This window comes from Elephas maximus, chromosome 15 (assembly GCF_024166365.1).
Source record: "Elephas maximus indicus isolate mEleMax1 chromosome 15, mEleMax1 primary haplotype, whole genome shotgun sequence".
Lineage (NCBI taxonomy): Eukaryota > Metazoa > Chordata > Mammalia > Proboscidea > Elephantidae > Elephas > Elephas maximus.
Window position 1 is genome coordinate 38,813,475 of NC_064833.1, and position 128,452 is coordinate 38,941,926.

The 128,452-nt window shown below is 43.0% G+C and overlaps 1 protein-coding gene and 1 pseudogene across 2 annotated transcripts; both read right to left on the reverse strand.

The window, feature by feature from the left end:
* Nucleotides 1–3,052: 3,052 nt before the first annotated feature.
* BAALC (BAALC binder of MAP3K1 and KLF4) lies at nt 3,053–92,948 on the reverse strand. Of its 2 annotated transcripts, XM_049854433.1 has the most exons (3): nt 92,680–92,948; nt 23,904–24,073; nt 3,053–4,912 (listed from the first exon to the last, which is right to left on the reverse strand). In XM_049854433.1, the coding sequence occupies exons 1-3, from the start codon at nt 92,837–92,839 to the stop codon at nt 4,802–4,804; spliced, it is 441 nt and encodes a 146-aa protein (XP_049710390.1). In that variant the 5' UTR covers nt 92,840–92,948; the 3' UTR covers nt 3,053–4,801. The 2 variants fall into 2 exon arrangements, with proteins under 2 accessions (XP_049710390.1, XP_049710391.1); XM_049854434.1 differs by lacking the exon at nt 23,904–24,073 and having other exon boundaries at nt 4,885–4,912.
* A 32,142-nt stretch (nt 92,949–125,090) lies between these two features.
* Nucleotides 125,091–125,529, reverse strand: LOC126058806 (40S ribosomal protein S15a-like; annotated as a pseudogene).
* Between the last annotated feature and the right edge of the window lie 2,923 nt (nt 125,530–128,452).

Consider the following 128,452-nt stretch of genomic DNA (forward strand, 5'->3'; position numbering starts at 1 on the left):
AACTCCCTTGCTCTCTCTGGCCTTTGACTCCATTCTCCGGGGGATTCTTTCCTGTCCGTTATTGTCTATAACCATATATGAAGGAGGTGTTTGAGATCACGCGTTTCTTGTCCATTATTCTCTGTCACCATATATGAAGCAGATGTTTGAGATCATGCATTCCAAACAGTTTTTGCAGTCTGCTGCTTGTGTATTTGGACAGATAAAGTTGTTTTAAGGTTTAATCAAAGTCTTTCTAGGCTCATGTGTTTTTAGCCATGCATTTTTCTCGAAAATTTTGGATATTTCTGACCTATTTGCTTAATGAATTACTTACATTAGTCCCACAAGCAAAATTCTCAAGCCTAATTTATTTATTTCGTCCCTTACTCCCATGTCTTTCTTTTTCTTTTAACTTAATGGGGACGATCTTGAAGCCATCGTGCTTGGTTGGCAAGGCCACATTCTTACTCTGATCTTTCCTGCAGGGTTCAGTCTTCATCAGGGACAAATTATGACTTTAATAAGTCCTGGGCACTTTTTTCTTTCATAGGCCCTCTCCATATTTTATGACTGAGTTGGTAAAAAATACAAATGTAAGTTTTGACTCTGTAAGTTCCTTTTCTTCTGATTTAAACATAAATTTTTTAAATTTTAATAAAAATATTTAAAAGTCTACAAAGTAGTAAATATTAAAAGAATTATGGGCCCTAGGCACTGTGCCTACTGTACCAAATGAATAGGTTGAGCCTGGTCTTACTGGCCCTTTATGACTTAAAGTCTTTTTCAATGTTATCAAGCTATTTTTTTCAGTCTAGAGGCACTTGGCTTTTATAAATTTTTGATGCCCCAAATTTCTGGACTCTCTCATTCTATTTGATTTCTGCTTGCAAACCAGTCAATTCTTGCTGAGCTCAATTCCTTGTGTTATAACTTACTAAACCAAGCCAGTAAAGCTCCCCTAGAGCTTATAGGCTTGGTAAACACTTGTTCTGCTTTTCAAGTGACTGAAATAAACAGTTTCACCAAATATTTTGCCTCTTCACAGTTTGGGTCTCTGCAGATAGTCCTAGCCTCTGATGTCAGTCTCTCTACCATCCATTTGCCCACCTGCTAAGCCAATGCTTTATATTTAGGCTTTTGTTACAGCCACATGCCACTACCAGTACCAAGTTCTGTATTAGTTAAGGTAGTCTAGACATTAAAATAAATAAATAAACTCCCAAATATTAGTAGCTTAACACAACAGAAACTTGTTTCCTGCCACAAAATTATTGGTTGGTAGATCAGTGACAGTGAATGTGTTGTGAAGAGGTTTTTGCTCCTCGCTGTCATTAAGGGAACCAAGATGATGGCGACTTAGCAATCGTCAATGCAGGATTTCCAAGGTCTTGCTTGGAAGATATTGGCACCTAGCCAGCAGAAAAGGGAGCAGAGGATTGCAAAAACTTTGTGTATTAATTAGGATTAGGCTTGACAATAATGACCAAAAACATCAGTGTAAATGAGGCAGAGGTACATTTTTCTCTCACATAAAGAGGTCTAGGGGTGTGCAGTCTAGGACTCATGAAGGCTAAGTGGAATCAGGGACACAGACTTCTTCTAATTTGTTACTTGGCTTGACATGGCTTGCATTCCCCCAAGGCCACCTCATGACCCAATGGATTGTTGTAGCTCCAGCTATTACCTCCTCATTCCAGGCAGCAGCAAGGAGAAAAAGGAGGGAAGAAAGGGCTTGATTATTGTTATGGATTGAATTGTGTCCCCCAAAAATGTATGTCAACTTGGCTAGGCCATGATTCCCAATATTGTGTGGTTGCCTACCATTTTGTGATCTGATGTGATTATCCTACATGTTATAAATCCTGCCTCTATGATGTTAATGAGGCAGGATTAGAGGTGTTATATTAATAAGGCAGAACTCAATCTACAGGATTAGATTGTATCTTGAGTCAATGTCATTTGAGATAAAAAAAAGAATAGAGCAGAGAGGAGGGACCTCATTACAACTAAGCAAGAAGAACCAGGAGCGGAGCATGTCCTTTGGACTCGGGGTCCCTCTGCTGAGAAGCTCCTAGATCTAGGGGAAGATTGATGACAAGAACCTTCCCCCAGAGCTGACAGAGACAGAAAGACTTCCCCTGGAGCTGGCACCCTGAATTTGGACTTTTAGCCTCCTAAACCATGAGAGAATAAACTTCTGTTTATTAAAGTCATCCACTGTGATATTTCTGTTATAGCAGTGCTAGATAACAAAGGTAATCATTCTTTTATAAAGAGACTCCCTAGAAGCTTCCACGCCTCACTTCTATTTCATTTCATCAGCCAGAACTTAATGATGTCACCATGCCTAGATGCAAGGGAGGCTGGAAGGTATATGAGTGGATATTGGAGCTCTGAACTAGGATTTTTTTTTGCCACAGCTGGATTTTTTAGTGAAATTCCCAATTTTAACAGCATGACAGCCAAAACATGCCAGCCATCTGGTTTCAGCATAGGAGCTGCCAGTTTTGTGAACCCTGCTTATAGCAAGGATAAGGAAGCTTGGGACAAACTTAACTCCCCAAGAGCTCACTGGCCTTCTCTAATCCCTGTCATCACTTTCTTAGACCTGGGCTGGGGCTTAGTCTCAGGTTCCATGACAATTCCCCTGTAAATGTCTGAGTCTCCTAACCACGGTTAGACTTTGCCAGAAGAGACACCATGTTATGGTGGAAAAAGCACTGGATTTGCTGGCAGACTTCCTTCACTGGAATTCATGCCCCATCACTTACTAGTTGAGACTATCAAGACTTTTTAACAGTAAATTGAGGCTAATACCGTTCTCCTAACCTACTCCTCAAGGCTTTTTGGAGGATTCACAGGGATCACTTCTTAAAAGCCTTTTGTTAAAAAAAAAAAGGAGGGAGGGAGGGAAGGAGAGAGAGAAAAAGAAAAGAAAGTCTAAACTGCTTTATGTACAAATTTAAGGTACCCATAAAGATTCTCCGTAACAGTCTATATATGCTGTTTATTAATGATTTTATTGATACAAACTTTGCAATGGAAAGTGTTATCCTAATAGGATAGTAAGAATCAGCTCCTGTATCATACACACATGAGAAAACATTATCAGATGAATTTTCAGTAAAATGGCTTAACTTTTGGTCACGGTCTTAGTGAAATCCAGATGGTTCCAGGGAGAAGCAGATCATATGCCCTTCGCTCCCTTCTCCCCAGAAGTGAGAGACTGTTTGTGTATAACACAGAGATGCTTTCTCAAGTTGATAAATTCCAAACAACGTGCAGCAGCTAGATGATGCAAAAACAAAGTTGTAATTAGAAACCAGGCGCATCTCATGACTGATAGCACACAGAGACTGATGAAGGAAAGCCTTCCATACACACGTGCCCTGGAAGAATGAGCCCTTGAACTTGGAGGATCATTGCAAGCACCCCTTTGGCAGATGGGGGCTCCTGCTGAGTGATGCCAGTGGGGACATATGAATCACAGATTCTCTAAATTCTTCTTTTTTTTTTTAATTTTCAGAACATGAAATTCCCTAAAAGCCCTTTCTCAAAGAATCACAAAATAAAGAGGTTTGGGAAACCTGTAGTTTTGTGTATGGTAAAGGCTTGTATAGTGATTAGGAGAACACCCAGATCTGGACACAAGCCTACCCTGAACATAAAAGTGAGATTTCATCGCAGAGCAACTCACAACACACACTATCCCTTAGGGTAGAAGTCAGTATCATAGTAAGTCCAGTGTTAAGATTCAGGATATAGTTATGACTGGCCAGATCCCCAGTCCCTCAACTCTGCCCAGTACCTGAAACAGGGTTGGCATTTATGTTTAATGCATAAATATACAAGCTACCGATGAAAAAATTAATGAATAAAGGACACCACCCACTTGTGTCTGAGGAACAACAGAGTTGGGCAGTAACGAGGATGAGTATCTGAATTTTAACCTGCTTATACCAATTCTCTGGACTATGTTACATAAACAGACACCTTCAGACTTCCTATTTAAGCTAAGCATGGAGTTTATTCGTACAGTTTGGTACAACTTTAGTCCTATCTTTCCCAACCCCAGACACGTTAACAGTCCTTTAAAAATCTTTCTACATTACTTTGGAGGAAAACACTTCCAGCTGAACATGTTTAAAGAAATGCTAGAAAATTATCCCTATTAAAACATTATTATTATTTTACTGCATCAGCTACCTGATTTCTAACCCAGTGCACATCAACCTAATGCCAATATGAATTCACATCAACCAGGTATTGGCATTCTAAAGTGATTACTTTTTAGATACCAGAATGACATAATCCTGGGGGCTGTGTACAGAGAAGCCAAAGGGAAAGCCAACACTTAAGTAAACACAGTAAGTTTTGTGATGGTGCTATTTAAAAAGGAAGAACAAAGAAAAAGCTTGCCTGAAACAGTATACATGACTGTACCCAGGAGAGCTTACAACTGACTTGTGAATCTTTCAGCCAGGGAAGCCCCTCCTTCTAATTTTCTCTGTTTCAGAAACTGGTCTGTGGCTTTAGCTTACTGCTTTTACTCCAGATGACATTAGAGAAGTTGCAAAGAAGCAAACTGAACTGCACATTTGCAGTTATTCACATGTGCAGGTACTGTGCCAATACGTTTATGTAAGAACATCCCAACAGCGCAGGTAGCTGTTTCAGGCAGATGGGACGGAATCTCTCGAGGCACTCAGCTTCTTTCATGCTCAGTAAAGGGCATCCACGTCTTCAAGTTTCCTTGACGGGATCCAGTGCTGTGAGGGGTACCAAAGAAGTCCCCTCTCCCTTCTATTGGCACACTCTGCTAGTTGACACAGTTCTTTGTGATTCTTTGACTTCTGTCCATTTGTCGGATGCTGTCTGTAACATTGATGGTGACTTCTTTTGCAGACATCCGTTTAGCATCTCTTTTAGCCTGTTAAAAAGTTTAAAAGAGTGAATTGAGATACTAGGAAATATCCGAAGGTCCCCACATTTGCATTAATCTCTTAAAGTTGTTATAAAACACACACACAGAAGCAGAAAGAATGGCACACAAGAACACATGTACCTATGTTCCTTTTCACAGGTTTCTTAGTTGAACCTGTAACACCAACCTAGCACAGAGCTTGGCACAAAACATGCTCAGTAGAACACTGTCGAATGAATGAGTTAATTAGGTGACATGAGAGGCTGCACGGTTATTTTTAGTACAGTGGTTAAGGGTTCAACTTTTGAGCTAGATAGACTTTGGCTCACATACTAGCTATATAATTTCACTATGGGCAAGTTTTTTCTAACCTTTGCTTCCTTCATCTGTAAAATGAGGAATAATAATAGCACCTACCTCACAGGGTTATTGTAAGGATTAAATAATATATGCATGTAAGGTACTTAGTACAATGTTGTTGTTGTTATTAGTTGCCATCGAGTTGATTGTGACTCACGGCAACCCCATGTGTGCAGAGTAGAACTTCTCCATAGGGTTTTCAAGGCTATGTGATTTCGGAAGCAGATTGCCAGACCTGTCTTCTGAGGCACCACTGGGTGAGTTCGAACCACCCACCTTTCAGCTAGTAGTCCAGCACTTAACCATTTGTGCCACCCAGATGCCCTACTTAGTACAATGCCTGTCACTAAATAAAAATTAGAGGAAAAAAAATCTTAGTAAGCATAATAAGTAATAATGTAGGGTAGACTGTGAATACAAAACAATGATGAAAGTCAAGAATTAATACTAAATACTGAAGCATTAACTATACCATAGATTCTTCGACTCTATGTGCCCAGTTCCCCATTCCCACCAAGAAAGAAAAACCCTTAAACGGTGGGGGCAGTTTTGGGCTCAGGCCACTCAGTGATCACATGTTCTGGAGGGAGCATGAGGTGGGCTCTGAGTCAGCTTCACCAGCAGGATTCAGAAATGTTCTGCCCAATCTCCATTCCAGGAAGGACTGCTGCCCAGTTACTGGGAGAAGAGTCAATCAACAGCCTGCAGTTGTCATTCCCTTCAGGGGTGGCCTCAGCTGCAGAGAGCCCCCTCCCACAAGGTCCCACCTTTCCCAGGGGTGCCCAATTTAGGGGTATAGAGGCCTGGCCATTTTAGCTCTAGGGCTCCCCATGGGGTGAGGTGGGCTGTTGTCAGACCTGCACTGTGGCTCAGTTTCTCCCTCAGCCTACTTTTGCTTCCATCTCTCCCCTTCCACAGGTGTTGACGCCAAGGCCACTTCCTAATGATCAGCCTGTCCAATGATGTCTCAGACAGCTTTCTGGAAAACACAGCCTCAGGTCCTATAGTAGCATTCCTCATAGCATGAGCATCCCACCATGGTGGGTGTGAGCCTAGCGTTGACACACGCACATTTTTCTTACATCATGGCCCCTGAACACAAGCCAAACACTTCATCTATAGTGCATCCAAACAAACAGTGGCCTGTTGCACCACTGGAGAATAATTAATTCCTTCGTTGTACGTATTAATAAATGATATGTAGGTTCCTGTAGTAGCTGTTGGCGATGCCTCTACTCCCCAGCTGCTGAAAGTGTTGGCTGATAACCACCCACAGCAGCATCTTTCTTCTGAGATTTGCTTTCATCTGACTGAAACCACCTACCCCAGAAATGCCAAGGAGGTTACATCCTACCTCTGGAGGAGATCCACAATCAATGACTGACTGTTGGGATACAAAACGCTGACGTTTTTGCTACAAGGGGTCACAAATCTATGATGCTATCCATGCTCCAGAGCTCCTTGTGGAATCAGGCTGAGGCTAGACGATGGCTGTTCAGCTGAGCTGACGTATTTGTTGAACTTGGTCCCCTGCCCTACCCTGCTTCCCTCATCACCTTACGGGTTTCACCTCAGAGCCCTCCTTCAATCAATCGCTTGCGCAAAAATCCTCGTCTCAGGCTCTGCTGAGGGAACCTGACCTAAGATGATACTTTACGGATGATTTGGGGGATGTTGAAGGATAATCTGACTATATGTAATTTTGGCCTTACCCACTGGTTTCATGAGATACGACTTCAGTGTTTCCCTCTTTATGTTCCCAGTGCCTACTACAGTGCTGAGACACAGTAGGCCCTCAATTTAACCTTGGTTCAATAAAAAATAGACGAATGAATAACCGTATTTGTCAAAGAAATGCACCCTTGCTCTAACAATAGTTGTGTTGCTGGGTGCCGCTGAGTCATTTTTTACTCATAGCGACCCCATGTGACAACGCCTCATAGGGTTTTCTAGGCTGTAATTTTTATGGAAGCAGATCACCAGGTCTTTCTCCCACGGAGCTGCTGGGTGCGCTTGAACGCCAACCTTTTGATTAGCAGTCAAGTGCTTTAGCATTTGTGCCACCATGGATCCTTTTCTAACAACCAGTAGTTCATACTATTTAGGGTTCAGTCTTACTCTCTGCTCTTCGAAACCTGAACTTGAATTAGAGCTAGCAGTGGTTTTTATGGGTTTATTTTCCCTAAGAGCAGAGAACTCATAAAGTCTCATAACCTTCAGAGTAGACATTTCTGGGCATCTATCCTGTGGCTCCGCTTATAAAACCCTTTCAAGCGTTCCTCCTAAGAGTAGTTACTTCATCCTCCCTCTTCACTTTGGGCTGCCGCACATCTGCTAATCACAAAAAAAGCTTTGTGGAAAAAGAAGTAGGCACCAACTCTGTTTCCTAAAGAAAAGTGTGGCAATTATGAGGCCAATTCCATCTGACTTCCATTTCAGATGCTATTACATAAAAGGTTTGAGGAGTGGGGGATGGATCGACACAGAGGCCTGATTTGAAGTGAGCCAAGGTGGTTGTAGCTCTGCCCTCAAATTGGTGGGGAGTAAGAGAGCTTTGGAAAATGGAAATGTAAACATCCCGGCTGCATACTTGCTTTTCTTTAGAGTTATTGGCAAGATTTCACAGAAGGCCGTTAATGATTCTGCACAGAAAATGCTCTGTTCCATACTTCAATCTGCATTTCTAGCTTAAAAATCCAAGCAAAAATTCAGGCGCTTGGATGATTCTTAATTTCCAAGCCTGCGTTAAGTGTCAACGGCTACAAAATAGTCATTTTTAGAACAGCCACAGAATATATAGGGTTTTATTCTCAGTTACAGTGGGTGATTTCTTAAGTCTGTGTATGGCAAGTCTGCACAATGGGGATGTTCGGAGCACAGGTTTAGGGACCGGACAGAACCTGGATTTAGCAAAAGATAGTGCCACTTGTTAGCTATAACACGACATGCTGCTTCAGCCTCTCTGAGTCTCAGTTTCCTTACTTGAAAAATGGGGAAATAACAGCTACTTCTTAGGTTTTTTTTTTTTTAGAGGATTAAGTATGTCAATTAGCATTAGTAGGATGACCAATTCTTCTTCATTTGCCTACGATGGCCCCATTTTAATACTGAAAATCCCACCTCTCAGGAACTTCTCCAGGCCCCTATCAAACCAGGATAGTTTTTGTTGTTAGGTGCCATCGAAATGGTTCCAACTCATAGCGACCCTATGTGTAAACAGAAAGAAACATTGCCCAGTCCTGCACCATCCTCACAATCATTGCTATGTTTGAACCCATTGTTGCAGCCACTGTGATTCACCGTAATTATACCCTAAGACAGTGATTCACCCTAATTATAGCCATTATCATCCTTTTTATGTGCAAAATGATGGTGTCGGTCAAACATACCAAATGCAAATTGAAAACCTTCTTATTCTACTGGAACTATGACAACTGCAACTACTACTTCTAAACAACAACAACAATAATAACTCTTTAAGATAGTTGTTGTTGTTGTTAGGTGCTGTCAAGTTGGTTCCAACTCATAGTGACCCTATGCACAACAGAATGAAATATTGCCTGGTCCTGCACCGTCCTTACAATCCTTATAATGCTTAGGCCCGTTGTTGCAGCCACCTTGTCAGTCCACCTTGTTGAGGGTCTTCCTCTTTTCTGCTGACCCTGTACTTTGGCAAGCATGATGTCCTTCTCCAGTGACTAATCCCGCCTGACAACATGTCCAAAGTATGTAAGACGAAGTCTCACCATCCTTGCTTCTAAGGAGCATTCTGGTTGTACTTCTTCCAAGACAGATTTGCTCATTCTTTTGGCAGTCCATGGTATATTCAGTATTCTTCACCAACATCACAATTCAAAGCTGTCAGTTCTTCAGCCTTCCTTATTCATTGTTCGGCTTTCACACACATATGATGCAACTGAAATTACCACGGCTTGGGTCAGGCGCACCTTAGTCTTCAAGGTGACATCTTTGCTCTTCAACACTTTAAAGAGGTCCTTTGGAGCAGATTTGCCCAATGCAATGCATTGTTTGATTTCTTGACTGCTCCTTCCATGGCTGTTGATTGTGGATCCAAGTAAAATGAAATCCTTGACAACTTCAATCTTTTCTCCGTGTATAATGATGTGGCTTATTGATCCAGCTGTCAAGATTTTTGTTTTCTTTATGTTGAGGTGTAATCCATACTGAAGGCTGTGGTCTTTGATCTTCATCAGTAAGTGCTTCAAGTCCTCTTCACTTTCAACAAGCAAGGTTGTGTCATCTGCATAATGCAGGTTGTTAATGAGTCTTCCTCCAATCCTGATGCCCAGTTCTTTGTCATATAGTCCAGCTTCTCAGATTATTTGCTCAGCATACAGATTGAATAGGTATGGTAAAAGGATACAACTCTGACACTCACCTTTCCTGACTTTAAACTACTCAGTATCCCCTTGTTCTGTCTGAGCAACTGCCTCTTGATCTATGTAAAGGCTCCTCATGAGCACAATTAGGTGTTCTGGAGTTCCCGTTCTTCGCAATGTTATCTATAATTTGTTACAATCCACACAGTCGAAGGCCTTTGCATAGTCAATAAAACTCAGGTAAACATCCTTCTGGTATTCTCTGCTTTCACCCAGGACCCATCTGACATCAGCAATGATATCCCTGGTTCCATGTCCTCTTCTGAATATAGCTTGAATTTCTGGTAGTTTCCTGTCAATATACTGCTGCAGCTGCTTTTGAATGATCTTCAGCAAAATTTTGTTTGCGTGTGATATTAATGATATTGTTCGATAATTTCCGCATTCGGTTGGATCACGTTTCTTGGGAATAGGCATAAATATGGATCTCTTCCAGCTGGTTGGGCAGGTAGCTGTCCTCCACATTTCTCGGCATAGATGAGTGAGCACTTCCAGCGCTGCATCCGTTTGTTGAAACATCTCAATTCCTGGAGCCTTGTTATTCGCCAACGCCTTCAGAGCAGCTTGGACTTCTTCCTTCAGTACCATCAGTTCCTGATCATATGCTACCTCTTGCAATTGTTGAACAGCGGCTATTCTTCTTTGTATAATGACTCTGTGTATTCCTTCCATCTTCTTTTAATGCTTCCTGCGTCATTTAGTAGTATTTTCCCCATAGAATCCTCCACTATTGCAACTAGAGGCTTGAATTTTTTCTTCAGTTCTTTCAGCTTGAGAAACACCGAGCATGTTCTTCCCTTTTGGTTTTTTATCTCCAGCTCTTTGCACATGTCATTATAATACTTTACTTTGTTGAGAAGCTAAAGCAAAAGGAAGAAATGATGAAGTAAAAGAACTGAACAGAAGATTTCAAAGGGCTGCTCAAGAAGATAAAGTAATTATAAGATAAGCATTTAGATAAAGGACAAACTGGAATTCTATATTCAAATGAAAGGTGCCTAAGGTTCAAAGCAATAAAAAAATCCCTTTTCAAATAATTACACTTTATTAACTTTAGTGGAGTCCTTGGGTGGTGCAAACAGTTAACGTATTTGGCAGTTAACCAAAAGGTTGAAGGCTCGAATCTACCTAGAGCTTCTCAGAAGAAAGGCCTAGCAATTTATTTCTGAAAAAAAAAAAAAAATCAGCCATCAAAAACCCAGTGGAGAATAGTTCTACCCTGACACACACAGAGTCTCTATGAGTCAGAGAGGACTGAACGGCAACTGATTTATTAACTTGGCAAGTTAAACAACTGGAACAAGGACTATTTTATTTGAAACATGATAATTCCTGTTTTATGAAAGAGAAGCTTTCAAGTCTGAGACATCAGTCAAAAGGTGCCCACTCTTTCTATAGGAGCTCAGATGTTCAGGAGGTCAGTAGTTGCTACAATCTAGTTACAATTTAGAAACTGTAAATTCCAAGCTCAAATGAGAGAGGGAGAGACAGGTGAGGAAGAGAACTACTGAACTACACACACAGGTTATACCTCTAAATCTCAAGCAGTCATGAGACTGCTAAAATGAGGACTCTACCAGCACAACTAGATGGTGCCCTGCTACCACCACCAACTGCTTTGACAGGGATCACAATAGAGGGTCCTGGGTAGAGGTGGAGAAAAACGTAGAACAAAATTCTAACTCAAAAAAAAAAAAAAAGACCAGACTTAATAGGCTGACAGAGATTGGAGAAACCCTGAGAGTATGGCCCCTGGATACCCTTTTAGCTCAGTAATGAAGTCACTCCTGAGGTTCACCCTTCAGCCAAAGATTACACAGGCCCATAAAACAAAACAAGAATAAATGGGCACACCAGCCCAGGGGCAAGGAGGAGAAGGCAGGAGGGGTCAGGAAAGCTGATAACAGGGAGCCTAAGGTTGAGAAAGTGAGAGTGTTGCTATGTCATGGGGTTGGCAACCAATGTTATAGAACAATATAAGGAGAAGCTAGTTTGCTCTGTAAACCTTCATCTAAAGTACAATGAAAATAGAAAACAAAAAATATATATATAAAATGAGGACTCTACTATCCAATCTGATTGGGTTGCACACAGAGACAAGTGTTAGCAATTGAAAGCTGTTACTGTTATTTATAGAAGATAAACAGTGAATAACAGGAACAGATTACTTATGAAAACAAATGGCTGGAGACAGGAACAGATTTGAGATGAATTGGTCCCCTCTACCCTGATGAGTATCCCACTTAGCATATTAGGAGAGGAGCCCACTTATATCTAAAAGGACCTGCTCACCCTTCCAAATTACCCATGTCCGTGTCTGTGTCAGTAGGTGGGCATGCAATGGAAGAGATGTCAGCTCAGCAATGTGTTCTCTGTCTCTCTCTGCAGCTTTTCTTGGCTGGATCTGGCCTCCTGTGCTTACTGGTCTAGCTCCTGACCAACTTTGGGAAAACCCTGGCCAGTGCCAGGGTTAGGCTGGCATTACCACAGCTTTCAAGGCAAAATTTTTACAGATAACCCTTGTATAGTATATGCCCAAACCTCTGTGGGCAACCTCTCAGCCCTTTGGACAGGTTTCCTCTCGGCCCCTTCAGGACAGACCTCCTCTCAGCCCCCTCTGGAAAAGCCTCCTCTTGACCCCTCCTGAACAGGCCTCCTCTCAGTCCCCTCTGGGCAGGCCTCCTCTTGGTCACCACTAGACAGGTCTCCTGTTGGCCTCTCTGGACAAGCCTCCTCTTGCTACCCTCTGGACAGGCCTCTTCTCAGCCTCAGGCTTACAGCTCTCAGCACAGCTGAGGTGTCTGTCACTGCCAAACACAGGCCAGCTCAGCCCCCACAGTTCCGCGTGCTCTGCTCAGGCGTCTGCCTGCAGAGGCCTGGGCTTCGACTGCTTCCCCTTTACAGGGCACTCAGCTCTATTGGCAATCTCCTGCCCAGAGGTGCCTGGTGCTGCCGTTTTCTCCATGGACTGACTTGCCTACCACTGCTGTCCTGAATTCTCTCTCTGCTGGTGGGCCCCTTCTGGGCCTCTCACCACTGGCTGTGCCACTGTTTCTCTTGGTCTTCAGTATTATCAACTCAGTGAGTATCACCAGTTTAGTGTTACAGTCCTTGGCCCATGTTACAGCTCTTTTATTAGGGTCAGGAGGTCCTCCATGCAGGGACCCTGGGTCCAAAGAACATGCTCCTCTCCTGCCTCTTGTTGATTTAGGAGGTCTCAAAAAAGCTCTGTGAGATTGGCCGCTTATATAGAAAAATTCCTTGTCAATTTCAAGGCGTGGTTTCTCTAAGCCAACCAATCCTACTGGGTGGATTACAAGCAAACCGAACAATCTTTGAAAGCTGCTTATGCAGATAGCAAATAGACCAATTCTTGCAAGCTGCTTATGGGGCAGATTGTGGCCTGACCAATCATTTTGGGAGAATTGCAAACCCAGAGCCAAAAAGGCCACAAAATAAACCCATTGCATCACAACTACAATTCCAAATATTTTCTCTAGAAGTTCCAAGAAGTAAGCTGCTTTGCCCTCCTATGAGAAAAAAGCTATGAGGAATGGCTACACCACTTTGTCTCTCAGGCCTATGACACTTTGGACAAGGTAGATACTTTCCCTCTGACATGGCTTTCAGCCAGCCAAACCTTTTTATTTAACACCGCCTCCCCACCCCCGTTTTTAATGACAGGAAAAGAAGTGTCTCTAATACAATTACTGGCTTTAAAAAAAAAAAAAGCCTTATGGTTCCCAGTTCAACGATGAGAAGCCTACTTGGCACCTTTCTCTTCTGTGGCTGTCTGCTAATTTAATTCTTCCTCCACCTCTAATATTCTTGTTTTGTAAATTTTATCACCATTGACTCTTGTTAATGGGCCACATCTTGTTTCTCACCCACTTTTACAGCTGTTTTATTCTTCCCTTGACTTTTTTTGATTTCTGTAGACTTTAGTCCCCCATGAATTGCAGATTTCAGCCTTCTTGATACCGCTTCTTTAATTGAAAGCCATTCATTGGTTGCTGTTTCCCAAGGGTAACCAGATTGGCTGTAATAACTCCTTGGCAGGCTTAACCCCAGATGGGCTTGTTTCTTTTTGGGGTTCAGAAGTCAATAATCCAGCTCATTACCTGTGGAAGTCGGGCAGCCTTGCTGTTCCATGGAGGCCTGGACTCAAGAATAAAGCTAAATGTATTCAGAATCTTCCCACTTTCTCCAAAATGGAAATAAAGATGTCCTTGGCTTTACTGTGACTTCACAAATTCTTAATGGGATTGTATGAACTTCTTCACAGTTCTTTACAGACAATGAAGAAAAGCAAGGCTTACTGAGATTATGATTTATCAGGCACCAATCTTCCTGTAAAACTAGCACCTTTTAATTATAAAACTAATACATGATCTTGGTGAAAAGAAATTCAAAGAGATGGGTACAGCAAAAAGTAACATTCGCCCTTATGCTCTGACCCCTAGTCCTCTCCCCAGTGTTAATCACAGGTAATAACTTCTTGTGGAGAACTGCAGGGCTTTTTTAAGCATAAACCAAACCAATCCATTTGCCATCAAGTCGATTCTGACTCACAGAGACCCTATAGGACTGGGCAGAACTGCCCATAGTATTTCCCAGGCTGTGAATCTTTTGTTTTTCTTGGTTTCTTTTTTTTTTTTTAATCTGTACTTTAGATGGTTTACAGAACAAACTCACTTCTCATTAAACAATTAGTACACATATTGTTTTATGACATTGGTTGCCAACCCCACAACATGTCAGCATTCTCCCTTCTTGACCTTGGGTTCCCCATTACCAGCTTTCCTGTCCCCTCTTGCCTTCTCATCCTTGCCCCTGGACTGGTGTGTCCCTTTAGTCTCGTTTTGTTTTACAGACCTGTCTAATTTTTGGCTGAAGGGTGAGCCTCAGGAGTGACCTCAGTACTGAGCTAAAAGAGTGTCTGGAGGCCATACTCTCGAGGTGTCTCCAGGCCATACTCTCGAGGTGTCTCCAGCCTCTGTCAGACCAGTAAGTCTGGTGTTTTTTTTTGTGAGTTAGAATTTTGTTCTACACTTTTCTCCAGCTCTGTCCAAGACCCTCTATTGTGATCCCTGTCAAAACATTCGGTGGTGGTAGCCGGGCACCACCTAGTTGTGTTGGACAAAGTCTGGTGGAAGATGTAGTACTTGTGTTCCATTAGTTCTTTGGACTAATCTCTCCCTTTGTCTTTGGTTTTCTTCTTTCTTCCTTGCTCCAGATGGGGTAGGACCGGTGGAGTATCTTAGATGGTCACTCGCAAACTTTTAAGACCCCAGACGCTACTCACTAAAGTAGAATGTAGAACATTTTTTTTATAAGCTATATTATGCCAACTGAACTAGACGTTCCCTGAGACCATGGGCCCCACACAAAGCTGTAAATCTTTATGGAAGCAGACTGCCACATCTTCCTCCCAACTGGTGGGTTGGAACTGCCAACCTTTCAGTAAGCACCCAAATGCTTAGCCACTGTGCCATCAGGGCTCCCTATTCAAGCACAAGACCATGTTATTCTCTCTCCCTGTGTTCTTTCTTTACTTTTATTTTACTGTGGTGAGATATATTTAAAATTTGCCATTGTAACCATTTTTTAGTGTGCAATTCAGTGACATTTCCATATTTTTACACAAATAACACATGACTTCTATGTTTGCCAACTGCATCCTCACTCTGTGAGGTATTTTCATAAGCACCACTATGTCAATTTTTTTTTTACATGTTGTTGTAAAAAAATTAGCATAGCATGCCTACAAAAATACCTCACTGGGGGAAGGTGCTGTTGGCAAACAAACGTAGAAGGCACACATTATTTGCATATAAATATGGTAATTACATTCACCATGTTGTGCTACCATCACTACTATTTATTTCCAAAAGTTTTACATCACCGCAAACAGAAACGCAATACCCCTTCAGCAATAATTCCCGTTCCCTCCTTTCCCCAGCCCCTAGTAACCACTAATAAATTTTGTCTCTACACATTTGCCTAGTCTAGATATTTTATATAAGTGGGATCATGCAGTATTTGTCCTTTTGTATCTGGCTTATTTCACTGAGAATGCCATTTTCAAGGTTCATCCATGTTGTAGCTCTCTCCCTATACTATTTCACTTCCTTCCTGGCCTTTAACCACGGTTTGAGTTATATATTTGTTTGGTTACTTGCTGATTTTCTGCTTTCTCCTCAGATTATAAGCTTTGAGAAGGTAGGGACTCCATAATATAATTTAGTGCCTGTCACATAATAACCAAACCAAACCTGGTGCTGTTAAGTCAGTTCCAACTCCTGGTGACCCTATGTGTTACAGAGTAGAACTGCTCCATAGAATTTTCTTTGCACTTTTTTTCTGCAGTGCCCCTGGATGGGCTTGAACTACCAACTTTTCAGTTAGTAGCTGAGCACAAACCATCTGTGCCACCCAGGGACCTACTGGTATAATATTTATTGGGTATAATAGATACCCAGTAAAAACTCTGATTAAAACATATGTGTAAAGGTAAATCTTCAGAAAGGAAGAAGGAAGAAAGAAGGGAGGGAGGAAGGAAGGAAGGAAAAATCCCTGGGAACAGACCTGTTTGTATTGCCCTGCTTAAATGTCCTAGAACTTCCCTGACAAGATTTCAGTTATGCTCATAATTGATCATTCCCTGCACCACCCCTGAGAGATTGGCAGAAGTGTTACTATGTTCACTTTTCTGATGAGGCAACTGAAGTCACTCAGGCTAAAGGAATTTTCCTAAGGCCTAAGTCAAATACAGGTGGTGAGTCAAACGGAAGATGGTGGCCCCAGGTCCCCCATTCAGCCTCCCACAACTCTGCCAAAGCTTACTCTAAATTCTCCATTGTTGTTTCAGTTAATAGGAAGAGCATGGAGTTAAAGGCAGAAGACCTGTGTCATGGATTGAATTGTGTTACCCCAAAATGTGTGTCAACTTTGTTAGGCCATGATTCCCAGTATTGTGTGGTTGTCCTCCATTTTGTGATTCTCCTATGTGTTATAATCTGCCTGTGGATAAAAAGGATTAGGGTGGGATATAACACCCTTGCTCAGGTCACATCCTTGACCCAATGTAAAGGGAGTTTCCCTGGGGTGTGGCCTGCACCACCTTTTATCTAAAAGGAAAAGAAGCAGGCAGAGAGTTGGGGACCTCATACTGCCGAGAAATCAGTGCCGGGTGCAGAGCATGTCCTTTAGATCCAGGGTTCCTGTGCACAGATGTTCCTAGTCTAGAGAAAGATTTATGACAAGGACCTTCCTCCAGAGCTGACATCTCCTGGAGCTGACACCCTGAATTTGGACTTCTAGCCTACTAGACTGAGAAAATAAATTTCTCTTTGTTAAAGCCATCCGCCATCCACTTTTGGTATTTCTGTTATAGCAGCACTAGATCACTAAGAGAATCTGGGTTTTAATTCCAATACAGCCAAACTACTACTCTCTGTGCCAAGCTGGCCAAATATCTAACCTTTTTGAGCCTCTGTTTTCCCATGTGGGAAATGATGCTGTTGACCACTTAGAGTTGTGAGGATTGAAATGATGTCATATCCAATGTGTCTGGCACCTAGTAGGCACTCCCAAAATGTTGGCGTCCTCATCTGCCCACTTCCCAAAATATTAAAGATCGGATCCCTGTTAGCTAAAATTCAAGATATCTTTCTTCTTTTCAGTTAAGTCCCATTAAAAGGAGAGAAACAATAGCAAACCTCTTACTGTCCCCAAATTCCATGGATTTATTTGTTTCTGCTTCATGTATTTTTCTGGCCTTAATACAAAGTCAGTCAGGGAAGATTTGATCATAGCAACTCTACCAAAGGTCAGGCTGCAACCTGAGGAAGGCAGGGATCAAATCACGCTTCAGGTAAAATTCTCAAAGACTCCCCAAGGCTAGAGCGAATCCTGCACAGACCACGGCCCCACGCGGGACACTCCCTAAGGCCTAGGGACTTTTATCTATAATGTACCCCATGCCATCAGGAGTTATTGCTTCTCAACTTGAACCTCAGATAGAGAGAAGATCAAACATCAGGAAAGCAGCAGAACTTGCTTTAGAAAAGTAATTGAGTTCCCACAGAACAGACCTTATATGATGGCGATGCTGGAGGGTGCATGGTAAGAATGAAGCCGTGAGAAACTTGCCTAATCTTAGAATTACTAGGCTGGTCTCAGTTAATCAACAGTTAATCAGGTAGTTATTGAGTACCTCCAGTTTCTAAGTCAACTCCAACTCATGAAAACTCCATGTATGTCAGAGTAGAACTGTGCTCCATTGGGTTTTCAGAGGCTGATTTTTTGGAAATTTTTTTTTCAAGGGGCCTCTGGGTGGGCTCAAAACTCCAACCTTTAGGTTAGCAGCTGAGCCCATGTTAACTGTTTGCACCACACAGGGACTCAACTGAGTAGCTACTAGGTGCATAACTCTGAAGTAGGCCCACGGGACAAGGGAAGAATATAAAGAATAAGGAGGTCTCTGTCCTGAAAGACACACACACACACACACACACACACACACACACCCCTCTACTGCTAAATCCCTTCCTTTTTCCCAGACTTGACCTAGTGAGTGCACCAAAGTGTCTTCCTAACAGGTCTGTCTTTGGTTTTCCCCAATGGTTTCTTTTGTTCTCTCCCTGTTTTTCTAGGAGAGGTCTATATTTATTTTCCAAACTCCTCCCTCATACATCTCATATTACTGTTGTCCAAGAGAAATTCTGGGCTGGGCCTATCCTCTCTCTTGATTGGGCCGCCCTCTCTGGCCACAATCATCTCTGTGAGGCCTCACCTGGGGTGAGGTGGGGACCACTCCTTAGCAGAGGATCAGTCCAAAACAAAAACCAAACCAAACCCAGTGCCATCGAGTCTATTCCAACTCATAGTGACCCTATAGGACAGGGTAGAACTGCCCCGTAGAGTTTCCAAGGAGTGCCTGGCGGATCTGAACTGCCAACCTTTTGGTTAGCAGCCGTAGCACTTAACCACTATGCCACCAGGGTTTCCATTGGTAATTCCTTTAGCACAGTCTAATCACTTTGCCAAAAATAATAAAGCAACTTGAAAATATGCAGCTTCTGAAGACACAAAGGCTCATTGGGAGTCCAGCCACATACTCAGAGCTTTGTCTGCCCGCCGCTGTATCCACATATACACTTCTGCCTGAGCTGAATACTTGAGGAGGTAGTTCTGGGGAAGAAAAACAAGAGGTCTAAGCCCAGGGAAATGGCGCATTCAGGTGAGAATAAACATCTGGTGGCAGCACGGAGTTCCCAAACAATTAGTTAGCAGGAGAGGACAAGCAACTACACAGCTTCCTCTTGGGTTGTTTACTGAGCTCAGGGAGAGAGGTGAATGAAGGAGAACTAGCCTGATGCTGAGGAGTTGATAAGGTCCCAAATTACAAGGGGAAATCAAGGTGCAATCAAGAAAGAGCAAGAGCAACCCACCAAGACAGTCAGTTCCAATTTGCAAAAGATCAGTTTTGCCATATTCTTTTTGCCAGTTAATACCTATTAACAGCAGGCATGAGGTAAGGGCCAAGGAAAACTGGAATAAGGAAAATACAGTTTGTTTGATGAGATACAAGGCGGGGAAGGGCTCAGAAAATGAAGCGCTGTTGCTCACTGTCATTAGCAACATTAGATGCCCCTCATGGCCCTTCAGAAAGTGATTTGAACTGCGGGATGGCATCTCTGTGAAATAGAGTAGTTGCTATACCCTACTAGTGATTTTAAGTAGTTCCACAACTATACATGTGCGTCGAAGCTCATCAAATTATACTCTCAAAACAGTGAATGCTGTTGAATGTAAATTATACCTGAATAAAGCTGGTTAAAAAAAAAAGCCAAATTCCTTCTAATCCCTGTGTGTTTCTATATGGCCTGTACTCCACTCCTTGCCCATGACCATCTCTCCTACTTCTCTTCTGCTGGCCTGCTCCTCTTCAGCCACACTGGCCTCCTTACGTTGCCTCAAACCTTTCTATTTGCTCCTTTTGGAAGGCTCTTCCCCAGGCACCCACAGGGCTCACATCCTCCCTGTCTTTAGGTCCCTGCTCAGAGGTCACTCCATAGACATGTCTTCCCTTACCCCTGCACGTGGCTGTCCCTGCTGTTGTTAGGTGTCATCAAGTCAATTTTGACTCAAAGCAACTCCACATGACAGAGTTGAACTGTCCCATAGGGTTTTTATAGGCTGTAATCTTTACAGGAGCAGATTGCCAGGTCTTTCTCCTGCGGAGTCGCTGGTGGATATGAATAGTCAACCTTTCGGTTAGCAGTTGCGCACTTAACCGTTACACCATTATATATATATGCACACATTATATCATTATATTTTTATTTACTTGTTTATTGGCTCTCTTCCATCTATAACAGAAGCTCCATGAGGGCAGGGACACTGTCCGTTTCGCTCATTGTTGTATCCCCAGCACTTATAATACCTGATAAATATAAATATTTGTGAAATGACAAAATAAAGTGGCTCTGAATTCAGAAGGGGAAAATAAAAGTGCTATTTTTCTGCCAACTCACCCCACTCAAAATCTTATCAGTAGATACTCAATGAATGATTTTGGAATACATACAAAGGAATTAATCATTTTATGAGAATATATAAAGCAGCAAGTAATTCACGGCATTAAAATGTCTTATGAGGCAGTAGATCTAAAATTTATCCCACCCTGGATTGAAGCCAGGTCCCAGACCCCACTGTTTCCCAGAAGGGCCTATTATTGGTGGTTACACGTGTGCAGGTTCACCAAGAGCTGTTGCTGGGAGTCGACTCTGACTTCTGCAGAGTAGAAAAGCTCCACAGGGTTTTCAAGGCTGTGACCTTTCAGGAGCAGATCACCAGTCCTCCGTAAGTTTCAACCACCGACCTTTAGGCTAGTAGTCCAGTGCTTAACCTTAGAGCTTCAGGAATACACAGGAAAGCTACCTGGAGTGTATGTAAGTTATTGTCTCCATGTCAGAGAGAGAAGCTTCAGCTGAGAAGCTTCAGGTTATCTAAGAGCAGCTGGGTGCCGGAGTAGAGAAAGGACATAAACAGCCCTCTTTCCTTTCCCTTAAGAGCTCAGCTGCTAACCAAAAGGTTGGCAGTTGGAATCCACCAGCCATGCCTTGGAAACCCTATACGGTAGTGCCGCTCTGTCCTACAGGGTCACTATGAGCCAGAATCAACTCGACCGCAACGAGTTTGGTTTGGGTTTGGTTTTCTTTGCCTATTTCTGGCCATTCAGCGAAGGGAGTGGTAGAAGCCAAAAATGCCTCTGGGTGAGTTCAAACCACCAACCTTTCAGCTAGTAGTCCAGTGCTTAACTGTTTGTGCCACCCAGGGACCCCCAGAAGGGCCTAGGGTTTGTTGATAGTTTTTCTTCTAACCACGCAGCCCAGACTCTTGCCCACCACAGAGAGACACACAACTTGGTAGAACGCTTATCCCTGAATCAGGGAAATGAGGTTTGTATCACCCAGCAGAGGGTGCAGGTCCTCGAGACCTGACCTCTCTGCCCCTGAGTTTCCCTGGAAGGAGCCCTTGTAAATGGACACCTCAGACAGAAAAATCTTTGCCATGGCCTTTGAAGGATTCTGGTTATCTGGTGGTTGGTGAGGTCCCAGGATCCAAAGACCACTGATGCACTCCAGCAACTGTTTGAGTGCTTTAAACTGAAGTTCTTTGCTCCCTGGCTTTGTCTGGGAAATAGTTACAACATAGCCATTGTGTATTGAATTGTGAAAACAAAAGCTGCACAGATTGCTTATCAACATGCGCCATCTGCCCTGTAGGGCTGTTTGTCAGGTGTGTGTGTGGTCGCCACTCCCCTGCCACACAGCTTCCACCACTGCGGAGCCCGTCTCTAGCACGCATATGGCCTTGTTCATGCCACACAACCAAGTGAACCTCAGTTTCCTTGTCTATCAGATGGGGTGATGCTCACTCCACAGTGTTCTTGGGAGGATTCTGTGAGCCAGTAGCCCTAGAAGCACTTTGTAAACTGCTGGACACAGTTTTGAAGTGATGCGTGATGGGGGCAGGAAGTGAGACAGGGGAGCAAGGGCGTGGACCCTGCCATTCTCCAGGCAAAACTATCTCCTCACTACCACTGCCCTTCCTGGCTCAAACGCTAGGGGCACAAGTGTGGGGAGGAAGCTGGGGGGCATATGCTGGCCTCACATCAGAACACTCGCCCAGTTTTTGAGCAGTTCTATGGTGCCCAGACTGCCTTGAGAGATGCAGTGAAGACTGGGCCTCTAGGACGCCAGTTTATGCACAGGCACAGGGGGCAGCGGTGGTTTAGCGGTAGAATTTTCACCCTCCATGCAGAAAACCCAAGCACAGCCACCACCTGTCTGTCGGTGGAGGCTTGTGTGTTGCTCTGATACTGAACAGGTTTCAGCAGAGCTTCCAGACTGAGACGGGATAGGAAGAAAGGCCTGATGACCTGCTTCCAGAAATCAACCAATGAAAACCCTATGGATAATAACGGTCTGATCCGGTTGTGCATGGGGTCGCCGTGAGTCAGAGGCCAACTCGACAGCAGCAACAACAGTAACATGCACAGGAGAAGTTGACAGCAGCCTGCAGAGGGTGATGGGCAAGATCCGAGGAAGGCTACTGCTACCCTCTAACAGTCCCTCCCATTATCTTCTATAGAGCCTGAACCCAGACAAACAAACCCATTGCTGTAGAGTTGATTCTGATTCATAGTGGCCCCACATGCTACAGAGTAGAACTGCTCCATAGGGTTTTCTTGCCTGTAATCTTAACAGAAGCAGATCACTAGGCCTTTCTTCCATAGTGCGGTTAGGTGGACTTGAAATGCCAACCTTCAGGTTAGTAGTCGGGTTATGACACTGTGTGGCTGACCATCCCTGCTAATCCTTACTGCCCTTCTAACAGCACATCTCAGTTTACAAAGAGTATGCCCATCTGTTCTCTCATTTTGATATTATTTCCATTCTGTGGATAAGGAACCTGAGACTCTGAGCGACTGAGTGATTCCTGAAAGACCACTTAGTTAATAAGCATTAGAGCTGAACGTGCAACATGTTTTCTGGGCAAAGCTTAGAGAGGTAACTCACTGACGTAAGCAAGAATTCTATCATAAGATAACCAGATGCACCCTCAGAAAACAGGTGACATTGGTCCGAAAGTACAGGACCAGTCAGTTTTGACAGGTAAGAGGGGAGAAGAATGGGTCTGGAGCATAGGATGAGCTGTGGACTTTGAAGGGAGGTGGGATGAGGGGAAGATGAGAAAGTGGGGGAAGGAGCTGAGTGGGAACTTAGGTTACTAGGAGCATCTTTCTGGGCTGGACCCTCTCCTACTCATGGGGTTCTCACTCCATCCATGGGATTCTCATTGGGGAGGAACCAAGGGCAGCAGGAGGAGCACTTCCTAAGACTATCCAGTTGCCTTCGTGTTGACTCCAACTCATGGCAGCCCCATGTGTGTCAAAGTAGAAATGCGCTCCATAAGGTTTTCAGTGGCTGATTTTTCAGAAGTAGATTGCCATGCCTTTCTTTTGAGGTGATGCTGGGTAGACTAGAACCTCCAACCTTTTGGCTAGTAGCCAAGTGTGTTAACCTTTGCACTACCCAGAGACTCCTCCCATATATACCTCTGGGAGAAAAAAAAGGATCAGAAAGGATGCAGGCCAGATCCAGATGCCCTAGTCCTGCCTCCTCTCCAACGGCACCAGTCTGGGAATGCTGCTGCCACCATGTTCTGCTAAGAGGCCCCCTCCCCTGTCTGGTTGGAGTCTCTAAAGTAAAATACCAGGACTCGTGTCCTACCACGTCGGTGCTCTCTCTCCTTCCCCTGCCTACTCCCCATCCTACCATCCCCTGAGACAGGCTGACTGCCTGGCCTAAGATTGACTGCTGTAATCAGCACTCCCGTAACTGAGTCCTGTTCTCATTGTCAAGATGGTGAAAGCTGCAACAGAAAAGGAGATCCTCCAACAAAGCTGTATTTAAGCAACAAGCACGTCCTTTAATATAGAAATATCAAGAACACATTTCTGTTCATTCAATAACGACAACAACAAAACAACCTCCAGGCAAGAGCAGGGTCTTGGTATTTTGTTTGCAACAAATTTGACATGGATGGGATGGCGAATTTCAGTTGCCAAAGTGGCCCAGGGCACAGCCTCAGCCTGGCTTTGCCCTGACCAAGCTCTACCCCCTTTCTCCAGTACCAAGTTGGTTTTGTGGCTGTGATCCTACCTCAGTGGTCCGAAGGCCATTATTCTGTTTCTGGGTCAGGGGGCCTGAGCTGAGACTCTGGGGGTTGGGGCACTGGGTCCCACAGCTCATCGTCTTCTCTGGGTTGGATATTCCACTTGGGACCGAAGATCGGGGAACACCATTGGAGGACGGTCCATCTTCCAGCACACCTGGGAAGGTAAGAAGAGAATGGCACCACAGGCTTGCACATGACAGTTGCTGCAAACAATTCCCCATAATCTTCATTCCATGTTGAAGGTTAAGTTGTCAGCAAGAGCCAAAATGTAGTTCAGGCCTGTCTTTAGTTCAACCATTTAACTCTGGTCAAGCCTCATAAGTTTTAGCTCTTATACAAATACATTGAAGATAGATATTTTTTTGTACCATTAAATAGTCTACCATATTATTTTTCTTAGTTTGATGTTTATTTTTTCCAAAAATTTATTATAAAATTTTTCACACATTCAGTAAGTTTCAAAGAATGTTACTTATTTTTTAATAAATTTTTTTTAGTCCACATTATTTTTTTAAACATAGTCACCCATTGTATTTAACTAAGTCCCTATAATTGCATCTTTTTTCTACTTTTCCATTATAATAAATGTCACTGTGATGAAACTCCTTGTAGTTAAGACTTTATTCTTAATTACTTCATTGGGATAAATTCCTAGAAGTGGGATGAGTGGCTTAATGTTATGCAGAGATTCTCGTGTAATTCCAGCTCAATGTGTTGACTTGTGCAGGTGCCTTTCCTGTAATGAACACCAAGAAATGAAAGAAAGGAGCTTAAATTAAAAAAAAATAGCCTCGCTGATAAACAATAGGAATAATATCTTGAGGATGGAGAGTATCTGATTTTAGAATGGCCCAGGAAGCATGAGGACAGCTTCCACGGAGGATTCTAGAGGCAGAGAGAAGCCCTGCCACAGCCTACAGGGAGGCCAGGAGTATCCAGGTAGGTCAGCCATTCTATTCCTCCCCCAGCTGAGGCCAGGCAGCAATGATGGAGGAGTCTGTGAGGGGCTCAGCTCTGAGATGTGCAGTGCTCTCTGGGGCTGGTCATACCCAGTAGAAAGAGAAGATTCATGCCAAGAAGACTGACTTTCTAAAAACAGTTGCAGGAGTTTGGGCCGTTCCCATCCCTGTCCTCCAAGTGAGCTTCTCATACAAATGTAGATTCTAATGGGAAATTTCAGTTACAAAAATGAGTTTAAAAAAAAAAAAAGGAAGAATAAACATTTGAGGAAGGTCAGCACTTAAAGATAACTAATTCTATAAATGAAGACAGTTCACCAAAGGAAATGGAGTTAATATGGTATGCAGGAACCATGCAGGAGAGAATTTTAAATAAGTATAATCAGTCCACTCAGAAAAATGAGAGAAGATAACATAACCCCCAAATAAGAACAAGAGTAACCAAAAAGAGATCAACTAGAGACATTTGAAAAAGTAATCTTAACTGTTGAAAGGAGAGGAAAAAAAAAAAAAAAAACCTCAATGAAGAAGCTGATATAAAGTCCAATTTAGTGAGCTGGAAGATGGAGTCAAGAAATTCCTTTAGATGGTAGTAACAAAGGGATAAAATGAATTCATGAAAAACTGGTTAGGAAACACCTCATGGGATTTGGTTTCTCGGTTTGGAGTTTTAGGGTTGTGGTTTCAAGGCACATTCCAGTTAATTGGCTAAATATAGTGTTTGGTGCTTCTGTCTCCTAGTTCAATTCACAGTGCCTGGGGTCTTAAAAGCTTGCAAACGGCCATACAAGGTACAGTTGGTCTCTATTGGCATAGAACAACAGAGGAAGGAGAATCAGGAAGAGAAGGAGGTTATGGAATGTGTGGCTAATTGACTCCATGAACAACAGCCTCCTTTGTCATGAGACCAGGAGAACAGGATGGTGCCTATCATTACTATATGTTTTGATCAAAGAGTCTATAGAGGAATCGTGTTCAAAAGGGTGAAATGCAGAACAAAAGTTCAGATTTCATGGAATCCAGACTTTCTGAAGCCATGGAGGCTGGAAGAACCACTGAAACTGACTGCCCTGAGATAATCTTTCAACCTTAAACAAAAATATGCCCTGAAGTCTTTTTAAAACCAAGCAATAGTTTAGTCTAACTAGTAGAGAATGCCTGACTTGAGCATTACGTTGTTTTAAGACAATCTCTATGGGATTAAATTGACAACAGCAACTCAAAAGTTTAGACAGGAAACTTAGGGGGCAGTCAGTTTATGTTAATGGGGGAGAAACAATTTGTAAAAGGAGGGTGAGAATGTTTCCACGACTTGAATGTAATCAATGTCATTGAGTTGTACATGTAGAAATTGTTGAATTGGTGTATGCTCGGCTGTGTATACTCTGAACAATAAATATAAAATAAATAATTAAAAAAAACAAAAACAGGTTAGGAGACATGGGGGCTCCAGGCCCAGAAGTTACAACCTCAATCTAATAGGAATTTCGGAAGGAGAGAGTAGAGAAAATTGAGAGGAAGCAAGAGTCACATAAATAGATAAGAATTTCTTAGAAGGGAAGAAGACATGAGACTCAGATTGAAATAGCCCATCAAATAGCCACCAGATTAAAAAAAAAAAAAAAGAAACTCGACCTAGCCAGATCTTGGTGAAATTTAAGAATGCCCATAATAACAAGAAAACCTTCAAAAGAGAAAAAAAAAAAAAAAAATCAAGAATGAGTTTGACATCTGGCTTTTCATGAGCAACCACTGAAAATAAGACGGCTATGGAAAAACATCTTCAAAATTTCAAATGATACACACATTTGTAAGTCTTTTGCCACAAATTGCCAAATTTCCCTCTGTAAGTATTCCTCCAGCTACCCAATTACCCTGCTGCCAAGAGTATATGAAACTGCTCATATCTCCCAAACTCTCACAAATACTGATATGCTTTCTTTCTTTCTATTTTTGTCACTTTAAGAGGCAAAATAAAGTATGCCATTGCTTGGATTTACACTTTCTTTGTTTACTAGAGATGTTATATCATTATTTATACATCTATTGACTATGTATTTGTATGCTTAACTGTCATCTATCTATCTGTCCTTTGGGGTGTTTGCCTGTGTTTGCTTTTAATCAAACTTAAGGAAAACAAATAAAATCCTTCCCAGAGTGCTGAGAAATTATTTGCCATCAGGTAGGCATCAGAAGCATAAGCCCAAGGCAGGGAGGGACTCAGCTTGTCCAAGTCTAGGGTGGATATGCCTTCAGCCTTTGGGGCTGCTGGGTGAACCTCAAGGCGGCTCCCGGCCAGTGCTACCTTGGCTGTTTATTGCAGTATGCTGTCCAAATGTTATCATTTTCAGTGCATATGCTGTGTGTCTGGGTTGAGGATGGGTGAGAGGCCATTACTAAGCTGTTTATCAATCGCACCATGCTGCTACCAGCCTGGGATGAGGATGGCCACCAACTTCTCCTGCCCTTAGATGTGACGAGATGTGTACCTGACCTCAGCCCTCCCCACACTTGTGCTCAGGCCCCCGTGAGGGATGGAGAGGAGGATGGAACATCTCCCTCCCTTGCCTGAACCAGTGCAACCCAGTTGCTGTCTCTGGTAGAGGGCGGCAGCAGTGGTGGGGTGATAGTAGGAAGGCGAGGAACAGGCAGTGGAGAGCACATTCCAGGGAAGAAGGAAGTGAGACTGTGCATGAGCCAAAGCTCCATGCCCCCAGCACATGCTCCACTATCCCATGGGCCTTTACTTACAAAACCCAATTCCAAGATAAAATTATTAAGAATTTCAAGATAGGGTCTATAGAACATTAAACCCTAAGCATACGGCCTCTTCTGAGGTGGGGCTCTGGGCAGCAGCCCTGGTTGCGTGTCCAGGAAGCCAGCCCTGCCCACTTTTAAAACAGATCAGGGCAGATGCGGTGAAATAAGTTCCTTTACATGGCCTTTTGCCTTGGTTCTTTGGAGAAACAGTTTTAGAGGTTTTTCGCCTACCCTGAGGAGTTACCTTTGCCCTAGTTTTGTACCTACAGAGTTTGTTACTTTTGTCTAGGTTGATTGACATTTCCTGGGTAAGCTGTAAACAACTTGGTTTGATACTTTTTATCTGGTTCTGGGCTGCAGCTCATCCTGTGATTGGTATGCACCTTGCAGGGATTGGTCAATATACTATGCAAATAAAGTGACTATGGACTATGCAAATGAGGTGACTATAGCCTACTATGCAAAAGAAGTATCTGTGGCCTACCGAGAGGGGATTGGTCAGTTCATGGCCCTGGCGAGAGGGCCATGCCTTGAAACAGACGAGGGGTTTGTGTACATATGCAGCCAACCCCACAGAGTTTTTTCACACAGAAAGAAGCAGGAAGAAGGAGAAAGGAGAACAGGCTAGACAGAAGAAGCAGAGAGAGAGACAAGGCAAGGAACCTCTTAAAACAGCTATAACACGGATCAAGGGCTGTAACACTGAAGACAGCAAGAGGCCCAGAAGACGCCCTGTGGCAGAGTCCATGGTGACAGACGACAGGGCTGAGAGGAGCTTGTCCTCAGGGGCCCAGAGGAGGCTTGCACAGCCAAAAGGAACTGAGAGAGCTGTCCTGCACTGAAGAAGGGAGACTTTGCCTACCTGCTTCCTGATCTTGACCCTGAGTTGTAGCCTGTTATTTCTTTAATAAACCACTTAACTATGGTGTCAGAATTGGTAAAAAGGTTAGAGGGCAGAGGTATGTCTGACCTTCACCTCATAGGAGTCAGCTTTGGGCTGACCCTGGTCATTATCCCCCCTGAAGTTATACAGGATCTGATACTACTACTGCTACTACCATTCTATAGCAGAACTGCTGTGATTGAGGTACAAATGGCCAGTCCTTCCCTCTCTGCATCCCCTCCACTCCCTGGGCATCTTTGCTGGATCTCAGGCTCCTAGAAGCAGTTTGAAAAGCACTCATCTGGTCCAGAGTTTTTAGTTTTCATTGGTGGCTAAACAAAAATTAGAGCTCTGATTTCTTAATCCCCAATCTGGGGACTTCTTCATCTATAAATAGGAATAAAAATTCCTACTTCGTGTAGCTATCGGAAGGATTAAATGAGAACATATAAACTTTCTAAAGAGCCCTGGTGGTGCAACAGTTAAGTGCTCAGCTGCTAATCAAAATGTTGGCAGTTCCAACCCACCCAGCAGCTCCTCAGGAGAAAAACCTGGTGATTCACTTCCATAAAGATTACAGCCAGGAAAAACCCTATGGGGCAGTTCTGCTCTGTCACACAGGGGCGCTCTGAGTTACAACTGACTCAACAGCGTCTACCAACAACAAAAAGGTTCTGTCAGTGTCTGGCACATACGCTGTGGTTACTATGATTATGGCCCAACACCAGCTGCCTTGTCTCCTCTTCGTGGCCCTCTTCATTAGCTATATTAGTTACAAATATTCTTGATTTTTTTTTATAAGACACAATCAGTGCCATTAAGTGCTAAATGACTGACCCACTGGGCCTGATAAATATAAGCAGAAAAGCTCTGATGACAAGAAGAAAAAGAGGGTTTGGGGACTTTCATGGCCAAATAGTGAGCCAGTGCCATCTGACCAGTGTTGTTAAGTCCCAGAGGTCACCAGAGGGGGTCAGGCTTATGGTGTCATTTATTGCTACTTCTGCTGCCACAAGCCAGTTGTGTGAGCTATGTGGATTTTAGTTTTTATCTGTTATTTACAAACATAATAGGCTTAATGTTAGAGAACTTGTAAAACAAAGAAAATCATAAAGAAAAAAATAATTTTTACTTCATCACCCAGAGATATCCTCTGTTAACAAGGAGGTGATGCTGCTGGTGCCCCACCCAGATCCACTTACCAGACCCCTGCCTCAGGTGCAGTGGATGTTGGCTGCTAATGGCTCACACCTTCTGAGACTTGCCCTTGGCTAAAGGAATCCCCCTAGTCCCCTAGGCTGGTTATATCAGGGACAGCCCTGACTGACTAAAAGCATGTGGGGGTGGGTACAATGGCCCAGTCCTCTTGTCTCTGGGCAGGACAATTTCTGTCCCTCTGCTCCAAAGTTACCCATGAGATCAGTCTAAGGCTGAGTAATCCTGAAACCACATCTCACCCAACTTCTTCCCCTGCCCCACCCTGCTTCTCACTCCCTCACATAGTTCTTCTGAAAGCACTCCCTTCATAAGTCACTTGCACAAAAATCCCCATCCAGGTTCTGCTTCCAGAGAACTGGACCTGAGACGGTATAGATATTCAGCATGCTGGATATATTCCATTTGGTTCTCCAAACTCACTCTCCCCCCTTTCCGCCCTGCTTTGCATCCTGAGAGACTGACCTGAATGAACCATGTCAACAGGCTCCCTTGCTTGCTGGCTTCTTGTCAGCTTCGGCCGAGAGGGGGCACTAGTTGTGAAGGGAGAGGCAATACCACTCTTCTGCCACCCTCTCCCGTCTCCACCTAACCACCACCAGCCGCCACCAAGTCGACTCTGACTCACGGCAATCCCGTGTGTGTCAGAGTAGAACTGTGCTCCATAGGGTTTTGAATGACTGATTTTTGGAAGCAGATTGCCACACTTTTCTTCCAAGGGACCTCTGGGTAGATGCGAACCTTCAACCTTTTGGTTAGTAGCTGAGTGTGTTAAACTGTTTGCACCACCCAGGGCATTGGCTAGTTACCCATATTTTACAGGAGAAGAAATTGAGGTTTTACCCAGGTTCTATATACTTCCAAAGCTTATGGTCTTAGCAAGTGTTTACATTTTCTTCCAGGAAAAACTTTTCCCAAGTAAGCAGTTCTCAAAATTTAGTGTGCATGAGGCCTGCTGGGGTGTCTGTTAAAATGCAGATCACTACATCCAACCCTGTGGTGCACTGAATTCCTTTATGTGGCCTTTTGCCTTTGTTCTTTGGAATAAACAGCTTGGATGATTTTTTTCCTAAACCCTGAAGAGTTGTTACCTTTGCCCTAGTTCTCTGGAGAAATTACTTGGGGGACCTCCCAGAATGTTTTCTGCCCCAGAAGGTTGTTAGTTTTGCCCAGGGAACAAGCTGGTCTCTGAAAGCAGAGAGTGTTACTTTTGTACAATACCTGAGTTGACTGACATCTCATGGTGTCATGGATTGAATTATGTCCCCCCAAAAATGTGTGTATCAATTTGGCTGGGCCATATTTCCAGCATTATGTGGTTGTCCTCCATTTTGTGACTGCAATTTTATGGTAAAAGGATTAGGGTGGGATTTTAACAGCACACTTAGCCAGGTCACATCCCTGATCCAATGTAAAGGAAGTTTCCCTGGGGTGTGGTCTGTACCACCTTTTATCTCTCAAGAGATAAAAATGAAGGGAAGCAAGCAGAGAGTTGGAGACCTCATACCACCAAGAAAGCAGCAACAGGAGCAGAACGCTTCCTTTGGACATGGCGTCCCTGTGCCTGAGGAGCTCTTCGACCAGGGGAAGATTGAGAGAGCTGACAGAGAGAGAAAGCCGTCCCCTGGAGCCGATGCCCTGAATTTGGACTTGTAACCTACTAGACTGGGAGAAAATAAATTTCTCCTTGTTAAAGCTATCCACTGTGGTATTTCTGTTATGGCAGCACTAGATGACTAAGACACATGGCTAACTGAGGACTGGTTGAACTCTGGTGAGGGAGGTCCTGCCTTGTAAATGATGAAGACTGGGATATATAAACAGTTGAAATGAAGAGGTTTTCAGAGGCCTCCTGGTTGACACAAGCAGGAAGGGGGGTGTACCCTTTGGGACAAGGAGGCCCCTCCCAGGCCTGGTGAAAAAAAGCTGCAGCAGAGAAAGCTGCTGGCTAAGAGCTGGGCTATTAGCTGAAAAAGCTGCAGCTGAGAGATCTTGGCTGCGAGCTGGGCTGGCAGAGAAACAGAGCCACGTGGAAGTCAAGCAGTTCTAAAGTGACTACACTGACTATGAGCTGGGGCATTTAGCAGCAGAAAGGCAGATGGTAGGAAGGCCTCATAGCAGAGAGGCCTAAAGGCAGAGAGCAACTGAGAGAGCTGAGTAGACTGCTACGCTGGCCATGAGTTGGGCCAGCTAGCAGCAGATAGGCCTGACAGCAGCGAGCAAGGGCAGATTATTGAATAAGCAAGGTAACCACGGGCTTACTTGTGCTTCCTTAGTAATCTATAGTGAACAATTTCACATTTTTTTCACCACATCAAAGATTACGCTTCTAGGTACGACTGGGATCTGTCTCTCTCCCAACCCCACAGCACCCTCCTACAGAATCAAAGCATCTTTTCAAATTTATAATCCCTTACAGGGGCGGGTGGGAGAACGAGTGGCAGTCTGCTTCTGTAAAGATTTATAGCCTTGGGCACCCTATGGGGCAGTTCTACTCTGTCCTATGGGGTTGCTATGAGTTGGAATCAGCTCAATGGCAGTGGGTTTGGTTTGGACAGAGGAGTATGACTGAGTAAGCATGGTAAGCATGGGCTTACTTGTGCTTACTTAACTAATCTGGAGTGAACAATTTCACATAGGTTTCACTTTGATGGTGAAACCCATGTGAAACTGTTCACTCCAGATTAGTAAGTAAGCACAAGTAAACCTGTGCTTACCTTGCTTATTGGATAATCTGCCTCTGGCAGAGAGGTCTGACAGTGGAGAAGCCAACCGCAGAGAACAGCTGGGAGAGCTGGCCTGGTTAGAAGCTGTCCTACACTAAAGAAGGGACGGATGTATTCTTCACTTCAGGAGAGCCTTCCAGATCTTGCCTGTGTGCTTCCTAATCCTGGTCCCAAGTAGTTCCTGTTACTTCCAAGTTGATCCTGATCCCATGTTGTAGCCTGTTACTTCTCTAATAAACCACATAACTGTGAGTATGGTCTGTGAGTTCTGTGTGGCCACTGCAATGAATTATCGAACCCAGCAGAGAAGTAGAGAGTGCTGTGGGCAAGGGTGGGGGGTGGAGGGGGTGGCTGGTGTCAGAAATGGTGAAGAAATTGGAGAGTGGAGGTATGTCTGACTTCTACCTAATAGGAACCAGCTTTGTGCTGATCCTGATTCTTATCCCTCATGAATTTAAACAAGTCTTTATGCTGTGCTCCAAACCCCCAGAATTTCTGATTCAGTAGCAGCCCAGGAATATATATTTTAACAAGTCCCCTCTGCCGCCCTACACCCTAGGTGGTTCTGAGACAGGGGATTCTAAAGATTGGACTTGGAGGCTCTGACATGGAGATCTACACTCCTGCTAGTTTTGAAGGCTTCCTGCAAAATGCCCATCTATATTTTTTCCACAGTGAATTCTACAGCAGTAAATAGAGAGACATCTGTGTGCCCCTGGGGTATATCTTTTTTGACACCCTTCACAAAATTTCCATTCTATCCAGGGGACAAGCCAAATCACTGAATTTGCCAAAAGATGGGAAACAGCTGTGTTCAATGCTTGTTAATGAATTGCAACCAATGACTTCTTGCTGAAACTTGCTATTTTGGAAATGGGACTTAGAGGGTGGGTAAGACCAAAAAAAAAATAAAAAAATAGCAGCTACAAGGCATGTGGAGAGCAGGCCAGGGGACAATCCCTTCTTAACCCAAGCACCTGGGCTTCCTTGGTGAAGGTGATCACTGAGCCTGTCTAAAGTCACCAGAAACCACATAAAAACCATTCCCTTTGATGACAGAAAAGCAGAGTGTAAGACATTAGCAGTCTAATTAGGAAGAAAACCCTAAAGTCTCATCAAACACTGTCTGGACACAGGCCCTAAACACATGGCTGGTGATAATTTTGTCTGAAGTGAGATATAAATTAAATAAATTGCAACTATCCAGCCACTTTCTGAGAATTTGTCTCCTCCTCTTTCAAAATGATTTAGAATGGGAAGATGTCAGTCATTTCTTCAATCTGATGAGTACCTGTTGAGCACCTTCTAGGTGCAAGAAACTGATATGTGACTTTTGGCATGACTAATATAAAAAATAGTAAGCTACCCTCACATTTACAGTCAATTGATTTATTTTCAACAAGGGTGCCAAGATAATTCAATGGGGGAAAATAGTTTTTCAACAAATGGTGCTGGGACAACTGGATATCTACATGCAAACGAGTGAAGTTGGGCCCATACCTTACATATATAACACATACAAAAACTTACTCAAAATGGATCAAAGACCTAAATGTAAGAGCTAAAACTATAAAACTCTTAGAAAAACCACGCATGCAAATTCTCGGGCAACAGTTTGTTAGAAATGACCCCAAAAGCACAAGCAACAACAGCAAAATTGAAAACTTTTGTATTTCAAAGGATATATCAAAAAAGTGAAAAGACAACCCTAAAAACAGGGAACAGCTGCCTCCTCAAAGTAGAGTCAACCTTAATGATGTGGGTGGACTCAAACTTTCTGGACCTTCATTTGCTGAGGTGGCATGACTCAAAATGAGAAAAAATAGCTGCAAACATCCATTAATGACAAGAACTTGGATTGTACGAAGTATGAACATAGGAAAATCGAAAGTTGTCAAAAATGAAATGTAACGCATAATCATCAACATCCTAGGCATTAATGAGCTGAAATGGACTGGTATTGGCCATTTTGAATCAGACAATCATATGGTATACTATGCTGGGAGTGACAAATTGAAGAGGAATGGTGTCGCATTCATCATCAAAAAGAACATTTCAAGATCTATCCTGAAGTACAACGCTGTCAGTGATAGGATAATATCCATACACCTACAAAGAAGACCAGTTAATACAACTATTATTCAAATTTATGCACCAACCACTAATGCCAAAGTTGAGAATATTGAAGGTTTTTACCAATGCACTGGGTTTTGTAGTCTGATACTGATCAAATATGTAATCAGGATGCATTGATAATACTGGTGACAAGTTGTGGAATGACATCAAGGACATCAAACATGAAAAAGAAAAAGGTTCATTAAAAAGACAGGAAAGAAAGAAAAGACCAAAATGCATGTCAGAAGAGACTGTGAAACTTGCTCTTGAACTACAGTAGCTAAAGTGAAAGGAAGAAATGATGAAGTAAAAGAGCTGAAAAGATTTCAAAGGGTGGCTCAAGATGAAAAGTAAAGTATTAATGAAATGTGCAAAGACCTAGAGTTAGAAAACCAAAAGGGAAGAACACACTCGGCATTTCTCAAGCTGAAAGAAGTGAAAAGAAAATTCAAACCTTGAGTTGCAATACTGAAGAATTCTATGGGGAAAATATTAAATGACGCAGGAAGCATCAAAAGAAGATGGAAGGAATACACAGAGTCACTGTACCAAAAACAACTGGTTGATGTTCAACCATTTCAGGAGGTAGCATATGATCAAGAACCAATAGTACTGAAGGAAGAAGTCCAGGCGTCACTGAAGTCACTGGAGAAAAACAAGGCTCCAGGAATTGACAGAATACCAATTAAGATGTTTCAACAAATAGATGCAGCACCGGAAGTGCTCACTCTTCTATGCCAAGAAATTTGGAAGACAGCTACCTGGCCAACTTACTGGAAGAAATCCATATGTGTGTCCATTCCAAAAAAAAAGGTGAGCCAACAGAATGTGGAAATTATCAAACAATGTCATTAATATCACACACAAGTAAAATTTTGCTGAAGATCACTCAAAAGCGGTTACAGAAGTATATTGACAGGAAACTGCCAGAAATTCAAGCTGGATTCAGAAGAGGACGTGGAACAAGTGATAATCATTGCTGATGTCAGACGGATCTTGGCTGAAAGCAGAGAATACCAGAAAGATGTTTATCTGTGTTTCATTGACTATGCAAAGGCAGGACTGTGTGGATCATAACAAATTATGGATAACATTGTGAAGAATAGGAATTCCAGAACACTTAATTGTGCTCATGAGGAGCCTGTACATAGACCAAGAGGCAGTCATTCGAATAGAACAAGGGGATACTGCATGGTTTAAAATCAGGAAAGTTGTATGTCAGGGTTGTATCCTTTCACCATACTTATTCAATCTGTATGCTGAGCAAATAATCTGAGAAGCTGGACTATACGATGAAGAATGCGGCATCAGGATTGAAGGAAGACTCATTAACAGCTTGTGATATGCAGATGACACAATTTTGCTGGCTGAAAGTGAAGAGGACTTGAAGCACTTCTTGATGAAGATCAAAGACTACAACCCTCAGTACAGATTACACCTTAACATAAAGAAAACAAAAATCCTCACAACTGGACCAACAACAAGATAAACAGAGAAAAGATTGAGGTTGTCAAGGATTTCATTTTACTTGGATCCACAGTCAATGCCCATAGAAGCAGCAGTCAAGAAATCAAACAATGCATTGCATTGGGCAAATCTGCTGCAAAAGATCTCTTTGAAGTTTTAAAAGGCAAAGATATCACTTTACGGACCAAGGTGTGCCTGACCCAAGCCATGGTGTTTTCAGTTGCCTTGTATGCATGAGACAGCTGGACAATGAATACGGAAGATCAAAGAAGAACCGATCCCTTTGAATTATGGTGTTGGAGAAGAATTTTGAATATACCATGGATTGCCAGGAGAATGAACAAATCTGTCTTGGAAGAAGTACAGCCAGAGTGCTCCTTAGGAGCAAGGATGGTGAGACTTCTTCTCACATACTTTGGACATGTTATCAGAAAGGACCAATCCCTGGAGAAGGTCGTCATGCTTGGTAAAATAGAGGGTCAGCAATAAAGAGGAAGGCCTGCAAGGAAATGGACTGACACAGTGGCTGCAAGAATGGGCTCAAGGGTAACAGCAATTGTGAGGATGGCTCTGGACTGGGCAGGGTTTTGTTCTGTTGTAGACAGGATTGCTATGAGTTGGAAGTGACTCGACAGCACCCGAAAACAACAACGTGTCCATACACAAATATGTACATGAATACTCCAAGCAGCATTATTCCTAATAGCAAAAAATAACAACACAGATGTCCATCAACTGATATTCGTACAATCAAATATTATCTCACGTTAAAAAGAAATCAAGTACTGATACATGTTACAACATGGATCAACCTTGAAAACATGCTAAGTAAAAGAAGCCCGTCACAAAGGCCACATATTGTAGGATTCCATTTATAGGAAATGTCCAGAAGTAGGTAGATATATAGGGAAAGCAAGTAGATTTGCAGTTGCCTTAGAGGTGCGGGACTGGGGGCTAGAGGGAAGGAAATGAGGAGCGACTGAATGCGCTTCTTTTGAGGGTAATGAAAATGTATTAAAATTGTGATAATGGCTCACAACGCTGTGAATCTACTGAAAACCATTCAATTGCACACTTTACATGTGTGAATCTCATGGTATGTAAATTATATCCCAATAAAGCTGTTATTAAAAAATGGTAAGCAACACGCTGGAATGTTACATTGACTAAAGGAAAAAAGAAGCACATTTAGACTTGAATAGCAAACGTCAGGGACAGAAACTGACTAATGGACTTATACAGTCCTTCAGAACAACTTTATTACCAGCTGAAAAGTCCCCAAAGGCCATGTGTCCTGACCAGGTGGGCGTTGGAGGGCAGTTGTTCCCTGAGATGAATTGCTGGCCTGACACATTGAATTGGTGATGAAAATGGCTTCCCGGTGGAAGCCAACCTCACGTGAGGAAGACGCCTGCTGAGAGCAACAGCTGTAGCTAAGAGGACAGCAAGCAGAAGCTGTCTGTCCTTGGTGAAATCAGTCTGATATTTTTTCTCTCCTTCAAAGGTAGATCCAGGAGACAACAAACAAGCCAGTGACCTGGGAGGCAGCAAAGAGGAAAAGTCAAAAACTCACTTTCTTCTCCCTACTGACATCTGGTGGTATAGTGGTTAAACGTTACAGCTGCTAACCAAAAGATCAGCAGTTTGAATCCACCAGGCGCTCATTGGAAACTCTATGGGGCAGTTCTACTTTGTCTTGTAGGGTTGCTGTGAGTTGGAATTGACTTGACGGCAACAGGTTTTTGTTTTTTTTTTTACTGACATCCTTGGAATCTGACAGTCTTCTCTGAGGGCTTACTTACCCTCCCCTCTCTCCCTTTGGTCCCCTCAGTGGTACCTCCCTTTCATGAAGCTTCCAGTTCTGCTCTGAGATCACCACGGAACAGATTCTTCAGGGGGGTACTTCTTGCCTTATCTCTGTGTTAATTACTGTGGGCTGTCCCCACTCTGTAATAAAAATCCAGCTATCTCTCTCATTAAAAACACTTCATATCTTACTGTTTCCTAAGGTGTGTAACAGTGCTGTGACCGTAACAACACCTTGTACTTTTCTAGAGCCTTCCTCCCAAATTGTTCAAAACATTCCTCTGATGCTCTTCCCTCTTCTCTTTGTCTTTGACAATACCCAGTCTCTCCTTGAACAAGTCTCTTGAACTGTTAAAATGTTTACCTGGTGTTTCATGTTTTAAAATAATGTTATCACACAAGAAATAAATGTTCAGTGTAGGGATTCAGCTAGAGTGGTAAGAGAAAAAAAGAAAAGAAAAATTACCCATAATCCTACCAACCAGGGATAACTGTTCTAATGTTTTTACTACCGGTCCCCAAACCTTTTTCAATGCATAGACCCATAACCATAGCTTTTAAGAAATGAGATTATACCATAATAATGTTTCATTAGTTTCCTCTTATCTACCAACATTTGTACGCAGCTTCATCCTCCTTCATCTACTTCTTCCACACCACAGATTACTTATTTGTTGTTTTATCATTAGTGTTCTAATCCGTCAATCATTTGAAAAAAATTTAGTGCCTACTATGTGCCAGGAGTTCCTGGGTGGTGCAGACTGTTAATTTGCTGTGCTGCTAACATAAAGGTTGGCAGTTCAAGTCTACCCAGAGGCACCTTGGAAGAAAGGCCTGGCAATCTACTTCTGAAAAATCAGCCACTGAAAACCCCAGGGAGCACAATTCTACTCTGACACACATGGGGTCGCCATGAGTTGGAACTGACTCAACGGCAACTGTAAAGGTATATTTGGGTCCATGAGAATTAGAATTCAATCAGAATTAGGAGAATTAGGTCAATAGAATGGTTTTTGAAATTTGAAATCACCAAAGCCTCTATGCTCTATTCAGATGGAAACTCTGCTGGTGTGATTAAGAGCTATGGCTGCTAACCAAAAGGTCAGCAGTTTGAATCCACTGGGCGCTCCTTGGAAACCATATGGGTCAGTTCTACTCTGTTCTATGGGGTCACTATGAGTTGGAATCCACTCAACTGGCAACAGATTTTGGATCCTCTACTGAGAGCTAGCACTGTGCTGTTATTAGGGATATAAAACACTGCCCTATTCATATCCTTCCTGCTTCTTTAATTTCATCAGGAACCTGTGGCTTATTTAAGAATTACAGAAAAATGGTTGGCTGTTGGTGGTTGCCATCAAGTCATTAGCTATGCAAAATTTAAATAGTAACATATCCTTCCTTACCATCAGAGTGGTAAGAAGTAAGTATTCCAATGATAATAAATGTGGAAGGCGTGTGGTTGAACGGGTCTCTCACGTATTTCTCGCAGGAGTGCAGACAGAACTATCTATTTTGAAAGACAACTGGTAGAATCTTTTCAAGTTTAAGATGTACGTACCATTATGACGCAGCAATTCCAGCCCTCAGCGTCAATTGTAGAAAATCTCTCACACATGCACAAAGAGCCTGCTGAGGATGTTCCTTGCAGCACTGTTTGTAATCCATGGCAAACTGTTAAATAACTCGTGGTTCACCGACACTTACAGGATCACTACGAGTCAGAACTGACTAGACGGCAACGGGTATACTGTGGGATTCCACGCAAGAATTTCAAAATAGGAAGTAGATTTATATAGCTAGAAGTACAATATATAGTGATGAGTGGAAAAAGCAAGTTGAGGAAAAATACATACAAGTGACAGTTTTATGTAAAAGCAAACAAAACCATGTTACATGTTTTGGTACAGGAACACACACACACAATGTAAATACAAGGGATGGACTAGAGGGGTGTCCAACAGATAACAATGGTTGTCTCTGGGGAGAGGGCAGGGGACCAGGATCAGGGGTAGCCAAAGGGGCCTTGTCTGCAACATTTCTACTTTTTTCATGCATTACTTTTAAAATAAAGATTTTTTTTTTTTTTTAACAGAGCTATGGTGCGCAGTTACCACTACTAACCGTTCTCATCAGGGCCACAATACATGGATCCTGATAGATTAGGAGAAAAATGTGAAACAGAGCTCAAATTCTTAAAAAGTCCAGATGCACTGGACTGCTTGAGACTAGAGGACTCCCCGAGATATCACCCTGACAGACTCTTTAGACCCTAAACAGAAATGATTCCCTGAGGTCACCTTCTAGCTAAGTAACACATTAGCTCAAAATAAACAATATCACCTGTGAGTGCTGTGCTCCTTTAAAAAACAACCTATACGAGATCAAAGGTCAACAACGAAAGCAAAGATGAGAAGGTAAGGGGGCAGGGAAACTAGATTGCTGGAGACAGAACAATCAGAGCAGAAATAATGAGAACGTTCACGCATTATAAAAAATATAACCAATGTCGCTGAACAATTTGTGTAGAAATTGTTAAACGGGAACCTAATCTGCTGTGTAGAACCTCACCATAAATGCAATAAAATATTATTAAAAAAAAAAAAAAAGCTATGGCATACTCTGGAGTCCCTGGGTGGCGCAAACAGGTAAACGCTCAGCTACTAGTGGAAAGGTTACAGTTGAAACTCACCCAGAGGCACCTCAAACGACAGGGCCGGTGATGTGCTTCTGAAAGGTCACATCCTTGAAAACCCTATGGGAGTAGATCTACTCTGCACACACGGGGTCGCCATGGGTTGGAATCAACTTGACAGCAACTAACAACAACATAGCATACTTGGACTTTTTTCCTTAATAATAGCTTTACACCTACCCGGAGCATTTGGTTATTTTTTAGTTTTATGTCACATTTAATCATCAATATGCTATCAAAAATTGTAACCAAATGTAATGACACACAAGAACAAGAACAACACTAATAGATTGCTATTGGCCTGTTTTACAAAGAGAGTTCCACATTTTCAGCCATTTTAAAATCAAGGGATGAGATGTCTGACCTGCTGTCGAACAGTCAAATGGTAACATTCACGAAGCCACATTACTGTTCATTACCGTAAATATGAATGGAACAAATTAGAGTTGTTCATAAGACCCTGGGAGTTACTTGAGTAACTATAAGTAGGCATGGTTAATCCCCACAGAGAGATTCCTGGGTAGTGTTTAAAAGGGAAGACTGGGTATCGCTGGCACAGAGGTTAACAGAAAGAAATGAAACAGATCTGTGGGCTCCAGCTGATGCCAGCCCGGTGCTCAAGGCTAAGGATGCTAAAAGAGAAAGACTTTGAAATGGTTCCTATGTAACTAAGAGAACAGAGTTGGAGTTAGGCTGGTCTCCATTTGATTCCCAACTCTATGTCATTCTCACCTACCTTGTATATAGATGTTATGATTCCTAATCGTTGCAGAAGAGAAAACCGAGGTTCAAGGAGGCTAAGTAACCTGCCTGAGGTTCTACAATTGGTGCCAGGGTCAGGCTTCCGCCCAAGTCTGCTGACTTTAAAACCTTTGCTGTCACATGCACCTGTGTTTACTCATATATATAAAAAAAAATCTACAACGAATCATATTCTCCCTTTTCGGGGTGGGCAATAATGAGGGGGTCTATGGTGTCACCAAAATATATGAAAGGCTTTTTGTTTGTTGTCAAAAATAATCCATAGCTCAAACGTCTTACTCCTCCAGCGTGGAGCAGATCTTTGGAAAACTTTAGAATTCAAATAGTCTGGCTTCAGAATCAAGTAGACCACATACATGCAGCCAGTGAGAAAATGAGTGTACTTAAATAAACCATTTCAGGGCGTTTTCAACTCCTCAGACCTGTGAAATTGTTCTCCTGCCAGGTCCCCAGAGCTCTGGGTGACCCACGGAAAATTCTGCATTTATCCTCTTATACTCTGAAGTGAAGCAGACTCATTTTCTGCACTCAGCTGCTCCCGTTTCAGGGAGGCAGCCAGGTAGCCTTTTCTAATCTCTAGTCCCAGCAGGATCATAGCTACCTGCTTTGGGGTGTAAAATAATTCCAGGGGAGCTCAAAAAGCCAGGGTGCTGCAGACAGTTGGTGATCCAATCAAGAAGACAGAGAGGTTGCCAAACCAAGACAAAAAGAAGGGATGGAGGACTGTGGACGCCATGCTCCACTGGCAGCCAGGGCCATCGTTTAGAATATGAATCTGATTCTGACCCAGCCTTTCACTGACTTCTCAATACTCTTTGAATAAAGTCCCAAATCCTTGCTTGCCCTACAAGGCTTTTTGCAAGCTGACCCCTGCCTTTCTCTCTAGCTTCATTGGTTTACACTCTACCCCCTGCTCTTTGTTGTTGTCGTGCCACTGAGGAGCCATTGAGCCGCTTCTGACTCATAGCAACCCTATGTCACAGAGTAGAACTGCCTCATAGGGTTTTCTTGGCTGTAATCTTTACAGAAGCAGATGGCCAGGTCTTTTTCCCGTGGAGAACCACCAATCTTTTGGTTAGCAGCCAGACACTTAACCATTTGTGCCATGACAGCTCTTTATTGGAAGTTAAAGGTACCTCACAGCCTTTATAAGGCTGTTCCTTCTTTTCAGAACACTCTTTCCTTCTCCTTCCCCCTGGTCTCCCCTTGGCCTGGCTAATTCTCCATCTGGACTTACACATGGCGTCCTCAGGAGGCCTTCCCAGCCTCCGCCCCCATGTGAGATTGGGCCCCTGGTATATCCTCCCCAGCGCCCTGTGATCGCCTCTCTTTGGAGCATTCATCACTGGGAATCATCTGTTCTGTGCCTGCCTGCACCACTAGCCTAGGAGCTCATGAGGACAAGGGCTGTGCCTGTTGTGTCCATTCCATCCCAGGCATACATTAGATAGATACTGGAGAAACGCTTGTTGAAGTCTTGAACCATTGAGCAGGTTGGGAAAGCTCGGTGTCACCACGGCAGGGTGAAGCTGCAATTTAGACCTCTATGTGGGAAAGTGTTTTCTCCCCTGATGTAACAAACAGCTGGAGTTCCAAAGACAGCAAGTACAAACATGAAGCTTGCTGCTGTTCTATTACAGCGGAGATACTGAGGAGTGACGCTCACACAGACAGTGAAATCAGCCCCTAACAGAGACTTGCCACATGCGGACAGCCGCTCACCCTACCCACCCCTTCAGATGGAAGGGTTCCCTTCGAGCTGGGCTCCAATCAAGGCTGGCGTCTGCCTGTCCTGGAGTCAGGGTTGAGAGCAAACATGAAGACAGTACTGTCAGCCCTCCCCAGAGTCTCCCTTTGGGAGTTTGTGCAGCAGGAAGGAGCGGCAGCTTCTCCTCCTCATGAACGTCAGAGCCCTCTGGCGACAGCAGTTCTCCAATAAACTCAGCTCAGGAAAGGTCACCCTGAACCCAGCTACAAGAAGGCCTGGTGGCAGGGCTGGGGACAGCTGTGTGGGGGCCGGGAGGGTGTGGGGGAGAGGTGAGTCATACCCGGCTTTCCTTTCCTGTCCTACAGATGTCTGCGTCACTGCTGGAAAGGGCAGCTTTGATGATGGGACTCTAGCAAGACGCTGAAGGCCTGGCCCCTGGACCTTCCATTTCCAGGTTGGAGGGTCTACAGGGTCACCTTAGTGCAAGTAAAGAGGAAGAGTCCCCAGCTTCCAGAATGCCCCTTCCTTGTTACTGATGCTTAGAGCTCCTTACCCAGGGAAAAGTATCTTTTACACTATCCTTATCACTAAGGTTTAAAACGTAGTTTGCTCCAGGAAAAGGAACATGGTAACTGAAATTCACATTCTTCTGTGACAGGAATTAAGTAAAAGATGTTACATTATGTGTATTTGCCACCTCCATCCACCTCCACCAATCTTTCAAAGGCAAAGGATCCCTGCTTGCAGAATAACCTCAAGGCTGGCTGGCTTTTGGGCCCAAGAATCCAGGGACTTAACCCACAGAAAAGAAGTCAAACAAAAGAGAGACAAATTGAGTCGGTTTATTTTACAGGGTTTAGGTGAAGGATAGTCCTGGGTGGTGCAAACAGTTAACATGCTTGGCCGCTAACTGAAAGGCTGGAAGTTCGAGTCTACCCAGAGGCATCTCAGAAGAAAGGCCTGAGATCTGCTTCCGAAAGGTCACAGCCTTGAAAACTCTATGGAGCACAGTTCTACTCTGCACACATAGGGTCACCATGAGTCAGAATTGACTTGATATCAACTAACAACAACAATGATCCTGGACAGCTAAAAAAAATAATTTTTTTTTTTTCCAGAGGTTAAAGAATCCTGCCTCCCTTTTATGTTCTGGAAAATGGCTTATTGCAAAGAACTGGCTAAGATGGCCTTCATGATCTCCTCTGTTTAAATATCTCTGTGACCTTCTCCTCTCCCTCTCTTTACACTTTCCAGGTGCCTAACCAGAGAATGCCTTAGCCTGTACCCCCGCCCCCAGGCAGCCTTTTCACAAGGAAAAAAAATAAGTATCCTCAGTCAAACAGCCCCAGTCGAAAACTCCATAAATCGCTCATCCATCCCAGGGGTCACCCCACTTAACTTTCCTCAGTGCTCTTCCACTGCCCACCTCAGCTTTTACAAGCCTTGTGGTCTTTGGTTTCAGAGATGCGGAACACAGACCTTGGTCTGTTTTCTCCCCACTGCAACAGTCTCCCTCCCTCCTATTGCAATGTTCTTTGCTCGCTTCCAATAGTTCTTCACCCTCTTCTTGCAATAATTCTTTTTAAATAAACTCATCCTAGCCTGTTTTATCTGGTGCAATATTTTTTTGACAGCCATTTCTCTGAATTTGATTCTATTTTGAGACTGACCCTCTTAGGGTCCCAAGTGTTTGTAAGTTGCAAGACCTAACTTCACGTTCATTCAACAGCACCCTTGATGACCCCCTCTGTGGCAGGACTGAGTGGGACACAGTGGAGTGGGCCCTGCCTTTGGAGTGCTGTAGACAGTTGGTAATCCAGTCAAGGAGACAAATTCCAGGACAGCCAAAAGAAGGAACAAATCAATCTGAGAGGAAATACAACCAGAATGTTCCTTAGATGCAAGAATGGCAAGACTTCAACTTGCTCACTTTGGACATGTCATCAGGCAAGACCAATCACTAAAAAAGGATGTCTTGTTTGGTAGAGTGCCAGTGAAAATGAGGAAAGCCCTCAATGAGCTAGACTGACACAATAGCCTCAACGGTGAACTCAAACACACCAACGATCATGTAGATGGTATAGGACTGGGCAATGTTTCATTGTGTTATTCATGGAGTTGCCATGAGTTGGAGCCAACTCAACGGCAACTAGTGATACCAACAGCCGTGTTTTTTGTCTACCAAGTACCAAACACTCCGCTGTGTGCAGTATCTCTACTTCTGCAATGTGGATACTGCTATTCCCATTTTACAGTCTAAGAAGAAGCCAAATAACTTGCTCAAAGACAAACAATGAGCCAGTGGTGGAGTCAGGATTCAAAACCCAGACCTGTGTGACTCCTAAGAACCCTCTTTCCCGTCTACTGTCTTTGTCATTGCCCCATTTCTTAGCATCACTGAGCCTCAATTTCCTTGGGTATAAAATGAGAATAATAACTGCATCAAAGATTTAGTCATCAAAGAAAAAAAGAATAGGTGAACCTGGCTCTGCTCCCAGCACACAATCATTGTTAGTTACACAACTTCTCATCCCCAGATGTGACAAGGTACAAATAACAAGGGGAAAGCACTGATCAGGTGAAAGAAACTGGGGGAAAAAAGCAAGGACAAAAGAATATCACCAAAGATCAACTTCACCAAGGCCACAACTTTGTCTCACATTCAGTCAGGGTGTAGCAACCTCTAAAGAGACTAAGATCCACAACTAAGAGGGCCCAGGAGGCCAAACAAGAGGTCAGAGGGAGGAGATGAATGGGAGCCCCAGATTTAGAGAGCAGATTGCATGCTATCAGGGGACTGATATGTGACATACATGACGTTTGTGACAGGAATAAAAAAAACAAAGCATAATATTCACAAGCTCTCTGTATGCCTCATCTCCTCTAGAAGGACAGATAATTTGGGTCTTAGCAAGCTGCCAAGCTGGGCCTTTGTCATGGTATAGGGAAATGGACAGAGTCAGAAAAAAACAGGCCATTGGATTGTGGGGGTGGAGGGGTTCATGCAGCCATGTACCAGGTATTTACTGCACCTCTCTGATGTGCCAGGCTGTATTCTAGGGGTTGGGGATAAAGAGGTGAAGGAGACCAGGCCAGCCCTTGCACTCTGGCAGTGATATCTGGGACACTGTGAAGAAAAGATGTCTAAGAGATGTTGCTAATGACAAACTGCAAGACAGGTAATAGCCAAGGAGAGGCAGGGGCCATGCCACACGTGGCCTATGTACCTTGTTAAGGAATTTGGACATTTGTCCTGTGGGCAATGGAAGACTTGGAATGGCGTGGAAGATCCATCCATTCGAAAGGCTCAAGCCTGGAGGTAAGGATTCCATGCAGAAGAGCCTGCCTTTGAGGTATACCTCTTTCTAGAGTTTTCCTTAGCCATCTGAATGTATTTTTGAGATGATTATCTTCCCAGCTGTATTCACCAAATTGAAAACCACTCCCAGAAGACTGTAACTGGAAATTAACCCACTTCAGAAAGATGGTTTTCGCCAAAAAACACACATGACAACTACAATTGAGTATTTAGAAAGAAAGGAGAAAAAAAGAAAAACAATAGCAAATTAATTAGGATAATCACCTAAAACCACCACCTAGTGAAAAGGTTTTCAGTAACAATTTCATAGCCAGAATAAAAAGGATTAAGCTGGACAACCTACTGAGTGTTACAGATTGAATTATGTCCCCAAAAATATGTGTTGTAAATCCTAACCTCTATGCCTGTGGTTATCCGTAATCCCATTTGGGAATGAGTTGTCTTCGTTATGTTAATGAGGCAGGAGCAGAGATGGGGGAAGATTGATGATGCCAAGTCACATGGAGATCTCCAAGGAACCAGGAAACAAGCCGAAGAGACGAGGACCTTCCCCCAGAGCTGACAGAGAAAGAAAGTCTTCCCCGACAGAGAGAGAAAGCTTCCTCCTAAAGCTGGCACCCTGAATTCAGACTTCAAGCCTCCTAAACTGTGAGAAAATAAATTTTTGTTTGTTAAATCAATCCACTTGTGGTATTTCTGTTATAGCAGTACTAGATAACTAAGACAAACAGTCACATAAGACAGTGATGCTGTGGGTTTTCTGTTGCAAGTATGAAGTAAAAACCCTTTTGGACAGATTTCCGCTACCCATCTGTCAGTTTGTCGTACTGTGGTGGTCTGCATGTTACTGTAATGGCAGAAGCTATGCCATTGGTATTTCAAATATCAGCAGGGTCACCCAAGGTAGACAGGTTTTAGCAGAGCCTCCATGCTAAGACAGAGTAGGAAGGAAGGCCTGGCGATCTACTTCTGAAAATTAGCCATTAAAAACCCTATCGATCACTACAGAATATTGCTCAATGTAGTGCTGGAAGATGAGCCCCCTTGGTTGGAAGGCACTCAAAATACAGTGGCCAAGACAATGGACTCGAGCATACAAACTATTACGGGTTGAATTGTATCTCCCAAAAATATTTGTTGGAATCCTAACCCCTATACTTGTGGATGTAATCCCATTGAGAATATGGTTTTCTTTGTTATGTTAATGAAGCCTTAGCAGTATAGGGTGTGGCCCAAACCTAATCACTTTTGGCTTATAAAAAGAACAGATTTAGACACAGAAGCAAGCACAAATGGGGGGAAGATAGATGCCACATGAGGAGCACCAAGGAACCCAGGAATGCTGGGGCTACAGAAGCTGAAAGAAACAAGAATCTTCCCCCGGAGCTGACAGAGAGAGAACTTTCCCCTAGAACTGGTGCCCTGAATTCAGACTTCTCTCCTCTTGAACTGCGAGAGAATAAGTTTCTGTTCTTTAACGCCACCCACTTGTGGTATTTGTGTTACAGCGGCACTAGCTATCTAAGACACCAACCATTGTGAAGATGGTGCAGAACTGGGCAACATTTCATTCCATTGTACATGGTGTCACCATGAGTTGGAACAACTTGATGGTACCTAACAACACGGGACTGATTTAATTTCATACTTCTGAAATGTAGTAACTGACTCTTAAATTCCCAATCCCTGCCTCTGCAGCTTTCCCTGGATAGCTTTAAGGTAGTTTAACCAAAACAAACCTGTTCTTGTCAAGTCTATTCTGACTCATTGCGACTCTATGGGGCAGAGTAGAACTGCCCACAGGGTTTCCAAGGAGCAGTTGGTGGCTTTGAACTGCCAACCTTTTGGTTAGCAGCCAATCTCTTAGCCCCTGTGCTATCAGGTTTAATCTTACTTTTTTTTTTTTCTGAGAAACCAAGTTAAAGCTCCTCTCCTTTCAACAAGTTGGAGCAGGATTCTGGGAGTAGACACAGTTGGCTTTGCTTGAAATCACATCATTGTTCTTGATATTTATGGAAGGAGGTGGCTTTTCCAATGGAATGGTTTGGACCTCATCATCTAAGGAGTTAATAATCTGCTTGTGTAACCTGGCTCCTCCCTCTATACACAGATTTCATTTTGAACAGAGGTTTTACTGGGTTCTGCATAATAGAACCAGGGGATGTGAAGCCTGACCTGAGTAAGATCAAAATCCCTCCTAGGGATTTTTTCATAAGGCAGTTTTCCTTCAAAAACTAGTGCTATTCTATAAAACAATAGTGTCTTAGCTTCTTAGTACTGCTATAACAGAAATACCATAAGTGGGTGGCTTTAACAAACAGAAATTTATTTTCTTAGAGTTTGGAAGCTAGAAGCCCAAATTCAGGGCACTGGCTCAAAGGGAATGCTTTCTCTCTCTGTTGGCTCTAGGGGATGGTCCTTGTCTCTTTCAGCTCTGTTCCTGGGTTCCTTGGCGATCTTCTGGTATTATGGCATCTGTCTTCCCCAATTGCACTTGCTTTCTTCTGTGCCTCATCTGCTCCTTTTATATCTCAAAAGTGAAAAGCTTAAGACACACCCTATACTGACACAGCCTCATTAACATAACAAAGAAACTTCTATTCCAAATAGGGTTCCATACATAGGTACAGGTGTTAAGATTTACAACACATATTTTGGGGGGAACACAATTCAAACCATAACAAATAGCAAAACTGATTTTTATTCAAGTTTCCATTCAAAGTATCTGGATCAGATCTCAGGGATATACAAGAAGGTAGGTAGCCCTATGGAAAATTTCATGAACCCAAAGTCATGCAGAGACTTAGGAGTATTCCTAATACTGGGACCGTCATTAAACTGCTTTATTCGGAGCTCCACACTATTTACCCAGAAAAAGCACGGCTTATACATCATGAGGAAAAGATGGCTACTCTAAGAATCGTGTTTCCCATCTTTGTTCTAATGTATTTCCCTCTCAGAGGAAGAATCCAGCTTCACTGTTTCAGCTCACCTCTGATACCCAGCTCTCTGCTCCTATCAGCTCATCTCAACCAGTATTTGCTGAACCCAACACATGACAGATATTTCACCAGACTCTGGTGACTCTCAGAGGGGTAAATTATGGTCTCTGCCCTCAAGGTACTCACACATCCAGTAAGAGAGTCAGAAATCAACGTAATCCTTATAAATCAAGTCATCCTGGTGGTCTGGTCTCTAAGTGCCAAAGGAAATAAAATTCAACACCCAAAAATTACTATAAAATAATCTAAATCCTTTACTTGCTGCTCTTGCAGGAAAAAAAAAAAAAAAAAAAGAGAGTCCCATTCATAATGCACTGCAACATTTGATAATCTCTCTAGATAAATACTGAATTAGCAATTTGAAAAACAAAATGATGGGGATAATGAAAACGTAAGAGCGAAGTTCAAAGACACAGAGGAGAATAGATGAAAGAGGATGAAACTGGAGGGAGGACTATTACAGTAGCAGAGGCAAGAGGCGATGTGGGTCTCAACTAAGAAAACGGGATGGAAGGTGAGGGTTGGACAGGAAAGGATGGATTTGAGAGATATGTAGTGGGAAAAGAGAGAGAAATTTAGGAAGTGAAGTTGACAGTCTCGCAGAACTAGCTGCAGTCTACCTTTTCCAGAGAGAAGTCTCTCAAGTCATTCTAGGTTCAATACAGTCACGCATCGCTTAACGTCCACGATATGTTCTGTGGTCTTAAAATTAAATGCAAGAGAATTAGTACTTACAGGAAGACACTGAACGAGATGCTTTTTTTAAGCCTCACTAACTTTTACCATATTGTGAGACAGGTACAAGGATATTTTTTCCTTAAAATCTTGATTTTTATTGAAAAGTTATGTTTCAAATAGTACTTGGATAAGTTGAGGAAAATGCACTTTGAAGTCTAATGGAAATAAAAAGCATTTCAATCACCACTTTGTGACTTTTCAAAGAAAATAGCAAGACATTGTTTCATAAAGTAATTAATCAAAATAAAGATGTGAGATTTTACAAAAAATTTTAGGGACAATCTTAAAACTTGAATAAATTGAAATATAGAACAATATAAGTATTCATCTCCATTAACTACATTCTGACATTATTAAGAAAATAATCAAAAATGTGATTATAAATTTCAAGTATTAAAAGTGGGGGAAGGGGAGTATATGTCTAACTACATGTGGCTATAAAAAGTATAACAGGAAGAACATGCAAGCAGATTTTCTTTCTACTGCAGTTCCCTTTAGAATCCCCTGCACTTCTGCTCCCCACACCTGTTCTGATTTGCTTAAACAGAAAATTATGCTTTTTCCTCGTTTTAAAAGGATATATTCTTCATCAGAGATTCCTTTCCTAACCTACCTAATGATCACCATGAGTTGGGTGCCGACTTGAGTACAGGTGAGAATAACAAGATTCTAAACCATGTATAGTGGGCAGGTCACCCCAACATTCAGGGCGCCTTTTCTCCAGGAACCCCAGCCTCTCACTTGCAGAATGGTCTTTTTTGGAGCATGTAACCAAGGTCAAAGCCATTCACCACTTTGTATATGCCTGAACAAGGTGATTAGCTCAGGGGTAGTACATGACCTGAGTCAGTCCAAACACAGTATATCTCAGGACCTTTGCAGAAGCTGTTGGAAACAAGGCCTTCTCTTTTCTATTGTACTTCAATCTGGCATATGTGCTGTGGGAATCTGGCAGTGAGGTGGCCACCATGAGGGGTGGGGGTTCTCTGAGAATGGTGCCAACACAAAAGAGGCTTAAGGGACAGAGAGGGAGACAATGAGTCCTGCAATATCATTTAAGCCTTGAAACCAGCCTCACCTAACCCAGTCCTACCCTTGGCCTTTCAGTTACCTGAGCCAATGTTGTTGTTAGGTGCCATCTAGTCAGTTGCAACTCATAGTGACCTTATGGTCAAAGGGATGAAACAATTCCTGATCCTGGACCATCCTCAGAATCACTGCTATGCTTGAGCCCATTGTTGCAGCCGCTGTGTCAATTTATCTCTTTGGGGATCTTCCTCTTTTTTGCTGACTCTCTACCTTACCAAGCATGATGTCCTTGTCCCTCCTGATAACACATCCAAAGTATGAGATAAAGTCTTGCCATCCTCACTTCCAAGGAGCACTCTGGTTCACACAAGGCAACTGAAAATATCCTTGAATTAGGCATACCTAGGGTCGCTATGAGTCTGAATCGACTCGACAGCACTGGGTTTGGGTTTGGTTTGGTTTTAGTCCTCAAAGTGACACCTTTGATTTTTAGCACTTTAAAGAGATCTGTTGCAACAGATCTGCCCAATGCAATACGTCACTTGATTTCTTGACTGCTGCTTCCATGGGTGTTGAGTGTGGATCCAAGTAAAATGAATTCCTTGACAACGTCAATCTTTTCTCCATTTATCATGATGTTGCTTATTGGTCTAGTTGTGAGGATTTTTGTTTTCACGTTGAGGTATAAACCATACTAAAGGTTGTAGTCTTTGATCTTCATCAGTAAATGTTTCAAGTCCCCTTTTTAGCAAGCAACGTTGTGTTATCTGCATATTGCTGGTTGTTAATGAGCCTCCCTCCAATCCTGATGCCACATTCTTCTTCATACAGTGGAGCTTCTTGGATTATTTGCTCAGCATACAGATTGAGTAAGTATGGTGCAAGGCTACAATCCTGATGTATACCTTTCCTGACTTTAAACCACACAGTATCCCCTTGTTCTGTTCGAACAACTGCCTCTTGTTCTATGTACAGGTTTCTCATGAGCACAACTAAGTGTTTTGGAATCCCATTCTTTACAATGTTACCCAAAATTTGTTATGATCTTCACAGTCAAATGCCTTTGCATAGTCAATAAAACACAGGTAAACATCCTTCTTGTATTCTCTGTTTTCAGCCAAGATCCATCTGACATCAGCAGTGATATCCCTTCTTCCAGGTCCTCTTCTGAATCTGGCCTAAATTTCTGGTAGTTTCCTGTCAATGTACTGCTGCAATCGCTTTTGAATGATCTTCAGCAAAATTTTACTTCTGTGTGATATTAATGATACTGTTCAATAATTTCCGCATTCGGTTGGATCACGTTTCTTTGGAATGGGCACAAATATAGATCTCTTCCAGTCAGTTGGCCAAGCACAGACAAGTGAGCACCTCCAGTGCTGCAAATGGAAACTGATTCAATATAACCCCGTTTTTTGCTTAAGTTTTTTTGTTTGTTTGGTTGGTTTATTGATTAGTTGTTTGTTTACTACTTGTCACCAAAAGTCCTAATTTATGCACAATATAAACCACAAGCCCTAACCTTCAATAACACTTACCCAAGTTCTGTGGTACCTGGAGATCAATTCACTAGAGTCTCTGTCTTGTTTGAGCTTAAGCTGTGATCCGCATGGGAGTTTAGACATGTCAGCACAAACTGGTGGGATGCCAACAGCAAACCTGCACTAGGGAGTAAGGAGATTCCCCAAAATAAGAGAAGGAGGAGCCCGCCCAGCAAGCCTAACCAGTATCAAAGATGAGCCTAGCCTCAAAAGTTTGAGTGAAGGCGCAATTTTAAAAAGAATCAGTGTTTATCCCTCAGATCTGTCTTCTGCCTACGACCTGACCCCCATGGAGAGGAGGATGCCATAAGCAAAAACTCAGCTGTTTGCCAAGCAATTATCTAATTCACAGGGTACAAGAATCACTACTCGGGGTCCCCTCTAAGGTTAGCATAACAGAAAGTGGGGAGACAGGCTCCTCTCCAACTTGACAATATAACTGCTCATGCTGAATACCCCTGGCTCCAGTGCAGGGTTTCTCAGCCCTGACACTATAGACATTTGGGGATGGATAATTCTTTGTTATGAAGGGCTATCCTGAGCATTGCAGGATGTTTAGCAGCATCCCTGGCCTCAATGCCAGCAGTACAGCTCACCAGTTGTGATAACCCAAAATGTCTCCAGATGCAGCTAAATGTCCCTGGAGAACAAAACTGCCCCAGTTGAGAAACACTGCTCCAGAGATTAGTGGCTGTAGCAACAACTAAGAGGGGACTTCAGTGCCTACAGGAAGTGGCAGTGATGGCAGCTGCCATAAATAAATATGCCTGGAAGATATGCCAGTGCCCAAAATGTGTACATGTGTGTGGGGAGGTAGTTCTTAAGGCAGACAGTGAAAAAGAACAAAAACAGGACCCCACAGTAGCAGAACAGCAGCTGTCCAGTCTCATGTGTGAGGCATACCCTGGGGACCCCCTGAAAGAACTGGAGAGACTTTGCAGAAGAGCTAGCTAGGGTGCTGGGAAGACAAGAGGTTGTAAGAAATAGTGAGATATGCTTATTGTTTTTCATGTGAGACCATTTGTACCCAGAGACCAGTGAGACCTGTGGGAATTTGGATTAAACTTAGAAAATCCCATAAGCCTAGGTAGTTTGGCTGAAGATAACCCACTTCTGTTCCCTCCGTAAATTTACTTACGGATTTACTTATAGCCACAGGGTAATAAACTCCAGAAACCACTGCTGAAACTCAGTGTGGCCTCTGTCTCTAGGGCTTGGATATTCTGGTATGTGTTCAGGGAGACTGAGGGAGCTGGAAGGTGTTTCCGAAGTAAATTTAATCAAGAGTCTCCAAGACAACAGGAAGATTAGCCTGGGTGAAGAGAAGGCCTTGAGAGAGAAAGTGATCCCTGTGGGCAGCAGGAGTGGAGCTTGATAACAAGAAGCAGAGCCCTTTGGAATTTTGGAATTTTCAAAAGGAACCAGATTCATTTATTCATCACATTTTTGTTGACCTCTTACATGTCTAATGCTGTGGTACTCTCGTGTAATGAGAATTGGTGCTGACAGAGCTGAGGTCAAAGATGAGTCAAAGATGGCTGCTGCATATTGGCCCCAAACTGTGTCCTTACTCATAGTGTGCTGATGTCCGTTAGCCCCCCAAAAGCTGCTGGTGCCAAACTCAAATTTGCACACATCCAATTGTTTTTAAAATACTCCAAATAAGCAGATTTTTAGCCACTTAGAGCCTGCCTGCTTTACATACTCCATGAAACTGCACTCAACGTCTGCTAGCCCCAGACAAGATAAACCCTGTAGTTTTAAGGACCCTACGGTGCTGCTGCAGTCCCTGTTGTTGTTAGGTGCTGTTGAGTGGGTTCTGAGTCATAGCGACCCTATGTACAACAGAAGGAAACACTGCCTGGTCCTGTGCCATCCTCACAATTGTTGTTATACTTGAGTCCATTGTTGCAGCCACTGTGTTCTTCCGTCAATTGAGGGTTTTCCTCTTTTTTGCTGACCCGCTACTTTACCAAGCATGATGTCCTTTTCCAGGGACTGATCCCTCCTGATGACACGTCCAAAGTATGTGAGATGAAGTCTGACCATTCTTGCTTCTAAGTATCATTCTGGCTGTACTTCTTCCAAAACAGATTTGTTCATTCTTCTGGCAGTTCATGGTATATTCAATATTTTTCACAACACCATAACTCAAAGGCATCAATTCTTCTTCAGTCTTCCTTATTTATTGTCCAGCTTTCACATGCATATGAGGTGATTGACAATACTATGTCTTGTGTCAGGTGCACCTTAGTCCTCAAAGTGACATGTTTGCTTTTTAACACTTTAAAGAGGTCTTTTGCAGCAGATTTGCCCAACATAATGCATTGTTTGTTTTCTTGACTGCTGCTTCTGTGGGCGTTGATTGTGAATCCAAGTAAAATGAAATCCTTGACAACTTTAATATTTTCCCCATTTTTCATGATGTTGTTTATTGGTCCAGTTGTGAGGATTTTTGTTTTTTTTATGTTCAGGTCCAATCCATACTGAAGGCTGTAGTCTTTGATCTTCATTAGTAAGTGCTTCAAGTCCTCTTCATTTTAAGTAAGCAAGATTGTGTTATCTGTGTATCGTAGGTTGTTAATGGGTTTTCCTCCAATCCTGATGCCCTGTTCTTCTTCATATAGTCCAGCTTCCAGGATTATTTACTTAGCATACAGATTGAATCAGCATGGTGAAAGGATATAGCCTTGACTCAAGCCTTTCCTGACTTTAAACCACGCAATATCCCCTGCTGGAGTCCCTGGTTGGTGCGCATGGTTAACGTGCTCAGCTGCTAACCGAGAGGTTGGAAGTTTGGGTCCACCTAGACAGGCCCCTACAACAAAGAATTATCCAGGTCCAAAATGTCAATAGTGCAAAGGTTGAGAATCCCTGGTCAAGAGTTTGTAACTTTGTTTGCACATTTGATGAAGTAGAGCACATTTTTTTTTAATAATTTTTAATTGAGCTTTAAGTGAACATTTACAAATCAAGTCAGTCTGTCACATATAAGCTTATATACACCTTACTCCATACTCCCACTTACTCTCCCCCTAATGAGTCAGCCCTTCCAGTCTCTCCTTTCGTGACAATTTTGTCAGTTTCTAACCCTCTCTACCCTCCTATCTCCCCTCCAGACAGGAGATGCCAACAGTCTCAAGTGTCCACCTGATACAAGTAGCTCACTCTTCATCAGCTTCTCTCTCCTACCCATTGTCCAGTCCCTTCCATGTCTGATGAGTTGTCTTCGGGAACGGTTCCTGTCCTGGGCCAACAGAAGGTTTGGGGACCATGACCGCCGGGATTCCTCTAGTCTCAGTCAGACCATTAAGTCTGGTCTTTTTATGAGAATTTGAGGTCTGCATCCCATTGATCTCCTGCTCCCTCAGGGGTTCTCTGTTGTGCTCCCTGTCAGGGCAGTCATCGGTTGTGGCCGGGCACCATCTAGTTCTTCTGGTCTCAGGATGATGTAAGTCAAAGTAGAGCACATTTAATGATTCTGTGAACTAATAATGTGTGATGAGTTTCTTTTATCTCTGGTAGAAAGAAGATAACTCCAAAGATTATGGTTTTTGTGACCTGGAAGATATAGTAACTAGTTTCATATTTAGTTTAGCAGTTTTATCTTTCCTTCTTTCTGTTACCTATTTTTTAAAAAATCATTTTCTCATATTCTCTTTTTTTTTTCTGAGCTATTTATTTATTTGTTTTGGTTTTGTTTGATACAATCCAGCAATCTTATTCATATTCCCCAGTTTTACTTGTACTTATCTGTGAGACTCGCCTCTTCCCTGCTTTATTTTTCCCCAGAATACTTAGTATCATACTATACGGTTTACTTTTTTTTTTTTTAATCCATATCCCCATACTTAGAACTTAAGCATGAGGGCAGGGTTTTTTGTTTTTGTTTTATCACTATTATATTCCCCAGTGCCTAGAACACTGCCTGAAACATAATAGGTGCTTGATAAATATTTGTTTAATCAATTTAGATTTTTTTTCCCCCTGTGGATGACAGTGAAATGGTAGTAATAATAAACGACAGGGCTTTCTCATGTCCTGACAGCAAAATAAAAAGTTGGCAACTCTATATTAGTATGCAGACACTCACGCTTTTAGTCTTCTTTTTTAAATTTTATGTATGGTTTTTCTTTTCAACTGTATTTGTCTATGAGTTCCAAAAGTCTGGAACTAAGTGGCCTCGAGGAAGGGTTTTAGAGGAAGGCAAAGCTTGGTTTGAATCTGGCTCCACCACTGTGTGACCTTGGGCAAGTTCTTTTATATTTGAGCTTCAACTTCCTTACCTACAAAAGGGTATGGCAATGACAAGGGGCTGTTCTAAAGACTAATTGAGAGGATGACATTTATGAAGCAGAGGCCTGCACAGAGTAAATTTAGTTCAATGAATAAACTGTGTTCACCATCATGGCTCAACTATACTTGAAGCAGTCCTTCTCCACCAAGATCTGTTTTCAAAAGTCCCTTTGGGGGCTGTGCTCTTTGTCCCAGCCAGATTGCTAGTAACTGTTAGGGTTGCCCAAGACAAAGTCAACCAAAGGCAGTTTCCTGGCATTCATAGAAGCTATTCTTAATTCAGACCTGTTTCAAAAGCAACTTTCCTGCTATAAATATGAATAATTAAATCAAAAGTCTTCAGGGCAAATTAAGCAGGACAAAGAAATCTTCAACACCACAAAAATACACACATACACACACAACAAAATGACAGCAGTAAACACATCTCTATCAATAAGCACACTGAATGTAAACAGCTCAAGTGCACCAATAAAGAGACAGAGTGGCAGAATGGATTAAAAAAGAAAGAAAGAAAAAACCACAGCCCATCAATATTCTATCCACAAGAGACACACTTTAGACCCAACATTAATAAACTAAAACTCAAAGGATGGGGGAAAAAAAAATACATATATATATATATATATATATATCAAGAAAACAATGACTAAAAACCAGCAGGAGTGGCAATATGAATCTCTGATAAAATAGACTTTAAGGCAAAATCCACCATAAAAGATAAGGAAAGACATTATATAACAATTAAAGGGTCAATCCACCAAAAGGGAATAACCATAATACATATATATGCACCCAGTGAAAGGACATCAAAATACATAAACCAAAGTCCAACAGCATTTAAAAGAGGAACAGACATTTCCACAACAATGGTAGGAAACTTTTAACACACCACTTTTGGTGAAGGACAAAACAACTAGAAAGAAACTCAACAAAGATACAGAAGACCTAACTGCCAAAATCAACCAACTTGACCTCATAAACATATACAGAACAGTCCACCCAGCAGCTACAAAGCATACATTCTTTTCCAGTGTATGTGGATCATTCTCCAGAAGAGACCATATTTTAGGCCACAAAGCAAGCTTCGATAAAATCCAAAACACTGAAATAATACAAAGTAAAAAAAAATTTTTTTTTTAATTTTCTCTATAAAAATTAAAATCAATAACAGGGAAAGCAAGGGGGAAAAAAAAAAACAGATACATGAAAACTGAATAACGCCTTACTTATAAAACCAATGGGTAATAGATGAAATTTTAAAAATTCCTAGAATCAAATGAGAATGAAAACATGCCTTACCAATACCTTTGGAACATAGCAAAAGCAGTGCTCAGAGGACTATTTATAGCAAAAGACAGACAGACACATCAAAAAGAAGAAAGGACCAAAATCAAAATATCGGCCCTACAACTTGAACAATAGAGAGCTGCAAAAGAAGCCCACAGTCACCAGAAGAAAGGAAATAATAAAGATTCAAGCAGAAATAGAGAACAGAAAAAACAATAGAAAGAATTAACAAGACCAGACATTGGTTCTTTGAGATAATCAACAAATCATTGGCCAAACAGACACAAGAAAACCAGGAGAGGCAACAAATAACCCAAATAAAAATGAGATGGGAGACATTACAACAGACCCAACTGAAATAAAAAGGATCATAACAGAATGGCATGAAAAACATTACTCCAACAAATTTGAAAACCTAGAGGAAATGGACAAATTTCTAGAAACATACTACCTACCAAAACTAATACAAACTGAGATAGATAATCTGAACAAACCCATAATAAGAGATTGCAGAGGTAATAATAATAACAAAACTCCCAACAAAAAAAAGCCCTGGCCTGGACGGCTTTGCTGGAGAATTCCACCAAACATTCAGAGAAGAGCTCACACCAATGCTACTAAAAATATTTTAGAACATAGAAAAGGGAGGAATACTCTTGAATAACCCCAATACCAAAGCTTGGCAAAGATTCCACAAAAAAAGAAAATTACAGACCAATATCCCTCGAAAATATAGACACAAAAATTCTCAACAAAACTCTAGCCAATATAACTCAACAGCATATCAAAAAAAATAATACATCATGACCGGTGGGATTCATACCAGGTATGCGAGGATGGTTCAACATTAGAAAATCAATCAACTTAATCCACCGCATAGATAAAAGAATTACAGGATCATCTCAATCGATGCAGGAAAGGCATTTGATAAAGTCCAATACCCATTCCTGATTAAAAAAAACTCTCAGCAAAATAGGAATAGAAGGGAAATTCCTCGACATAATAAAGGGCGTTTATATAAAACCGTCAGAATCGACTCAACAGCACTGGGTTGGCTGGGTATATAAAACCAACCAAACCCGTTGCATCGAGTTGATTCCAACTCATAGGAACCCTATAGAGCAGGGTGGAACTGCCCCATAGAGGTTCCAAGGAGTGCCTGGTGGATTTGAACTGCTGACCTTTTGGTTAGCAGCTACAGCACTTACCTACTACGCCACTAGGGTTTCCATAAAACCAAAAGCCAACATTATTCTCAATGGAGACAGACTGAAAGCATTCCCCTTGAGAACAGGAACCAGACAAGGAGGACCATTATCACGATTCTTATTCAACATTGTACTGGAAGTCCAAGCTAGAGCAATGTCATAGATTGATTTATGTCCTCCCAAAAATGTGTGTATTAATTTGGCTGGGCCATAATTCCCAGTATTGTGTGGTCGTCCTCCACTTTGTGATTGTATTTTTATGTTAAGGAGGATTAGAGCGGGATTGTAACACCTTACAAGGCCACATCCCTGATTCAATGTAAAAGGGAGTTTCCCTGGGGTGTGGCCTGCACCACCTTTTATCTTACAAGAGATAAACAGAAAGGGATGCAAGCAGAAACTTTGGGGCCTCATACCATCAAGAAAGCACTGCCAGGAGCAGAGCACATCCTTTGGACCCGGGGTCCCTGTGCAGAGAAGTGCCTCGTCCAAGGAAAGATTGATGAGAAGGCTGACAGAGAGAGAAAGCCTTCCCCTGGAGCTGATGCTCTGAATTTGGACTTTCAGCCTACTTTACTGTGAAGAAATAAATTTCTCTTTGTTAAAGCCATCCACTTGTGGTATTTCTGTTATAGCAGCACTTTTTTTTTTAGATAACTAAAACAAGAAAAGGAATAAAGGACATTCAAATTGGTAAGGAAGAAGAAAACTATCCCTATTTGCAGACAATATGATCCTCCCAGTCCAGTCCCAGTGCCGTACATAAATATGATCCTATACATTCTATGTATAAAAAAAAAAATTTAATACATAGAAAATCCCAAGGATTCCACAAGAAAGCTACTAGAACTAATAGAAGGATTCAGCAAAGTAGCAGGATACAAGATCAACATACAAAAATCAGTTGGATTCCTATACAACAACAAAGAGAACTTCAAAAAGGAAATCAACACCATTTACTATAGGCTCCCCCCACTCCCATAAGATAAAGTACTTAGGAATAAGTCTAACCAGAGATATAAAAGGCCTATATAAAGAAAACTACAAAACACTACTGCAAGAAACCAAAAAAGGGGCTACATAAATGGAAAAACATACCATGCTCATGGATAGGAAGACTCAACATTGTGAAAATGTCAATACTATCCAAAGTGATCTACAGATATAATACAATCCCAATCCAAATTCCAGCAACATTCTTTACAGAGATAAAAAAAAAACTAATCACCAACTTTATATGGAAAGGAAAGAGGTCCTGGATAAGTAAAGCAATATTGAAGAAGAACAAAGTAGGAGGCCTTACGTTACCTGATCTCATAACATACTATACAGCCATCATAATCAAAACAGCCTGCTACTGATACAATGACACATAGTCCAATGAAACTGAATTGAGAACCCAGACATAAATTCATCCACTTATGTTCAGCTGATCTTTGACAAAGGGCTAAAGACCACTAAATGGGGGAGAGATGCTCTCTTCAATAAATGATGCTGGCAAAACTGGATGTCCATCTGCAAAAAAAAGAAACGGATACATGCCTCAAACCATACACAAATATTATCACAAACTGGATTAAAGACCTAAATATAAAACTAAGAATCATGGAGGAAAAAATAGGGACAACACTAAAAAAAAAAAAAAAAAAACCAAACCCACTGCCGTCGAGTCGACTGCAACTCATAGTGACCCTATAGGACGTAGTAGAATTGCCCCACAGAGTTTCCAAGGAGCGCCTGGAGGATTCGAACTGCCGAACTCTTTGTTAGCAGCCGTAGCACTTAACCACTATGCCACCAGGGTTTCCGGGAAAACACTAGGGGCCCTAATTTATGGCATAAAGAGAACACCAAACATAGCTAAAAACGCACACACAGCACAAAATGAACTAAATAAATGTGACCTCCTAAAATTAAACACTATGTTCAACAAAAGACTTCTCCACAAGAGTCAAAAGAGAACCTACAGACTGGGAAAAAATTTTTGGCTTTGATGTTTCCGACAAGGGACTAATCTCTAAAATTTATACAAAACGTCAACATCTCAACAGTAAAAAGATAAACAGTCCAATTAAAAAATGGGCAAAGGATACAAACAGACACTTCACCAAAGAAGACATTTGGGTGGCTAACAGACATATGAAGAAATGTCCATGATCATTAGCCATTAGAGAGATGCAAATCAAAGCTACAATGAGATACCATCTTATCCTGACATTACAGGCACTGATACAAAAAAAAACAAAAACAGAAAATAACAAATGTTAGTGAGGTTTTAGGAAGATTAGAACCCTTATACACTGCTGGTGGGAATGTACAATAGTACAACCACTATGCAAAATGATATGGCACCTTCTCAAAAAGCTAGAAATATAAATACCATATGATCTAGCAACCCCACTCCTAGATATATACCCTAAAAAAATAAGAGCCATGACACGAATAGACATATACACACCTGTGTTCATTGCAGCATTATTCACGATAGCAAAAAGATGAAAACAACTTAAGTGCCCATCAACAGATGAAGAGATTAACAAATGGTGGTATATACACACAATGGAATACTACGCAATGATAAAGAATAATGATGAATTCACAAGGCATCTCACAACATGGATGAATTTGGAGGACATTATGCTAAATGAAATAAGTCAATCACGAAAGGACAAATATTGTATGAGATCACTACTATAAAGTAACAAAAGGTTTACACACAAGAAAAAACATTCTTTGATGGTTACGAGGGATGGGAAGGGGAGGGAGGGAAAATTACCAATTAGACAGAATACACTAGTAAATATTGGTGAAGAGAAAGGCAATACATTTTATGGATGAAGCCAGCGCAACATAACCAAGGCAAGAGAGGACACTGAGAGGAACGCAAGAATAAAGGGCAACTACAGTAACTACTGTAGCTTAGACAATCCTACAGCAATAGTATTAACAGACAATAATTTACGGATGGACAAACAGGTAAATAGATACACCAAGAGGTATGGAAGGATATTAAGAGAACACATCCACTGGCAAATCTAGGTTTGCTGGTGGATATTTCTACATACATGACTGTAGTGTGGCTCATATAGAGGGGTATAGTCGGGGGCAGTGGGGAAGGTGAGCTGAGAGATGAGTAACCGAAGCGGGTAGAACAGTTTTGCCACATTCTAAGAGGCTCTCTTCTGGAGACTGATCTATCTCGGTCTTTCAAGCCCTTCAACAGTATCTATTTCTTTTTTTTAATTGTACTTTAGATGAAGGTTTATAGAACCTTTCTCACTGAAGAGTTAGTACACATATTGTTTTATGACATTGGTGAACAACCCCACAGCATGTCAACACTCTCCCTTCTCGACCTCGGGTTCCCTATTAGTAGCTTTCCTGTCCCCTCCTGCCTTCTAGTCCTTACCCCTGGGCTGGTGTGCCCCTTTAGCCTTGCTTTGAACAACATCTATTTCTACACCATCCCAACATCAAAACCTGCATCAAGGGAAATTAAAACTCAGGTAACAAAATCAATATCCATGGCACTTTGGGGGGCATAATGTTGTTGTTGTGTGCCATCAAGTTGATTCCAACTCACAGCAAATCTTTATGACAGAGTAGAAGTGCCCCGTAGGGTTTTACTGGCTGTAATCTTTACAGGAACAGATCACCAGAGCATTTCTTCCGCAGAGCTACAGGACTCCTGCTGGGGCATAGTAGGGGACTTATGTTACTTCTGGAGGCAAAAAAAAAAAAAAAAGATTACATTTCACCCCAGGTGTCGCTCTTTCTCTTAATTAGATTCCAGGTTTGTTTTATGAGCCAATCATTAGAATTAACCTGGAGGACATGTATTTTTGGAGCCCATTTAGATTAAAAGCATCCTAATGTGTCCCCTGACTGTGGCAAGCTAAGACACTTTGGGCACTGTGGATTATCAATCCAGTTTAGATGCGGTATTTAGCATTATACAAGAAATAGATTAAATAGGTATAATTTTCTTTTAAGAGGATGATTACCAGGCTCTTGAAGAGGTATAAGCACCTCTTTAATGGTTAGCATGTTCGTTGCATTCGAACAAATTTAACAACCCGGAGATGCATTCAAATACATTTAAGCACTCAGGGGACTATTAAGAAAAAATAAAATCAGGTCTTTCTGGATAACAGTAAAATCACCATCTCCCTCACCCCAACATGCTTTGCTGGCGGCGACACAGGCACCTCCTTACCAACTTCCCTGGTTGGGTCCAAAAAACGGGATCTGCACTTGGATCCTCTCCCTTCCCCACCCATGCACTGTCTCCATTTCAAATCCTGATTCAAGGAGAACCTAACAACAAAGAAAATATTCTAACAAACAGGCCTGAAATAGCAGTCTGGGGAAGCAGGGCTCTCTCCTGCTCTCTTTTTCAATAATGAATATTCAGCTTCTGCCTCCTTTTCATCTGTTTCCCTGCCCTCCTGTTCTCCCACTCCCTGGAACAAAAGCAACTGAAGGGGCAGTCCCAAAGAATTTCAACAGCAGAGACTGGGAGAATCAGAGGTTAAAGAAGCAAGGGGATTTTAAAAAGCTAGCGAGACACTGAGTGACAGAAGTTTAAATTCTGGTTCTCTGAAGGGGCACTGTGCAAAGATGGCTTCCTCTTCCCAGACAAGTCTTTGTCCTGCACCAATGGCATGTGGTCATTTTAGGGAAAACCAAACAATGGAGGGGCTATTTGGATGATAGATAGACCTGTGACAACCGAGCAGGCACTGAACTTGTACAACTAGACACGGGGGTACAGTGGGAGAAGCACAGAAGGACATAATCACAGTCATAATAAATGATGGCTAACATTTATCAAAGAAGCCCTGGTGGCGCAGCTGCTAACTGAAAGGTTGGTGGTTCAAATCCACCCAGGGGCTCTGCGGGAGGAAGACCTGGCAATCTGCTCCCATAAAGATTACAGCCAAGAAAATCCTACGGGGCAGTTCTGCTCTCTCACATGGGGTTGCTGAGAGTTGAAATCATCTTGATGGCACCCAACAATAACAACAAACATTTATTGAGCACTTACCGAGAACTGTGTCTTCGACATACATTATACCATTCATTCCGCGCCACAACCTTCTACTTTTATTATACGTGCTGTTCCTTGTTAGAAATTTTCCTCACACCAGCCCAACCTAGCAAACCCCACACATCCCTCAGTTTTTTATTATAAAGATGTGTTTCCCTATAAGGAAACTGGGATACCTTTAAAGAGATAAATGTCTTACGACCAGTGTGCCCTCATCTGCAAACTGGGGCAATCTGACCTCAGAGAGTTGCTACCGGTGATTCTTGTTCTTTGGTTAGAACAGTGCCTGGCCCAGAGTAAGTAAAGTACTGCATACAAGAACAATCGATCCTCATTATTCATGGATTCCATATTTGCAAATTTGCCTGTTGGCTAAAATTTATACATAACCCAAACACAATACTCATAGTGTTTTTGCAGTTATTCCTAGACATGTACCCAGCCAAAAAAAAAACCAAACCCACTGTCATCGAGTCGATTCCGACTCCTACGACCCTACAGCATGGTGAAAAATCTGAGTCACCTGACACGCTAGTTCTTGACAGGGGTGGAAAAAAGCAGTGCTCTGCCTTCTTGTTTTGGTCCTCATGCTGTTAACAAGTGTCCTCTTGGTGCACTTGGTGCACTGCTGACTGAAAGGTTGGTGGTTCACACCCGGCCACTGGCCGCTGCAGAAGAAAGCCCTGGCAATCTGCTTCCATAAAGACTACAGCCAAGAAAACCCTACGGAGCACAGTTCTACTCTGTAACACATGGGGTTGTCAGAAGTTGGAATTGAGTCGGAATGGACTCGACAGCAATGGGTTTGGTGTTTTGGTTTCGTGGTCTATTTAGTGGAAACCCTGATGGCATAGTGGTTAAGTGCTACAGCTGCCAAAGGGTCGGCAGTTCGAATCTGCCAGGCGCTCCTTGGAAACTTTATGGGGCAGTTCTACTCTGTCCTATAGGGTCGCTATGAGTCAGAATCAACTCAACGGCACTGGGTTTGGTTTTGGTTTGGTCCATGTAGTGCCTTTTTTTTTTTTTTTGCATTGTTGTGCTTTTTATTGGTGATTTCACTGTTTCAAACGGCCCCCAAGCGTACTGCTGCAGGGCTGGTGGCTCTTCCCGCAACACTCTATCCTCTAACATTTACAAGGCTTCTCCTGCTCTTCATTCACAATTTACCTCAAACACCACCTCCACAAAGAGGGCTTCTCTGACCACCAGTCTACGTACGCTAGGTCTCCTTTCCAACTCCAGTTACTCTCTTTCATTATCTTGGCATTCTTCATAGTACTTATCAATAGTTACAATTACTTTGGTTACCTCTCTGCCCACCGCCATTACCCAAATGTAAGCTCCGAGAGCAGTATTATCTGTCTTGTTCACTGCTATAATATCAGCATCTAAAACAGTGCCCACTGAGAGTAGGTGGTGAATAATATACGTGGATGGAAAGGAGAAAGAATAAAGAGGGAAGAAGAAAGAAAAGAAAGGCATTCTCTGAGAAATATATAAAAAATTCAGCTGAGCTTATGGCTTTGGGAGAGACAAGCATGAAGAAATGAGGGAAGATGAGGACACGTGCCTAGCCATCAAGATGCCCCCACATCCAGCAATGTCAATGGCCGGGGGGTGGGGAGATTTGAATAGACCAGGTGAGCCTTACTGAGCATCTGCACTAGGGGAGTAGTCCTGGGACTAGAAGGAAGGGAACCAACCATTACAACCATTCATTTCAAAGGCAGTCTATAGGATTTAGCTGCTCGTTTTATGCAGAGAAGTACAAAAAGGAGTAAAAAAAATAAATAACTCCAAAGTTTGCACCTGGGCAAACGAGAAGAATGATTATGGTGAAACCGAAAAGGAACACACAGTAGGAGGGGCAGGTATGTGGACGAAGAGGTTAATTTGGTTTGGGACAAGATGAATTGGAAGCACCTGGGTGACAGTGGTAGAGAAATGTGGGCTGAAATCAAGAGGGAGATAGAGCCAGTGGAGCATCTACTAGGAGGAATAACTAAAGTCAGAGGAGCAGCTGAGTTCACCAAGGCAGAGCCTGCTGAATGAGGAAAGAGAGCTGGGGACCGGCGTGAAGAGTGCACACACCTGAGGGTAGAGGTGTGTGGTAGGTCCCAGAAAGAGGAGCCTAAAAAGGAGGCTGAGGCAGAAAAGATGTAATCAGAGGTAGAAAAGCAACAGTGGCATTGTGAAACTAAGGTAGAAGCTTGATTTCTTGAGAGGGTAGGAAGAGAGGGCCAAAGGGATTGGCCAGATCAGTGATGGCGAAAGCTGCAAAGAGGTCAAGAGAAATGAGCATAGACAAGGCACTGACAAGGTCATTGGTACCCTCTGTGAGAAGAGGTTGAGGAGACTAGTGGGAACAGAAATCTCCCGTAATGCAGCCCACTGCCTGTGCAGGCAACAACCTGGACCCCCCTGTGTCACCCCTGTGGAAGTTGGTGGAAACTGAGGCAAATATGCTAATGCTTATGCTGCTTGCTGTGTCATTAATGACAAAGTCCCTTGTTTTTGACCCAGAAGTTTCAGGTGTTCCACCAACATCCGTGAAACTGTGATAGGCTAACTAAAAAAAAAAAAAGGCTAACTAGTAGGATAAAAATCTCAGAGCCTTCACAGTTCTTGAAATCACAACACTCTTCTAGAACTTTGTCATTCTCCTACCAAGAGATAGAGAGCCTAATTTCCCTCCCTTTGAATCTGGGCACACTTGTAACTCACTTGTAACCAAAAGAATGCAGCAAAAGTGATGCTGTATAACTTCCAAGGCTAAGTCATCAAAGGCAATGCAGCTTTTGCCTTACTAGCGGAGACATGCGCCGGAGCTCTGAGCAGTTATGTAGAGTCTGCCTACCTAGAGGCCACCATGTTGTGAGGAAGCTCAAACTAGCCCATCTAAAAAGACCACATGCAGAAGCCCTGGGACTACACTAAAAGCAAGAGATGCCCAGCCAGCTCCCAGATGCTCAATCTAACAACAAAAGCCCAATAATTTTATCCACAAAAATTGATTTCAAATAACTTCAGGGACTTTTAGCTTTCTCAAAATATCTCACCCATCCTCAAAGGGCAAAGATTTGCCACTAGTGAACACGGTCAAAAGAATATGCCTAGAGATGTGAACACATAGCTTGGGAGGCGCCAACAGTGACTTATAATCATATGGAAAGATGACAATCTCTCATAGATATGCAAATTCAAATGAACTGAGCTACCATTTCTCAACTATTAAAGTCATAAAAACCCCTAAGTTTCATGTTATACTCTGCGGTCAAGGCTATGGGGAAATGGGCACTTTCATACCCTGCTGGCAGGAATGTGAAATGGTACAAGACCTATGGAGAGGAATTTGGCAACATCTAGCAAAATTATATTTGCATTCAGCCTTTGGCTCTGCTACCCCACTTTTGGGAATCTACCCAAAGATACAATACACACTGGCAAAAATTAAAAGACACATCCCGTTGCTGTAGAGTCGATTCCGACTCATAGAGACCCAATAGGACAGAGTAGAACTGCTCCATTGGGTTTCCAAGAAGTGGCTGGTGGATTTGAACTGATGACCTTTCGGTTAGCAGCTGAGCTCTTAACCACTGTGCCACCAGGGCTCCAAAAGACACATAGACAACACTACTTTTTATGGTAAAAGACTGGAAACAACCCCATTGGCCATCAGAAGTAGACTGGTTTAATAAACTATGGCACATCCACACAATTGAGCACTATGTAGCTATAAAAAGGAATGAGGAGCATATCTCTATACTGATTTGAGATTACCTCTGGGATATACTGTTAACTATAGAGGCCAAAGTATAGAATAGTGAGTATAGGATGCTACCTTTTATCTTTAGAAGGGAGAGTGTGTGTGAGTGCATATATATATTTGCTTTTTAATTTTTTTAGTGGAAAGCTAAACCAAAACTAATAATATGGTTATCTATAAAAATCTATAGGAGGAGGGAAACCCTGGTGGCACAGTGGTTAAGTGCTACGGCTGCTAACCAAAGGGTCAGCAGTTTGAATCCGCCAGGCGCTCCTTGGAAACTCTATGGGGCAGTTCTACTCTGTCCTATAGGGTCGCTATGAGTCGGGATTGACTTGACGGCACTGGGTTTTCTGGGTATAGGAGGTGAGGAAACCCTGGTGTCCTAGTGGTTAAGAGCTATGGCTGCTAACTAAAAGGTCGGCAGTTCAAATCCACCAGGTGCTCCTTGGAAACTGTACGGGGCAGTTCTACTCTGTCCTATAGGGTCGTTATGAGCCAGAATTGACTCGACGGCAACAGGTGGGTTATTAGAGGAGAAAGAGAGCAGAGTAGAGGAGACAGATGAAAGATAGACTTTGAAAATACAGCATGTTTTGTACATTTGCCATTGGAAATGTTTCAGCTAAAAATAAAATTAAACCGAAATGCAAAAAAAACAGCAATTCCTGAAAATCAAAAGCAAAATGAAACAAATGAGCCTACCTATATATCAAGTTGATGGCTCAGCCACACAGCAAGAAATTATTTCAAGTGGCTTTAAAACATATGATCTAACTGTACATCTTTAATGGGTATACCCTAAGGATCAAAAAATCTCACAAAAATCTTAAAATATTTTCAGTAATCATATTGTTAGATATATAAGACAAAGTAAATAAGTACTAATAATGTTGTTAGGAACGAAGATTTTCAGCATTTTTTAAAAAAGAGAACAAATTAAAAAATCAAAAAAAGGAAAAGCCTTACAATTAAAAAATTTGAATTGGAAATGGCAATACAAACGCACAATATATTGTCTCTTGAAAAAAGAAAACAAATATATCCTAGCTCTGTGTACTGAAAAGGACTAAACAATAACCAGCCCAGTATCCACGGCTCCCAAATTGTAGATTCTATCATATTTCAATTAAAGGAACCAAGGCTTCTTAGGGAAATTCCAAGTCTAGTACAGGAGAAGAACAAGAACCCAAAAAACCAAACCTGTTGCCATGGAGTCGATTCCAACTCATAGCGACCCTATAAGATAAGCCTAGAAAAAGGTATCATACCAGAAAACAAGGGTTATGGGAAAGGGGAGGAAGGGGCAGGAAACCTATAGATTAAAAGAAATTTAAGAAAAACACCAACCAAACACAATGTGTAGACATTTTGCATCCTCATTCAAACAAACTTACTGTAGAAAAATATTTATGAGACCATTAAAGAAATTCAAACACTGTATGGATATTTGACTATATTAAAAAAAATAAGGAATTATAATTAATTTTTTAGGTATGATAATAGTAATATGGTTATACATTAGGTTGGGGTATATAAAATTACTGATATTACACCATCTTTTAACCTACAAAAGTGACAATTTCATATGGTTTAATCTAATATCTTTTAAAAAAGAGCTTTTATCTTTTAGAGGTTCATACAATAGTATGTACAGATGAAGTTACATATATGACATCTGGAACTTTCTTCAAAATAATCCAACTCTTGAAGGGAACGAAGGTATAGATGAAACAAGATTTGCCATGTATTCATAGGTGTTAAAGTTGGGTGATAGGTACATGGAGGTTCATGATACTATTCTCTAAAATGATGTATATATGCACATACGTGTGTGTGTGGTGTTGTGGTTGTTGTTAGGTACCACCAAGTCAGTTGCAACTCATAGCAACACTATATACAACAGAACAAAACACTGCCTGGTCCTGTGCCAACCTCACAATCGTTGTTATGCTTGAGTCATCGTTGCAGCCACTGTGTCAATCCATCTTGTTGGGGGTCTTCCTCTTTTTCGCTGACTCTCTGCTTTTTTTTTTTTTTTTTCTGCTTTACCAAGCATGATGTCCTTCTCCAGGGACTGATCCCTCCTGATAACATACCCGAATTATGTGAGATGAAGGAAGTCTTGCCAACCTTGCTTCTAAGGAGCATTCTGGCTGTACTTCTTCAAAGACAGATTTGTTCATTCTTTTGGCAGTCCGTGGTATATTCAATATTCTTTGCCAACACAATCATTCAAAGGCGTCAATTCTTCTTCAGTCTTCCTTATTTATTGCCCAGCTTTCACATGCATACGAGGCAATTGAAAACACCATCTCTTGCGTCAGGTGCACCTTAGTCTTCAAGGTGATATCTTTGCTTTTTAACACTTTAAAGAGTTCTTCTGCAGCAGATTTCCCTGTGTAATATACCATTTGATTTCTTGACTGCTGCTTCCATGGCTGTTGATTGTGCATTCAAGTAGAATGAAATCCTTGACAACTTCAATCTTTTCTATGTTTATCATGACATTGCTTATTGGTCCAGTTGTGAGGATTTTTGTAATCCATACTGAAGGCTGTGGTCTTTGATCTTCATCAGTAAATGCTTCAAGTCCTCTTCACTTTCAGTAAACAAGGTTGTGTTATCTGCATATTGTGGGTTGTTAATGAGTCTTCCTCCAATTCTGATGATCCTTTCTTCTTCATACAGTCCAGCTTCAAGGATTATTTGCTCAGCATACAGACTGAATAAGTATGGTGAAAGGATACAGCCCTGATGTGTGCTTTTCCTGACTTTAAACCATTCAGTATGCCCTTGTTCTGTTCGAATGACTGCCTCTTGGCCTAAGTACAGGTTCCTCATGAGCATAATTAAATGACTGGAATTCCCATTCTTCCCAATGTTATCCATAATTTGTTATGATCCACACAGGCAAATGCCTTTGCATAGTCAATAAAACATAAGTAAATATCCTTCTGGTGGTCTCTGCTTTCACCAAGGATCCATCTGACATCAGCAATGATATCCCTTGTTCCATGCCCTCTGGTGAATCTGGCTTGAATTTCTGGCAGTTCCCTGTCTATCTACTGCTGTAACTGCTTTTGAATGGGTTTTCAGCAAAATTTACTTGTGTGATAACGATATTGTTCAATAACTTCCACATTCAGTTCAATCACATTTCTTTGGAATAGGCATAAATATGGATCTCTACCAGTTGGTTGGTCAGGTAGCTATATTTCAAATTTCTTGACATAGAAGAGTGAGTACTTCCAGCACTCCATCCATTTGTTGAAATACCTCAGTTGGTATTCTGTCAGTACGTGGAGACTTGTTTTTCGCCAATGTCTTCTGTGCAGCTTTGACTTCTTCCTTCATTACTATTGGTTCTTGATCGTATGCTACCTCCTAAATAGTTGAATATTGACCAGTTCTTTTTGGTACAGTGACTCTGTGTATTCCTTCCAGTTTCTTTTGATGCTTCCTGCATCGTTCAATTTTTTGCCCATAGAATCCTTCAGTATTGCAACTCAAAGCTTGAATTTTTTTTTTCAGTTCTTTCAGCCCGAGAAATGCCGAATATGTTCTTCCCTTTTGGTTTTCTAACTCCAGGTCTTTTCACATGTCATTATAATACTTTGTCTTCTCAAGCTGCCCTTTGAATTCTTCTGTTCAGCTCTTTTACTTCATCGTTTCTTCCTTTGGCTCGACATTCAAAAACAACTTTCAGAGTTTCTTCTGACATCCATTTTGGTCTTTTCTTTCTTTCCTGTCTTTTAATGACCTCTTGCTTTTTTCATGTATGATGTCCTTGATGTCATTCCACAACTCCTCTGGCCTTCGGTCATTAGTGTTCAATGTGTCAAATCTATTCTTGAGAAGGTCTCTTAATTCAGGTGGGATATACTCAGGGACATACTTTGGTTTTTGTTGACTTGTTCTAATTTTCTTCAGCTTCAACTTGCATATGAGCAATTGATGGGCTATCCCTCAGTTGATCCCTGGCCTTGTTCTGACTGATGATATTGAGATTTTCCATCATCTTTTTGCACAGATGTACATACATGTTTGAAATTTTGAAACAGTTATATGTTTAAAATTTCATGTTAAAAAACAAACACGCCCAAGGCTACAATTAAGGGATTTCAGAATTGTTATGAGAATTGCAACCAGATGTCTGTTGGGAATAGACAACGTTCAGTTGAAGGTATAATCTCTGAGGTATGTGTATGTGTGTGTTTAAATTACCTTTTCATATAACCTTTGCTACATTTCCCACTGATTTTTTGCTTATGGCTATGGGATTTTTAGGAGCCCTAGCGGCACAATGATGAAGGACTTGGCTGCTAACCAAAAGGCTGGTGGTTTGAACCCACCAGCAGCTCTGCAGGAGAAAAGAACTAGTAATCTGTTCCTGTAAAGATTACAACCTAGGAAACCCTATGAGGAAGTTCTGCGTTGTCCTATAGGGCTGCTAGGAGTTGGAATTGACTCAATGGCACACAACAACACAGGATTTTGGGGTCCCAAGGATAGACAGTGTTTGATTTTTGCATTCAAGCGCAAAAGAAAAATAAGACTAAAGGGTATGGGGCATGTTCCCTTTGGGTCCCTTTGTTAATACACCTTTCCTCTAAGAACCCACCGGGTGTTTTATGAAGCCTTAACCTCCTACCCCTACAAATGAGCACCTGATCTAGAAAAGTAAACATCCTAACAGCAACCCATTCATCAGCTGCCCAGACTCACAGCAAACCAGACATGCAGCAACTTTTTACAATCGCCAATCCTGGTGTTGCAGTCTCTGGGGATAACTAAGGGCTAAGGAGAGCTGAGCAAAGCACAGGAAGGCACAAGGGAGAATTATTTCTCACACTTAGAGCAGCACTCACACCCTGAAAAAAAAATAGAAGGAGCATTATCTAAATCAGGGGCAGCTGTGAAAAGCAACTCAAGCCACGGGGGGCCAATGGGCTGGGTGCTGAGTTGATGGGAGGGTCCCCACATTCCTGGGAGCCCGAGGCAGGGAGAGGTCCTGAGAGCACTGGGAAGGAGGTGAAGTTAATTTTCAGGTGCCCTCTGCTTTACTGTGGGTGGTGCCATAGTAGTATTTTCTTCCTAAATCCTACCGAACTCAAGAGCATGCTTTGCCCAATAAAATCTCTAATACCTTAATGCCCTAATGTAATCAGAGATATTTCAATACCCTTTAAAAACTGCCTTCAAGGCGAAAAATCAACATTATCCCACTTATTCATTCTTTGTTGATTCCACAAATATTGTTTAAGTACCTATGTGCTCGGATATTTAGAGGTGGGTTTGAGGTTTGGGACCAGTAAGTACAAAACTGCAGAAACTGAAAAGGTATGTCTTTCCTCTCTTTCATGCTTCCTCTGGGGTTAAACACTGGCTCTTAAACCTCACTGTGCCTCAGAATCACCTAGCACAGGAGTAGGCAAATGATGGCCCATGGGCCAACTCTCGCCTAATGCCTGTTTTGGTCAATAGTCGTATTAGAGCACAGCCATACTCATTTATTTATGCATTGTCTACGGCTATTTTGGCACTAAAATAGCAGAGCTGAGCAGTTGCAACAGAGATCAGTATGGCCCTTAAAACCTAAAACTTTTACTATCTGTCCTTCTGCGGAAAAAGTTGGCTGACCTCTCACCTAGGACCTCTCTTCTCTATGAATGATCCATGGACCAGCAGCATTAGCTTCACCTGGCAGCTTGTTAGAAATGTAGAATATCAGGCTCCATGTTCTGACCTAAAGAACTTGTTAAACCTACAGGTTTTCTGGTCCCACCCCACCCTACCATACCGAAGCCCAAGGCTGAGGTGTTTTTCATTGTTATTATTTTAGGGTTTTTTTTTTTGTTGTTAGTTTGTTTCCCAGGTGAATCTGATGTGTAACAACTACCTATCAGTTGCCATCCACTATATTCCACCTCATGGTGACCCCGTGTTTGTCAGAGCAGAACTGTGATCTATAGGGTTTTCACTGGCTGATTTTCAGAAGTGGATTGCCAGGCCTTTCTTTTGAGGCACCTCTGGAACCTCTGACCATTTGGTTAGCAGCAGAGCTGGTTAACAGTTTGTATGACCCAGAGACATGCAGCAACTAGGGAAGCAGAAAGATGAATAAGGTGCTATGGTCCCTGCCTACAGAGGTCTCATCCAGGTCACCCAGCAGCAACCCAAGAGAACTGGCTACTGAAGGCTCACAGCTGAGCGCCTCTCTGGGGATTACCTCTGTGGAAGAAAGCTGTGCAGTACCCAACATCACTTCCTTTTTCTGGAGAGAGCCTGCACCCAATGCCTGACTGATATGGGGTAATAAGGCCTACCTCCTCATCTCAGTGGGGAGTACTCTGAAGGGCCATCCCAGGTCCAGAGCTCCCCCTGAGATCAGCAGAGGCCTCTACCGTAACAGGCCTTCACCTTTGCCCTCTGCCCCAACCTACATCCCTCACCCCTCACAGGCATTGTTTCCTAGAGGTCTCCCCAATAAAAGTCTATTTCAATGTCTGGTTTTTGACACTGTCTTTAGGAGCGTACAATACAATAGCAGAGATAAGTCACAATCACAAATAAGAAAATTCAAAGCAGAATAAATGTCCTAAAAGGTGTATGCTAGGGAAGATGTGTCTGTCACGGAAGCATGGGAGGGCAGGGCTCTGAGAGGCGGTGAGGGCAGTGAGGTGGAAGATGGGAGGGCAGGGCTCTAAGAGGTGGTGAGAGCAGTGAGGTGGAAGATGGGAGGGCAGGGCTCTGAGAGGTGGTGAGGGCAGTGAGGTGGAAAATGGGAGGGCAGGGCTCTAAGAGGTGGTGAGAGCAGTGAGGTGGAAGATGGGAGGGCAGGGCTCTGAGAGGTGGTGAGAGCAGTGAGGTGGAAGATGGGAGGGCAGGGCTCTAAGAGGTGGTGAGAGCAGTGAGGTGGAAGATGGGAGGGCAGGGCTCTAAGAGGTGGTGAGAGTAGTGAGGTGGAAGATGGGAGGGCAGGGCTCTGAGAGGTGGTGAGGGCAGTGAGGTGGAAGATGGTAGGGCAGGGCTCTGAGAGGTGGTGAGGGCAGTGAGGTGGAAAATGGGAGGGCAGGGCTCTAAGAGGTGGTGAGAGTAGTGAGGTGGAAGATGGGAGGGCAGGGCTCTGAGAGGTGGTGAGGGCAGTGAGGTGGAAGATGGTAGGGCAGGGCTCTGAGAGGTGGTGAGGGCAGTGAGGTGGAAAATGGGAGGGCAGGGCTCTGAGAGGTAGTGAGGGCAGGGAGGTGGAAGATGGGAGGGCAGGGCTCTGAGAGGTGGTGAGGGCAGGGAGGTGGAAGATGGGAGGGCAGAGCTCTGAGAGGTGGTGAGGGCAGCAAGGATGAGGCAGCTCAGGCAAAGGTCCAGCAGAGTGGAGATGGCTTTCAGAAAGCTGGTGGAAGATGAGGCTTGTTATAGACTGAATTCATCCCCCCAAAATATGTGTTGAAATCCTAACCCCTATTCCTTTGGATGGAAACCCTGTGGTGGTTAAGTGCTACAGCTGCTAACTAAAAGGTCGACAGTTCGAATCTACCATTCCTTGGAAACTCTATGGAGCAGTTCTACTCTGTCCTATAGGGTCGCTATGAGTCAGAATCGACTTGACGGCAATGGGTTTGGTTTTTTTGGTTTTTGTATTTCTGGCATAGCGGCACTAAGACAAGGCTGGAGAGAAAGCCCTAAATGCGAGGCTAAGATGTTTGCTTTCAGTAGGCAACAGGAGACTATGAAAGGCTTTAGAGCAAAACAGGACAATAATGAACCCAGCTATGCTTCGGGAATGTTCTCCTGTCAATAGCATAAAGGGGATTGGAGTAGGAAGGCTGGCAGGATGGGGACCCATCAGAGGCTATTACAAATTACTAGGTGAGGAGCAACGGAAAACCCGGGCTAAGGCTGCAGAGAGGCAAGACCAGGGGCTCAGAATGGTGAGCCCAACTCCACTCTGCCACTTACAATCTGTGTGCCCTTAGCCAAGTTACCTTCACCTCATCTCTCTGAGTTTCCTCATCTGTAAAATGGAGATAGCAGAATTAAGTGATAAATATGCAATGCCTGGCACACGCTGGGTACACAATAAACGACAGCCACACTCATGAGGCCAGTGGCTGTGTTCATTTGTGTTTGCACACACATCACTTATCACCCAGCAAGCATGTCTGATCATGGCTGCTATGAAGGCTGCTCTTGAAAAATGAATCCTGGAGGTTAATAATTTAATGAGGCCTCATGCCTGTTGCTGATTGAGGTGCCGAACCCTGAATCATTCCTCTCACGATGGGTGGACAGGCGATTGTGGCTTCCACTGTAACTGCCCCATGCCCTGTTGTTATGGCGACCAGTTTCCCAAACGGCCTTGTTATTTTCTACAAATCCTCTGTTTCCTCATGCCCTGAAGCCCACACGTCCTAGAAAAAATAGCAGGATGATTTTTTTTTTTTTTTGAACTTCCACAGGAAACACAATCAACTCTTTAATTAGCCAATTGGCTGTCTGCAGCTCCAGCAGAAGCCCCCCGCCCCCAGCCTGTGCGTCAGAGTGACGCTGCCCTGCAAATCTCCACACTTGTTCTCACTAATTGGAAATTTGTGCCACAGAATATCACCTGGCGCATCAGTCTTCCGGCTGGCATGAGCCTTGCGGGGAAATGAACAAAAAACAAAGGAATGTCAACCATGCATCTTATGTACACAGCACAGACTTTGACGTCAAAAGCCCATTCTAAAAGATTTGGCTGAGTTTATGGTATTACTGTATTATTTTAAAAATCAGCACATGTAGATTTCAGCACATGTAAACTTTTCAGCAAATATTCACCTTTATGAACTTGACTGACGCATGGGAATGTTGAAAACACGATTATTATTATTGTTAACAAAATCTTAATACTAACAATTACTTAAAAAAAAAAAAGATGAGAAGGTAAGGGGGCAAGGAAACTAGATTCCTGGAAAGGGGAGCAACCAGAATGGAAACAATGAGAATGTTCACACATTGGGAAGGATTAACCAATGTCCCTGAACAATTTGTGTAAAAATTGTTGAATGGGAACCAAATCTGCTGTGTAAACTCTCACCAAAAACACAATAAAACATTATTTAAAAAAAAAAAAAACTTAATAATAACATCCTGTCTCCTTGGTTTCAGGCAGACCTCTCTCCTCATCTACCTACTTCTCCCTTCCTCCTGCTAATTTTCTCTCTTTTCTGACCACAGCCTTAGGATCAAAGGTCCCGCCACCCTGCTGGCTGCCTACCCGTATCTGTTCTCCCCTTTTTTTCCTTTGCCAAAAGAACCCTGATACTTTTAGGGCACCATGTTTCCAGCTAAAAATCTTGATTTCCCAGAGTTCCTTATAGCCAGGGGTAGCCATGTAGCACACTTCTGGATAGTGAGACCAAAGCAAAGTCGGCTGGGTTCTGAGAAAGCTACTGCTTTACAAATAAACAGGGAACAGGCTCAGGTACTCTATTCCTTTCTGCCCTTCCCCCTCCTCCCTATTGGAAATAAGATGGCACGACATCTTGCAACCACAGGGATGAAACCCACACACTGAGGATGGCAAAGCAATCGACTAAAAGGAGCCCCGGTTCTTGATAGCATCCTGAGCAGCACACCTATCCAAGTCCAAACTTCTTAAGTGCAAAACATAAACCCTCTACATGCGAAGCCACAGTTCATATGATTTCTGGTCCATGTAGCCAAACCAATTCCTAACTGACAGAAAAGGTGAAGAGGGCTCCGTTCATTCAACAACCATTCCCTGCGTGCCTACTCTGTGCCAGGCACCGTGCTAAGCAATGGGTCTACAATAGTGAGCGAGGCACTCAAGGCCCTAGACTCCATGGAGTGAGGTAATCAAGAAGTAATAGATTCACAAAACAGTGGGAGACTGTACTGTCAGGAAGGAAATAACCAGCCAGTAACTAGGGTAGGGAGTCACTCCCTAGGTGGTGCAAAGAGCTAACATACTCAGCTGCTAATGGAAAAGGTGGAGGTTCAAGCTTGCCCAATCCTCTTCTGAAAAATCAGCCATTGAAACCCCTATGGAGCACAGTTCTACTCTGACACACATGGGGTTGCCCTGAGTCAGAGTCGACTCGGCTGCAACTGGGTTTAAGTGGGGAAAGCTGATCTCTCTGAGGAGATGATGTCTGAACTGACAGCTGAAGGGTGAGGTGGAGTCTATATGTAAAGGGGATGGTGGGGAGAAGCACATTCCAGCAAGTGTAAAGTCTGGGTTGCAGATTAAGTTTGGAGTATTCAAAGGACAGACAGGAATCCAGTGTGATCAGAACACTCTTAATGAGAGAAAGAACAGTGTAAACAAAGCTGAAGAAGCAGACAGGGACTGAGTCTTGTGTAACATAGACCCTTGTAGGCCATGGGAAGGGGCTGAGATTTTATTTCCCGTAAATTGAGAAGCTATCAGAGGGTACTAAAGGGGAGAATGGCAGAACCTGGGATATGTTTGTAAAAATTACTTTCCCTGTGACATGAAGAATTAATTGTCAAGGGCAACAATGGAAACAGGCTATTACAGAGATTCACTGTTAAAAGATAACAGTGGCCTGGATTTGGGTAGGGCCAATGGAGATGAAAAGTAGACCTTCATCCAAACGGAACTGCCTTTGTTGTCCTTGTAGATGATTATAACAAAGAACAAGTTCATCAGTGCACTTAGAATCCAGACAGGACAATGGGAAGAAGATGACTAAAGATGTTAGAAAAACTCTGAAGTAGCAAGAAAGACATATGGGAGGTAATTTGAGGGAAAGATTGAAGAATTCACAGTAAGTCTTTGATTCTTCTCAGTATTCAGAGGGAAAGAGTGGGACAGTATGGGAAGCTATTTTATATAGGACTGTAATAGCATATTAATAAGAAATGGATAGAATTGCGAAGAGATTGTGAAGATGGAGATTCTAGAGTATGAATTTCTCTTGGGCACGATCACCAGCACTTAACACTTTTTCCAGCAATGCCAGGCAGCTTGGACACACGGATGGAAGAAGCAGAGGGGAAGGTGACCCAGTGTTTGAGACTGGCATTGTGAGCCCAGGGCAAGATGGAGGAGGTGAGTGAACTTTGGTGGCAGGGTAGACAGTACTGAAATGCTAGACCCTTCGTATTTGTGGGAGAAGCTTGGGTGGCACAAGTGGTTTGCAATCAGCTACTAACCTAAAGTTTGGTGGTTCGAAACCACTCAGCAGGTCCATGGAAGAAAGGCTTGAAGAACTGCTTCCATAAAGATTACAGCCTAGAAACCCCTATGGAGTAGTTCTACTCAACAGCAATGGGCTTGGGGATTTTATTTTATTTTTTTTGGTCTTCATATTTTTTGTTGTTGTTGTCAGGTGCCATCGAGTCAGTTCCAATTCATACTGACCCTATGCACAACAGAACGAAACACTGCCCAGTCCTGAGCCATCCTTACAATCGTCGTTACGCTTGAGCTCATTGTTGCAGCCACTGTGTCAATCCATCTCGTTGAGGGTCTTCCTCTTTTCTGCTGACCCTGTACTCTGCCAAGCATGATGTCCTTCTCCAGGGACTCATCCCTCCTGACAACATGACCAAAGTAGTTAAGACACAGTCTTGCCATCCTTGCTTCTAAGGAGCATTCTGGTTGTACTTCTTCTAAGACAGATTTGTTCATTCTTTTGGCAGTCCATGGTATATTCAATATTCTTCTCCAACACCACAATTCAAAGGCATCAATTCTTCTTCAGTCTTCCTTATTCATTGTCCAGCTTTCACATGCATATGATGCGATTGAAAATACCATGGCTTGGGTCAGGCACACCTTAGACTTCAAGGTGACATCTTTGCTCTTCAAAACTTTAAAGAGGTCGTTTGAAGCAGACTTACTGAATGCAACGAGTCTTTTGATTTCTTGCCTGCTGCTTCCATGGGTGTTGATTGTGGATCCAAGTAAAATGAAATCCTTGACAACTTCAATCTTTCCTCCATTTATCATGATGTTGCTCATTGGTCCAGTTGTGAGGATTTTTGTCTTCTTTATGCTGAGATACAATCCATACTGAAGGCTGTGGTCTTTGATCTTCATTAGTAAGTGCTTCAAGTCCTCTTCACTTCCAGCAAGCAAGGTTGTGTCATCTGCATAATGTAGGTTGTTAATGAGTCTTCTTCCAATCCTGATGCCCCGTTCTTCTTCATATAGTCCAGCTTCTCGGATTATTGCTCAGCATACAGATTGAACAGGTATGGTGAAAGAATACAACCCTGACACACGCATTTCCTGACTTTAAACCAATCAATATCCCCTTTTTCTGTCAGAACACCTGCCTCTTGACCTATGTAAAGGCTCCTCAAGAGCACAATTAAGTGTTCCGGAATTCCCATTCTTCGCAATGTTACCCATAATTTGTTATGATCCACACAGTCAAATGCGTTTGCGTAGTCAATAAAACACAGGTAAACATCCTTCTGGTATTCTCTGCTTTCAGCCAGGATCCATCTGACATCAGCAATGATAACCCTGGTTCCACGTCCTCTTCTGAAACCGGCCTGAATTTCTGGCAGTTCCCTGTCAATATACTGCTGCAGCTGTTTTTGAATGATCTTCAGCAAAATTTTGCTTGCGTGTGATATTAATAATATTGTTCTATGATTTCCACATTCGGTTGGATCACCTTTCTTGGGAATAGGCATAAATATGGATCTCTTCCAGTCAGTTGGCCAGGAAGCTGTCTTCCATATTTCTTTGCATAGACGAGTGAGCACCTCCAGTGCTGCATCTGTTTGTTGAAACATCTCAATTGATAGTCCATCAATTCTTGGAGCCTTGTCTTTTGCCAATGCCTTCAGAGCAGTTTGGACTTCTTCCTTCAGTATCATCCGTTCCTGATCATATGCCACCTCTTGAAATGGTTGAACATTGACTAATTCTTTTTGCTATAATGACTCTCTGCATTCGTTCCATCTTCTTTTGATGCTTCCTGCGTTGTTTGATATTTTCCCCATAGAATCCTTCACTATTGCAACTCGAGGCTTGAAATTTTTTTCAGTTCTTTCAGCTTGAGAAATGCTGAGTGTGTTCTTCTTCCCTTTTGGTTTTCCACCTCCAGCTCTTTGCATGTGTCATTATAATACTTTACTTTGTCTTCTCGAGATGCCCTTTGAAATCTTCTGTTCAGTTCTTTTACCTCATCAATTCTTCCTTTTGCTTTAGCTGCTCGACATTCAAGAACAAGTTTCAGAGTCTCCTCTGACATCCATCTTAGTCTTTTCTGTCTTTTCAATGACCTCTTCCTTTCTTCATGTATGATGTCCTTGATGTCATTCCACAACTCGTCTGGTCTTTGGTTACAAGCATTCAATGTGTCAAATCTATTCTTCAGATGGTTTCTAAATTCAGGTCGGATATACTCAACGTCATATTTTGGCCCTGTGGACTTGCTCTGATTTTCTTCAGTTTCAGCTTGAACTTGCATATGAGCAATTGATGGTCTGTTCCACAGTCAGCCACTGGCCTTGTTCTGACTGATGATATTGAGCTTTTCCATTGTCTCTTTCCACAGATGTAGTCAATTTGATTTCTGTGTGTCCCATTTGGTGAGGTCCATGTGTATAAAAAAAAAAGTGTATAGTCACTGTTTATGTTGGTGAAAGAAGGTATTTGCAATGAAGAAGTCATTGGTCTTGCAAAATTCTATCATTCGATCTCCAGCATTGTTTCAATCACCAAGGCCATATTTTCCAACTGATCCTTCTTCTTTGTTTCCAACTTTCGCATTCCAATCACCAGTAATTATCAGTGCATCTTGATTGCATGTTCGATCAATTTCAGCATGCAGCAGCTGATAAAAACCTTCTATTTCTTCATCTTTGGCCCTAGTGGTTGGTGCGTAAATTTGAATCATAGTCGTATTAACTGGTCTTCCTTGTAGGCATATGGATATTATCCTATCACAACAGCATTGTACTTCAGGATAGATCTTGAAAGTTATTTTTTACAATGAATGCAACACCATTCCTCTTCAAGTTGTCATTCCCAGCATAGTAGACTATATGATTGTCCGATTCAAAATGGCCAATACCAGTCCATTTCAGCTCACTAACGCCTAGGATATCGATGTTTATGCATTCCATTTCATTTTTGACGATTTCTAATTTTCCTAGATTCATACTTGGTACGTTCCAGGTTCCAATTATTAATGGATGTTTGCAGCTGTTTCTTCTCATTTGGAGTCGTGCCACATCAGCAAATGAAGGTCCCGAAAGCTTTACTCCAACCACGTCATTAAGGTTGACTCTACTTTGAGGAGGCAGCTCTTCCCCAGTCATCTTTTGAGTGCCTTCCAACCTGGGGGCTCATCTCCCAGCACTATATCAGACAATGTTCTGCTGCTATTCATAAGGTTTTCACTGGCTAATACTTTTCAGAAGTAGACTGCTGGGTCCTTCTTCCTAGTCTGTCTTAGTCTGGAAGCTCAGCTGAAACCTGTCCTCCATGGGTGACCCTGCTGAGATCAGATTAATTCTACAACAATTCCCATTCTACACATGTGGAAACTGAAACCCTGAAAAGCTAAGAAACTTGCTCAAGGTCACACAGATGGCAAATGCCTGGTGTTAAAGTCTAATTCCTTAATCACTGAGCTGTATTGCCTCCAAACAAAGTAACCAGTAAGGTGATGGATAAAGACAGCAGAAAGGGGTCCAGGAACTGGAGGTCATGATGAATGTAAAAAGCTGGCTGCCTGGGGACAGGAAATATCTGAAGTCATAAAGAGTGAGACCAGATCTGGTAAGGTGGTCCTGTGAGTGTGGCCATGTCAGAGGGCAATACAATGGCTTGGATCGTCTCCAGATCAAAAGACTCTGTTTTGGATTTCCAGCCAAAGGGCATCTGGCTAGCAGCTGGCAACTCAGTCTTTCCCAAGTGCCCACTAAAATACCTATAAAGACATAGTAAAAGACCAAGACTCACAGTAGCACCAAAAACAAAGACTAATACACAACCTAATCCCAGAATCTAGGAGAAATTGGTACCATTAGTAAAGCAGATAATGCTAGATTGAGAAAAATCTACCCAGGCTCTTGGCTTTGTTCATGACACAGAAGCCACATGGCAAGATGTAGGCAGACAATCCATACCTATCCCATCTAACACAGAGATCTAGAGCTGGAAGTGTATGAAGCTGTACCAACTGAACACTGGGCAGCCAACACACCTGACCTCTGGGCATCTGGGACTGAGACAGAGAGCTGGTCCCAACACACACATACACACCCCATACACACAGGGAGAGGTCATGTCGCTACATCCATAAAGAGACAGTAAATCCCGGAAAAACAGTTGGGCAGAATATAAAACAGCATGCTCAGCATGAACCCATTGGGGAGGGGGGACGATTACATCTAGTAGAGTCAAAATATGCATTTACCTGGTAATACTTGTTGACCCCAGGCTCACAACAACCCAATGCACAACAGAAGGAAAGGCTACCTGGTCCTGCATTATACCCACGATCATTTGGGGATCACACTGTTTTGACTCATAGGGTTTTCACTGGCTGATTTTCAGAAGCAGACCACCAGTACTTCCTTCCTGGTCTGTATTCATCTGGAAGTCCCACTGAAGCCTGTCTGGTATCACAGCAGCACACAAGTCTCCACTGAGAAACTGTCAGTGTTTGCACATGAGGCGCATTGGTTGGGAATTGAACCCAGGACTCCTGCATAGAAGGTGAGAATTCTATCACTGAACAATCACTGCCCTCTGGTATTTAATCTACCTGAATTCAACTACATTTTCTTAGTACTGAATGAAAAAAAAAAAAAGGAAAAGATCCTTTCATTTATCCATGGCCTTTACTCCTTTGCTCTTCCTCCATTCAAACCAGACAGTTAAGAGCTCTTTTGCTAACCAAGAGGTTGGCGGTTCAAACCCATCTAGCAGCTCCAAGAGAGAACCTGCTCCTGTAAAGATTAAAAAAATTACAGCCTAGAAAACCATATAGGGCAGTTCTACTTAGTCACATGGGGTCACTATGAGTCAAAATCGACTTGATGGCACCTAACAACAACAACAACTCCAAATATTTTCCTAAAAGTAGAAAAACAAAAAAATATTTTTAATTGGCCTTTGAGCTTCCAAGGAATTTGAGGGATTTTTCCCATAGCCCTAACATTTGGACATCACAACAAGCCAAACCAGTTGCCATTCAGTCAATTCCCCATGTGTGTCAGAGGAGAACTGCGCTCTATAGGGTTTTCAATGATTGTGATTTTCAGAAGCAGATCACCAGGGTTTTCTTCCAAGGTGCCTCTGGGTAGATATGAACCACCAACCTTTTGGTTAGCAGCCTAGTACTTAACCATTTGCATCACCCAGGGACTCCTCCCTTAAATATAACCCCCACAAAAGACACAACCTGCACTGTATATAAAGGGCCTGAAGAGTGAGACCTAAATGTTGGCAGAAGCATTATTTTCCTCTGTGTGTTTTTCTATATTTTCTAATTTTTTTTTTCCTGTGAGGAACATGCATTGTATTTGAACCCAGAAAAAAAATTTTTTTCTGCCCAAAGACTTCTCATCTTTAACGAGCTCACCAGGTGATCTGGATGCAAGTGATTTTCTGAATACCCACTATAGCACTGCTCTAGAGAGACAGGGGCAGGCCACTTAGCATAGGCAGGAGGCAGCACCAGCGCCCCCAGGCTGCAGGTACCCTATCCTCAAGGACTTGAGTCTTCAGCATTGTTAATGGTGGCAGGAGGCTCCCATTCCAAGTGGTTAACACTTTCAAACAAGCCAAAGGCAGATGGGATGGGGAGGCTACTAAATTTGTGCTTAACAGTTACAGAAAAATGGACACTTCCCTGGATTTAGAAGCAAGAACTTGAATTCTGATCCAGACTCTTCTATTGCCTAGATGTGTGACCTTGCTCTTTTAATCTCGCTGAGCCTCAGTTTCCTCATCTGGCAAGTGGTGATGACAATGGAAATTTATGAGGTCACTAAGAGGGTTATATGAGCTAATAAAAAAAAAAAGGTCACACATACAAATAAATGCTTGATAAATGCTATATTTGAACCTAAATGGCAAGCAAATAGACCCACCCTCAGAAGGAAGTGTGAGGAAGTGGCAATGGAAATCCTCTATTTCCAGATGTTCACAGTATTTGTGCTCATAAAACTCACTCTAAAAGAGATTTATCCCCAGAGAGGAAGGGATGGCTAGGGCATGGGGGAAGGGGAGGGTAGCATGTGAGGAGGTGAATGCTGCTGGTTGCCAAGCTAGAAAGGGCTAGATTACAGTTTGAGTCAGGGTAAACCCATCCAGTCTGCTCTACAGATGGAAGCTACAGGGACATTCAGACTGTCGAGAGAACCTCTCTAGGAATCCTGACCAGGACTGGATTTTGTAATAGGAAGCCAAGTAGTCTGCTGGGAGCAGCTAGCAGCTTAGGGTCTGACCCCAAAAGGCTCCAAGAATGAATGCCCAGGCACCAACAGCCAAAGAACAACAGGTTCAGATGCCCAACTTCACTAAAGGGTAGAACAACCTTAGCAACAGCAAGGTGTGTGCCATGGGCCACAGATCCCAGGGCGAAGGCAGAACCTCCAGAGGCCCAAGCCTGAGAGATTGATGAGCACAGGATAAGCTAGAAAAAGACCGCTTGCCAGACCAAGAGGAGGCTGTCTTCTTCCCACTGCGGTCCATGCCTGAAAAAAAAAATACAGGAAGTGATTCTGGAATGCATTCATGATCTTACCACACTTAGTAGTGGAGCCACCCTAAATCCATCTCTGGTTAAAGTCAGAATAGCTTTATCTAGAGTCCAATGGCCTGGTTTTTAAGACCAAAGCACCTAAGATGAGACTCAAAAAAGAGGTTACAAGAAAGACTAAGCCTTATTTTCATATCTACATCAGTCATCCATTCATTCATTCATTTTTGGAAGCACTGAACAAATGTACGGTGGATGCCAGGCATGGAAATGTCAGTAATGAGATCCCCAAACCAGAGGAGCTCACAGGCTCACTGGAGAGACAGAGGCATGAATAAGCCCTAGCAATACAGTGTGATCCATGGTATCACAGGGATAAATCTCATTGGTAGAACCTGATACCTCTGCCCAGGAGACAAGGACCATGGCAACGCTAAGACTTCCTAAACCTTCATAACTTGCCTAAGTTTGCTACCACCTGTTTCTGGGTAGTGATTTTTGCAATATGATTCTTACAACAAAAAAATTTCTGTTTGAGAAAGAGGTACTGGAGAGGTGGGGATGCTGTCTTACTATGTAACTGACCAGGGAGACAAGAACTGGAAATGGATGAGGAGATGGAAACAATTTTGTTGAAGAAAGAAAACAGCATCTCTGTGGCCTGCAGGAAGACAAAAGTGGACGCAGAGAAGCTTGAGGAGATTCCTTCATTAAGAGAGATCACTTGAAGCCACAGTATTAGGCACAGGGATACAACAGTGAACAAAAGACCTGACCTTACAGAGCTTGTCATCCTCGAGGGGGACAGACATTAGTCACTAATTATTTAGAGTACACCAATGTTCACTGCAGCACTTCCACAAAAGTCAAAATGTGGGAACAACCAAAATGCCCATCAACAGGTGAACAGGTAAACAAAGCGTGGTATACACATACAGTGAAACGTTATTATTCAGCCATAAAGAGAAACGAAGTCCTGGTGTATGCCATAACATGCATGAACTTTGAAAACATTATGCTGAGGAAAAGATGTCAGTTGCAAAAAGACAAATACTAAATGATCTCACTTATATGAACTAAGCAAATGTATAGAAACCAAAAATTATTACTGCTTATCAGTAGTAAGAGGGAGAGGGGAAAGGGATGTTTTTGATTAGGGAACATTGAGTTTATGCTAACAGTAGTGGAATAATTTGGAAGGGGATAGTGAGACTTGTACGTCTTGAAGAATTTAATCAATGTCATTGAATTCTACATGTAGAAATTGTTATAAATAAATAAAATAGAAAAGTATAATTATTTGGAAATCTAACCACAAGTGGTAACTGGTATATGGAGGGAGATAGGAGGGTAGACTGAGGGAATGGTTAAGTGGCAGAAGTCCAGGCGGGTTCTCCATGGGTACTCTCAGGGGAAGTAATCAGGGCAACAGGATGCCTTCCTTCACCTCTCCCAGCTGTAAGGGCCTGCAGGACCAGTCCTCTCCCTTCTCTGGGCAAATGCAGAGGTCTGTATACACACTAGGGGAGCCCTGGTGGTGCAGTGGTTAAGAGCTCGGCTGCTAACCAAAAGGTCAGCAGTTGGAATCTACTAGCCGCTCCTTGGAAACCCTATGGGGCTGTTCTACCCTGTCCTACAGGGTTGCTAAGAGTCAGAATTGACTTGATGGCAACGGGTTTTGGTTTTATGGGTACACACCACACTGTCACTTCCTCAGAGCCCCCGCTCTCACACTCCCCAGGCAGAATAAACTGCTTGGTCCTCTGCACTCCTACAGCACATTCCCTCATGCTATTCCAACATGTTCCATACTACCTGAGGTGTGTCCACTTTTATGTCTGTCTTCCTGATATTAACTTCTTGAGGCCAAGCAACATCTCTCACTCATATTTGTACTAAATGTGTGCTGAAGGAACAAAAGAGCAAATTAATGTCTTGTATCTTTAAAAAAAAAAAAATTTTTTTTTTTTTAATCTTTAGTCTGTCAACATAGGGAAATAAAGGCCAAGAATACTGTCTCCATTGCACTATCAAAATAAATCAATGTCAGCAACTTTAAACATTGAGCTGAAACCAAAAAGATGAATTTAAACAGGAATAAATGCAAAATCCCAAATCTGAGTTACTAAGATCAATAGTATGAGTGCAGGACTCACGGGGAAAAATTATTCATTCATTCATAAGATCTGACTTAGACTGAGTCCCATCAACTCTAAAACTAAAAATCCTATAGTTGATCTCTAATTATTCAGGAAGGCAGTATTTAAGAGCATGGGCTTTGGAATCAGACAGAGCTGGGTTCCAGTCCTGGCTCTGCCTTAATAACTGTGTGAACTGGAAAAAGTTACTCAGACTCTCTAGGTCTCGTTTCCTCACTTGTAAAGGGGGATGGTAATAGTTTCTACCTCATTTGTGCTTAGTACTGGGCCCTTGGTAAATAAATGTTAGCTAATGGTAACATCAAGTGTTCTTCAGTTCATTTGACCATCCTTCAATTTATTTAGGTAAATCATTTTGCTGTGAGTCTCTAAGTCTGCAAGTTTCTGTATACTGGAGCAATTGTTACAGCAATTTAAAACTAAAAACTGGAAGTATTCTAGAAAAATTTTAAATGTTTTATTCCCTAAAGAAATTAGGAAAAAAAATCTAACAGTACAGATGGGGATATTTAAGGATGTAATTTAAGGAACTTGTGATTAAAACTAGATGAGGCTAGGAAGTTATTAATGTATGGAATGGCAGAGCTAGGCTGAGTCATGGTGACCTCAGCCTATTTCTCCTTAGGAGACCCCTCTTAGACAACAGAAGTAAAAATCAATCCAGCAAACTGATTTTATGAGGACTAAATCATACCAGACCAATTTAATTTCCTTCTGTGACACAGAGACAGGCTTCAGTGACACAGGGAAGCAACGGATATCAGATATGGTGGCTTCAGTTAAGTCTTCAATTCCAACCCACGGAATAGTCTAATCTAAAAAACTTAACTGAACTGTGATGGCCAGTAGAGATGATCTCCAAAAAGCAAAAACCAGAGGCTCAGTATCACTTAGGGAGTGAGGAGGAGGCAAGAAGCTTTCCTTTGTGGGATGGCAAAAATATGCTCCCAACGGCAAAACAAAGAATCCATCCAACAAACATTTATTGAACACCTGTCATATGACAGGCCCTCAGTCTGGACAGGACTAAGAGAAACTGAAGTGAGACTTAAAGGCAGATATGCTTAAATGGGGAGAGCCCTGGCAGCGCAGTTAAGCACTGGACTGCTAACCGGAAGGAAGGCTGGCAGTTCCACCTCACCAGCCCCTCCTGAGGAGAGACTAGCAGTCAGCTTCCATAAAGATTACAGCCTTAGAGGCCCTGTGGGGCAGGTCTACTCTGTTCTACAGGGTCACTACGAGTTGGAATCAACTCCATGGCCATGAGTATGTTTAAATGGGGGGTTTTTGGTAGACATGGTTGTGGAATTGAGGTGGGGTGGGGAGAGAGCTTTGAATGGGATTCCATTCAAAGAAATGGAATCTTTGGGCTGGGCCAGGTGTTTCAATGAAGTGGGTAAAGGTGGAGAGAAATTTTTTTAGAGAAACTATGGGATCAGAAAGGCACTTAGGAGGACCTAGGTTAAACAGATTCAAGTGAGAAAACTTCAACAGCAAGAACTGGAAGGAAGAGAAAGACGGAGGGAATCTAGGAAGAGCTGACAGGATTGAAGACCAAGTTCAAGCCAAGGGGAGGTTTAGGAAGGGCACCTATTCACTCAGAAAACCTTCATTAAATCCCAACCAAGTGTCCCACGCGTGTTAAACACAGAAGATATGCAGGTGAATTAGACCCACCCCCTGCCCTCGAAGTTTCTGAGGCTGAGGTGGCCAGGAGAAAAATGACATCAATTAGACACTAAAGAATGATCAAGGGCCCAGAAAGAAAGGACTTCTGAAGCCTGAGGAGTTGGGGGTATGTGAGGGTTCTGAAGTGGTTGAGGGATTGTCCATCCCTGGGCAATTTAACTGAGACTTCATTTGCCTTGGGTAGATGACCTCCAGAGAACTCTTCCAGCTCTAGAATTCAAGCGATGAAACCATTTTTGTTGATCTTGAATACTGGATTCTCCTGTATCTCTTCCATTTGCTCCTTCCCCCTTCCCCCCACCCCCCACCAGAAAAGGATTGATGTTAAAAAAAAAAAAAAAAGTCATTCTGGCTTCTTATCACAATATGGACTCGGTAATGGTAGGCCAATAGCTGCTCCCCAGCAGCCTGAGACAGAACTCACTGGTGGAACATTGGCAGAGGGAGAAGGGAGTAGAAGAGAATAAAGAGTCTGACTAATATCCCTGGGTATCTGAAACCCAGGAGATTTATAGCTTACTTGGATGACCCATTCTGACTAAAGATGACCAATTCTCAGCCTGAAAAACCCTCAGGGATCAAAACACTCTTCCAAGGTCCCTTGAGAATGCCAAGGGAAGCCTTGCTTCAGTCTTGAGGTTCAGAAATGTCTCCCTCCCCCAAGGCTAATGGAAATTTCTACAGGATTGGAAGAATCCTGCCCATGAGAGTTTTGCCAATTTTCAGGTACTGCCCTGGGACTGAAGCCTGGATGACGCCAGTGTCCCAAATCACCTGCGTGGCAGAGCTGTCCCATGTTTGGCAGGGTACTATGAATAAGAGCACTTGTCCCAGGCCCCATCTGTTGCAGGAACAGAACTCATGATGTATGGGATATGACTCAGGATGGCAGAGTAATAAACAAGCATTGGAAAAGATTTGAGGATCATATATGCATATATTTAAAATCAGTTGCCACCGAGTAGATCCTAAACTCATGGTGATCCCATGTGTGTCAAAGTAGAACTGTGCTCCATAGGGTTTTCAATGGCTGATTTTTCAGAAGTAGATTGCCAGGGCTTTCTTCTGAGGTGCTTCTGCATGGGCGTGCACCTCCAACCTTCAGCTAGCAGTCAAGTGCATTAACCGTTTGCATCACCCAGGGACTCCTTGTATATATTTAGCCAGTCCATAATGACTCTCTCACACACACCTACACACACACACACCTACACACACACACACACACACACACACACACAGTCACCATGGCAACCACTCCCTAAAGCTGTACTTGATGTTCTTTTTTTCACACTAGATCTGTTTAGCTTACTTCCCTGGAGTGCAGTTTTGGCCTTTGACTGCTGAGCAGTACCATGCCTGCTGGGGAGATGCTGCCACACCTAACATTCACCAGTTCCCTTTAGAAGGCTCATGTCTTAACCTTATTCTGACACTGGATCCAGCCAATGCGTCATTTGGAAATTTGATGACTGTCACTGTGAGTCGGGAAAATTAGAGACAAATAGAGGATTATGTCCTGCACAGCTTTCACTGACAGTTCTCATTAAAACTTCAGTCACAAAATTCATGTGAAAAGCTTTGGTCCTAACAGATGGACAGGACAGTTTTCAAGATTAAGGTGACATCTCTTATTTAGGAGGCATGGATTTAGGACTGCTTATCTTTTAAAAGTAGTTCACATTTCTTTCTTCCTCCTTATAATATACACTATGCTTCAAATTGGCCTTATTTCATATTAGATTTCATGACTCAGAATGAAGGGAAAACAGTTAAAATATTCTTATCCAAATATTAATCTGACTTTTGACAATATCTATGTAATAAGCAGTTACTATTTTTTTTTAAGCAGTAAGATTTTTTTCCTGTCAATGTCACAACATGTTTATGATTAAATGTCAGTCTATAACATGCAGTCTATTTTCATCTCTACCCTACAATTATTAGCATATATAAATATATATATTTTTTAATACTCTGATTTTGGCTGGAGCAGAAAATTCTTTGCATATCCTTTTATCTCTGCTAGACTTTTTTTTTTTTTAGACTGGGATTGGCCTAGGAAAGAGGATTTCACTTCCAGCCATAGTCCAGTTTTATGTCCTTTCTCATATAAAACATTGAGGTCCCATGGGGTGGGAAGAGGAAGTCCTTACCATAAAACAACTGCTTGAAAAGTACGGTTAAGTGCAGAACTAGTGATGGGAAGGGTGAGCATTCATTTTGCCCTGCACTTGGGAAGGGTGAGCATTCATTTTGCCCTGCACTAGGAGTCTGGTTTTTGTAGCCCTCGAGGGGCTCCTTCCCAAAAGGGAGAAAAGGCAAAACGACAACGATGACTCCATCCAGGGAATCACCATCAGTCGCCTTGACTGTATGTTGAAGGCAGAGCTGCCAGGTGGCCAGTGGATGGAGAACTAACCTGGCTGGGTATGCAGGTAGACAGAGCAGGAGATGGGAAATGGACCACAGTAGGACAGTGGCGACCCTGGAAAGTCGGAGGCTTAGAGTGGGCTGAGGATGGCCGGGGCCGGGGAGGGGGGGGAGGTGGCGGGGGTTAGGCGCGCCTGCGAGGTGGGCTGTGTTCCCACCTCATCCATCCCCCGGCCAATGAAAGTGCAAGGCGGAGGCAAAGAAGAATTGGGCTTCCCCGAAGATCAAGGGTTTCGCTCTCCTTGTGTAAGGGGCTCTCGCTGACCACGAACCTCTCTCTCCCCCGCCCCCCACCCCCCGCGGAATTCTCCGGGGAGACTGCGCTGCGCGCTGCTTCTGCAGGCACCAGCCCTCCGGGTTCTCACTCCCCTGACCCCGGCCTCGCCGGCTCCGGGAGAGCGCGGCCAGGCGGGGTCCGAAGAGCAGGGCCACTCACCCGCGTGCAGGCCGCCCGCCTCGGGGCCGCTGTCCGGGGCGGCGGCGCTGGGCAGTGCGTCAGAGTCGGTGTAGGTGAGCCAGGTGGACTCCGTCTCCCGGGTCCAGCTCTCGTAGTAGCGGGGCTCGATGGCATCGGCCCGGCTCCCACCGCAGCCCATCCTCCTGCGCTACGGGCGCGCCCGGCGGCCGCTCGGCTGGCGACTCCGCGCAGCTCAGCCCCGGCAGCGCAGCCCGGGTCCGCGGGGAGGCGCCGGCGGCGGCATCGCGTCCCCGCGCCCGTCTGCCTGCCCGCCCGCGCTGCAGCCAGGCGCTGAGCTCCGGCACTCGCCGCCCCCTGCGCCGCGCCCTCTCCCCGCCCGCCACTCCTCTCTGCGCGCGAAGGCCCTCCCTTTCCCCACCTCTCTCTCCTCACAGCCCCCCGCCCCCGCCTCGAGTCCCCCGCTCTCCCGCACCCTCCGTCCTTGCGCCACAGCCTACCAGGGCGCAGGACCAGCGGACCCAGGGTGGGAGGAGAGCTAGGAGGTCCCTCAGGGGCTCAGCTTCGCCCGCCATGGTTACCTGTCCAGCCTCTCGCCTATCCAGCCACCCACCAACCTACTCAGCCACCCATCCATACTAACATCCACCCTTGGGGAGAACTGAAGCATTTAGAAGGGACCCCAAGTTTTCTGGTCACTTGTTCGGAAAGTCATGGAGCCGGGACAAATGGGAAAGAAAATGCTACCACTAAGGCAGAATTAAGGAACAGTCAGACGCCTGCACCTTCTTAGCTTGTTCGGGGAGTAGGGCGTAGGGCCTATGATTTGAGAGTTCTGGGCTAGACGCTTTGACTCTAACACCTCTTCCAGTCCTGTGACTCCATCATCTTCCGAACTTTGTTCTCAAGAAAGCAAAAGAGGACCAGGAATCTCATGGGATCCAGGACACCCTCTCTGGATGGAGCTGGGAGGCCTGGTTGGCTCTCCCCCTTCAAGGCCAGCACTACCTTGACTTCGCAGGATTGCTGGGAGAGGGAGTGGCAGGGGGTTTGAGCCATGGTCTAGCTGTCAGCCTTTCGTTCTACTTAGGCGAGCCATTGAGTGTTACCTGTTGCAAAGAAAGCCGGAGGAAAACACCCTTAAAGAGAGGGCTAGGAAAACAGAAAGGGTAGAAGAATAAATCCTCAATGGCCAGGCTCTGCTAGAATAGAATATGCTATAGAATAAGTATTATACTCATTCATTTAACATATATTAATTGAAATATCTATTATGGCAAACACTGTGCTAGTATATATAATATGTGGGAATATATAGTTTAAGTCAGCTGCTCTTGGCGCACCCCTTTGGCTGAGGATTGTGTGCCTGGGTCATGTGGTCTGTTCTCAAGGGGCTTTGGAAGAGGTCAAAGCAAGCCCTGCAACTAGGTTTAGGGTCTTTGGTACAGGAAATTACAAAGTCCTAGGTATCCAGCAGGTAGATTAGAAGGGAGTGGGACTCAGGCTCCAGGTGGATGCATCCTATGGGCCCTGGACTCCTTGCTCATAGGGAGAGTCAGGGCCAGGGGACCAGAGCGGAACCTCAAAAGCAGGGGTCCGGGGCAGGGCCCCTCTTACCAGGTATTGCCCATTGATTTGGATTATGAACATGTCCAGAATGCAGTTATTGTTGTGTGCCTTCAAGTCAATTCCAAGTCATAGCGATCTAGTGTGATAGAGTAGAACCACCCCAAAGGTTTTCTTGGCTTTAACCTTTATGAAGCAGATTGCCAGGTCTTTCTTCTGCAGAGCTGCTGGGTAGGTTCTAACTGCCAACCCTTTGGTTAGAAGAATGCAGAAGATAGTTGTAAAGTGCTGCCAAGCTTGGGTTGGGCATGGTCACTCATTCCACATTTCTGAGCATCTACTAGGTATATTTTAAGCTTCTCAAGCATAAGAATATTGTCTCATTCACCTTAGAATCCCCAAGAGGGATTAATTCAGTGCCTTCATGTAGTCAGTACTCAAAAGATATTTGTTTAAGGCATGAATAACAAGAGACAACATGGGGGCGTGGTTAAGAGTGTAGGTTCTGGAGCTCAACTCTCTAAGTTTGAAACTTGGCTCCGCCACTTATCAGTTGGATGACCTTGGGCAAATTGATTAACTTCTCTGTGCCTCAGTTTCCTCATCTGTAAATAGGGATCCTTAACTGTGTATGTGTAAAGTGCTTAGAAGAGTGCCTGGCACGTAGAAAGCACTCAATCAACTAACTGTACTTTCGAGGCAAGGAGCAACCATGGCATCTTTATCCCTTAAGGAGCACATCTCTGAAATTAATGTGTTTTCACATAAGATAATATTTGTGAATCTGCCTAGCACACTGTAGGATTTTGATACATATTAGTCTTTCTCCTGGTCCTTTCCTTTTTCCTTCTATTATAATGTTAGGACTTACAACCTTCCCATAAATAAAATCTCTTATCACCATTCCTCTGCAATCATCATCAACATAGCAACATTTCCATTTTTCATGGAATATGTTCTGGCCATTACATAAAACCATAGATTCAGAGAACTTTTGTGTTGTTATTGTTATTGAGCCAGCTCCAACTCATGGCGACCGTATATAAAACAGAACGAAGAATTGCCCAGTCCTTTGCCATCTTCATGATCACTGATATGTTTGAGTCCATTGATGTGGCTACTGTGTAGTGCCTTCCAACCTAGGAGACTTATTTTCTAGCACTATATTGGACAATATTCTGTTGTAATCCATAGGATTTTCGTTGGTTAATTCTCAGAAGTAGATCATCAGGCCTTTCTTCTTAGCCTTAGCCTGGAAACACCATTGAAGCCTGTCCACCATGGGTAACCCTGCTGGTATTTGAAATATCAGTGGAATAGCTTCCAGCATCATTGCAACACACAAGCAACCACAGTATGATGAACTGACAGACAGGCGGTAGTCAGTGAATTTTAGAACCCAGAAAAACTTAGAGATCAGCTGATCTCATCCTTTGATTTTACCAACAAGGAAATCCTAGCTCAGAGAGGTTTGCAGAATTGCCCAAAATCTGACAGAGCTGGAGTTTCAACTAGAACTTGGGATCTCTGACTGCTGGTTCTACACTCGTTCAGTTTCTATGCTCTAGTTGGTATTGGATTTACTCTTAATCCCTGAGCTATAATAAATAATCTTTAACCATCTGTTCAGAATTTATAACTTGACTATCAGAGGAAGAGGTTGGGTCATGAATTGGTCATCAAGTTTGAAAGCAACAAAAGATAATTATTCTAAAGGGAACATTAGAAAATGCAAGGGGTCTTGCAACAGGAATTCGAAAGCCTTGGCCAAAGCCATCCAAAGCGATGAAGTAGGTTATGCCTCTAAAAACTGTTGTTGAGTGGTATTTGTTATGTGATGGGATTCTCAAAAGAAAACACCTGTGGTTTTAAGACCCATCATCCTGGGTACCACCTCTGGCTTGTTTCTATAGAAACTCTGAGCAATAGACTTTGGGGCACAAAGCCATGCCACCTCTAAGGTCTTATTTCTGTGGCCGAGCTTCACTGGCTCTGCCAAATTATTGTGAGCTAGAGAAAAGAGACCTTCAGTGAGGTAGATAATCAGGGTCCATGAAAGAACAGAAGGCTCAACAGGAACCTAAACCTGCCTTCAAGATCAGTCATCTGGAAAGGGGTAAACATAGATTCACTGCCGTGGAAGTTTCAGTTTATCCAAGAGACGAAGCAGCAAAAATGAGGAACAACAGCAGCAATAATTCTGGCCAACAGGGTGCAGACCCCAAGGAGGTTTCTTTAGTCCCGGATGCCAAACCTCAGCAGGTCCCCCACTGCTCCAGGTTCTACGAGCATACCAAACTACAGCCCTGTGCCCTCTCTCTGGATGATTTTAAAGCAGTTTCCGCTGAGTGCCTCACCTCCAGTCCCTGATCTTGGCTCACTGGCACATCTTCACTGAGCCACAAGTTGTAATTTAATTGTAAAGAAAGAGAACTCGAGGTTAGCACCTCAGAGCACAAAATCTGAATTCATTCCCCACATCTGGAAAAAGAAGTAAAAGTGTCATTTGTCATTAATCCGTTCATGCATCTCTCACCTTTGAAGAACTACAGCCTCCCCAGGGAGATGAGTGGTTCACGTGGAATTGAGGTGCTGTATTATGACAAATAGAAGTGGAAACAAGAAAGGCAAATGGAAATATTAAAATGGCAATAGGATCAAGGAGACTTTGACTTGGTTTGAGAGGTTAGAAATCGTGAAAGAGGAAATTTTGCAAAAAAAGGAAGAAAGAAAGTACTTGGATATGTTACCACAAAACAGTTTACATAGGAATGAAATTTAATTCTCCCTCCATTAGTTTTCAAACCAAATAGTTCTTATGAGAAGAGAGGTCAACTTCTTTGGCTTGATTCTAGAGATATTTACCAAGGTTTTTCAATGGCTGCAAAATTATTTAGAATCTACCTCAGTGCTTGGATTAATGTTGTGTAGCACTTTATCATACCCCTAATTAAAACACAGAAAAAAGCACTTTCTGAAGTTTTTCCAAATTCCTGATTTCATTATACTTTCTTTTAGTATAGTACTAGCTCATTGATATAATGCAATGAATAACTGGTTTGTTCTCTCACACAGCGACTATGAGCCAAATTCTACTGGAAATGGTCTGGGGAGGAAAATGTGGTCAACATGAGGTAGACTGGCTGATTTTTTAAAAGGACAAAACAATTTCAAATTGTAGACTATAATAATTAGAAGAGAAGAGGAATGAATTAGAGGTGAGAATAGATCCAGATAGGCATATTTCAAGGAGAATACTGAAAACCCAGAGAAAAACCAAAGAAGGTTTTTGTAAAACACCCACATAGCATGACATATTCATAAGGACCTTTGGAGTTATCATTATCTTTTCCTTCTAAGATTGCACTGGGCAAATTAATAACATTTTCTTCTGCATTACTGTTCACCTGGAAATGTTGAGTAATTAGCCGAACATTACTGTAACTGTCAAGAAGAGAAAGATTAAGGCTATAAACATCTTACTGCTCTTTAGAATGAAAGAAGTGCAAATCGTACCATCTTCTACTTTATAGTGTTTGTTAAGATTAATGGTTCCAACTGAGCTTCCGTTAAAGATGAAGGAAAAGTTCGGGAATGGTGATGATTGGACATGATGAACATATTTAATGTCACTGAACGGTACATGTGAAGATTGTTGAAATGGCAAACATTTTGTTATCTATATGTTTACCACACACACAAAAAATAACAAAGCAAAATCTTTCTTAAAAAGTTAAAAAAAAGACTAATGGCTCCGTTTCAATGCATCAAGCCTCTCTGACTTTATGTCCACATTTTACCTATGAAGATTTAGCAGTATGTGAATCTAAAGAGTAGTTTGAGGATCGGCAGGCAACCATAAGAATAATCTGATGAAAGAAGAACTGAAATAAATGAAATAGATTTTAGCTGATGTGTTTGGCAGAGGAGGGCCAGTTGGCAGTACCAGGAGCCCAGGTGTGCAAGGCTTGGGTTTCTAAAGCAAGGCTGAGGAGTGGAACAGAATGTCCTCACCTCTGATGTTGGCCCCTAGCATGAGGCAAATTCTTTCCTGGGGCTTTCTAAGGTTCTCAGAAATTTTAATGTAGCACAAAGTAGGCCATATAATTGCCGTTCTTTCTCTGAAAGAAAAGGGAGCACTTTTGCAAAATTTTACTTTGGTGTTTGCTTAATTAGAAGCAATTAACCTAGACCTCCAGGAGTCCCTGATTGATGCAAGTGGTTAAGTGCTCGGCTACTAATCTAAAAAACACCCATGGCTGTCGAGTCAATTCCAGCCCATAGCGACCCTATAGAACAGAGTAGAACTGCCCCATTGAGTTTCCAAGGAGCACCTGGCAGATTCAAACTGCCAGCCTTTTGGTTAGCAGCCATAGTGCTTAACCACTACGCCACCAGGGTTTCCACTAATCTAAAGCCTGGCAGTTTAAATCTACCCTGAGGTGCCTTGAAAGAAAGTCCTGACAATCTACTTCCAAAAGATCACAGCCACTGAAAACCCTATGGAACACAATTCTACTGTAAAACATACGGGGTTGCCATGCATTGGAATCGACTTCACAGCAAACGGTTTTGGTTAACCTGGATCTCTGATCATTGAAGAGGTATGGTATGGTGTGCTTTATCTCCTTTTGCAGAGTCATTTGCCTACTCAGTCAAGTCAAATTAAAATGAGTCCCAGGCAAATGAAAAGAACACATATTTATTTTTACTGCTCCTGGAAACCCTGTGGGGCAGTTCTACTCTGTTATTGGGTCACTGTAAGTCGGAATCGACTGGACAGTACACAACAACAACAGGGTGGGGCAGGCTGCGAACTGTACTTGTATTAAAGTGAGACCACACCACAGCAAAGCTCAGGGAAACAGATGGTGACTTTTACTCATCATTGCCCAAACCAAAAAACCAAACCAAACCCAGTGCCATCGAGTCAATTCCGACTCATAGCAACCCTAGAGGACAGAGTAGAACTGCCCCATAGAGTTTCCAAGGAGCGCCTGGCGGATTTGAACTGCCGACCCTCTGGTTAGCAGCTGTAGCACTTAACCACTATGCCACCAGGGTTTCCCATCATTTCCCAGATGAGCGAAAAAGGATCGCAGTCATTTGTTATATCATTTGTTATATTTTGGTTGTTGCTGTTGTGACTGATGCTTTTGTCAGATAAAATACAGAAGAGAGGCTGAGCCTCTGGGAGGTCGGGCAGTCTCACAATCCAGTCCCAATAAAATTAATCAGTTTGCTTTTTGCTAGTCTTCAGGCAACAAAGAGTAATTGCTTTATCCTAAACAAAGAGCAAGACTTTCAGGAAGGAAAAAACAATGAGCAGGGCAGACAACAGTTCTTTCATTTTGTAATTATCCAGTGAAACGCTTCCCCTGAGAGAACAGGAAACCCTGGTGGCATAGTGGTCAAGAGATACAGCTGCTGACCAAGAAGTCAGCAGTTTGAATCTACTAGGTGCTCCTTGGAAATCCTACGGGGTAGTTCTACTCTGTGCTATAGGGTTGCTATGAATTGGAATTGACTCATCAGCAATGGGTTTGGTTTTTCGGTTTTGAGAGAGCAGGTCTCTAGAGGCTAGGCAGCTCACAGGGCATTTTAAATGTGAAAGTTACCATATTCATGAAGTTTCAGGCACACAGCCTATCAGGTGGGTTGTCCTTACTCTGCCTAAATTTGGGGTAGTTAAATCAAGGAATGGAAACCCTGATGGCATAGTGGCTAAGTGCTACGGCTGCTAACCTAAGAGTCAGCAGTTCGAATTTGCCAGGAGCTCCTTGGAAACTCTATGGGGCAGTTCTACTCTGTCCTATAGGGTCGCTCTGTGTTGGAATCGACTCGACAGCACTGGGTTTCTGGGTTTAAATCAAGGAATATGAGGCACTGGTGGTTCAGTGGTAGAATTCTCACCTTCTATGCAGAGACCCAGGTTTGATTCCCAGCCAATGCACCTCAAGTGCAGCCACCACCTGTCTGTTAGCAGAGGCTTGTGTATTGCTATTATACTGAACAGGTTTCAGTGAAGCTTCCAGACTAAGATGGACTAGGAAGAAAGGCAGAACCAGGCAGTGTTCCATTCCATCGTGCATGAAGCTGGCCTAATGGCAGCTATAGCTTTTGGTTTTTTTTTTTCCCCAAACATACCTATGTTCAAATTCTGGCCCTGACACTTACTAACTGTGAGACCATGAGCACCTTTCTGTGCCTCAGTTTCCACATCTGTGAAATGGAAATAAGAATGGTACCTGCTTCACAATGTCATTGTGAAGAAAGGGTAGTGGATGGAAAGTGCTTAACACAAGCCCTGACACATAGTGTCTTAATCACCTAGTGCTGCTATAACAGAAATACCACAAGTGGGTGGCTTCAGCAAACAGAAGTTTATTTTCTCACAGTCTAGTAGGCTAGAAGTCCGAATTCAAGGTGTCAGCTCCAGGGGAGGGCTTTCTCTCTCAGTCAGCTCTGGGAAATGGTCTTTGTCATCAATCTTCCCCTGGTCAAAGAGCTTCTCAGCACAGGGACCCCAGGTCCAAGGGATGTGCTATCTCCTGGCTCTTGTTTCTTGGTGGTATGAGGTCCCCCTGTCTCTCTGCTTGCTTCTCTTTCATATCTCAAAAGAGATTGACTTAAAACACAATGGTAATCTTGTAGATTGAGCCCTGCCTCATTAACATCATAGAGGTAGAATTTACAGCGCGTTGGAAAATCACATCAGATGACAGAATGGTGAACAATCACACAATATGGGGAGTCATGGCTTAGCCAACTTTGAAAAACAGTTTTAGGGGACACAATTCAATCTATAACATATAACAAGTGTTTAATCAATGGTAACTATTATTTAAGTCTTAAAAAATATTTTATTTTTATCATTGTTACGTCCATGACTGACTGGAACAGTTGGGTCTTTACAAAATTTTACTTTGCTGTTTGCTTAATTATAAGCAATTAACGATGACCTCTAATCATTGGAGAGGTGTGATATGTCTTATCTCCTTTTGCCTGCCCTTACATGCCCACTGACAAGGTGCTTAAAGCCGTGGCATCCCCGGGGGAGGACAAGAAAGGGAGGGCAAGCTAAGGTACCCCCAGTGAGGCCCTGAAAGTACAGAGGCCTTATTTCCTTTCTCTGGCCAGAGAGGCGCAGCTCACAAGCAGAACCCGGTTTCTGTGTAGACACAGCTGCATTTTGCATCCTGAGATGACTATGGAAACCGCCTTGGGGTTCAGGGTGTCTTCCATTCCTCTGAGGGCATCTTTCCTGATAAACAGTGGATCTGATGGGCCTTGGTGTACATAGGCAGGCTTCCAGGCTAGCAGGCCTGAGTCCCTGCTGGGCTGTAGTAATTGTACAGCTAAGTGGCCGCTGGGAATGGATACATTCAAAGGGAGGCAGCCATCCTCTCCACCCAGCTCTTACTACTAATAACCAACATTTATGGGGCACTTACGTGTCCTGGAGTCCCTGGGTAGTACAAACAGTTAATGCACTTGGCTGTTAACCAAGTGGTTGTCAGTTCGAGTCCAACCAGAGGTCCCTCAAAAGAAAGGCCTGGTGATAACTATTTCTAAAACTCAGCCACTGAAGACCCTAAGGAGCACAGTTCTATTTGACGGACATGGGGTCACCATGAGTCAGAATCAACTGATGGCAGCTGGCTAGCTCGATGTCTTCATGCCTGTATGGTAAGCACTTTTGTGTGTGTGTGTGCTTTAGGTAAAAGCTTACAGCTCAAGTTAATTTCTCATACAAAAATTTATACACGTATTGTTATGTAACTCTAGGTGCAATCCCTATAATGCGAAAGCACATGTCCCCTTTCTGCCCCAGGCTCCCCATGTCCATTCACCCAGCTCCTATCCTTTTCTGCCTTCTCATCCTGCCTCCAGACAGGAGCTGCCCATTTAGTCTCATGTTATCTACTTGAACTAAGAAGCACACTTTTCATGAGTATTATTTTATATTTTATAGTCCAGTATAATCTTTGAAGAGTTGGCTTCAGGCATGGTTTTACTTCTGGGTTAACAGAAAGTCCGAGGCCATGTCTTCTGGGGTTCCTCTAGTCTCAGTCAGGCCATTAAGTCTGGTCTTTTTACATGAATTTGAATTCTGCACCACACTTTTCTCCTGCTCTGTCAGGGACTCTCTCCTCTTCCCTGTCAGGGTGGTCATTGCCAGTAACTGGGTACCATCTAGTTCTTCTGGTCTCAGGCTGTTGAAGTCTCTGGTTTATGTGGCCCTTTTGTCTCTTGGGCTAATATTTTCCTTGTGTCTTTGGTGTTCTTCATTTTCCTTTGCTCCAGGTAGGTTGGGACAAATTGATGCATTGCTAGCTTTTAAGATCTCAGACACCGCTCACCAAAGTGGGATTATGCTAAGCACTTTTAACATGGATTATCACATGGAAGCATCAAAAGAAGATGGAAGGAATACCCAGAGTCACTGTACCAAAAAGCATTGATCGATGTTCATCCATTTCAGGAGGTAGCATATGATCAAGGACCAATGGTATTGAAGGAAGAAGTCCAAGCTGCACTGAAGGCATTGGTGAAAAACAGGGCTCCGGGAGTTGATGGAATACCAGCTGAGATGTTTCAACAAACAGATGCAGAACTGGAGGTGCTCACTCATCTATGCCAAGAAATTTGGAAGACAGTTACCTGGCCAACCAACTGGAGGAGATCCATATTTGTGCCCATTCCAAATAAAGGTGATCCAATAGAATGCAGAAATTATAGAACGATGTCATCGATATCACTCACAAGTAAAATTTTGCTGAAGATAATTCAAAAACAGTCACAGCAGTACATTGAAAGGGCACTGTCAGAAGTTCAACCTGGATTCAGAAGAGGATATGTAACAAGGGATATTATTGCTGATGTCAGATGGATCTTGGCTGAAAGCAGAGAATACCAGAAAAATGTTTACCTGTGTTTCATTGACTATGCAAAGGCATTCAACTGTGTGAATCATAACAAATTATGGATAACATTGCAAAGAATGGAAATTCCAGAATACTTAATTGTGCTCATGAGGAAACTGCACATAGACCAAGAGGCAGTTGTTCAAACAGAACAAGGAGATACCGCATGGTTTAAAATCAGGAAAGGTATGTGTCAGGGTTGTATCCTTTCACCATATGTATGCAATCTGTATGCTGAGCAAATAATTCAAGAAGCTGGATATCTTGGTTATCTAGTGCTGCTGTAACAGGAATACCACAAGTGGATGGCTTTAACAAAGAGAAATTTATTTTCTTACAGTCCAGTAGGCTAGAAGTCTGAATTCAGGGCACCAGCTCCAGGGACAGGCTTTCTTTCTCTGTTGGCTCTGGAGGAAGGTCCTTGTGATACATCAGTCTTCCCTTGGTCTGAGAGCATCTCAGCACAAGAACCTCAGGTCTAAAGGACGAATTCTGCTCCTGGCACTGCTTTCTTTGTGGTATGAAGTCCCCAGCTCTCTGCTTGCTTCCCTTTCCTTTTATCTCTTGTAAGATAAAAGGTGGTATAGGCCACACCCCAGAGAATCTCCCTTTACATTGGATCTGGAACATGACCTTAGTAAGGGTGTTATGACCCCACCCTAATCCTCTTTAACGTAAAATTACAATCACAAAATGGAGGACAACCACACTATACTGGGAATCATGGCCCAGACAAATTGATACACACATTTTTGGGGGGACGTAATTCAATCCATGACACTGGACTATACGAAGAAGAATGTGGCATCAGGATTGGTGGAAGACTAATTAACAACCTGCATTATGCAGATTGCACAACCTTGCTTGCTGAAAGCAGTAAGACTTGAAGTATTTATTGATGAAGGTAAATGACTACAGCCTTCAGTATGGATTACACCTCGTTGTAAACCAAAACCAAAAACCAAATCCAGTGCCATCGAGTTTATTCCAACTCATAGTGACCCTCGATGTAAAGAAAACAAAAATCTTCACAACTAGATCGATAAGCAAAATCATGATAAACAGAGAAGAGATTGTCAAGGTTTCATTCTACTTTGATCCACAATCAATGCCCATGGAAGCAGCAGTCAGGATATGAAACGATGTATTGCATTGGGGAAATCTGCTGCAAAAGACCTCTTTTAAGTGTTAAAAAGCAAAGATGTTGCTTTGAAGACTAAGGTGCACCTGATCCAAGCCATGATATTTTAGATTGCTTCATGTGCATGCAAAAGTTGGACAATGAGTAAAGAAGACTGAAGAAGAATTGATGCACTTGAGTTATGGTGTTGGAAAAGAATATTGAATATACCACTGTCATGGATTGAATTTTGTCCCCCAAAAACATGTGTATCAATTTGGTTAGGCCATGATTCCCAGTATTGTGTGATTGTCCACCATTTTGTCATCTGATATGATTTTCCTATATGTTGTAAATCCTATCACTATGATGTTAATGAGATGGATTAGCAGCAGCTATGTTGATGAAATCTACAAGATTAGATTGTGTCTTAAGTCAATCTCTTTTGAGATATAAAAGAGAGAAGTGAACAGAAAGACATGGGGACTTCATACCACCAGGAACAGAGCACGTCCTTTGGACCTGGGGTCCCTGTACCTGAGAAGCTCCTCAACCAGGGAGAAGATTGATGGCAAGAACCTTCCTCCAGAACCGACACAGAGAGAAAGCCTTCTGCTGGAGCTGGTGCCCTGAATTCAGACTTCTAGCCGCCTAAACTGTAAGAGAATAAAATTCTGTTTGTTGAAGCCGCCCACTTGTGGTATTTCTGTTATACCAGCACTAGATAACTAAGACAACCACGGACTGCTAGAAGAATGAACAAGTCTGCCTTGGAAGAATTCAGACAGAGTGCTCCTTAGAAGCGAGGATGGTGAGACTTCATCTCACGCACTTTGGACATGTTATCAGGAGGGACTAGTCCCTGGAGAAGGACATCATGCTTGGTAAGGTAGAAGGTCAGCAAAAAAGAGGAAGATCCTCAATGAGATGGATTGACATAGGGGCTGCAATAATGGGCTCGAACACTGCAACGATTATGAGGATGGTGCAGGACCAGGCGGTGTTTCATTCTGTTGTACATGGGGTCACTATGAGTTGGAACAGACTCAACAGCACCTAACAACAACAAGAATCACATGTAATCCTCATCACTAGGAGGTAGATGCTATTATAGGCCCTGTTTTCATAATGGTAACACTGAGACTTAGAGAGACTGACTTGTCCAATACCAACCATAAACACCAAAGCCAGGAATTAAGCACAGGTCTATATGACACCCAGGTCTACGTTCTTGATCATGACTCAGAGCTCCCCTATTGGAGCTCTTCCCATGGAGCTGGCTCTCTGCAAACATCTAAGGGGCTGCATTTGTCACAGACGCTCATGGAGAGCCTGGGAGGTCCTCTCCAAGGGCATCCCACGTGCTGTTCCACTGTTCAGGGAGAAAAGTGAAGACAATGAATGGCCTTGGGGTAAATGTTCTAGTTCTAAGCCATGCCTGAGTGGTGAGTAATCCTATTCAGAAGTGAAAAAGAAAAATAGAACACTTACTGGAAATAGGGTGAAAAGCACTCCCTTCACAGTTTGGAACTCCCTGGTAAGTGGTCATATAACCAAATCCAGGAACAAGCCACAAATCTAAGGACAATGATTTGATTTTGTGTATTATCTCTGTGGCATAGGATGTGTATCCTGGCAGCACTGGGAAGAAATGAGCTAGTAAAAATTATGTGTGGGCTAGAAGAAGGTTTGAATTATCTGCATCGTTGATTTTACCTCTTGATATATTCTTTTATAAGGTTGAATTAACTGATATGCATTTCAAGTTCTCAGCTACCAGCAAGGAATTCACTTAATGAACCTCAGAGAAGTCCTGCTATGACACAGGTCAGAAAGCAGAGAGTTTCACTCTAATCAAGGCATCTTAAATAAGGCTAGAAAATTGTTTTTTAAGCTAGAAAGCCCTTATAGGTGGAAAGTGATCACATAGGGCCACATATGAGGGTTTTCTAGCTTAAAAAAACAATTTCACTTACCTTAGCTCACCAACATCTTATGGAGTAGGCATTATCAATAGCACCCCCATTTTACAGATAAGAAAACTGAGGCTTATATTATAATAAAATAAAAGCACCCTACTGGAACACTTGCACTACTATCATCCAAGTGCTTACTGAAAATGCACATTTCTGACGCCCACTCCTGATCTAGTGAGACCAGGCTAGGGGAGCAGGGGTGTGGAGCTGTTGAGCCTAGGAATCTGCATTAACACTCCCCATAAAGGAAAACCAGGCTGCTGGTCACAAAGACCCAACTTTCCACTCCACAATCATACTCCTCTAGCTTTTATTGTCACCTTGGAGAGATCTGATGACAGCAGGCTTACCCATTCAAAGGCTGCCAAACCAAAAAATCTGTTGCCATCAAGTAGATTAGATTCTGACTCATAGCCACCCTCCAGGACACAGTAGAGCCACCCCATGGGGTTCCCAAGGGGCGGCTGGTGGATTCAAACTGCTGACCTTCTGGTTAGCAACCAATATCTTAACCATTTTACCACCAGGGCTCTTCAAAGGCTCTGGTGAAACAAAAAATAGCTAAACAAAATAGTACCCCCTAGTGCCAGCAAAACAGAGGGACCGACTTGGCTTGGGTGCTGTCTCCTGTGGGAACACAGCACTGCCCCAATCTGCCCAGCCCCTAAGTCTGGAGCCATTGCTGTACTGGAGTGAAATCCTGGCCACATTTCAGTGACAACAATGCACAAAATACTGTGATGAAAGTTGGTGGGAGGCTCAGGACATGATAGTAAAAAAAGTAGCTAGTATCATAATAGCTTAGGAGCATAAACTGTGTTAGCCAGAAAACTTAGAAGTGTTTGAAGAATCCATGGGGTGAACTGTCAGAAGACAATTTGCAGGAGGGACCAAGAAGGGGCCTGGAAAAGAACACAAGAGAGAGAGACCAGCATATGCTGTGTCCAAAGACAATGAGCCCATTTTGAAAAGAAGAGCTAATTTTGAGTGTAGCAGAGGCTGACTAATTTACCTGGCCCAACCTCCACGGCCCTTAACCTAGAAGAACAAGGCAGGGAGGAGCAAAAATGCAAACAAAAGCACTGCTTTGCAGTTTTGTAGCTTAAGGAGCATGGGACAGGGTAAAGGGAATACGGAAAATGCCTTGTGGAGAATCTGGTAAAGACAACAGCCAGTCAAAGTTGAATGGCTACTATGTGCCACATAGGGTAAGAATTACAACAGTCCTATCAGGTTGAGCAACCTGCTCAACATTATACAGCAATAAATTATGGTACTAAACTCGAACCCAGGACTTCTTGACTTCAGAGGCCACGTTCTTAAGATATTTCTTCTGATCTGATTGTTTAAATGAGTGATTTAAGTTCATGGTTCAATATTTAGAAACTTATCCGTATGTTCAGAGAAAATTCCTTCGTCCACCACTGTCCAACAACCACCCAGTTCTCTTCCTCATAGGTAACAGTGTCCTTAGATTTTTGTGTGACATTCCAGAGACATTTTATGAATTTCATGCTGCTACAGCAGATTATGGAGCCCTGGTAGCCCTAGTAGCTCAGTGGTTAAGAGCTCAGCTGCTAGCCAAAAAGTCAGCAGTTGAAATCTACCAGTGGCTCCTTGGAAATCCTATGGGGGCAGTTCTACTGTTTCTTATAGGGTGGGCTATATGGTTACAATGCATCAGAATCGACTCAGTGGCAATGGGTGTGTTTGTTTGTTTTTTGGTTACAGCAAATTACGCATACTGTTCTGAACCTCACACTCTTCACTTCAGACAGTATCTTGCAGATCATTCCATATCAGTACAAAAAGAGCTTCCCTGTTCTGTTTCATGGCTGCAGAGGACTTCATTGTTGTGGAGAGGCCATGATTCTTTCTGCTGGGCCTCTGTCAATAGGCATGAATCTCGTTTCTATTCTTTGTGTAGCCCATGCTCTTTATTCGAGCAAACTCCACTCCCTCCCGAGGGATCCTGAGACTCTCCTTTGACAATTAGGCTCCTTCAGGCTGAAAGAGGCAGTGACACTCTCAGGTTACCTTAATCAGTGAGAGTTTATTGTGGAAAAAAAAAACCGTTGTCATTGAGTAGATTCTGACTCATAGGGGCCCTTTAGGACAGAGCAGAACTGCCCCATAGGGCTTCCGAGGCTCTAATCTTTACGGAAGCAGACTGCCACATCTTTCTTCCGAGGAGCGGCTGGTGGGTTCAACCAACTACCTTTCAGTTGGCAGCCAAGTGCTTAACTGCTACTCCACTAGGGATCCTTTTATCGTGAAGACACATAAGAAAGGAACCTGGAAAACCCCTTGAGAGTGGCAGGAGGCAGTGCAGCTCCGGCAGCCAGGCCTGCAGCACCAGGCCTCCTTTGTGAGGGGCTCCACGTTAAGATGACTGTCATGGATTGAATTGTGTCCCCTCAAAATATCTGCCAACTTGGCTAGGCCATTATTCCCAGTATTGAATGATTGTCTACCATTTCGTCATCTGATATGATTTCCCTATGTGTTGTAAATCCTATCACTATAATGTTATAAGATGGGTTAGCAGCAGGTATATTGATGAGATCTATAAGATTAGATAGCATCTTAAGCCAATCTCTTTCGAGATACAAAATAGAGAAGAGAGCAGAGAGATATGGGGACCTCATACCGCCGTGAAAGCAGCATCGGGAGCAGAGCACATCCTTTGGACCTGAGGTTCCTGCACGGAGAAGCTCCTAGACCAGAGGAAGATTGATGACAAGAACCTTCCTCTAGAGCTGACAAAGCCTTCCCCTGGAGCTGGCACTCTGAATTTGGACTTGTAGCCTACTGGACTTTGAGAGAAAAAATTTCTCTTTGTTAAAGCCATCCACTTGTGGTATTTCTGTTATAGCAGCACTTGATAACTAAGACAGTGACTGGGCACCCCTCACTCTGCACCGAGGCCCCCACACTACCAGCTATCAGTTGCCCTTTGGGTGCTTCTAAGTGGCAGTGTCCCAGCACATGGCACCCTGGGCAGGAGTAGGGAGCTGCTAGCTGGTTACCCATAACTCTCATCCCACCATGGGTAGCCAGAGGCATGGGGCCAAGTGGTAGAGAATGTGAAGACTTGTGCATCAGGGCCCATTTCCTCAGAAGGGCCCTGGGCTTGGGGCTTAAAGCAAAATAGACTGGTTAGCAGTACTTCCTGACCAGGGAATCCAGATCTGTTCAGGAGGAGTTTGAGTGGGTTGGAATTCCTGCTGAGAGACTGAATATACAAACAGACAGTGGCTAGGCCGTATATAAAAATAGGACTTTGATCCACAGTCTCCAGCAACCATCCCAGGAAGCCAAACCACAACCTCTGCAGCATAGGCCCAAAACTGTCAGGGCTTAGTCAATAACTGGCAGTTTCCCTAGTTTTTGCCCCTACTTCCAACTCAGGAGCAACCAGAGAAAGGCAAATCTGCTCTCCTAACTAACACATCTGATGCCCCACTTCTAGTTGGCCTGCCGCAGCTTCCCCCATCAACCACCGCTGATCAAGGCAAACCTTTTTCCACCATACAGCTTCCCACTCCCCTGCCTGCCTTTGAGTCTCTGCCAAATGCAAGTGATGGTGCTGATTCCCTTGCTATAGCAAGCTCTGAATAAATAGCCTTCGCTTGTTCTCATTTGGGTGGTCTTTATTTCCATACTGCTGTGTCAACAAAAGTGGAAACCCTGGTGGTGTAGTGGTTAAGAGCTACGGCTGCCAACAAAAAGGTCGGCAGTTCGAATCCACCAGGCGCTCCTTGGAAATCCTATGGGGCAGTTCTACTCTGTCCTGTAGGGTGGCTATGAGTTGAAATAAACTAGATGGCAATGGGAACGAGTGTCAACAAGACCAGAGTAACAAAGACACCGTTAAAGTTACCTTGTTCTTAGGCCCAGGCTGATTCAGTCTGGGGGGAAACGATCACCTAGGACCACGCATAAGGGTTTTCCAGCTTAAAAAACAATGTCATATACCTTAGCTCACCAAAGTCTTATGAAGTAGGCATTATCAGTAGCATCCCCATTTACAGATGAGAAAACTGAGGCTTAGAGAGGTTACATGAATTGCCCAGGATCACACAGCCAGTAAACAATGAAGCTGAAACTCAAACCTAGGTCTTCTGACCCCAGTTTGTGCCTCCTTCTGATTTCCGCTGTCCATGTGCTCCAGAACAACATGCCTCTTTTACTGGCTCTCCTTACCATGCCCAGGTCCCACATGTTAATACTCCCAAGGTTCTCTCCTCGGCCTCCATTTCTCTTCCTCTCCATATTCTCTCTAGTTGTTCTCATTTACTTCCTTGCCTTGGTCTAATTCCAAACCTTTGGTGGCCCTAGGTTTCTCTCTCCAGCCCAGACTTCTCTCCTATGTTCCATACCCATATGTTTAATGACCTCCTGGCCATCTCCAGGTGGCTGCCCCATGTCACCTCCAATGTTCCCAAAATGAAACTCATTGTGTTTCTCAGTAAATTGTTTCTTCTTCTGTATTCCCTATCTCAGTAGCAGCAGCTTCCACTTGGTAAGCACAAGATAGGTGGTATCATCTCATTTTACAGATGAAGAAACTGAGGCTCAGAGCCATTAACTTACTTGCACGAGGCCATAGTACTAAGTAGTTGACAGAACCAGGATTCAAAATGAGATCTATTCTTCATTGTCCCCCGTGTACCAGGCTGTACCACTGCCATCACTCTGTTGCACATGTCAGAAGTCATGGTGTCGTCCTTGACTCCTCCCTGCCAGCCCCACTTTCCTCAGTCCCACAGCTGCTTCAGAGCCAAGTCAGTCATTCTGCCTCCTAAATGTTCCTCAGGTGGTACCTTTTCTCTACTCCAGTTGTCAGCCCCTAATTATTACTCCCTCATAATAGCTTCCTAACTAGTCTGTCTCTAGCAGCAACTTCCACCTCAAATCCTGTCTCCACGGGAATAAGTTTGCTAAAATGCACCTGATCGTTGCGCTTGCCTGTTTAAGAACCTCCAAAAGCTTCCTACTACCTTCAGGAGAAAATCCCAACTCCTTGTTTCTGCCCTTGCCTCTCTACCCGAGTGGTCTTTTTCTAGGTCTCTGCAAAAAAAAAAAAAAAAAAGGCCCATCTCCTTGAGATTTCCATTAACTGAACCAATACACATGCACTCTCATTGCGTATTGCACCAGTCCAGCCATCTACACTGTATTGCAATGAACTGCAGAATAATGCCTGAGCAAGAGCCGTTCGTATGCAAAGTAGAGAGAGGCTGAATTATGCAGGCACTATTGAACAAGTCTACAGTAATCCATCGTGCTATTGTTTACCCAACAGGTTGTGTTTATATTTTCTTTGGAAACAGGTAATTTGCTTTTACAACAGGGTAGCCAATTAGGCACCAGGATGGCAGGATGCCAGTGTTACTGAGTGATTTATCGCTTCACATCTCATTGAAAGGAACAGTACTTCACAAACTTTCCAAAACCGTGTTCAACTGAAAGTGGTTAATTTGTGCTTTGAAGACAAAAGATTCTGTCCTTGGGTGCATATTAGTATATTATAGGCTCCGAATAAACCAGCAATGCAGAAACTGGAGCAATTTTGCTTCCAGGGGATGCTTTTTCTCTTTGCACATCTATCTGTGAACATCTTTGGGAAGAGTTTTCCTTCAAAAGAGTGTGGGAAAGCACGGGAATAGAGTGCAGATGCAGAAGTCATGGCAGAAGTCAGGATGCAAGCACAGGCCCGCCGCTCTCTGCCTGGGACCTTCTTGCCTGGACCTTTCTATGGTTAACTCTTACTGGCCTTTCAAGATTCGGTTCATGCGTCACTTCCTCCTAGAAGTCACCTCTCTGTCTCTCTCTGTAGCTGTGTCTCTGTCTCTCTCACACACACACATACATAAGTACACATTTGTGATATGTAATCACTATGTGACGTCAACACTCCTCTGTCATAATACCCGTCTGTATTTTCCCTGGTTGACAGAAAATTCAGCTCAGACTGGAGTCAAACGAGAATTTATAAACTCAAGGCTATAAAAGCTCTGGCCCCACATCCAGCCAGGCTCAAATTCAGTGGGAAAGCAGTCATGTGGCTTCCCCAACAGGCCCATTTCATGGGTCATGTGTCCAGCCCTGACACCATCTCTGTGGCTGAGGAAATGGAGTGTAGGATTGTATTAGACCTAGGACACAGGTGTCACCTCTGAGGTTGGGAGGAGGTGGCCCCAGGTAAGAAAAAAAAGGGGGGAGGATGGATACAGGATCCCAAACCACAAAGGTCCATCACAGTGCATGCCTGTTAGCACCAAACCCATTGCGTCGAGTTGATTCCAACTCATAGCGACCCTATAGGATAGAGTAGAACTGCCCCATAGGGTTTCCACGAAGCAGCTGGTGGATTTGAACTGCTGACCTTTTTTGGTTAACAGCCAAGCTCTTAACCACTGCACAACCAGGGCTCCTCATGGTGCACAGCCCAGAGCAAATGCACCTAAAATACTCTACCTACTTATCTGTCTCCCCAGGCAGACTGTGAATTCCCCAAAAGTGGAATGGGGTCTCTTCATATCCCGCACCTAGCACCGTGCCTGCTATACCTGATATTCTACAAATGATAAATGGGGACACAAAGAATTTAGAGCGAGATTCCTGCTTTCAAGAAATTTCTGGTCTAGTCCATGAGCTACGATCTATGCAATAAAAATCAACTAACCAGACAAAGTAACACCATCTAAGCACCAAATGAATGATTCAGGTATTAAGTGTAAAGAAATTCAAAGAAGCAACAGTTGAGGAAAGGGTCTGAGGAAACCTGCCGCTAGTGCCCAACTCTCGACAGCCCTCATGCCTCCAGAGGGGCCAAAGGAGCTGGGGGAAGCTACCCCAGGATGCTGACATCATAAGGAAATTAGGATTAAATGAAGTAATACCTACAAAGCACTTAGCATAGTGCTTGACTCATAGTCAGTATTCGCCAAATATTAAATGTTGTATCAGCCATTGCTGCATAACAAATCACCCCAAAATTTAGTGATTAAAAGGTTCTAAAAGAACATGTGGGGTGGAAAAGATTGTTATAACCATTCTTGTGGCCATTTTTAGAGAATACAATCTGACAATTATTATAGTTATCATTTACTAAGCACCTGTCATATGCCCTGTGACTTGCATGTATTATCTCAAAATATCTTAAATCACTGGATTTGTGGATTAAACTGTAGGCTTAGGAGAGTATTTCTGAGTGAGGAAATATATATGAGGAATCTGAAAGAGTCACAGAAAAGCAAATCCTTTTTCACAGAAAGGGAAGTAGGAATTGTTACCAAGTATATATGTTATAAATAATGCATAGCACAAATTACATTCAATTACTTTGAACAAAGCTTAGCAAATCTTATTTAAACTGACTACTTGAGAAAATTAAACTAATTTATCTGTACTAGCTACAAATAATTTGCTGTATTTCTAACAAAGAGCATCTTTGAATCTCTGGCAGCCTTCCTTGTCATACTGTGCAATGTTGGGATCCATTTGTCTGATTTTGCCTTTATTCCCAAGTTCCTTAAACCTTCCCACTGGCCCAGATGGAAAGGTATCAAAGGAAGAAGGAAGCTCCAAGCTCCCACTTGTTCACTTACACGTGGACAGAGTAGATGGCTATGTCTATAGGTGGAAAAGCCATTGGTTAGCCACCACACTTGAAATTTCCTGTACTGCTGATATTCCCTAAAGGCCTTCCTAAGAAGCACGCTTATCTAGCCAAGGAAGTAGATTATCTGGGAGGACAAGCACCTTAACTGGGGAGCAATTGTGGCTCAGTGGTAGAATTTTCACCTTCTATGCAGAAGACCTGGGTTTGATTTCTGACTTAGGTGTTTCATGCACAGACACCACCCGTTATCAGTGGAGGTTTGTGTGTTGCTGTGATGCTGAACAGGTTTCAACAGAGCTTCCAGACTAAGAAGGACTAGAAGAAAGGTCTGGTGATTTACTTCTGAAAATCAGCCAGTGAAAACCCTATGGATCTAAACTGTCCAATTCATAATGATTTAAGGAGATGGCACAGGACCAGGCACTGTTTCATTCTGTTGTGCATGGGGTCCCCGTGAGTTATGGTTCAACTTGATGGCAGCAACAACAGCTACCATAAAGTAAGGGATTGGTTTATCTTACCAAAATCTATAAGTATTTATTGCTACATATCAAGATGTGGGTCCCTCATGGTTTCAGGGGACATCTAAGTCAACTGGCATAATAAGATCTATTAAGAAAACTTTCTGCATTCCACTTTGAAGAGTGGCGTCTGGGGTCTTAAACGCTAGCAAGCAGCCATCTAAGATGCATCAATTGGTCTCAACCCACCTGGATCAAAGGAGAATGAAGAACACCAAGGATACAAGGTGATTACGAGCCCAAGAGACAGAAAGGGCCACATGAACCAGCGACTACATCATCCTGAGACCAGAAGAACTAGATGGTGCCCGGCTACAACCGATGACTGCCCTGATAGGGAACGCAACGGAGAACCCCTGAAGGAGCAGGAGAGCAGTAGGATGAAGACCCCAAATTCTTATAAGACCAGACTTAATGGTCTGACTGGGACTAGAAGGACCCCGGTGGTCATGGCCCCCAGACCTTCTGTTGGCCCAGGACAGGACCCATTCCCAAAGCCAACTCTTCAGACATGGATCGTACTGGACAATGGGTTGGAGAGGGATGCTGGTGAGGAGTGAGCTTCTTGGATCAGGTGGACACTTGAGACTTCGTTGGCATCTCCTGCCTGGAGGGGAGATGAGAGGGTGGAGGGGGTTAGAAGCTGGTGAAATGGACACGAAAAGAGAGAGTGGAGGGAGAGAGTGGGCTGTCTCATTAGGGGGAGAATAATTCGGAGTGTGTAGCAAGGTGTATATGGGTTTTTGTGTGAGAGACTGACTTGATTTGTAAACTTTCACTTAAAGCACAATAAAAATTATTAAAAAAAAAAAAAAAAAGATGTAGGTCCCTGAGGGTATAGGTGCTGCAAAGGGAGGAATTCAGGGCTGGGAGGGTGATGTGAAGCCTGGGGCATCATATAATTGCAATGGACATCTGAGAATCAGAGCCCTGAAAATCGGCATCCTGAATCTAAAAACGAACTTCATCTTTCATAATTTTTCCATAGCCAGCCCTATTGTTTGTTGCTGGCCAGTAGCTCTGACTCTTGGTGACCCCATATATGCAGAATAGAACTGCTCCATAGTGTTTTCAAGGCTGTGACCTTTCAGAAGCAGATCACCAGGCCTGTCTTCTGAAGTATCTCAGAGCCAGCCAGCCCTACACATGGTGATTAGTTTCAAAAGGAGTGTAGGGACCAGTCAGAAAAATAGAAAGCACACAGGTTGTTTTACATTTTAATGCAAGTATTAGAAGACTGAACTTTTAAAAAGAAAAACTGAGGCAACATAGAGGTAGTAAATGTAGGAAGCAACCATTACTTCTATGGTTGGGGGAACAAAGGAATGCGTTTGGGGTTATCAGAAATTAAATGCTTAGAAGAGGGGCTCCAAAAACCTGGGATCCAGACTCTAAGTAGGCACTGTGCAGCTGGTGTTTGGTGCCTCTGAAGAAGAGTGTAGAAAGAGGTTGGAGAACAGAACCAGTTCAACAGCCAAGGGGAAATACTAACAGAAATGGCAAGCAAACAGAAAGGAAGCCCCTTCGCCTTCCTCCAGCCTTCCAGCCTCCCTCTGTTGCTCCCTAGTGGCAGAACCTAAAAAGGAACCAGCTGGCAAAAAAAACGTAGTTTGCAGCATCACAGAGCCCAGTATAGAAGGAGCTGAGAGACAAGAGATTCATAGTTGACCCAGGGTATATTTCAAGATACATGCATGGGCTAGTTTTGTTACAGTCACTTGTGGCTACTCTTCAAGGAAGTAATTCAGTTGACAATCCATCAGGATTCCTTTTGTGTCTTGGTTAACAGCAAATTTGGAGCTAAGCTTTGTCAAATGGAAGTAGCCATCTTTAGGTAGTGTAATTCCTACTGGACTTATGAGTCGGAATCAACTCGATGGCAGTGGGTGGTTTACCTTTACATTCCTTTTTTATCTCCATTTTGCTGTTAAGTGCATCACTAAATTTATTTCAAAAATTGATTTCCATTTGGTTCTCTTTGTTGTTTCATTTCTCTGCTGAAATTTCCTATTTTGACAGTCACTACGCATATTTTCCTTTGTCTTTGAACATAGTTATAATAATAAAAACAAATACTTGCTTTAAAAGCCTTGTCTGCTCATTCCAACATATGGGTCACCTCTGGATCAGCCTTCATTGATTATCTTTTCCCTTGAGAATGGGGTATATTTTCCTGTTTCTTTGTGTGCTGAGTAATTTTGGACTATATCCTAGACATCGTGATTGCTGTGTTGTGGAGATTCTGGATTCTGTAATATTCTTCCAATGAATGTCAGTTTTGTTTTAGCAGATAAGTAACTTGTTAGATTCAAACTTCAAAGTGTCTCTTGGGTTGGAGCTCAAATCTCATTTCAGTTCTTTTATCCGTCACTTGGCTATTTAAAATCTAACCACGTATGTGTGACTTAGGAGTCATTCAGAGATTTGGGCAAAGTTTCTATGCAGAATTTGGCTCTCTCTTGGCCAAAGAGATTGGTTCAGGGATAGACTGTGGCTTAATCAAATCAATCAAAGTCATCTCTGAGATTTATAGCTACATAAACATTGGTGAAACAAGCCCACTTTCTACTGTGGTTTCTGAGTTGAGATGGGAGCATGAGAGATGGAGAGGGCCAGGGAACATCTTTCCCATCACATGAGGTAAAGTTTGTTGAATTAAGTGAAGCAAAACTAGCAGAGCTGAGAAATAGAAAGAGACAGCTCTATATACAGCCATGTCTGAAGCCACATCAATCTCTGGACTTCCCGATTATGTGAACCAATGTCTTCTATTTCAGCTGAAGCAAGTCTGAGTTGGGTTTCTGTCACTGTCAATGGAAGAAATCCTGACTAATGCCAAAAGCAATATATATATAAGATCCAATCGCTGGATCAATTTATGCAACTCAAGATAAGTCATCAGATTCTTCATAAACCGAGCAGCTACTCTAACAGTATTTTATGATTTAATGAATTCTTACCCATTTCCAAGTATCTACAAACTTATATGACACTGATGTCTTCATTGTAATATCCTCCAGTCATTTCAATTCACAAACCTCATAGCAAAGTACAATTTAAGGAATGGTCTAATTTCCTTCTCTGAAGGCAAGTAGAGTTTCTTAAAAGGAGACCTGCATTTTTATTGTTAAATCAGGATTCAATCTAAATAAAATCAATGAAAGAGAACAACGCACTCTAACACCTTATATTTTGGTAATTGTTTAAAACACATAATGTGAATACTCTTTTGGCGACAATAAAGTAAGTGTATTTTGTTGGTCCTTTTATTCTCAGGATAGGAGGTTCCAACATTAACATTTATGTAATTATAACCTATTTATTAAGAAGACTCAGCATGCCACAAACAGAAAAGACTGGATTTTTTCTGACCACTGCCTCTTTAAATGGCTTCAGTCAAGTTGTTTTCCCTTTCATACAGAGTTGAGTCACTTTCATACAGTTTCCTCTGCCTCCCACAAGCACCTTGAGAAGTGGATAAGTCGAATATTGTCATGATCATCACCCCCATGTTACAGATGGAAATGCAAATTACATAGCTAGAAACAGAAAGAGGTGGAGCCCGAACTGGCTCTTTGAACTCCATCTGAGTGCTCTTTTCCATGGCAATAGGTCAGTGTGGGGCTGGGAGTGCCCCCATGATGGCCACCTGGGGGCAGTCACCAGCAACCCATGGCCCAGGCAGAGGGAATCATGGAACCACTCATATCTCTTTCACTTACCACCTCTGACCTTTCTTCAGGTACATCAAGCTCTTTCTCATGTTAGTCTGTCTTTTGCCATAAATTTCTCACCCCACCCCCACATCCCTATGGCTGCTCCTTTTCCTTTTTCAGGTATTAACCGCTGTGTCAGCTTCTGTTTCTCTTGAGCCACCCCAAAGCTCAAGTTCCAGTCCGAATAGATCAGGATTAGCTGAACACCCAGAAACAAACCATGATGGCTCCAGGCATGGGCAGTGGAAGTGGAATGACAGTCTCTCCTGAAGGGATACTTATTGCCCCAGGGTCACCAGGGTAGAGTGAACTCTAGCATCAAAGTGATCTTGGGCACCTCCCTTAACCACTCTCTAATTCTCAATTCCCTACTTCATAAACTAAAGAAAATAATAATTCTTACCTTATAGAGTTGTTGGTAGGTAAAGGAAAGATATGCATATAAAAACCTAGCACAATGCCTAAAACATAGTAATTGTTTAAGAAATACAAACTACTATTACTATTGTCATCAGTATGTTTGGAACCATTGATGCTGTCCTTGTTTTCTGCGTCAGTTTTTTATTAAAAACCAGGCCGTTAAGTGAAAGTCAGTGTTACACAAAAATGGAGGATGACTACATCAGATCACAAAATGGAGGATGACTATATCATTATATAACTTCCAAATTACATTATTACATAACTGCCAAACCACTGAGAGTCATGGCCAAGCCAAGTTGACACATAATGTTAACCATCATAGCCAGCACTACCCTTGCCTCATATCTCAGTGCTCTTTACTGCCAGAGTGTGTTGTTAATGCACAAAATAGTTGGATAATAGATTTTTTACTATTGTTGTAAATGCAAAATGTTGGATAATGAGATAAGTGTATTATAATTGTTCATGAAATACTGAACAATGGGATTGGGTTTCTGTATCTGCTTTCCTACTGGCATAGGGGTTTCTTGAGGGTAAGGAATGGATCTTAGCTTTCTCAGTGTCTTAACACAGCATCTTCTCAAAGTGAACAAATGAATTAATTATTTAGTACAGATAAGAATTTAGGCCACCAATAAGTTTCTAATGGTGAAGTTTTTGAGCTAACTCTTTGTTTCCTTCTCTTCTTTCTCCAGTGGACTTGGCCTCCATCTTAAGTGCTCTGGGGGAGGAGGTTGATGGGTTTAGTTGTTAATATAAATTCAGCCACTCTGAAGGGACCTTAGGATGATCTGGTGGAAGGTTGAGCCTGATGGGGCCTTGAATTGTTCCAATAGCCTTTCTTCAAAGCTGTCGAGACTAATGTTCACGACCACACACCCACTTTTGCCTCAGCCCCTCTCACCACTCTCTTTTCAACTCTCTCGCTCCTAGAGTTAAAAAATAAAAAACCATTGCCGTTGAGCTGATTCCAACTCATAGTGACCCCAGGTATGTCAGAGTAGAACTATGCTCCATAGGATTTTCAATGACTGATTTTTCATAAGTCACCAGGCCTTTCTTCTCAGGTGCCTTTTGGTTAGTAGCCAAGCACGTTAACCATTTGCACCACCCAGGGACTCTGCTCTTGGAATTACTGGTAGAGAAATTAGGTAGTTTCCCAGCCCAAGGTTTCAGGGTTGGAAAATTCTTGTCCTGCCTCCACTTTCCCCCCAAGCCTTCAAAGGGAACCCCAAACATAAGATGGATAAAAATTTGATCAATGTACAAAAGCCTCTTTTAAAGCCTCTCTAGGCTCCCATTCTGATATCTGATGAGCTTATATGTTTATTTTGAAACACATAGTAAAAATTCAGGCCCATCTCCCCACCTGACCCTTTGTCCAGGGTAAGGAGGCTAGTCAGCCTCTGCAGGGCTGCTGCAGTCCTCACCGCGTGGGAGCTCAAACAACAAATAGAGAAGCAGTCAACACTGACAAGAGGTAGGTGATTCTCTTACACCCTAGACTGTCTTGTTCTGAGAGAGGGTTTAACTTAACCAAATACAAAACCTGACAGGTATTTCTCCCAAGTGAATCAATGCGGAGGAGCTGAAGTGACTTTTTTTTTTAAATAAATGAAATATTTAAAGAAAGAGTTTGAAGGGAACCCTTAATATTCCCGTCAACTCTGACACGTGTGATTCACAGCCCTTTCCTCCCTGTAACAGCATCGTGATTCATCACGAACCCTGCCAGCTGTGGGCTGCACATTATTCTTCTAACAGTGCAAGCTTTCCCCGGAGAACTCTGGGAACACACCACTCCCAGCTGCCTTATGATCTTCATGTCATTAAGAACCAGCCGTCTGTTTACGTCTCGTTCAGAGATTTAGACAGAGTAAAAATCGATACCTTAATGCCAGCTTTGACCCTGTCACATAGTCAAGGGCTCAGCAGAAGGGTCTGCTCTCTTAATACCGCATGAACTGGCTTGCTTTGACTAAGAGAGCAGCTGTGTTTTTTTCTTATTTCAAATTCTGTGCGTAACAAAAAAGGTAGTGTTGTTTTTTGAATCAACTGAAGTATAATTTACATACAATTAACTTACTGCACCCATTTTATATGTACAGTTGACGTTTTGACAAATAGGTCCATCTGTGCAACCATCACTGCAATCAAGATCTAAACATTTTTATCACCACCATGAGTTCCTGCATGCCCGTCTGCAGTCAATCTTTCCAACTCCCACCCAGGCAACCACAGGGCTGTTCTCTATCGCTATAAATTAGTTTCGCCTATTCTAGAATCTCATGTGAATGGAATCATATGGTATGTCCTTTTTTGTGCCTGGCTTCTTTAACTCAGCGTAATGTTTTTGATACTCACCAATGTTATTTTGTGTATCAATAGCTTGTTTGTTTTAATGGCAGAATAGCATTCCATTGTATGGCTTATATCACAATTGGTTTACCCACTCTCTTGTTAATAGGTGTTCGGGTTGTTTCCAGGTTCCGGCCATTGTAAATAAAACTACCATGAACATTAATGTGCAATTCTTTCTCTAGACACATGAGCTCATTTCTCTTGTCCATATAACTAGGAGTGGAGTAAAATGCATTTTTAAGAATTCATCAAATGTGGTAATGCAGACTATGACCAAGAACTGTGGGGAAATGTGAATGTTGCAGGCAATTAGAAAAGAAAATTATAGTACAGTGAAAATCCAAGTGGTGAGGGTTTCTGCGGCATGAGCAATATGGCAGTTATGGAATGCGCTGGAATATAGGGACTTAACAATTCTTTGCTCTTCTTCAGACTAAGAGAGCTTGAACATGCCCCTTACCTCCTACAAGCGCCACACAATGAAAGTAATACTAGCTGATCCTTACTTCACCAGGCTTTAAGATCATCTCTTGGAAAATGTTTGAGTCTTTTAAGGGAACTTTAGTAATAAAAAGCAACGTGACATATATTGTACTTACAAATATAGACTGAGTGCCGGAGGCCAGGCACAGAACAGACGTATGATAGGTACCCAATGAATGTTCCCCTTAAAATGATGCACATAAAAGAAATCATTTTTGGTCCCAGCTACCAATCTGGAGCCTCAGTCTTCTGGACGAGCAAAGGTGAGGGCTGGAACTGAAGGCTGTAATCCCCTGCAGCCTTGGGCTCATGCAACGGACCCTGTACTCACTATTTCTGTTCTGAGGATCCAACCCTATTTTCTACTCGTTTTTATTCATGAGATGGCTTCTCCTAGGAACCACCCTTCTTTTTCCTCCCAAGGCTAACTCAAGGGCTTTGATTTTTGTTTTGGACACTCCAGCCCTTCAGAAACCACAGAAAAGTCCCTAATTTACCCCTCACCTTTGAGATCCCCAGAGCCAGGGAGGACACATGGCCTTCGCCACTGTGGCTGGGCATTGTTTTGGTTCCATGCATCAACCTCTGTGACAGTCACAGAGAAACTCATTAGCTTCAAACACAGCCATAACCTGTGCCCTCTTTCCTGAGCTGATTTCCCTATTAGTCTCCGTGAAAAGAGACATCTGTAAGCTGCCCGATTCAATTACTGCAGTTCTTTCTCTAAAATGCTTCTAATTTCTAAATGTTTTTAGCTGAAATTGGGTGGCTTCCCTTCCTAATGAATTCAAGTGACCCTCTTCCCAGATGATGGCCGCTATAATTATGCCTCACTGAACTCCCAGAGGACTGTTTAAAATTGGGGGGTGTCTAAGGTAACCTTTGTTATAACCCCATATTTACCTGTGCTTGGCTTCTGGGGGACGAGAAGGACGTTTCTCAACAGATTCATTCTTTCACCCACTGGCTTACAGAGATGCAATGTGACTATACATGTGTTACCATCCCATTCATTTCCGTCCTGTGTAGAGTATCTGACTCTGTGGGTGCCGTGTGGTGTTTGTGTTGGGTGATGTGTGGCTCTGCAGGAGGGGGAAAACGGGTGATACTCTTATTATTTCAAATCGCTTCCACCCACTGGGCTGAGTCACTGGAACGTCACTGCCTGGGATTTTGCATCAGTCTCAAAAATATACCTCTGAAAAGCTTTCCACTCTCAGTAGCATCTCCATTCCCTCACTCAGACTTTCCTTAAAAGGAAAGTCTGCATGGATCTTGAGCACAGCTACTTCTAAGTATCTAAGTGCTCCCTCTATGTTTTACCTCTTGCCGAGTACAGTAATGCAGTACATCTGCACAGCCCTTGACAGCCCCTGAGCCTGAGCTCTGAGCAAGGCAAGTGTTAGTGTCCCCATTTTACACCCAAGAAAACCAAGATTCCAGGAAGCGGAGGGACTCTCCAAGGTCGCTGGAGAGGCACTGGAGCTAGGATCCAGGTTTGCTGCCTTCTAGCCTAATCCTGGAGGTTCCTGGGTGGTGCAAACGGTTTGCTCTTGCTGCTAACCAAAAGGCTGGTGGTTTGAACCCACCCAATGACACTTTGAAAGAAAGGCCTGGCAATCTGCTTCCATAAAGATTGTTGTTGCTGGATGCCATTCAGTTCCGACTCACAGCAACCCCATGTGATGGAGTAGAACCACTCCCATAGGGTTTTCTAAGTTTGCAGTTGTTACAGGAGGAGCTTGCCAGGTCTTTTCTCCCACAGTGCTGCTGGGTGAGTTTGAACCAGCAACCTCTCAGTTAGCATCTGAAAGCTTAACTGTTGTGCTACTACGGATCCATTTGTAAAGATTACAGCCAAGAAAACCCTATGGAGCAGTTCTACTCTGTAACACATGGGGTCACCGTAAGTCAGAATCAACTCAATGGCAGTGGGTTTAGTTGGCCTAATCCTGAACCGACAAGAGAGGGAAAAGGACCTTTGGGTCTGAATCCATGGACCCCTGAAAAATAACAGTGAGGCAAGTGAACACATAAAAATCCACTTTGGCTGGAAGGATTCTACCATGTTACGTTGGATTTCAGATCACAGAACGAATCAGATCATTTCCTTTTCATCTTATGCTTCAGACCATGGTCAGTCTGTTCTCCCTGCCCCTCAAATCCAGAACAAGAGCCTTCCTACAAGGGCTTGGCTGGTTTCAAGAATGATAGTGACTGTCCCTAAGGAAAAGAAAGATTCCTAAACAGTGAGGCAGGGTGGCCCAGTGGTTGTAAGATCGCCCCACTGTGGCCAGGCAGGTTGGGGTCTAGCCCTGTGTGACTTTGGGCAAGGAACTTGTGACTGAACCTTGTTTCTTACAGGTATTATTATCATAGGGTTGTTATGAAGATTAAATGAGATCATGAATATAAAGCACCCAGCTCACCTATGAAGCCTTCTGTAAGTGTTGCTGACAGTGATATAAATCTTCAATAGCTATCTTATGCTACATAGTTGGAAGATATTTGATATTCCAAGTGATGGCTCTGGTCTCACTTTTTAAGCACCTTCTATAAAACAGTCTTTTAAGATTTTCTTTGTAAAGGCTCTTAACCTCGTTATGCAAGCTTAACCTCTATATCCAATCATGCTGCCAAAACAAATCTCTTCTAGTGAAAACATTTATTTTACATTTATCATATGGCTGACGGGGGCCCCCTACCGTCAGAGGAGCCCCGACTACTTGTTTTTGTTTTCCACCCAGAGAAACTCTTGGAAACCTTCTAAGAGGAGTCCTGGTAAGCCTTGGGAGGACTAGTTAACCCATCAGAGCAGGTCCCACAGCCTTAAGAACATGAGAACAGCTGCCCTCTCCATAGAAAAGGGCATCCTCTCCAAAAGTAAGGGTAAGTCAGGATTTCTTGCTGCTTCTTGAATATTCTATAGTTCCCCTACCCAAATAAAAATTTCCACCCTCCTTACAAACAGTTGAGCATCCTCTCACTGCACCTCTGTACATAGGAGTCCTTGGGGCTCTTTGGTATCTGGATCCAAACAAGAGCTACCTATGGCAGACACCTCATTGTCCTCACTCTGCTCCGGCTGAGGAAGGCATGGGGCCTGGGAGCCCCACCCAGCCTCCTACTGTTAGAAACCAGTTCTAGTAGCAGACAGCAGAGGGATCCAGTCACGTGATGGTGGCAGAGGTTGGAGCAGAGACGTACCACCTGCCACGCATGGCGCCCTGCATAGAATTTACTCTCACTGCTGATGGGCCACTCAGATGAAAATCCTAGGTCTGTGTGTTTAATCATTTTGGAACTGTAACAAGAATGATGGCAACAACAGATAGACAGACACTTACACAGTGCTTACTCTATGCCAGGCACTATTCTAAGCACATTATATATATGAACCCTTCAGTTCTGCCCTCATACCCCAGGATGGGCAGAGCAGCAGTCTGAGTCCCTTTCAGGTCCAGGGAGGAGGAAGCATGCCCGGTTGGAGGAGGCTGGAAAGGAGAGTGAGTTCTCTTTTCTGGAATATCTGTGACTTGGAAACCCCTCCCTGTCTCCTCTGAGATGTTCCTGCCTCACAGCAATTCAGTCTTTCTTCTATTTCTGAACTTGGGCATCTCCAAAATATTTTTTCCCTGCAATGTCTGGTCTCCATCCCCAAATCATCATTTGTCTATTGGGGCATTTTATTTATGTATGTATAACATCCCTAGAAAAAGAATCCCAGGATTTTTCCTCCTGTGTGTTTTCATCTTGCTTCTTCGTGCACCATGATGAGCTGAGGTGGTCAGTACAATGAAACTAAACTGACCCGGAAGCAGATTATTCCGCCGCTTTTTTGTATCTTTCAGATGCATGTCAAATCCGGGGCTACTCACTGCACGCTGGTATATGTAACCTGCCCGTGAGGTTCACAACAATTTTCCCAGCTCTATGATCATCAGTGATTTCATTTTCACCAACGTAACCATGCTGCATCATCACAGTTAGAAATATAATGATGACTTTGGAGCACGGCCTGATAAGATTCTGGTGTTTGCCTGTCTTCTTGGCATTATCGACACTCTTAAGAGCGATGGCTAGGACATTCATGCGCACTATCATGGCGGCAGGAAAAGAGGGCAGAAGGAGAAAGGAACGGGTGAGCACACTTGCCTTCTCTGAGTGTCACTGTTTTCTAGATCACCATTAGCACCCCTGAGCTAAGCAGCCCCTCTCCAAGCTCTTTGGCCCCAGTAGGACAGACAAAACTGTTTGAGTCTTTTCAATATTGCAAAAAAAAAAAACCCATGATCTTCTCATGGGTCGGAATTATTTCCTTTTCTTTTTGTATCTCCTGCCACTACCAGTGACCCACACGCAGCAGGCATTTAGTAAACGTCTCTTCAGGGAATGAATGAACAACATAATCATCCCACTTGGCACACTCAGACCTCACTTGAAGAATATTGAAGTTCAGCATGTAGTTGATGAGCAGATGGCAGGCATTTCTAATTAGAAGACAATGAAAATAACTGATTAGGTAGATGTTAGCTGAATAGAGAGATTGTGAAAAAGAAATACACTGACATAGTGGAATTATAAAATCCTTGCTCCATCTGCTAAGAACAGTTTGAGAGTAGATATGTTGATTTTTTTTTTTTTATGTTGATAATAAGGGCAGAGATGGGTTGTCTTTTAGAACTCCTGTTGGATTCAAGGACATCACACTCTGTTGCACATAAGGGCAGAGATGGGTTGTCTTTTAGAACTCCTGTTGGATTCAAGGACATCACAGTCTGTTGCCGTCTAGTCAATTCTGACTCATAGCGACCCTATAGGACAAAGTAGAACAGCCGCATAGGATTTCCAAAGCTGTAACCTTCATGGCATCAGGCTGCCACATTTTTCTTCCACAGAGCGGCTGGTAAATTCAACCACCCACATTTTGGTTGGCAGCCAAACACTTAACCACTTCACTACAAGAGCTCCTTAAGGACATCATTAAAAAAAAAAAAAAAAAAAAGGACATCATAGCCTGTCAAAATTTCGGAGATCAAAAACACATGATGGGAGAAGTGCAGCTCTGGCTATAAAACTTAGGACTATAAATCTCATGTGATTCCCTGAATAATCTCCCCTTTAACCCTGAGTCCATCTCCAGCAGGCTGAGCCCCCATTGCCACCACCATGCCCAAGAGAAAGGTCCAACATGATAAAATACAAGGGAGCAGTGAACCACGGTACAGAGCAGCAGGGTTGCCTGCTAAATCTGTTCTTATGCAAGGGAGAAACTTACCCCAAGGGAAGCTCATCTACCTAAAGGAGATGCTGGATCAAGAGAAGGGGTGCACGTTTTCATTAACTGATGATAAATGTATAGTTTCAATGAAATATTATTTCATCAGTTTTAATGCAAATTTTAACCAGTGGTAAATTTATCTGCAACAGTAAAAATTATTTTTGGCATGTAGTCACTGTCATTGCTACCTTTGGGGAAAGGCATCTGTGACTGACAGGAATGTGCCCAAGGTGGAGGGCAAATGAAATCAAACAGAATTCCCTTTCCTAGTACTCGAGGGGATGCCTTTTTGGATTCTCAGAATTTCCCAGAAGTTCCTACACACCAGCTGTGTGATGTGTAGGTAACTTCAAAATCAACCCTCTTCTGCATAAACACAGAGACAGGCTTGTACCTCCTACAAGCATGTGTACTGGACAGCATCGACCAGCCAGCATTCTGAGGGACATCAGTAAAAAGCCATTATTCTAAACTTCCCTCGTCCAAAGCACAGCCCCCCACAACCTGGCTGTGCATAAGCTCTGGAAGCCGGCCTCCTACTTTCCCCCTGGTTCACTCCAGTCCATGGAGCCCTAGTGGTGCAAGTAGTTAAGTTCTTAACTGCTAACCAAAAAGTAGGTGGTTAGAATCCACCAGCAACCCTGTGGAAGAAAGATGTGGCAGTTGGCTTCTGTAAAGATTACAGCCTAGGAAACCCTATTGGGCAGTTCTACTCTGTTCTGTAGAGTTGATCTGAGTCAGAATCCACTCGATGGCAAAGGGTTTTCACTCCAGCCCAGCCACGCTGACATAGGCAGTTTTCATCCTTGCCAGGCGGCCTTCTGCCTCAGGGCATTTGCACTTGCTGTTCCCGCTACCTGGATGCTCCTACTCCACATAATTGCATGACTCCTTCCCTCAACTCACTTTCTCAGGAACGATGATATCTTATATGAAACTACAGCCCTCTCCCTCCATCTCTCAGGAGTACCCAGCTTTATTTCTCTCCATTGCACTTGTTTTCTTACATCTCCTGTTTTACTTCATTTGCTTGACGTTTGTCTTTCCCCTCTAGAATGTAAACTCTTTGGGGGCAGGGGTTTCTTTCTTTTTTTAAATTGAAGTGAAATTCACATGATATAAAATTAAGGATTTTCAAGCCATAAAATTAAGCATTTTTAAGCGAATGATTCAGTGGTGTTTAGTATATTCTGATTCAGGAAATTATATTGGAGTCATTATTCCCTGTCCTTGAGCATAGACTGTGAGCTGGGCTCACAAGGACATAGCAAATGGGCCTTGAGATAAAGACAACAGCTAGAACAATCTTTGAAAATATCTTCTAGGGGAACTTTCACATAAACCAATCAAACGGAACACAAAAGACTTCTCACTCTTATTTTTTTCTATTAGAATTTAGTGAATAGAAAATTTGTTGGACCAATGAAGACCCTCCTGACTGTCATTACTGAAACCTGTACCAGTGATCGTTATGAAAGACAATTCAAAATGTAGGATCACAGTTTCTAGCCAACCTGTGAAAAGGTGACGCTTTCAGTGGTTTTGCCCGTTTGTAATGTTAATATATACTGATGACTCTGTATCGTTCCTTGGACTCCGGCAGATAGGACTGTGCCAGCACGCTTGTCCATTTTCCCTCTGTAATATTTCCTTCAGCTTGGACAGATGTGGCTCTAGCAGCATGCTTATCTGTTTTCCCACTCTTGTCTATTCTGCAATATTTCCTTGGATTCGGGCAGACGTGGCTCTGACAGCATGCTTGTTCATTTTCTACTTTTGCCTCTTTGAAT

Excerpts from the sequence above, each read along its gene's own strand:
- BAALC (XM_049854433.1), bottom strand. The coding sequence starts at position 92,839 with ATGGGCTGCGGTGGGAGCCGGGCCGATGCCATCGAGCCCCGCTACTAC. Across the intron at positions 24,074-92,679 it reads GGCGGGCGGCCTGCACGCGG|GTGTGCTGGAAGATGGACCG; the intron begins GTGAGTGGCCCT and ends TTACCTTCCCAG. Across the intron at positions 4,913-23,903 it reads ATGGCCTTCGGACCACTGAG|GCTAAAAGAGATGCTAAACG; the intron begins GTAGGATCACAG and ends ACTTTTTAACAG.